General features: G+C 43.0%; 1 protein-coding gene across 3 annotated transcripts; it reads right to left on the minus strand.

Annotated features, from left to right (window-relative positions):
* Positions 1-21,723: 21,723 nt before the first annotated feature.
* On the minus strand, positions 21,724-120,539 carry SPDEF (SAM pointed domain containing ETS transcription factor). 3 transcript variants are annotated; one of them, XM_044287108.1, is made up of 6 exons: positions 120,048-120,144; positions 105,372-105,776; positions 85,261-85,458; positions 85,116-85,160; positions 52,205-52,354; positions 21,724-22,856 (listed from the first exon to the last, which is right to left on the minus strand). In XM_044287108.1, exons 2-6 carry the CDS (start codon positions 105,748-105,750, stop codon positions 22,678-22,680), a joined length of 951 nt encoding a protein of 316 aa, XP_044143043.1. In that variant the 5' UTR covers positions 105,751-105,776; positions 120,048-120,144; the 3' UTR covers positions 21,724-22,677. The 3 variants fall into 3 exon arrangements, with proteins under 3 accessions (XP_044143043.1, XP_044143042.1, XP_044143041.1); XM_044287107.1 differs by lacking the exon at positions 120,048-120,144 and adding an exon at positions 120,482-120,539 and having other exon boundaries at positions 21,727-22,856; positions 85,116-85,163; XM_044287106.1 differs by having other exon boundaries at positions 21,731-22,856; positions 85,116-85,163.
* Between the last annotated feature and the right edge of the window lie 23,640 nt (positions 120,540-144,179).

The following is a 144,179-nucleotide window of genomic DNA, read 5'->3' on the forward strand; positions in this document are numbered from 1 at the left end:
GAAGCTGTAGAAGATTGGGTGTCCTGTGTTAGCCAGTCAACTATGTCCTCAGAACATTTTGAGTTCAGGGTACGTGGCCTCTGAACACTGGGCATTATTCTAGGGACAAAGGAAATCACAGCACCACGACCACGACGGCCCCTGCGGGGTGACCTGCCTCTGCCTGTCAGTATTTTTCTGATTAGTTGTACTATGCGTGCAAGCTACTGTGACACCAGATATGAGTGGTGGCACTGGGCACTGGCAGTAGTGGGCACAGTACACACTGTAGGCCTGACACACACGCTTGCAGGCAACTGCAATTATATTACAGTGATTTATTAATTTTTTTAATGCAAGCTACTGTGACTTTAGATATGAGTGGTGCAACTGGGCGCTGGCAGTAGTGGGCACAGTACACGCTGTAGGCCTGACACACACGCTTGCAGGCAACTGCAATTCTATTACAGTGAAAAAAGTTTTTGTTTAGTTTTTTATGCAAGCTACTGTGACACCAGATATAAGTGGTGGCACTGGGCACTGGCAGTAGTGGGCACAGTATACGCTGTTGGCCTGACAGACACGCTGGCAGGCAACTGCAATTAGATTACAGACAGAAAAAAAAAAGCAGACTGATGTTCTAGCCCTAAAAAGGGCTTTTTGAGGTGCTGTCAGGACGCTGTCCTTACAGCAGATCAAATGAGTCTTTCAGGACTGGAGTGGACACTGAATACACTGGCCTAGCTATCGATTTCCCTATTAAATCAGCAGCAGCTGCACTGTCCCTGCTCTCACTAACACTGCAGCTTCCGAATGAATCTAAGATGGATGCTGTCCTTGCTTTTTGCTAGTAGGTGGGAGGGGCTGGGAGGGAGGGTATGCTGCTGATTGGCTGGAATGTGTCACCCCGCTGGCCTTTCGAACTCAGGTTCCCAGGGTTCTGGTCTCCTCCCTGAGCCAGGCCACTCTGCTAGGGTTACACCTGTCTCATGGGTATAAATCACTCTCAGAACAGGCAACAGTGCAGAGAAGACCTGGAAGTCTCTCTCTATTATAAGTTCATAGTGTAGACAGGTTGCGACAGCCACTTCGTGGGTCCACCGGCCGGAAACCGCGGACAGAGACACCATTGCAGTCTTTTAAGTCCCCATGTATACACATGACTCCGACTTTACGGCCAGTATACTCATGACTCCGTACCAGGGGAGCCCTTAACCAGGGTCACCAGACTCCCTGAGTCCAATAGAGCCTCCGCTGGAGTGTTTCCCACCTTCACCTAGCACCGGTGATTCAGTAACTTCGGAGCACCCACTGCACACAGTTTCCTGGAAATACAATGATTGACGGAAGCCATAGTTCGTGTTCATGGGTTCCCCCTGATGCGGACTGTCAGCTCAAACATGGCCAGGCTCCCGACATCGCCAGCAGATTATTGGAGCGGGGTCCAAAGGGGTTACATCCCGGGCGGGTTTGGTGGGCACCAGTCGCCAGGTCAGGAGTGGAGAGTTACGGGATTTGACTGCCACACTCCAAAAAGAACCCCCCTGCAAGTTCCGGGTCGCCTCATAGCGCTCCACCAAGTTGACCATCTCAAGCGCATTACCTGGAGATACCTGGCCAATCCATTGCTGGAGAGGCGGTGGCAGAGCTCTCCAGAACACATCTGCTAACATCCAGTACAGCATAGCAGTGGGGCTCAGCATGTCAGGCTGTAGCCACTTTTGCAAAAGGTAGAGCAGGTTATAAAACTGGGGTCTCACAGGCTCAGCTGGGTTCAACCCCCACTGATGCATCCGCTGGGCCTGGACCAGCACATTCACCATAAGATATGCGAAGAGAGGGAAACACGGCGGCACTGCTTCCACTGGAATGGCCGTCAGTAATGGAATAACCGTAGATGTGGTATAATGTGCTCCGCTGTGTGGTGCTCAGCAAAACAGGTATTCAGGCTGTAGGTCACGATGAGAGGAGAGAAGAAATAACAAAGTTGTGGCACTCACCGGAGTACTGGTTGCTACAAACCGGATTCCCAAAAAGTTGGGACACTAAACAAATTGTGAATAAAAACTGAATGCAATGATGTGGAGATGGCAAATGTCAATATTTTATTTGTAATAGAACGTAGATGACAGATCAAACGTTTAATCTGAGTAAATGTATCATTTTAAAGGAAAAATACGTTGATTCAAATTTTCACGGTGTCAACAAATCCCCAAAAAGTTGAGACAAGTAGCAATAAGAGGCTGGAAAAAGTAAATTTGAGCCTAACGAAGGGCTGGAAGACCAATTAACACTAATTAGGTCAATTGGCAACATGATTGGGTATAAAAAGAGCTACTCAGAGTGGCAGTGTCTCTCAGAAGCCAAGATGGGTAGAGGATCACCAATTCCCACAATGTTGCGCAGAAAGATAGTGGAGCAATATCAGAAAGGTGTTACCCAGCGAAAAATTGACTTTGCATCCATCATCATCAACTGTGCATAACATCATCCGAAGATTCAGAGAATCTGGAACAATCTCTGTGCGTAAGGGTCAAGGCCGTAAAACCATACTGGATGCCCGTGATCTCCGGGCCCTTAAACGACACTGCACCACAAACAGGAATGCTACTGTAAAGGAAATCACAGAATGGGCTCAGGAATACTTCCAGAAACCATTGTCAGTGAACACAATCCACCGTGCCATCCGCCGTTGCCAGCTGAAACTCTACAGTGCAAAGCAGAAGCCATTTCTAAGCAAGATCCACACGCTCAGGCGTTTTTACTGGGCCAGGGATCATTTAGAATGGAGTGTGGAAAAATGGAAGACTGTTCTGTGGTCAGACGAGTCACGATTCAAAGTTCTTTTTGGAAATCTGGGACGCCATGTCATCCGGACCAAAGAGGACAAGGACAACCTAAGTTGTTATCAATGCTCAGTTCAGAAGCCTGCATCTCTGATGGTATGGGGTTGCATGAGTGCGTGTGGCATGGGCAGCTTGCATGTCTGGAAAGGCACCATCAATGCAGAAAAATATATTCAGGTTCTAGAACAGCATATGCTCCCATCCAGACGTCATCTCTTTCAGGGAAGACCCTGCATTTTTCAACAAGATAATGCCAGACCACATTCTGCATCAATCACAACATCATGGCTGCGTAGGAGAAGGATCCGGGTACTGAAATGTCCAGTCTGCAGTCCAGATCTTTCACCTATAGAGAACATTTGGCGCATCATAAAGAGGAAGGTGCAACAAAGAAGGCCCAAGACGATTGAACAGTTAGAGGCCTGTATTAGACAAGAATGGGGGAGCATTCCTATTTCTAAACTTGAGAAACTGGTCTCCTCGGTCCCCAGACGTCTGTTAAGTGTTGTAAGAAGAAGGGGAGATGCCACACAGTGGTGAAAATGGCCTTGTCCCAACTTTTTGGGGATTTGTTGACACCATGAAATTCTGATTCAACATATTTTTCCCTTAAAGTGGTACATTTTCTCAGTTTAAACTTTTGTTCCGTGATTTATGTTCTATTCTGAATAAAATATTAGAAGTTGGCACCTCCACATCATTGCATTCAGTTTTTATTCACGATTTGTATAGTGTCCCAACTTTTTTGGAATCCGGTTTGTACTTTATTCAGGCTTCCTTAGAAGACAACACATGAAGGATCCAGGGGCGGACACAATGTTGCAAGCGGCGACGGCCATTACGCGCGTGGGATCGCGCTTCCTCAGGCCGCTGTATACGTCATCGCGCAGGCATGCGCTTTATACAGGCGGACAGGGGACGGCCGGCGCCGTCAGCCACTACTGCGCGCCCGTGGATTAATGACATAGATTAAAAATATGCAAGCAGCAGGTACAAGGGTGGATGTTAAAAACGAGTTAATGAGCACAAAATTGGATACAAATTACCTAGTAATGCCCACACCAAGTGGGATTAAACTACAAATTCAAACATAAGTGGCAGGGGAAGTTTTAGGCATCACGATATAGATTCAAATGTGATGGATGCATTGAAATTCAGATAATGATAATATTCGGGCTGTAGAAGCCACATAGTGCCAGTATGCAGAGTCGTGGGTACAGAAAGAATCGTAAGTGCACAAAATCGCAAGTGCAAAAAATCGCATCATGTGAATAATCGCCCCTCTACTCTGAACGCATGCGAATTATAGGAACACTGACATATCGTTCTTGTCGTTCATACCTGCCGCACCCATCGCTCCAGTTTGCATAATCCACCTTGCCTCCCTCTGCAGGAGCAGGCGATGCCGGTCACCTCCCCTAGGGATGGGACGGACATGCTCAATCCCCGCAAAGGAGAGGCAACACGGATGGGCATCATGGGCTGTGCGGATGCGGTCAATGAGGCGTGGGCTACCTCTGCCCAACCGTATAGAACCAACGTGTTCACGGATGCGTTCAAATAGGGGGCGGATTGTTTTGCCTATATAAAAGAGTTTGCAGGGACAAAAAACTACGTATACCACATAAGATGTACGGCAGTTTATGAATTCCCGTACGGTGTGTTGTATCCCCCCTATCAATAGATGTTTGCTGCTGACGTTCAATGCACAGAATGAACAGTGGCCACATTTGAAGTTGCCCCTAGGCTTTCCAAGCCAGGTCTCACCCTTACCCTGGGTTCACACCTGAGCGTTCTGAAAGGAGCGCTCTGTATGAGCGATTGTACCGACGTTTGCAATCTCGCATACAGAGACAAGCGAACGCCCATTGTCGCGCATTCCAGAAAGTCTATGTATGGGAACGCGCAACAAGACGCCCCAAAGAAGCTCATGTACTTCTTGGGCGTCTGGCGTTTTACAGCGCGATCGTACGCGCTGTAAAAAGCCCAGGTGAGAACCATTCCCATAGGGAATCATTGGTTTCTCCATGTTGAGCGTTTTACAGCGTGTAGAAACGCGCTGTAAAATGCTCAGGTGTGAACCCAGCCTTAGGCATAGAAAATACACTCCTGACAAGTTTGTCCTTGAGCGTGGGGCAATTTCTAAATGTGACCAACGGTTTTTCTTTGGTGAGACTGCTGAGAGAGGACTATTTTTAATCTATGTCATTAATCCACGGGCGCGCAGTAGTGGCTGATGGCGCTGGCTGTCCCCTGTCCGCCTGTATAAAGCGCATGCCTGCGCGATGAAGTATACAGCAGCCTGAGGAAGCGCAATCCCACGCGCAAAACGGCCGTCGCCACTTGCAACATTGTGTCCGCCCCTGGATCCTTCATGTGTTGTCTTCTAAGGAAGCCTGAATAAAGTAGCAACCAGTACTCCGGTGAGTGCCGCAACTTTGTTATTTCTTCTCTCCTCTCATCGTGACCAGCACATTCACCCCCAGTCTTGCCAAAATCTCACCTTTTACCTTTGCGTAGTCATCTGACAAGTCGAAATACACCCGCTGAAACTCCAGGATGCCAGGAAAGGAGTGACGACCTCAGCCCACTGGTCCTAGGGCAGCCTTTCCCTGGTGGCCACTTTCTCATACATTGCCAGGTAGGTTTCGATGTCATCTGTGGATGTCATCATAGGGATCGCTGCACGGACCGCTTTCCAGGCATCGTGGACGCTTGGGGTTGCTCCTGCTGTCTGCAAAGCCATCACATGTTGCAGCAGCAACTAGTTGGTCTCTTGCTGCTGCTTGTTAGACTCTCACTGGTGCAGGTTGGTTTCTCGCTGCTGCAAATTAGCCTCCATGAGGGCCTTCACAACAGCCTCCATTTTGTCGTGCGACAACAGTTTGAATTTATCTGGTTTGATAATTGACATATAACCGTGCCCAAAAATGAAAAACAAAAATATTTCGGCGTTGCCTGCTCCAAGCCACAAATTGTAAGGATTTGCTCTGGTAGGCAGGGTAAGCGGATGCAGTACAGCGGCAAGAACATGGTATTAAAGCAAAAGTTTAGTGTTTATTCACACAAAAGGAAAAAAAATAAAACAAACACTTTGCACAGTTCTGGTGTTAATTCACACAGCACAAAGTCCACAGAACAAAGATGTCACCTGGCAGGCTGATTTATCCACGGCAGTCCACATTCATCCACAGCAGGCTTTAGAGCGCCTCATTCCCAGCCTGTGGTTCTCCAGCACGTTACCAAAAGTTTAGGTCCCAAAGCAAAACCTGACAGAGCTCCACTGTCAGATGGAAGATCAATGGGGAACAGCCAACCACCCTGCATTTTGGCTGCTCCCAATAAGAACCGGCCTGGATCGGCTTTACAGCCATACTAGGTAAAACAACAGTGTCAGACAGCACTAGCTGCTGCTGACACATGAAATTACTCGGAATCTCGGTGATAAGTACCTTCCGTCAATGACGAACCCTTGTGCCCTCCTAAAAACCTACAGCCACGTAATCACTTGTTCTTTTCTGTCCAGTGAATGTATAATTTTTGGGGCCTGCCCTCCACTGGCCTGCAGTAAAAATAATATCCACTGACTGTCTAATATACCTACATCCACATAATTACTTGTTCTTTTCTGTCCGGTGAATGCCTAATGATTGGAGACTGTACTCCACTAGCCTATAGTAAAATTGTTATCCATTGACTGTCTAATATACCTCCAGCCACAATGTCCGATGAATGCCTAATGTTTGTGGCTGGAACTCCACTGGCCTGCAGCAAAATTATTATCCACTGACCGCCTAATATACCTCCAGCCTCATAATCAATTGTTTTTTTCTGTCTTGTAAATGCCTTTTGTTTGGGGCCTATACTCCATTGGCCTACAGATAAATAGTTTTTCACTGATGGACTAATTTACCTCCAGCCACATAATCACTTGTTCTTTTCTGTCCAGTGAATGCCTAATGTTTAGGGCCCGTACTCCACTGGACTGCAGTAAAATTCTTATCCTCTGACCACCTAATATACCCCCAGCCACATAACCACTTGTTCTCTTCTGTCGAGTGAATGCATAATTTTTTAGGCCTGTACTCCACTGGGCTGCAGAAAAATTGACAGGTGAATGCCTAATGTTTGGGCCACGTACTCCACTGGCCTGCAGTAAAATTGGTATCCACTGACCGCCTAATATACCTCACGCCACACAATCACTTGTCCTTTTCTGTCCGGTGAATGCCTAATTTTTTGGGGCCTATACTCCGATGGCCTGCAGTAAAATTGTTATCCACTGACCGCTTAATATACCTCCGGCCACATAATTACTTGTTCTTTTCTGACAGGTGCATGCTTATTTTTGCGGCCTGTACTCCACTGTCCTACAGTAAAATTGTTATTCACTGACTGCCTAATATACCTCCAGCTACATAATCATTTGCTCTTTTCTATCCAGTGAATGCATATTTTCTGGGGTATAGCTGAGATAGGCACATACTGCCTGTCACTATTCACCGGAGGTCCTGGTGATATCTGAGTCCCCTGATGATCTGGCGCAAGCCAGTGAAACGCGTAGGGACAGGGACAAATTCTTTTGTCGTCATTTTCATTTCATTGCATCTGATCTCCTAGAAGTGACAGGTCCTTTTTACTTCCGACGAAGCTGGGCAGTCAAACATTAGGTCTGAGGGCCATCTAGGGTCAGACGGTAGGAGTACATATGATTGAACACAGGGATAAATGTAGGGTTTGAGACCCAGCATCTGTCTCCTTCTCTATATATCTATCACCTTTGTTTTTTCTCCAACTCACTCCTCCGAGTGGGCCAGTGTTCACACCTCCTGGCTCCATTTTTTCATACCTGACCAGTTCACTGTAGTTGGCAGGGAATAATTTTCTTCTTTTTGTCCTCCATGAGAGGTCTGTGTTATTACACATTTAATTGTTGAGCCTATCATTTTAATATTACCTAATTAAAGACTTATCTTTTAAGACTATCCATTATTCAATTAACGTTTATATACTTTGGGCGTCATTATATACAAGTGTGACCAGCTTCCTATTATAGGTTGTGTTCATTTACTATTCCAATTCTTAGGGTATGGCAGGTTTTTTGGCGACAGGTTTGGATAGGAATTCTTGGTTAACAGAGGCAAATGACGTATTTTCTGAAAAAACATTGACTTTAAAAAGATATACTCCCTCCTTTAAGACAGCCTTCAAGGATCTGACAAAAACGTTCAAGGAACAGATCAGCTCCTGGTGGGAGATTCAATCCCTGGAGAATTATCTGAAGCATGAGATAGTTCCCAGGGGTCTCAGAATCTCGCTCACTCCAGCCAATAGATGCAGAAGTTCTGCACTAATGGTTAAATGGGAGGAGGAAGCCACGAAAAGTTCCCTGAGGTTTATGACACTCCTGCTGGAGGAAGAACGTATCAATCTGAACCTACTGGACAGTAAGCTTAAAGAACAGATTGAGGTGACCAATAAACTTAAACAAGAACCAGATTTTGCGAACAAAGAGGCACAACTTAAGATCACGCTAGAGAAATTTCAGTTTCACCTAAAAGAAAGAAAGCACCGTCAGTTCAATAGGGATTTACAAGACTTTCGTGAAAACAGGGTCTATATCACTATTGAACGCGGTCCCCAAAAAACAATAGGGAAATTAGATTCTGATATCTCTTCTAGTGAAACTGAGATTTCTGAAAGCGAAAAGGAGGGTAACCAAGTAAATCGAGGGAGAGGTCGCGGTCGCAGAAGGGGTAGAGGACCACGGAATACCTATGATAATAGTGGGTCACGGGGTTCGTACGATAACAGCGGTGTACGTTTTTTAGACCAAGGAATTCCCTACTACCTGCGAAACCGCAAGGAACCTGTAACCCCAACGACATCCAGTCAAAACAGTGTGGGCAGATACTGAATCTATCATCACGTAAACTAGAACAGGCAGAAATGGCAATTCTTGGCAAAGGGTTGTCATTTGTACCTACCTCTTTCTTCAATCTTTTCAACTGGATCAAGGATTTGAGTTTATTTGCCAGAAAACTTAAATGGCACAAACACTTCTCCTTGATCAACAGACAAGAGAGTAAAGAATTAGGAATTCCTTCCGATATTTTACAAGATGTGAAATTATTGTTTAATCTGAGTGACTGCACTATGCAGGAGGGTAAAGGTCCTTTTACTACTTTGAAAAATAGAAGTACCAGAACACCACCAACAGGGGACCCCTCTTGCATTGATGTATTCTTGAACCAAGTGTCGCGAGATCTGGAGAAAATGACTCTGGAGAAACCCAGATTCAATTGCTCCAAAGATGAGTACAGGGCGATAGAAAATCTGGCTAGTGACAAAACCATCACAATTAAATCGTCCGACAAAGGGGGTAATGTGGTGGTTTTGGACACTTCTGATTATAAAAATCTATGCCTTGATTTGTTAAAGGATAAAAACACATATGAAAGACTCAAAAGTGATCCCACTATCGGCTATCAAACAACACTGAAAAACATCCTGGGAGAGGCCAAAACTGCTGGCTTAATCTCAGGAGATGAGTTTGATTTTTTGTTCAAAAAATATCCCACTATCCCGACTTTCTATAGTCTTCCCAAGGTCCACAAAGGTACCATACCTCTCAAGGGGAGACCTATAGTGGCCGGGGTGAATAGCTTGGGACAGAATGTGGGTATTTACCTTGATTTTATCCTGGCCCCTTTTGTGAGGACTTTGCCATCCTACATTAGGGACACTAGTGACCTTTTGGGTCGCTTGGATGGAGTATGTATTGATGGTAACACCTGGTTGGCCTCAATAGACGTTGAGGCGTTATACTCCTCAATCCCACATCGATTGGGCTTGAGAGCAGTTGAGACTTTTCTCATGACTAGGGGCCGACAATTTTATGCTCATAATGCTATGGTCATGAAACTTCTGGAATTTACGTTAACATCTAACTATTTCCTCTTTGATGGGGTATTCTACCACCAGCTCAGGGGCACGGCGATGGGGAGCCCTTGTGCCCCATCGTACGCTAACTTGTTCCTGGGCTGGTGGGAGGAGAATATTGTTTTCGGTGATTCACTGGCCCACGTCGTCACACAGGTGGGGACGTGGGTCAGGTTCATCGACGATATATTTTTATTGTGGAATGGGAAGGCTGACCAGCTACAACATTTTGTTGACAGCCTCAACATTAATGATGTGGGACTACGGTTCACGTCAGAGGTCCAAAAGGACACCTTACCATTTTTGGATGTTGTCATCATGAGAGGGAGAGAAGGGGAGATTCATACCAAAACCTACAGAAAACCTACTTCCACCAATGCCCTCCTCAATTGGAACAGTCACCATCCCCTCCCGCTTAAAAGGGGCATCCCTACGGGACAGTATTTAAGAATGAGGAGGAACTGTTCCAATATGAGAGATTTCAAATCACAAGCCGATGATCTACGGACAAGATTCAAGGCAAAGGGTTATCCAGATTCTACCCTCAGGGCAGCATATCAGATGGCTTGTTCGAAAAATCGATCCGAGTTGCTGCACCCTAACAAGGCAGACAAAGGGGATAAACAAATCCGCCTGATCGGTACTTTTGATGGGGCAGCCAAAGAGGTACGGGAGGTAATTTCCAAACATTGGAACATCCTGTTACTCGATCCTGATGTCAAGGATGTGGTTGCGCCCTCTGTTAACATCACTTACCGCAGGGGTCGATCGATACGTGACAGACTTATACGCAGCCACTTCTACAACCGCCGGTGGGTTGCTTTCGCTGCAGTGGCTGCGTGGCTTGCCCGTTCATCAAAAAAGGATGTACTTTCAAAAGCAACATTACAAATAAGGTCTACAGTATCAAGAAATTCTTGAATTGTAGATCTAAGGGAGTCATCTACAAGGCCACTTGCCATTGTGGACTAGAGTACGTGGGTAAAACCTCAAGGGAGTTCCGTAGGAGAGTGGGGGAACATCTCGGAGACATCAGGAACAAAAGGGATACCCCCCTCGCCAAACACGTCGAAATTAGCCATAATGGTAGCTCTAAAGGCATTACCTTTATGGGTATTGAATCCATCCCCCCATTGAAGAGAGGGGGCAACTGGGACAGGAGGATATTACAGCGAGAGACGTGGTGGATTTTTGAGCTTAAAACTGCCCATCCTACAGGCCTCAATGAGCAGCTTTCATTCAGCTCGTTCATTGAGGAATATAGATCCACACACTAGCTCTTACCATCACCTGCATCCTCTTTAGACTTATCCTCTAGTTCCCTCTCCCCCCCCTATATCCTCCGTGTCTATATAGGATTAGGACACCTATAGCTTGGTATATAACATAGGATTATACACCTATACCTTATGAGTGGTCCATTTCCATGACACACCCCCACACTATGTATTTCATATACATAGATTACGCCATCGGAGATCCCTCCATCTGGGCGTTATTTTGTATGTATACATGTATACATTCCGCATATGTACATACATCTCATCTTGTATCCCATACGCCATTTGTGATCTCTTTACTTGTGCGTAATTTTTGATGTATTCATGAAAATACTAATTATGACACTCTACTACAGCTGAGGAGCTGTTTTATACATACAGGTATTCATTTATCTGTTCATGTCCACACTGTATTTGCGTTTTTAATGTTCAATGTTCTTGGGTCATTTATCTCTATACCACCTATAAATGGCCATCCAAACTGTTACATATCTAACTTGCCCTAAATACCTTTGGTAGCGCCTCCCATGACAATAGGGAGAGACGCACCTTTACCTGACTCGTCAGGAATAGGGTTTATGGTGGGGAGTGGGAGAGGCTCACCTCCGCATAGCCACTAATAGACTCTACCTGCAGACGCTTCCCCCTCCTGCTATGCGACCAATCACCTCTGAGTGATGTGGCCGCATTAGCATGGACGGCCTGATACCGCCCTCGATCACGTGACAACGTGTGACGCGACCGGATACGTCACAGTCACGTGATCGGTCACATGGTACGGGGGGGGAGGAGCCTAGAGGACGCGCGCATCTCTAAAAGGACGCCAGCGTGAATCATCCGCTGCCACTGCCACACGCAGGATAGGTGCGGACCCCGGACCCGAGCTGAACACCGAGCAAGCTAAGTACTGCCTGTCACATATAGGATTGTGTCCTTTGCTGCCGCAGCATAACATTTATAGCTGAGATAGGCACATACTGCCTGTCACTATTCACCGGAGGTCCTGGTGATATCTGAGTCCCCTGATGATCTGGCGCAAGCCAGTGAAACGCGTAGGGACAGGGACAAATTCTTTTGTCGTCATTTTTTCTTTTCATTTCATTGCATCTGATCTCCTAGAAGTGACTGGTCCTTTTTACTTCCGACGAAGCTGGGCAGTCAAACATTAGGTCTGAGGGCCATCTAGGGTCAGACGGTAGGAGTACATATGATTGAACACAGGGATAAATGTAGGGTTTGAGACCCAGCATCTGTCTCCTTCTCTATATATCTATCACCTTTGTTTTTTCTCCAACTCACTCCTCCGAGTGGGCCAGTGTTCACACCTCCTGGCTCCATTTTTTCATACCTGACCAGTTCACTGTAGTTGGCAGGGAATAATTTTCTTCTTTTTGTCCTCCATGAGAGGTCTGTGTTATTACACATTTAATTGTTGAGCCTATCATTTTAATATTACCTAATTAAAGACTTATCTTTTAAGACTATCCATTATTCAATTAACGTTTATATTTTCTGGGGGCCTGCATTCCACTGGCCTGCAGTAAAATTGTTATGCACTTACCGCCTAATATACCTCAAGCCACATAATCGCTTGTTATTTTCTTTAGAGTGAATGTCTAATGTTTGGTGGCTGTGCTCCACTGGCCTGCAGTAATATTCCTATCCTCTGACCATCTAATATACCTCCAGCCACATAATCACTTGCTCTTTTCTGTCCGTGAATGCCTAATGTTTGAGGCCTGTACTCCACTGGCCTACAGTAAAATTGTTATCCACTGACCGCCTAATATACCTCCAGCCACATAATCACTTGTTCTCTTCTGTCGAGTGAATGCCTAATGTTTGGGGCCTATACTCCACTGGCCTGCAGTAATATTGTTATGCACTTACCGCCTAAGATACCTCCAGCCACATAATTACTTGTTCTTTTCTGTCCAGCGAATGCCTATTGTTTGGGGCCTATACTCCACTGGCCTACAGTTAAATTTGTATTCACTGACCTCCTAATATGCCTCCAGCCACATAATCACTTGTTCTCTTCTGTCGAGCGAATGCATAATTTTTGGGGCCTGCAATCCACTGGCCTACAGTTAAATTGTTATCCACTGCCTAATATACCTCCAGCCACATAATCACTTGTTCTTTTCTAACAGATGAATGTCTAATTTTTTGGGGCGTGTACTCCACTAGCCTGCAGTAAAATTGGTATCCACTGACCGCCTAATATACCTCCAGTGAATGCCTAATGTTTGGGGCCTGCACTCCACTGATCACTGACAAAAATGCACCAAAATGATACGCAACTGACAATACTAGCTAATTCCTCAAGCTGATGTTCAAAGCTAAGAACTTTGGCTATATCTTCCAGTCAGGAACATATCGGAGCCCCTCATGCACCACGTCACTGTAATCAGCAAGCATGGGGTCCTACCACTCAACTACCCGTGATGTGTGAACAGTGCTAGAAACTAACTCACAGCCAGACTCTAACATGCCTCTATAGTGGTATCACCAATACACTGTGAGGTAGAATTTCATGAACACCAATGTGGGGCTGCCGCAGCGGATCGCTAAAAGATAGAACATGTTCTATCCTTTTGCGGAACGGAAGTATGGGACGAAACCCCACGGAAGCACTCTGTAGTGCTTTCATAAGGTTCCGTTCCGTGCTTCCGTTGCGCACCATTCCACATCTCCGGATTTGCGGACCCATCCGTGATGCGGAATGCCCAAGGAACGGCGCCCGTGTATTGCGGATATGGCCACGGAGCGCACACGTTCATGTGAAAGAGGCCTTATCCCCAATAAAGGGAATTTTCCAGAAGTACCTTCTGTGGTGACTGTGATTCTTCCTAAGATTCTACAAGCGATCCAGGCAGGGGAGTTAAGCCTATGGGTGTCTTGAGCTTATCCCATAGACTACCTCCCCAGTGAAGTGAGTCACTGTATATTTTTTATATATTTATTTACTTTTTTACGCTAATTTAATTTACACCGTAAAGCTCTGGATAACTTTTTCCATCTCATCTTATTTCCATAAATTACATCAAGATGATTGGCATCCTCGCTGTGGATGGGTTTTTCTTTTCATTTTCTGTCCTTTACCTGTCCATCAGGTGACAGTGTATCTGGCAGAGAGATATTTTGATAGCATGGAACTTCTAATCTCCCCCTTTTGGACAGAAGTGGGCTAGTCTCACTTCCTACCAAGGGAAAGGTTGCGGAGAGTTGGAGTGAGAGAGTGAAGCAGTATAGTGTGGTGAGGGAGTGTTTTCTCTTCACTGTTGAAGAGATTTGGAAAAGTAGCTTAGGGAGCAGGATTTAGGACCTCTGAGAGGGAAAATGGTTCCACTCAGCAAAATGGGTCACAGGATACCTCACTCATAAACAGTAACTGGAGCTGAAAATAACCAGACTGAAGCCAGAGATTAGCACACAGAGAGATAAGTCAAAGTATTCAACCTTCCAGTTTACCCTTAGCCTGCTGGAGCCAAGAGAAGGATCAAGTATTGTTTGGATGATAAGAGTTTATTCAAATAAAAACCATTGAACTTTACCAAGTCTGGACTTTGCTCTAACTCAACTTTAGCGCTATCCTCAGCATGGTGATACAGTTGAATGCTATGGTGAGGGTAACAGTATTTTGTGCTGCACTGTTCTACTTGGTTCTGTTGCAGCAGCATTTTGTGCTGCACTAGAATATTGCAGGCCCTGTCTACTTGTGTTGGCACTACATTCTGTCAATTTGGCCCCCCACCTTAAGGTTTTTTCCAGGGCCACTTTAAGTTCCCAGTTCGCCTATGTACTGCTTTTTTTCTGAAAAGACAAAAACTTGTACACACAGCCAGACTGTCACTACCAGAGCTTTGAGACCTTCTCATAGCTCTGTTTCCACACCCCTGTGATGATGTCACTACTAGAGCTAGGAGGAGGTCTCTTCCCTGTTTCTCCGCCTCTGTGATGAGGTCTTTACTTTTGGTTTCCTTCCTCCCAGCTGTTCCTCCTGTGTTTGATTTCGCTGCCTTTAAATCACCCCTCCTCCTTTGTAGAGGTGCGGATTATACTCTTCATTTTGAGCTGTATCTCTCGCTTGAGTGTCTTCACCTGTGTTACTTCTCTTCACTGGATCTGTGTCCTGCTGATGCGAGTACTTCAGATATCGTCTGCTGACTTCGGATCTGTTTGCACTGCGGCTGCAGCACCTCAGTTAAGTGTACAGACATTGTCTCGATCTACCATTCGGATCCGGACATGCGCATAGCAGCTTAGGGAGAGCTTTTAGGGTCTGGCAGGGGTCACCCTTATTCCTCCCTAGAGTGGGTCCGTCAGTTGTTATTCTCTGTGTACACTCTTGTTGCTCATTTACAGCCGTGACACAGAGAAAAACTGTCACACACAGTGTCTTTTGTCCAGCTGAAATCGGGCACAACTAGGGCAGATCTCTGCAAAACAGCCTGCTGGATCTGATAAACACAAACAGGAAACTAGCCCTAAACACTTACATTTTGCTGCACTAAAATCGGATGGCTACTTACAAAAAGAAATGAGCAGTGATGGTCAGTTCGCATTGTTCGCCAGCGAACACATGCGGCCTGCCATATTTAGTAAGGTAGACACACCCGTCCGGCGATGCACAGGTAAGCCCGGTGACTGCATTTGATTTATGACCGGCTCCCGGCACAGGCGTAGCGGTCAGAGGAGGGAGAGACCGCAAGGCAGGATTTAAGTACAGTACAGCAGACAAGGAAACTGAAGCAAAAACCGGCTTTATTAAGGAGCAAAATGAAACTGACGGAAAACCGGTACCACCGCACTGGAGGCACAATGGGTCAAAGACAGGAATGGTATGAACAGGTTAACATAAATCAACAACAATGGCAATTTAATTTTGCATATACACAGGATGAACTAAACAGCAAGCAGTCGGCTTACAAGCTACTCTTACTACCAATTACCTATCTAGCCCCGCTACCCAGGGGACGCTTCTACAGCGCACTGACTAAGTCCCTGACTCAATAACCTATCACAGGAAAGCACCGATGCCACTCACAGTTCTGCAGATTCTCCTGGATCCAATAAGATGCAGTCTGACTCCAGGTCCGGTCGCTTGCTTGTCTGTCTTTCTCTCTTTGGTTACAGCAGATGCAGATCTTCACCTAGTTTCAGCTCTGGCAGCAAGGATCCGGTTTGTACTGGTCTCTGACACACGGTCCCACTCCTCTGGAACACACGGTGAAGTCCTCTGTGTGCAGCTTCATAGCTGTCAGGGAAAACTCAGCTAATATAGCCTCCTGCTGCTCCAGTCTTTTACTGTTATCTCTCAGCAGTCCATTTATCCTTGTTATCTCAGCAAGGCCCCAGCAACTTCAGAACAGCCCGGGAAAAACTCCTTAATTCTTTCTTAGCCTCTGGCCAGCACAGCTCAGGTTCCTGTTCAGACACAGTGGCCTCTGGTGGCCAGAGGGAAACATGACAGTCTGCATAGATAGAAGTGCTGGAAATGCTGCTGGTTGATTCAGGGCTGCCTCTTACATAGGCACATGTATGGGCCAACCTGTGCATCGTGGGGTGGGTGAGTCTACCTTACTATAGATGGCAGCCCGCATGTGTTCGCTGGCGAAAACTGCGAACTGACCATCACTGGAAATGAGCACTTTCAAAACTGTGCAGGCATGTGGCCTTTTACTACAACGTGTGCATTTTTTAATTTGATTCGTTTCCTGTAGCAAATGTTTTGAATCCTAAGATTGGAAAACTGTGAATCAGAAGGTAAAGTGATGGTTTCATTGTACTGTATAGACAGCAAAATAAAGCATATTTGGACCTTTAATATTAAAAGGGGGTATTCAGGAATATTTTTTTTAACCTAATGTGTAGGCAGAAAAAAACTCACTCGCCTAAATGGGTGAAAATGCATTTTTTCAGTGAGTTTTTGTCCTTATGTGTATAGAATGTGCCACTTTTTATATTGTTGGTAACATTCTTTTGCACCTGGTAGCTTCTGTGTCACATGGTCTGTTGTGGGTGTGGCTCACAGCTTTATCCTACCTCACATTGCATTGGTGATACCACTATGGAGGCATGTGAGAGCCTGGATGTGAGTTAATTGCACTGTTCAGACCCTGTTCACACACCACGGGCAGGTTACTGGTAGGACCCTATGCGTACTGAGACACCGTGACGTGGTCCATGAGGGGCTCCGATATGTTCCTGACTGGACGATATTGGCAAAGTTCTCAGCTTTTATCATCGGCTTGAGGAATTAGCTAATATTGTCAGTTGCGTATAATTTTGGTGCATTTATTTCAGTGAATTGTGTAATGTGTAGGCAGCCTGCCTCTGTAAATAGAAGATTAATACTTACATGGCCACAAGTGGCACATGTTATTGGCTACAGCAGAGCATGTGACCATGCTCATACACCACCAGGTGTAAACAGTCTGGGGACCAAAACATGGACATGCAGAAGCCAGCATTGAGAACCTGAGTGATATGGAGCAGGTAAGGGTACTTTCGCACTTGCGTTTGCCGGATCCAGCAATCTGTATGCAAACAGAAACCATTTGTAGACAGATCCGGATGCAGATCCGTCTCTACGGTTTCATCCGGAAAAACTGATCTGGTAATTTTTTTAAAACATTTTTAAAGGTCTGCGCATGTGCAGACCGGAAGACCGGATCCGTCAATGTGGTAATTTTAATAGATCCTGAACTAATACATTCCAATGGAATAAAATGCCGGATCTGGCATTCCGGCAAGTATTCAGGATTTTTGGCCAGAGAGAAAAATGCAGTGTGCTGCGGTTTTTTCTCCATCCAAATACCGTAAAAGGACTGAATTGAAGACATCCTGATGCATCCTGAACGGATTGCTTTCCATTCAGAATGCATTAGGATAAAACTGATCAGTTTGTTTCAGGTATTGAGCCCCTAGGAAGGAACTCGGTGCCAGAAAACTTTGAAGCAAGTGTGAAAGTACCCTAAGTATGAATCTTTTCTTTACAGAGGCAGGCAATTGGCCATAGATTAAAAATAAATCTTTATTCCTAGAGAATCCTATCCCTATGTCAAGTAGTTTACTCTAAACTTCTGTGACTGTTCATTTCAGATTTATTTCAAGCTGACAACTTTTGTAATATTTATAAACTGTTGCATGGGGACCCATGTGCCACTATTATGTAGGCATTGTATGGCCATATTACTTGTTTGCTGTAATTCTTTTGGCACTAAATGGGGATATTATTAAAGCAATAGTGGGCATAATTATTTGGCAATTATTATGGCAATACAACTCATATGCATCCTTACCAAAAATGAAAGTTAGCCCTCTAACATGTTTTATCTAGGGGCCTCCACCAATATTCATCCTGTCCTGGTTGAATAGATAAATAATTTAATCAATTTCTGAATGTTAATGTTATGATTTTTTTTTTTTTTAGGTATTCTTTTCCTATAAGGCCTTTTTCACACTACCGTTTTCTTTTTCCCGTTTTGCGGGCCGTATTTTGCATTCCGTATACGGTCCATATATGGAACCATTCATTTCAATGGGTCCGCCCAAAAAAAATTAATGTACTACGTATGCATTCCATCTCCTTATCTCCGTTCCGTGCAAAGATAGAACATGGCCGCAAATCACGTTCAGTGGCTCCATTAAAGTCAATGGGTCCGCCAAAAAAAAACCGCAATGCATACGGAAATGCATCCGTATGTCTTCCGTATCTGTTCCGTTTTTTGCGGAAACCATCTATTGAAAATGTTATGCCCAGCCCAATTTGTTCTATGTAATTACTGTATACTGTATATGCCATACGGAAAAATGGAACGGTAAAACGGAAACACAACGGAAACAAAAAACAGAACAACGGATCCATGAAAAACAGACCGCAAAACACTGAAATAGCCATAGGAGATGAAAATTCATGAAAAAAAAAATCCTCAACATGCTGCATTTAAAGAAACACCACTAGTGACACAAAAAAGCCACCAAATTGAAAAATAGGCAGTAGCAAAAGACACATGTGTGTCCTTTATTTCATATTTCCCATAGTCTCTTTTGTAACATCTGAAGCTGGCATTGTTTTCCACAAAAATGCATCAAAAATGCAAAACAATGCTGGAAAAACACAACTAAAAACTGTGGCCCAGATTTTTAGCTGGCATAAACTCAGAGGGACAGATTAATCATTACCTCAAGTCAGAATAATGGAGTGAAAAAGTCGCAAAGAAATGCGCAAACGCTAAAACTGCGCCCAAATTTGCGATTTGCTTTTTTTTTCCTTTGCACTATGCTCGCCAGTTTTCTGAAAGTGGGCATGTTTTCTTATGCAAATGAATATCTAGACAGATTTACTATTAGGACTATTTAAAAAGTCGCAAAAAAATGCGCAATTTCACTCCAGTGAGGACCATGCTTCTCTTATGAGACTTTTTAATTGAACATGCGACTTTTTCGTAAAAACAAGCAACTTTTTCGTAAAGATGTGCGACTTTTGTAAAGCTGCTTACTGACGGATAAACTGCTACCGTCAAACCACATTTATTACAGTCTTAGGCTAGTTTCACACTAGCGTTCGGCTGTCCGCTCGTGAGCTCCGTTTGAAGGGGCTCACGAGCGGACCCGAACGCTTCCGTCCAGCCCTGATGCAGTCTGAATGGATGCGGATCCGCTCAGACTGCATCAGTCTGGCGGCGTTCAGCCTCCGCTCCGCTCAGCAGGCGGACACCTGAACGCTGCTTGCAGCGTTCGGGTGTCCGCCTGGCCGTGCGGAGGCGTGCGGATCCGTCCAGACTCACAATATGGCTCAATCTTCAAACGGATCCGTCCCCCATTGACTTTCAATGTAAAAGTCTGGACGGATCCGCTCAGGCTAATTTCACACTAGCTTTTTTTTTGCCAATATAATGCAGACGGATCCGTTCTGAACGGAGCCTCCGTCTGCATTAATATGATCGGATCCGTTCAGAACGGATCCGATCGAACGCTAGTGTGAAAGTAGCCTTAAAGGGCCGATCATAAATCTGACTTGGCTAAAACTGACTTTAGCCATATGTGAAAGTGGAGTGAGCTGTCAGATAAAAGATAAATCTGGCCCAGACTGTCTAGATCTGCACTAGATATATCACAGTGGCTCAAGCTGAATGATAAATGTGGAGCAGAGATAGACACTTTTACTAGCTCTATACCAACCATTAGTTGGCTTACTTGAGACAGAATTGTAGAGCAATATGGCGCGTCTTAGGCAATAACCCTCCCATTTAGCCCTCTCAGTATCAAACAAGTAAAAAGAAAAAAAAAGAAATCCCATTTGCGCCAAATTGAGCCAATCTGCACCACTTTTTAGACATTAGTAAATCTGGTCCTATGTGTGAATCCACAATACCCCATTATGTTATGGCACCTGAAAAGTGTCTGATAAGAAAAGTGACAGATTTAGCCAATGCATGACAACCATTATAATACTTACGGGTGCCTGTGTAATGCAAGGTAAACCCATGCACAGCAATATATACTATTTATCCAAAGACTATTCAGTCTTTTAAGTGTACTTCAGTTTTCAGAAAAAGTTTGTTTAATGGCTGTGCTTCTTTTTCAATCATAACTGTGAGGGAACAGTTATGTTTGTGCTTCCCTAAAGTCTCTTTCAGCCATTTTATTCCCAGTCTCAGCTGCACAGCCAGATGCATTTCTCTCTAAAGCAGTGGGTATCTCCCATCTGCTAGTACTGTATGCATTAACCTCACTTTAATTACTTACTACTATGTTTGTTTGTTTTTCCAAGCAGCTCAGAAAATTTGGGTTCAGTTCACACTTCAGTTATTCGGTCAGTTATTTTGATCAGTTATTGTGAGCCAAAACCAGGTGCTGGTCAAAAACACAGAACATGTGAAAATAAAACTATTATACCTTATCTCTGAGTAGGCTTCACTACTGGTTTTGGCTCACAATAACTAATGTAAATAGCTGACCAAATAACTAAAGTGTGAACACACACACAGGATCTTCTCCACTAGCTCTTACATGCCCCCGCTTCCTCTCAACATTCTTCTGAGTCTCTGTTACCAGGAATGGAACTTACCTGAAAACAGGCAGTTATCTGCAAGTTAGCTGGAAGTGAGACCCCTAGTGGCCATGATTTACAGATTTTTTTTTTTTAGGTCGATGAAGGGAAATTTTTTATATGAAGTGAATTAGAAATTTGGTATATGAAATTGTGTGAAAGAACAGTGACTTTTTAAACGACTTTTGTCAGCAGATTTGTACCTATGAAACTGGCTGACCTGTTCCATGTGTGCTTGGCAGCTGAAGGCCTCTATGTTGGTCCCATGTTCACTTGTGCCAGCACGGCTGAGAAAAATGTTGTTTTAATATATGCAAATGAGCGTTTAGAAGGATTGGGGACATTGCCTTTGCAGAGAGAGCTGAGCCCATTTTCCCTAGAGGCTCATTTGCATATATGAAAACATATTTTTTTCTCAGTAATGCTGGCACATATAAACATGGGACCAACACAGATGTCTTCAGCTACCAAGTGCACATGTAACAGGTCAGCTAGTTTCATAAGTAAAAATCTAATGACAGATGTCCTTTAATTATGTGATTATTGCTATTATGAGTAAAATGTTGCAAGCATCACATACTTTATAGACCTAAAGGGGATCACACACATTCAATAGCTGTCAGCAGAACAATCATTTGGCCGACAACTCTCTCCTGACTCCCTCCCGAATCCCCCATATACATCTATGGTGGCCTTTAGACTTAGTGTTAATGAAAATGCTATTTAATTTAATACATGTCAAATTGGGAAACAATTACAACATCTTTAGATGAATGAAGAGATATTCCAGATATGCATAAATAGTGAGAAACAATAAAGATAGCACACATTTTTCCTACAATTTTTCTGAATCAAATGTATTTGACATTATTGTAATCTATATTAAACAAAGGAATAACTGATTGCATCCCATAGGAAATCACATTTTTGCCACCTTGCACCATTCCTCTCTATCTCTGCAGTCTGTACCTAACAATGAATTTATATATTTTAGCCATACACCCATATTGTCACTTTCTGGGTAAATTTATCAGGTTATATTACTTCAATAAATAATGCTTATAAAACATATTACTTCATAAGCTTGTATGGACTAACTGACAAACATTCATTCACATCAATCTTTGCTCAAATATTGTAGGTGTTACAATATTATAGCAGTTAGCTCTTATTTTTATATGCTTGCAATGCTTTTGGTCACTCTGTCCTGCTTTCTTCCCACCTCCCATTGTCCTGTAAGGTCATTAAGTCCAGTAGGTCTCACATCAGTGAGTACCTGTAAAGCAAGTATGTAGTGAAGAAGACTAAATTCACAGTTCAGACTATCCTGTGTTGCTTAACATCCTTTGAAACACGACATTTTGCAAACAGCATGTGTGTGATGTGCACCAGGGCTTGATCACAAAGAGCAGAATATATTGCTGTTTGTCAAAAATTATCTGTAGAAAATAGTCTCTACGAGAATGTTCCTGCTCCTCTAGTTACTCAGCACACATAGTTTTTTGTCTTGTCAGCCATTTAATCACTTTAGAATTTCTTATCTTCTTTTACATCCTTGTTTGTGTAGATTTTATAGTGGTTGCACAAACTGATAAACAAGGCGTTGAGATACATCAGGCTTACGGATGATGCCTTTTTTGTAGTACTGCCGAATAGAACGGCTTAGTTTATCGTAGTTCATTGCTGGACGGTTTTTTCTGATTCCCCAAAGTCGTGCAACTTGGGCAGAGTCTTCAATTTTAAAGATACCTGAAAAAAGTAGATGGGGTATATGAAAATATACTATGTTAAGACCAATCTATTTTGTCAAATATTTATACAGTAGTTCGTAGTGTTGGGCGAATATCGCGTGTGTTCGAGTGCATTTCTAATTTAGTCCCCTATATCTGAAAAGTTTCTGGTGGGAATTGAACTCGCAACCTTCTACATTACAGCTAAGGATGTTAACCGCTACACTATAGAACTGCATAGCAAGTTAATTATAAAAAAAAAAAAAAAAAAAAAAGAGACTTCTGCTGTATAGGAATACTTACTAGTAGTAAGTATTCCTATAGAGCAGAAGTCTCATATAGGATTTTTTATTTTTTTATTTTTTTTTATTTTAAAGCAACTAGCCATGCAGCTTTAATGTGTATTGGTTAACATTCTGGGCTGTAATGGAGAAGGTTGAGAGTTCAAATCCCATCAGAAACTTTTAAAAAATGGAGGATAAATTAAATGTATATATTTTATATATTTGCTTTTGTAATTGAAAAAAAATAATAATTACTAAATGTATATAAATATATATAATCATACTTCAGATATATATGAATGCATAATATGTGGGAAACTACTACTGATGTTTTAGCCATAATATATTTACAAATATTATAATATATTATATACTCTAAATATATAATAATATATCATTATAATAATGTGATATATGTAAATATATCATGGCTAAAAACTTATATATGTTTAAATTTAATTTAGCCTCTGTTTCTGACGGGATTCATACTCACAACCTTCTGCATTACAGCCCAGAATGTTAACCACTATACTATAGAGCTGCATAGCCAGTTGCTAAACAAAATAATATGAGACTTCTGCTGTATAGGAATCCCTTTTTTTTTTTTTTTTTTTTTTTTTTGGGTAACTGGCCATGCAGCCAGCTCTATAGTGTAGTGGTTAAGATTCTTGGCTGTGATATAGAAGGTTCTGAGTTCAAATCCTGCCAGAAACTTTTCAGAAATAGAGGCTAAATTAGATCTAAATACACTAGTTGTCCCCAAGCATTGATGCCATATATGGACATAGCTATATATGAAGTCAGAGCAGGGACTCCTAAGCTGACTTGTGTGCTCTGTAGAGCATCAGGCAGTGTTCTACTCAAGCACACAAGCACTTTGGTGCTCGACCAACACTACTAGTTTCCCCCTCATGCACAGTCATAATGTGGATCTATATAGTACAGATGATTAATATGCTGCCAATATTGTAACCTGTGGATTAGGCTGGTTGATTTATTGAACAATTTCAAGAAGGGTCAGTCTAATTCCTTTCTTAAAAAGCAAAATATCATAAGTTATGGGTAGTAGATTTCTAGAGATAGGCCACTGATCCAGAGATTCATTTGGATTGCCATATTTGTACTCAAGACAGATTTTTTTTCCTTTAGTATGGTGTAATTGACAACCATGTCATAAGGGTTTTTGCTTTCCTCCCATCAACACAGTAGAATTATAGGTTGGACTTGATAAACTTGGGTGATGTACTATTTATCAGTACCTCGACAACGGTTTTTATCAAAAACAATTGATCACATAAAGCAAGGCTTAGATGATTTCTAAAGCCAGCCATACACATTCTGTAGTCATCAGCAGAATGATGGTTTGGCTGACAGCTCTCTCTCGCATCTCCCTTCTGACATACACAAACACATTTGGGTAAGCCGAATGTGTAAGTGAATTCAATGGGAGAGAGCAAATAACCATTGCCAGACACTTTTGGCAGCATCTTATTTTCTGGGAGAACAAAAGGTTTGGGCAAAAATATTAACTTTATCTAAACCTTCTCTGCAAAGTTGGCGTCAGCACCAGACATACCTGGGCAAGGGCAGGGGCCCACAGCATAGCTGCCAGAGGCCAGAAGCAATGAGCGCTTCCATCAATACAGATGGAAGCCCTCATTCTTGGGCTCAAGGAGCTGCGGTCCTGTTACTCATCGCTCAGCTCCCCACGCTCCTCCCCTCCCTAAGGCCGACCGCGCTTTGAAGGGTAAAGTAGAAAGACTTCTCCCCTGATTGTGAGCCAAAACCAGGAGTGGATACTACAAAGCTATAAGAGACAGTATAATGGAAAGATTTCCTCCTGTGTTTTGGACCCGTCACTGATTTAAAAGACTGATCAAATAACTGATGTGTGAATAAGGCCTCACACAGAATATGGTACTTCATTGAGGCAGCATATAACACAAACTCCTAGGGACTACAGATGTCATTGTAAAGAGTCTGTGCACATGACATTACCATGTTCATGAGCTTTGAACATAAGTAGTTTTTAAAAACGGGTTTAATATATTTTAATACAACACGTTTTTATATAGTTCATAATAACTGCCTGTTCATATTATAAAGTCCACTGCTTCCAAATTAATATACAGTACATATGGGGTAATTTATTAAACTGGAGCTGTCAAAAATGAAAGGTAGAATCTGATTGGTTGCTATGGGCAACTAACTAGTTCTAATTTACACCAGTTTGATAAATGACCCCAATACTTCTCACAGTGAACTTTTGATGCAGTTTTGCATGGATTTTTATTGTTTTGCCAAAATCAGGAGTAAATCCTAAACAGAGAAATCACATTATCAATGTAACTGTTTATCCAGAAAAAAATGCCTTTTCTTAGCCCTGTTATGCCTTACATGGTTTATTAGGTGCTGTGTAGTACTATATTGTATTTTATCTGCAGCATCTGCTAAACCAGCTGAGCAGAGCTTAACCCATTGCTATTACGTGGTTGATGCAGTGGTTTTTTTTTCAGAGAAGGAGTTGACACAGCCTCATGAATAAAACTTATGGCCAGAAGCAGAAAACAAACAAACCCCTAATGACCTTTCTAGATGACCTCCATTCCAGTGGTGCAGCTCCCAGAGGTCTCCACCAGACCAGAGGCAATGATGACCCATTATTGTTCATGAGAGCACTGCAGTCAATTAATGGCCTCAGTGATCATGTGTGGAAGACTTGCAGGTCATGGCAGAGCAGTGAGAAGTTGTCACTGGCTGTGGGTGTGGAATCACTGTGCTAACAAACTGGGTTAACTTTGGGCTAGACCTAAGGACATTATCCTGGCCCCTGATTTTCACCCTTTGGCCCCTATACAGGATCTGGTCTTCGCTGCAAGGGACACACCAGGCTGCTACCTCTCGGAAGTCCAGGTGTAGTTGGTAGTTTACCACAGGGGTCAGAGACACCAGTGTGAAGCTGGCAATACTCATAGTCAAGAAAGAGGCAGAAGTCAGGGAAGGCAGAGTACATGCCTATGAAACAGGTCCAGCAGGCAACAGGCAGCAAAAGGTCAATATGGGCAGAAGTTAGTACAGTCAGGCAGTACAGCACATCTTACATAGAGACTAGCAAGCTAGATATCTCTATTGCTCAGGCACCCTCCCCTAGGGGAAGTTGTCTTAAATACCCACAGATGGCCAGCCATAGGCTGGAACAGATCAGGGTGCGTGCATGCTGGCCCTTTAAAAGTCATCAAGGGAACGTGCCCTAAGAACAGGGGAAGGATGGACTTAGTTGGCAGGAGCAGGCCACGACCTGCTCTAAGAAAAGCCACGTAGGATTGGCAGGACTGGCGGAACTGGGGCATCAGGATCTCAGAAGCAGGAAGAGGGTGAAAGATGCAGCGCCTGTGCCCACCCCAGAAAGCAGGATGGTGGTGGACATGGAGTGTTTCCATAACAGCCATGATATGCCAGTTTTTGCAAATGTTTCCACTGATGTTATTGATTGGCTGCAGCAGTTTCATGACCCAGATAGGGCTTCCAGGGTTGCCAACCAGAATTTTCATTTTTTTCTTGACAACTTATCCCAAAATCACGGACAGCCAACATTTTTTTAGGACAAATTGGCAAGCCATACTGAATGATAAAGATTATGTATATACATGTCTATAGGTTAATATACTGATAAGAACTCATTACCAGCATATACTATGAGCTGTAAAATTATCATAATTGCCACCAAAATAATCTAGTCAAATATCACCAGCCTCAAAAAAACAACAACAAAAAAAACAAACATACATGGACACATCTATTTTATTTCATGGACATAGGAACAAAGTTGAGTACATTACAGTACATTTATGGACTATCTGGAAATATCTGGATGGTTGGCAACCCTGATCACTTTCAGTCCAACGGGGATCACATGGGAGCCACATTGCTGGAACAGAGGTTGTCTGGAAAGGTGCATGTTTGTTTTTTTTAAGATTTTTTAACACACTGTTACAGGTAATTGGTTTAATTAAGCTGGAAAACATAGTAACATAGTACATAACATAGTAACAAAGTACATAAGGCCAAAAAAAGATATTTGTCTATCCAGTTCGGCCTGTTATTCTGCAAGTTGATCCAGAGGAAGCCAATTTTCCCCACTTTAGGGGAATAAAAAATTCCTTCCTGACTCCAATCAGGCAATCAGACTAACTCCCTGGATCAACGACCCCTCTCTAGTAGCTATAGCCTGTAATATTAGTACGCTCCAGAAATACAGCCAGGCCCCTTTTGAATTCCTTTAATGTACTCACCATCACCACCTCCTCAGGCAGAGAGTTCCATAGTCTCACTGCTCTTACCGTAAAGAATCCTTTTCTATGTTTGTGTACATACCCTTTTAAAACTCTACATTTTTTATTGTATTATTTTTGTGTCATTTTTATATATGTTCACTTTTTAAGTTCTTTGGTTTCATGCCGTGCATTTGGATTTCAATATGTCCAACATTGTTTCCAAATAGATAAGCCCTGCTGGAGCAATTTGCAGAGGCTTAACCACCTGTAAACAGTTTTGAACTTTTATGACATGTGTGCTTCTATTTTTGAAGTCTATGAAGTGTGACATAAAAGCTGAAAAAGTATTCTCTAAAATCAATGTTGATGGAGATGCAAATATAATACCCCAGAGTTGTGTTACAAAATTCTTCTACCCCGCTACAATCTCTTAAGAGCATTCACATTGTCATCTTGTGTAATTTCACATAATATCCTCATGAATGTGCATTGAAAGCCTTGTTATATATATATTGTTGTCATTCTTCATGTCCACCAGCAGGTGGCAGCAATGTGTTAGCAGGGACTTAAAGGGTTTCTACCACTTGCATATCACATATTTGGTGATCAGACACTAGCGATCCGCTAGTGTCTGATGTAGCTTACAAGCTAATTATTACCTTAATCCGTTCGGCCCATACCTCAAAAAAAGCACTTATATCTTTATGCAAATGAGCCTCTAGGTGCTATGCAGGCGTTTTTCCAGCACCTAGAGGCTCCGTCTACCTTGCAGTTTGCCGCCCAGCGCCTCGCTCCAGCACGCCCATCTTCAACTCTATTCGATCCTCCCCCTGCTTCTGCCTTCCGAAATCTCGCGCCTGCGCCGTTCGTCGCGGCATTCGGCGCAGGCGCAGTCAATGTCTGACCGCTCCGTGCTCAGACATTTCCACTGCGCCTGCGCCGATGACATCGGCGCAGGCGCAGTGGAAATGTCTGAGCACGGAGCGGTCAGACATTGACTGCGCCTGCGCCGAATGCCGCGACGAACGGCGCAGGCGCGGGATTTCTGAAGGCTGAAGCAGGGGGAGGATCGAATACGGTAAGAGATGGGCGTGCTGGAGCGAGGCGATGGGCGGCAAACTGCAAGGTAGACGGAGCCTCTAGGTGCTGGAAAAACGCCTGCATAGCACCTAGAGGCTCATTTGCATATGGGCCGAACGGATTAAGGTAATAATTAGCTTGTAAGCTACATCAGACACTAGCGGATCGCTAGTGTCTGATCACCAAATATGTGATATGCAAGTGGTAGAAACCCTTTAAGCCAGTTTAGTCTTCCTCGGCTGGAATAGTACATTCCAGTTTAGCTCCCCCCTCTCTGAGCAGACTGGATTATTCCATATCCTGCCTCATGGGGAGAGAAGGAAGTTAAGCTAGTGTGCCAGCTACCCCAGCTAACTCCCAGGGAGCTCCCAGATATAGGGATCCAAAGCCAGGATCTTGTCTCGGCTGAGACAATTGATCATCATCCCCAGCCTGAGCCTTGCAGCCTCAGCTGGAAGAAAGCAAGCAGCCATCTCCTGTTACAGGAAGAAGCATACCCTGAGACAATAGCTGTGAGTACAGACCAGAGACCCAGGAGAAGCCAAATTCCTCCTCAGCTAGTCAGTCCCCAAGAGAGAAGTGCAGAGATAGTCAGTGCAGAACATAAATTCCTGCCACATTACAGAGCAACAAGCAGACGTCCTTTCCTGCAAAAGCTCCAGGCACATGATAGAGCAGAAGATAATTTCCTGCAACACATTGCCGATACCTGCTGGGACCAAATACTATTGCTGTATCTCTCATGGATCAAAGCTGCAACTAGTAAAGACAAGTTTGAACTTTACCAAAGGTCTGGATCTCAATTACTGCTGCAAGTTCCTCAATTACTCCTACTAGCACCAAACTCATTTTATTGTGAGCCAAGATCCAGGAGTCCAGCCGTACCCATATAGGAAACACCTTTGACACTACTGCCATTACCACACAGAGACATTACACCACTCTGGCATTCCTAACCTGGTACGTGAGTTACAACAACTTAAAGGGCCCTGTGTTAGTACCCTGTGCATGCTGCAATTTGTGTCACGAACAAAACTATAAACTATCACTTACACCTGAGCCAGCCATTGCACATTATTGGCATCAGAGTGCATAACCCCAATCCGGCTCTATTGCACAAGCATCAGCACTAATGGGCACATTTATAGGGACCAATGATCAGCCAAAGGATTGTTAATATGATAGTTTCTCCCCAATCATTGCTCAGTGTAAACATGTCCAGTGTACAAATGACAAACGAGCAACTGGGAATTAATCATCATATGAACCACTTAGGGAATCAACTGAATATTCCTTATCCATTTTCCAAAAGAGCAACCAAAAGCTGAAGGGACGGAGAGCAGTGAAACTGTACCTGTGTACAGCATGACCACCATATGGAACGAACAACCCAGTATATATTCAAGTATAGACACTCATTGGCTGTTTTCCTACAGCAGCGTCCCACACCAAAGCACCTTAAACACCTACACCATCAAAGGCACCTTTACTTCTATCTGGCTGGTGTTCCCTGCAATCGAGATTACCCCAGAGGATTTAGTGCTGTCTTCCCATCCACTGCACTGCTGGCCCAGGGAGGCTCTGCTAACCGTTAGTAAATTAACTACTACCCCCATCGGCCCAGCGTAGCCTCAAGTGTTTCCCCTGAGGTCTGGCACGTTGCACTACTAGCTACAAAGTCCCAGGCAGATTGATGGAACGCGATGTCAATCATTCACCAAGGTAGGCACAGCTCTCTTGTCCAGTATGATTGACTTATCAAATAGATATCCCTCTGTTGAGATAAAATATATTACTCACTATTATCAGCTGAAGTAATCAGCGGGTATCGCAAATTCTCAGAGTGGAATTAACATATACAGTTGAATAGTAATGTATTACCAATTAAAACTAAAGTACACTAGATTGAGACACAAAAAATATAGAAAAAAGGAGCATCAGTATTGAGGGAAACAAGAGGTGAGTGAGGGAAAGTGGATGAACGATGATGCAAACAATGGGACGGGAGTGGGTTGGACAGGGGAGGAAAAAAGAGGATGAGAAAGTGGGGTGTGTGGGATGGGGGGAAACAAAAGTATAGAGGAATGATGACGGATGGAGGGATGCAAGGAAAAAAATAGGTGGAAATCTGACGGGGAAAACGGTAGGGAATAGGAGGCGCCAAGGAGTACCAAAGTAGAAACCAAGACTGAAGCCAATGGCAGAATGCTGCTCACACTACAGGGCTCTGACTAGCAGACGTGGTACAAGAGTGAGAAAACTAAAATGATTAGTGGAGTGCCAGATAACAATGCTACTGACACAAAATTGTGCTCTAAATTTTGAAAGGGTGCATCCATACCAGGGGCATAGCTAAAAGCTCATGGGCCCTGGTGCAAGAGTTCAGCTTGGGTCCCCGTCCCTCAGTGCTTGTTGGCAAGGGGCAGGGGAGCACATAGCTTTCCTGCTGCCTGAGGCAAACATTGAAAGGGTACCCCCTCATGCCAAATTCTTAACCTTACCCCTTCCCTCCAGCCAGAGGTGTAAATTGGTTTATGGTGTCAAGTGTCTTGAGCTTTATCTTGCGCCTCCCATCCTGGTGAAGTGTGTAAAAATCCGTATGGATGCACGCTTTCAAAATTTAGAGCACAATTTTGTGTCTGGTTATCCATATGAATATCTGTCATCTGGCGCTCCACTTATCGTTTTTGTTTTCTCACAGACTGAGATACAGATATAGTTAATTCAATATTACCCCTGGACATCACTTCAAATCTTTACCATTTTTGAGTCCCTTTTTTGGTTTTATATGTAGGGTGATGTTAGGCCTTTTGGTATTAGCATTGCATTACAGTAGATGCTGCCTCAGGTCTGTGCATGACAGCATTGTGACTCATATGAGGATGCTGTGTCTTGCAAATATTAGGATACATTTATTTGCACATACAGGTGAAACTCGAAAAATTTGAATATTGTGCCATAAAGTCCATTTATTTCAGAATGAAAATGAAAATGAATTGCATTAATGCAGCTTAAAATTAGAATTTTGTGAAAAGGTTCAATATTCTAGGCTCAAAGTGTCACACTCTAGTCAGCTAATTAATCCATACCCCCTGAGCAAAGGGTACCTCAAAATTGAGACTTTGGGGTTTCATAAACTGTAAGCCATAATCATCCAAATTACAACAAATAAAGGCTTGAAATATCTCGCTTTGCATGTAAAGAGTCTATCTCATATATTAGTTTCACCTTTTAAGTTGCATTACTGAAATAAAAGAACTTTGCACAAAATTCAAATTTTTCGAGTTTCACCTGTATACACTTTGGTTGTGATCAATCTGATAAACTGTGGCAGACATATGCATAATGTCACATAGATGACATGTCACTTATAGGAACTACTACTAATGTACAGTGGATAGCACTATAGGGATCCTGTATCTGTTTTTTATATGTGACCACATCTATTTTAAAAAAAAGTGTTGGGGGGGCACTAAAGAAGTGTGATGTAAAAAAGCTTCCATGTTTGTATGTCGGGGGAGAGGGGTCTTTTTAAATTTCAGAATGCTGGAAGTAGAGATGAGCTAACCAGTCAAGATTCTTTTCAGGTCCCGTTCGGGAAATTTTTGAAAAGGTTCTGTTCGAGCCAAACCTAAGTTGGTATATAACCACTATAACTTCTATAACCCTAGGAATTTTTTAGGAAAACTTATTATCTCTTTTTGTTAATTTTTTATGATTTTTTTTCCCTCCCCCTTCCCTAGCTCTGGAATGCAATGACCACAATGATAAATGATGTCTCTGGCATGCATAGCTATAGATAAACACATGTTTGACGGCATTAACACTATCACATGTGTTCTGCTTTTTAATATTCCAAAGCTTCAAAAAACTGTCCTTTATCGGTGGGACAGATGATGTGTAAACACACAGTGTTACTGAATAAAAAAATAAAAAAGTGGCTTGGGGGGACCAAGCGTCCAATGGAGATGTCGCGAACATAAAATTTTCCGTTCGTGAACGCGAATTTTCGCAATTGTTCGCAACCGGGCGAACCGCCATTGACTTCAATGGGCAGGCGAATTTTAAAACCCACAGGGACTCTTTCTGGCCACAATAGTAATGGAAAAGTTGTTTCAAGTGGACTAACACCTGGACTGTGGCATGCCAGAGGGGGATCCATGGCAAAACTCCCATGGAAAATTACATAGTTGACGCAGAGTTGGATTTTAATCCATAAAGGGCATAAATCACCTAACAATCCAATTTTTTTTGAACAACGTGGTTACCCCCGCTTCTTACATTGACAGACCAAACTCCCCTTTTAATGCACCGCAAACCACCGCAAACAGTCCATTTGCTCAACCGCAAACTTCCCATTTGCACAACACCATTCGTACAACACCAAAGGTCCCGGAAAGGTGAATTGAATTGATTTTTCGAATGGGGAGATGGTTAAAAAAACGCTGGCTCCTTCCCCTTTGTTTGAATCCACGGTCACTGCATCTGCGCCGTGCAATTTACTGTCCCACCCGATATGAGTGGTATTTCCTGTAGTTCTCTCTTCTCATCAGTTTAATCCCTGTTACGACCCCAATCTGGGGTCCATTTATTAAATAGATTTTTCGAACGGGGAGATGGTTAAAAAATTGCTGGCTCCCTCCCCTTTGTTTGAATCAACGCCACGGTCACTGCGTCTGCGCCGTGCAATTTACTGTCACACCCGATATGAGTGCTATTTTCTGTAGTACTATTCTCATCAGTTTAATCCCTGTTACGTCCCATATCAGGGTGGGATTGCCTTTTGTGAATTTAGGCCGGGTATCTTTGACTGCCTTCACAGTGACAGACCAAACTCTGATACACCAAACTGAATTGATTTTAGGAAACGGGAGATGGAAAAAGTAGCTTGGTCGGTCCTCTTACTCCCAAGTTGGGGCACTGCGCGTGCACGGAGCAATGTGCTGTGACACCCTATATGAGTGGTGTCTTAACTAGTCCTATTCCTATCAGTTTAATCCCTGTTACGTCCCCTTTTACAAAAGAAAAAGGAGAAGGACCTCCACTAGAAAGGATGACTATTAAATCGTTTGATGCATGTGTCTTTACAGAGGAAGATGTTCTAAGTTTGCTGTCTAAAGTGAAGACAAATAAGTCACAGGGGCCTGATGAGATACACCCAAAATTATTAAAAGAGCTTAGTGGTGAGCTGGCAAAACCGTTAACAGATTTATTTAACCAATCATTAGTAACAGGAGTCGTCCCGGAAGATTGGAAATTGGCAAATGTCGTGCCCATTCACAAGAAAGGTAGTAAGGAGGAATCGAGCAACTATAGACCAGTGAGTCTGACATCAATAGTAGGCAAATTAATGGAAACCCTATTAAAGGATAGGATTGTGGAACATCTAAAATCCCATGGATTGCAAGATGAAAAACAGCATTGGTTTACTTCAGGGAGATCATGTCAAACAAATCTTATAGATTTTTTTGACTGGGTGACTAAAATAATAGACGCTGGAGGTGCAGTATACATCGCATATCTAGATTTTAGTAAGGCTTTTGACACTGTCCCACATAGAAGACTTATCAATAAACTGCAGTCATTGAGCATGGACTCCCATATTGTTGAGTGGATTAGGCAGTGGCTGAGTGACAGACAACAGAGGGTTGTAGTCAATGGAGAACATTCAAAACAAGGTCATGTTACCAGTGGGATTCCACAGGGATCTGTACTGGGACCAATTTTGTTTAATATCTTCATAAGTGATATTGCAAAAGGCCTCGATGGTAAGGTTTGTCTTTTTGCTGATGACACAAAGATATGTAACAGGGTTGATGTTCCTGGAGGGAAATGCCAAATGGAAAAGGATTTAGGAAAACTAGAAGAATGGTCAGAACTCTGGCAACTGAAATTTAATGTGGATAAGTGCAAGATAATGCACCTGGGGCGTAAAAACCCAAGGGCAGAATATAGAATATTTGACACAGTCCTGACCTCAGTATCTGAGGAAAGGGATTTAGGAGTAATTATTTCAGAAGACTTAAAGGTGGGAAGACAATGTAATAAAGCAGCACGAAATGCCAGCAGAATGCTTGGATGTATAGGGAGAGGTATAAGCAGTAGAAAGAGTGAAGTGCTTATGCCGCTGTACAGAACACTGGTGAGACCTCACTTGGAGTATTGTGCGCAGTACTGGAGGCCATATCTCCAGAAGGATATAGATACTCTAGAGAGAGTTCAGAGAAGAGCTACTAAACTGGTCCATGGATTGCAGGATAAAACTTACCAGGAAAGGTTAAAAGACCTTAATATGTATAGCTTGGAAGAAAGAAGAGACCGAGGGGATATGATAGAAACTTTTAAATACATAAAGGGAATCAACTCGGTAAAGGAGGAGAGCATATTTAAAAGAAGAAAAACTACCACAAGAGGACACAGTTTTAAATTAGAGGGGCAAAGGTTTAAAAGTAATATAAGGAAGTATTACTTTACTGAGAGAGTAGTGGATGCATGGAATAGCCTTCCTACAGAAGTGGTAGCGGCAAATACAGTGAAGGAGTTTAAGCATGCATGGGATAGGCATAAGGCTATCCTTCATATAAGATAGGGCCAGGGACTATTCATAGGATTCAGATATATTGGGCAGACTAGATGGGCCAAATGGTTCTTATCTGCCGACACATTCTATGTTTCTATGTTTCTATACGGGGACGTGTCGAATTGATTAACCATTGTCGAATTAACGAACCATTACGACATCCTGGAATAATTTAGTTCTGAGCTTTGTACTTGATTTGTAGTGGAATTTTTGGCGATTTTTTTTTTTAAATTGTCTGCATTATTTCTAATAAACTATTAAGAGACTTTATTATGATTTTTTTATTTTATGTATTATAAACCCACCCATACAACTTTTTTCTATGAAAAAACATCCAGCCGTCCCGATCGCTTTTGGTCTGATCATAATGAAGCAACGGCCTTATCATCTGGGGTGTGGCAACATTGTCAGCACACTCATAGAGGTGATGATCGCTTCATTGTGATACGCAAGTCCCTTCACCACAACAAGGTACCGATCACGAAAGGGGAATTGACACTTGTATGTGCCTTTTTTTTGTTTTGTTTTTGCAGCCACAGTGCAGCACCAGAGGCCAGAAAAATTAGGCATGTACACATGCCTGAAAAACAATGTTACTGTTGCAGCCGCTGTTGTAGCAGCGGCCGGAAAAATTGATGTTTCAAGGCAGAAAAGTGACTAAAACATTGCGGCTTGAACCCAAGTTGGTGGCGGAGAATTCACGAAAGTCATCCGGTATGCAGACATTAAATACAGCAGCGTGGGGACCATTTTGAGGCCAAGGCATGTCATCAGGCCTTTTGTTAGTTAAACATATTCCCTACTGTCAGTCCCTTCGGGATCCATGCCTCATTCATCTTAATGAAGGTGAGGTAATCAACACTTTTTTGACCGAGGCGACTTCTTTTGTCAGTGACAATGCCTCCTGCTGCACTGAAGGTCCTTTCTGACAGGACACTTGAAGCGGGGCAGGCCAGAAGTCCTATCGCAAACTGGCAGCATGAAAGACCCCATTTGCACAAGGTTGGATGCCGAGCTACTCATTTCCTGTTCCTCCTCCTCACTGATGTCATTGACGGTCTGTTCTTCCCCCCAGCCACGTACAAGACCACGGGTCCCGGATAGGTGACAACAATGAACACCCTGGGATGCCTGCTGTGGTTGGTCTTCCTCCTCCTCAAAGCCACATTCCTCCTCTGACTCCTCTTCCTCATACTCCTCTTGCAGCGTTGCCGCAGGTCCGGCAAGTGATGATGACAAGGCTGTTTCTAGTGGTGATGGTGACCACAATTCTTTCTCTTCCTCTTCCCGCTCATCTACAGCCTGATCCAGCACTCTTCGCAGGGCACGCTCCAGGAAGAAAACAAATGGGATGAGGTCGCTGATTGTGCCTTCGGTGCGACTGACTAGGTTTGTCACCTCCTCAAAAGGACGCATGAGCCTACAGGCATTGCGCATGAGCGTCCAGTACGTGACATTGTCGTATCCGGGATGTGGAATAGCCTCTGGGGAGCTGGGGGGGTTCAGTTGATGTGCAGCCAGACGCCGCAGCAGAAGAGGACTCAGCCGAGGAGATTATGGAAGAGGATGGAGTAGGAGGAGTAGAGGAGGCGGCAGTAGGCCTGCCTGCAAGTCGTGGCGGTGTCACCAATTCCGCTGCAGAGCCACGCATTCCATGCTTGGCAGCCGTCAGCAGGTTGACCCAATGCGCAGTGTAGGTGATATACCTGCCCTGACCGTGCTTTGCAGACCAGGTATCAGTGGTCAGATGGACCCTTGCCCCAACACTGTATGCCAGAGATGCCATGACTTCCTTTTCAATCACCGAGTAGAGGTTTGGGATTGCCTTATTAGAAAAAAAAAATTGTCCGGGTACCTTCCACCGTGGTGTCCCAATAGCGACACATTTTTTGAAGGCCTCAGACTCCACCAGCTGGTATGGTAAAAGCTGGCGAGCTAAGAGTTCCGTCAAGCCAGCTGTCAGACGCCGGACAAGAGGGTGACTCTGTGACATTGGCTTCTTACGCTCAAACATTTCCTTAACAGACACCTGACTGTGGGCAGATGAGATGGAACTTCTCAAGGTGAGAGGCGGAGTGGCGGGTGGTTGAGAGGGGGCAAGGAGGACAGCAGTGGTTGACGTGGCTGAAGATGCTGGACCAGGAGGAGGATGGTGGCTTTGAGCTTGTGTGCTGCTTCTACTCGTCATCATGTGTTGATCCCATAGGCGTTTGTGATGTGCGATCATGTGCCTTCGCAAAGCAGTTGTACCTAGGTGGGTGTTGGATTTCCCATGACTCACTTTCTTTTGGCACAGGTTGCAAATGGCATCGCTGTTGTCAGAGGCAGACACACAAAAAAAATGCCACACTGCTGAGCTTTGCAATGACGGCATTCTGGTGGTGGCAACAGCATGCGTTGATTGGCGTGCTGTCTGGCTGACCCCGGGTGCCGATACATGCTGTCGGACTGTGCCACTAGCTCCTTGCGATGACCTCCCCCTGTTTCCAACTCGTCTCCTCCTTCTCTCTGTCTCCCCTTCTGAACTTTCCCCCCTCTTCTTTTTCTCTTCGAGCGGGCACCCACGTGGCATCCACGGACTCATCGTCATCATCAACCACTTCACTTGCATCTGACACCTCAGCAAAGGAAGCAGCAGCGGGTACAACATCATCATCATCACACTGTACGTCCATGTGTGTAATGCTGCCTGACTGAGACATATCCCTGTTATCTACATCCTGTGGAAATAATGGTTGTGCATCACTAATTTCATCCAACTGTCACTAATTTCATCCAACTGAGGTGTAAATAACTCCTCTGAGGTATCAAGTGAAGCGGCTGTGGTGGTAGTGGTGGTGGTGGCGGCGGGCGGGAGAGTGGTGACCAAAGCTGAGCTGGAGGGAGGAGGATGGTGCGTCAAGGTTCTTAGTGGAAGCTGTTGAAGATTGGGTGTCCTGTGTAAGCCAGTCAACTATTTTCTCAGAATTTTTTGGGTTCAGGGTACGTGGCCTCTGAACATTGGGCATTATTCCAGGGCCAGTGGAAATCACAGCACCACGAACACGACGGCCCCTGCGGCGTGGCCTGCCTCTGCTTGTCATTTTTTATTAGATAAGTGTTACTATGCTAGCAAGGTACTGTGCCACTCTATATAAGTGCTGGGCAGTGGACACAGTACAGTCTGTGTGGGCCTGGCTGACACACACGGGCTTGCAAATGTGATTAGATCACAGTTAAATGTAAAATAGTTTTTTTTTTTCCGAAAGGTATTTGGGTGAATGACACCCTGTAACGGTATGAGTGCAGGCCTAGCCACTAGCCAGTTGACACAATACAGTATGTGTGAGGGCCTGACACACACGGGCTTGCAAATGTGATTAGATCACAATTACATTTTAAATAGATTTTTTTTTTCTGAAAGGTATTTGGGCGAATGACACCCTGTCACGGTATGAGTGCAGGCCGAACCAGCCACTAGCCAGTGAACTCAATACAGTATGTGTGGGGGCCTGACACACCCGGGCTTGCAAATGTGATTAGATCACAGAAAAATATTAAATATAATTTTTTTTATCTGCAAGGTATTTTCTGTCACACCCTGTATGAATGTTGTGCACTGTGCTGTCTATGACTGAGCCTGCAGCCTCTCACACACGGGCAGCCAGGCAACTGCAATATATATATATATATATATATATATGGGGGAAAAAAAAGCAGACTGATGTACCAGCCCTGAAAAGGGCTTTTTGGGGTGCTGTCTGGATGCTGTCCTTACAGCAGATGAGTCTGTGGACACAGAACAATGCCCTAGCTAACGCTTTCCCTATTGAATCAGCAGCAGCAGCACTGTCCCTCCTCTCACTGTGAATGCAGATTCCGAATGAATCTAAAATGGATGCTGTCCAGGAGGTGGGAGGGTCTGGGAGGGAGGGTCTGCTGCTGATTGGCTGGAATGTGTCTGCTGACTGTGAGGTAGAGGGTCAAAGTTTACTCAATGATGATGTATAGGGGGCGGACCGAACATCGCATATGTTCGCCCGCAGCGGCGAACGCGAACAAGCTATGTTCGCCGGGAACTATTCGCCGGCGAATAGTTCGGGACATCACTAGCGTCAAAAAATGATGCCTTAACAGCGTCGGAATGCCTGCAAATACAGTGCGCACCAGTTAAACCTGTCAGAAGAAAAAGTTGCGCATTTAGAACGAGCCCAAAAAATGATCCCTTTTAATTGAGATCAGCAGCAGTGCAGATGTGGAAAATTTAAGGATATAATGGCATGAGGCTGCAATAGTAGCGGCAGTAGAAGCAGCATAGCATGCAACTTACATGGCTGTCTATGAGTAATAGTAGTAGCAGTAGTAGTAATAGTGGTAGTGGTGGCAGATGCTTTGCATTAATGGTGGTAGCATTAGGGGATTAACAGCGAGGAGCAACATCAGCCATATTGTACATTTTGGCACAAAAGCAGCAGCATGATGGAGGTAGCAGCAGCCTTACGGAAGATGATGGCTGGCAGGTGGCATCAGTGGCATGATGGTGTCAGCGGCATATTAGAGACGGCTGCAGCAGCAGCCGTACAGAATGTGAATGTAGCCAGGTCCCAGCAATGACAAGATGAAAGCGACAGCAGCAGCTGTACAGAACATGATGGTTGGCAGGCGGCATTAGTGGCATGATGCAGGCCACAGCAGCAGTCGTACAGAACGTGATGGTAAACAGACAGGCAGCAACAGTGGCAAGATGGGGCGCCACCAACTAGGGGAGATCTATTCACCGGAATCAGCCGGAGGAGTATGAAAATCCTCCTGAATCCAGGATTGGTTATTTTTTACAAAAGTGATGTTTTGGACTCTGGCGGAGGACAATTTGGTCTGTTTGGATGTCACCACAGCGCTAAAAACCCTCTCCAAGATCAGGCTGGGCAAGAAAGAAGATAGAGAGCATGCTGTGCCAGTTCCAGCCACTGTTCCAGTCTCCATGGGGTGAGGGAACAGGGTATGTGACAGGGATGGCCATAGTTTAGGTAGGCCTGAACCTGGGCATTGAGGCGAGAGCTGTCAGCTTGTTGACTAGCTTTTGTCTGGCAGGGCTCGGGGAAAAATTGCTCCACTATGTTGAGGAGACTGAAATGGCTGCTGCTACTGCTTCTGTGGCTTTTGCTGCTCATGTTTTCTGTGAGTGGAAAACATTCCCCCATTTTGCCATGGTAGCAAGGGTCTTGAAGCATGGCAATCGAGTAATCAGCAGACTGCTTGATACGTCTGTATATAAATGATACGTCTGTCATTGCGTAAGCAAGCGAGTCTACAGGTCGCCATTCTGACCATCATGCCCCAGGAGCCAGTTCTATCCACCTCCGCCCCCCACTGAGATGATTAGGTGTCATAGTGGGTGTCACCATCATAATCATCTTTCTCTTCCAACTCTGACTTCTCTCCCTCAAGTGGTAGCACCTCTTCCTCCCCTATGTGAGTTTCTCATTGTGGGTCCCCAACAGCTACAAGGCATGAGTGTCAGTATCTCTTCAAAAATACATATGACGGGAATGAGGGACAACTTAAGCATGAAAGGCATAGCTGCAGGTGTAGCTACATTCCATTATGATGCTTCAGGTCTAGGAGGGTGTTCCTCCCCACTTGAGAATGGCTGAAAAGAGGGACAGTCTCCTATACATTGTCAGGACCTAGCACAAAGGCCACGCAGGGAGCATATGTTATTTTACCAAAGTTCAGGGCAGCCAGGCTGTTGTACCTATTGTCGCTGACCACCTAGCCCAGTTGGAGTCAGGGAGGTCAAAGCCAGCGGGATGTTTGCTGCTTGATGTACTTGAGCAATTGCTACTGGTGTGACTATTCTCTTTAAGGCCCCTACAATACAGCATGGCTGCTCTTGATTTGACACATGTGATTGGAAGGAGAGGTAGAGTAAGCGACAATGTGCCCTGCTGCTGTTGGGGATGGGACCATGTGGGTGGGACCTATGGTGGGAGGGGTCAAAAGGCCTTGGCCATGTTGCTGGGGTGCTGCTTCTCTACTGGTACACAAAACATTGACCCAGTGAGCAGTGAAAAACATGAACTATCCATGACTGTAACAGCTGCTCCAAGTGTCCACCAGCCTCCTCCGCAACCTGCTCCACAGGGCAGCCTACATGGTGCGGGCTCTCACACAAGTGGTCAACAGGGAGACTGTCTTGACTATCTGCTGTAGGGCATTGTGGGGTTTCCTTGCCACTTCTTAGAAAAAAGGAAGGCATCCTCTAGGAATAGACAATGAAGACTGAGCAGTCTCCACTGAAAGCCATCTTTGGGGCTGCAAAAAGGAGAAGCAAGAGGAACACTGTGACCCCTGGCTCCAAGGCACAGTGTCAGACTCTGAAGTCACCTCCACATCATCCTGCGAGGAGGTGTGAGCCATGCAATGCACAATCTCATTCTCTTTCTCCTCAGCTATAATGTTGCGCCTTTCCAAAGCCAGATACTGCAGCCTACTATTCATACTACAACTGAATATACATTAAAGGACAATTGAGGCCTGACCCTTTATATTGCATTAACAGGTAAATTGGTACCCTAGCCTGTTTACTGGTAACCTATATGATCCTTTAATTAAATTCAACAAGTTCCAAAAATAATAATAATTGCAACTGTGTGAAGAAATAAATTTCAAACATTAACAGATAATTAAAGGTCAGGCCTCACACTTAATTTCTCGTTATCTCTTAAAGTTAGATTGTTGCCCTACCCTGTGTCTTGTAGTAATCATCTATATATGCTGTTAATTAAATGTAACAATTCTTAAAAATAATTTAAATTCCAACCGCGTGGAAATGGAATTTACAGAAATGGATAATTAAGGCCTGACATTCAATTTCTCTTTGTCACTCACAGGTAGATTGCTGCCCTACCCTATGTCTTGTAGTAAAAAAAAAAAAAAAATATATATATATATATATATATATATATATATATATATGATATAAAAAGTCTACACACCCCTGTTAAAATGTCAGGTTTCTGTGATGTTAAAAAATGAGACAAAGTGACCTATAAACTGTACAACTCAATTAAAAAACAAACTGAAATCTTTGAGGTAGAGGGAAGAAAAAATATAAAAATTAAATAATATGGTTGCATAAGTGGGCACACCCTTAAACATATACTTTGTTGAAGCACCTTTTGATTTTATTACAGCACTCAGTCTTTTTAGGTATGAGTCTATCAGCATGGCACATTTTGACTTGGCAAAATTTGCCCAGTCTTCTTTTCAAAAACACTCCAAATCTGTCAGATTGTGAGGGCATCTCCTGTGCACAGCCCTCTTCAGATCACCCCAACAGATTTTCAATCCGATTCAGGTCTGGGCTCTGGCTTTAATCTTCTTCTGGTGAAGCGATTCCTTTGTTGATTTGGATGTATGCTTTGGGGTGTTGTCATGCTGAAAGATGAAGTTCCTCTTCATGTTCAGCTTTCTAGCAGAAGCCTGAAGGTTTTGTGCTAATATTAACTGGTATTTGGAACTGTTCATAATTCCCTTTAGCTTAACTAAGGCCCCAGAAAAACAGCCACAAAGCATAATGCTGCCACCACCATACTTCACTGTGGGTATGGTGTTATTTTGGTGATGTGCAGGGTTGTTTTTGCATCAAACATATCTTTTGGAATTATGGCCAAAAAGTTAAACCTTGGCTTCATCAGACCATAACACCTTTTCCCACATGCTTTTTGGAGACTTCAGATTTGTTTTTGCAAAATGTAGCCTGGCTTGGATGTTTTCCTTCAGAAGAAAAGGCTTTCGTCTTGCCACTCTACCCCATAGCCCAGACATCTGAAGAATACGGGAGATTGTTGTTACGTGTTCCACACAGACAGTAATTGCCAGATATTCCTGCAGCTCCTTTAATGTTGTTGTAGGCCTCTTGGTAGCCTCCCAGACCAGTTTACTTCTAGTCTTTTCATAAATTTTGAAGGGACGTCCAATTCTTGGTAATGTCCCTGTTGTGGCATATTTTCTCCTGCGCGGGGAGGGGGGCCTGGGACTGTGTACTTCTACAACATGAAGCCCGATGTATCCATGTAGCCCCTTTAGGCCTAAATGAACAACTGTGTTACAGCCGTTTTACTTGGCAATGTGATAAATAATTAGGCCCAACATTATATACCGGACCTTTCTAACCATGATTTTTACAGTATATTATGGTCCAAACTTCCTAGGCTAAATTTCTATCTCGGCATGGAAGGTAGGTAAAAGATACGCGGCACTCACCAGGGTCGAATCTTCAAAGAAGCTTTATTGCTAACTAGCAGGATAGCATCAGCTGCACAGGCTGGGGAGCGGGACGGCCCAGGTGTGGATAGGCGGTGACAGCCGTTTCGCGCTGAATCAGTATCCTCGGATCAGTATCGTCACGTTGAGCACCGCACTGTCTGGGTCCGCTTGTGCAGCCGCAAGGTCTAGGAGTTTCGGAGTTCAAGGAGGCGTGGGTGACTTTCTTAAAGGAGCAGTGCCGCTGTTTTCCTGTTGCTTTTGTCTCTCCACCATTCATTTAAATTTCTATCTCTTATGCCTGATATGCCTGCTCACCTGAATTTTTTGAGGTGCGATTGTATTATATACACCTTTGTTGAGTCATGGCCCTGTGTGTGTGCCTCTTAGATCAGTAGACCTTTTCTTAATTGATTGCCACAAAATGACTTACATTAGGATCGCTGTCCTATGTCTACGATAACACTGATATGTTGATGGTTGCCATAAACAGTCCCAGTTGCATGGCATTGTAACGTAATCAGACAGCGCCAGCCCTACTCTGCTGCCCTTGAAGCATATCCTGCGCAACCTGTGGTGTAGCAACACGGGGCCGGGTACGCCTGGTGCTATCAGGGACCTCAACCTCCTCGTCCGAACTTTGGGTCAGACTGCCACTGCTTTCGTTCATATTCTGACCTGCTAGATTTGTCAGATGAGGGTTCCCATTCCTCATCCGACTGGGTCAGAATCCTGTAGGCCTCTTCAGAAGAATACCCCTTGTTTGACATTTGGACTACTAAATTTAGGGGTATTCCCTGAGACTACCCAAGAAAAAAAGCAAGCCTGTCTTACAAATGGGAGGCTAGCGAAGTACCGGAGGCCACTGTGATTGATAAAAAATATCAAAACATTTTTATCGCCGCAGCGCTTGGAAAGTGATTGTGCAGTGATCAAAAAAAATTAATTTTTTGTCACTGGGGCGGGCGTGGGTGAACGCACGTGTGGGCGACCGATCAGGCCTGATCGGGCAAACACTGCGTTTTGGGTGGAGGGCGAGCTAAGGTGACACTAATACCATTATAGATCTGACTGTGATCAGTTTTGATCATTTACAGATACTATAAAAGTACAAATGCTGATTAGCGATACACTAATCAGCGAATCAGTGACTGCGGTGCGGTGGGCTGGGCGCTAACCGATCGCTAACTACCTAACCAAGGGGCCTAAACTATCCTAAAACCTATCATTTAATACCAGTTTTTTCCCTTTCGCTAGGTGATTGACAGGGGCGATCAAGGGGTTAATTGGGGTGATGGAGGGTGATCTGGGGGCTAATTGAAGTGTTTGGTATACTCACTGTGAACTGTGCTCCTCTGCTGAGACCAACCGATGAAAAGAATCAGCAGAGGAGCACAGCAGCCATTTAACACCTTATATTTATAAATGTAAGGTGTTATATGGCTTGTGATTAATTTTTTTTTAAAATCATCAGCCTGCCAGCGATGATCATTGGCTGGCAGGCTGATGATGCAACCCCCCTCAAACTTTTCTGGGACTCTGCCTGGGACAGCCGCCTCTGGAACGCGATTCTGCGTTAGGCGGTCTGGAGGCGGTTAATCTTTAGGCATGCGTTTAGCCCTGATATTCAATGGAGCCTATACCACGGGCTACCATTTGTATTGTTTTAAAGTGTCTTTTGCTTTCACATTGAATACCCTTGGTGTTGATTATTGAATCATCTATATCAACACTCTATGTGATTTATGCCCTGCTCGATTGCAAAATATTCCCCTGATGATTGTTACATGAAACATGCATGTAGGGATCAGCTGCACTAGGGCACAACAGGGCCAATTAGCGTGAGGACAAGGTTCCGGATGGAGTCGTTCTTTTCAGGACTGTTGCTCCATGGCTAGGACGTCAGGATCACATTAGCACCCCTATCCCTGGGTTATATAGGGACTTAGAGCCCACCATCATTCCCATCAGGTTCCTCCTGTTTTGTATTTTCAGCAAGACTACATCTACTGAAAATCTGTAAAGACCGGAAGACACCTGGGTTACGGAAGGACAACCGGCTATGTTTCAGGTGCCGCCGTTCACCAAGAATTTTATGTCATTGTGCACTAGATTGTTAATATTTATTATATTTAGGAACCCTCTTTCTATTTGAACCAATGAAAAGTTACGTTTTAATAAGAATCACCACAATTTTTCTTTGTACGCCATATTTTCTCCACTTGATGATGACAGGGGTTGATTTTAAGGTTAGGGAGAAAGTTGGTTGTCCACAAAAAATTTGTCCTTAAAAGTGTCTTCTAGGAAATTTGCGCCACAATTTTTTGGACCATATGAAATTCTCGACATCATTAATCCTGTATCATTTAGATGGAAGATGCCAGACTCGTTTCGTATCCACAACGTATTTCATAAATCTTTGCTTGAAAAATATATTTCACCCATAGTTCCATCTCAGGCAGTCCCTTCCCCCGCTACTGGTGAATGGTCAAAATTAATTTATTATTTCTAAAATCATTGATGTTAGGAAAGTTCATAATTCGTTTCAGTACCTTGTTCATTATAAGGGTTATTGACCCGAGGAAAGATCCTGGGTGGCAGTGAATAAGATTTATGCTTCCAGGTTGATTAGAAAATTTCATCTCGCTCATCTAGAAAAACCTTCTCCAGCGACTTTGGGTCTGGTGGCCCCTCGTAGAAGGAGGGGTACTGTCCCAGGGCGCCGGTTTTGCACTCCTTCCCTTCAGTGCCGCCCGCGCCCTGAGATAACTTTGGAGCAAGGACATGTGCTGCATCCTCGTTTCCAGGGCAACGGGGGCGGAGAAGACCTGGCCGTGCATGCCTCCTTAGCATGGCCACCGTCCTCCGCTCCTGTACTTTCAGCAAAAAGTCTGAGCGCCGAACTGGACACTCGGCACTCAGTAGTGTGCAGGGGAATGAGTCATGTGACGCTGGCCACGTCACATGACTCCTTCTCTCCCCTATTTAGCAGGCAGCCTGCTGGCCACAGGTTGCCTTTGATTAATGTCCAATACCTTGTGTATACTCTCTGTTAGATTGCTACTTGGTATTTGTATTATGGCTCGTTTTTGACTTCGTTCCTTGCTTGCTCCTCTTTGACTTTTGCCTGACTTTGACGTGTCCTCGTCTGCTCCCTGTGTCTTACTTGCCTCTCCTGGTATTGACTCCTGGTTTGACTCTGCTTCTGCTTATTTCCTATTCCTTGGTACCGCCTTGACCTCCAGGTTTTGACCTTGGTAGTTTGACCTGTGTTTGTCTATTTTGTTTGTCTCTCCCTCACTTACTCAAGTTAGGGATCGCCGCCCAGTTGTGTTCCATTGCCTAGGACGGGTAAGTGCAAGTAGGCAGGGACAGAAGTGTTGGTGGAGTCAGTTTGCACCTTCCCCACCCCCTTCTCGTAACAGTAACATTTGCCCATCCTAAATATCAGTGACATTAATTCAGTGTAATGTTTTATTAACTGCTGGTAACAGCGATGTTACTTGCGCTATACCTCCTGTTTAACGTGTGTGCATCCTAAATATCAGTGACTCATTCAGTGTTATTTTTTATTTAGCGGTAGTGACAGCGACATTACTTGTGCTATACGTGCTGTTTAACGTGTACGCATCCTAAATATCTGTGACATTCATTCAGTGTAATATTTTATTTGGCGGTGGTGACAGCGACATTATTTGCGCTATACCTCCTGTTTAGCTTGTGCACATCCTAAAAATATATGTGAAATTCTGTGCACTTTTTTTGCGCATACACTTACAAAACCTGCGCTACTGTACGTGTGACATACTTGTAAGCATATATACCATTTAATATGCGCAAGGCGAGCAGTAAGGGACAGGGAAGTGGCCGTGCAGCTGATGGGGCATGCAGAGGACAAGAAACACACTCATCTACGATACCTAGGTTCATGTCCCAGTTTTCAGGGTGGTGCAGGACATCACTCTCGAATTCAGACCAGTGCGACCAGGTGGTCAGTTGTATTGCAGCAGATAATGCTTCCAGTCAGTTAAGCACCATCCTGTCTTCCACAAAGTCCAGTCTCAGTAGCCAAGAGTCTGGTCAACAGAATCCTCACCCTGATACTCCTTCCACCCACCATGGAGAGTTTTGGCAAACAAGTGATCCCACACTCGGATATTCTGAGGAGCTGTTTTCATTGCCATTCCTTAATTTGAGCCTCTCGTCAAGCCCGCTTGAAGCGGGACATGAGGAGATCTTGTGCCCTGATTCCCAAACTCTGGAGCATCCACAGTCAGAAGAAGATGACGGTGGGGAACGGCAATTAGTGTTTCACGAGGTGGATGATGATGATGAGACACAGTTGCCAATAAGTCAACCACAATTAGTGTCTCAAGAGGTTCATGATGAGGATGAGACACAGTTGTCAATAACTGAGGTTATCAACAAGTCAGGAGGATGACCAAAGTGAGGAAATGGAAGACGAGGTGCTGGACGATGAAGTCACTGACCCAACGTGGGAAGGTAGCAAGCCGAGCGAGGACAGCAGTATGGAGGGGGAGGGATCCGCAGCACCGCAACAGGCTGAAAGAGGGAGTGGGGTGGCAAAAGGAAGGAGGCGGGCCACACCAAACAGGCCCATAACTGTTCCCCAGAGCACCCCCTTGCGGCAATCTCCATTGCCAAGGGGTAGGTGTTCCGCAGTCTGTCGCTTTTTTTTAGCAAAGTGCGGACGATAAAAGAATCGTCATTTTCAACCTCTGCCGTACCAAAATGAGCCGGGGTGTGAACACTAGCAACCTTACCACCACCAGCATGATCCACCACATGGCTTTAAAGCACCCTAATAGGTGGGCCGAATGCCTGGGTCCACAACCAGTGTCTGCGGGTCACACCACTGCCTCCTCTTCCCCTCTGTTGCGTGCTTGACAATCCCCTGTCCAAGACACAGGCCCAGATGCCTCCCTTTATGAACCTGGACCTTTGCAAGCACCATCAGCTAGCACATCCACTTCTGTGTCCCATCGCAGCGAACAGATTTCTATACCCCAGGCCTTTGAACGAAAGCACAAATACCCAGCCACCCATCAACCCACAGACCAAAGCACTAAATTCGCACCTTTCCAAATTGCTGGCCATGGAAATGTTGCCATTTAGGCTTGTGGACACTGAGGCTTTCCGTAGCCTGATGGCTGTACTCTGTCCCCAGCCGCCAATATTTTTCACGTAGTGCAGTCCGAACCTTTACACCAGCATGTGTCCCATAACATCACCCGTGCCCTGACAAATGCAGTTATTGGGAAGGTCCACTTAACGACTGACACATGAACAAGTGCTTTTGGCCAGGGACACTACATTTCCATGACGGCACACTAGGTGAATGTTGTGGAGGCCGGGAGCGAGTCGTACCCTAGGATGGCACAGGTGCTACCAACGCCAAGGATTGCGGACCTACTTCCATCAGGGTTTCTGCCAACACCTACATTATTGGCTGAAACCCCCCTGCTCCTCCTCCGCCTCCACTTCCACCTCTGAATTATCATCTTGCAGCACCAGTCAGACATCAGTCAGTAGCTGGAAGCAGTGTAGCACTGCAGTGGGGAAGCGGCAACAGGCCAAGCTTAAACTGATCTGCTTAGGTGACAAACAGCACACCGCTGCAGAGCTGTGGCAGGGGATAAGGGACCAGACTGAGCTGTGGCTCTCGCCACTCAACCTACAATCGGGCATGGTTGTGTCTGATAATGGTCGTAACTTAGTGGCGGCTTTGGAGCTCGGCAAGCTCACACACATACCATGCCTAGCCCACGTTTTTATCCTAGTGGTTCAGCGATTTCTCAAAACTTACCCCAATTTGCCTGAGCTACTGGTGAAGGTGTGCCGCATGTGTGCCCATTTACGCAAGTCATCAACAGCTTCCGCCGGTCTGGCAACGCTGAAGAAGCGCTTGCAATTGCCAGCTCACCAACTGTTGTGCAACATTAGCACGTGCTGGAATTTGACTTTCCACATATTGGCCAGGCTTTGTGAGCAGCAGAGAGACGTAGTGGGATACCAGCTGCAACATGGTCTTCGCCTTTCCAGTCAGCTTCCTCTCTTCACAAGCAATGAGTGGGTATTGATGTCTGAGGTTTTACACAACTTTGAGGAATTAACACAGATGGTGAGCGCCGATAACGCTATTATCATCTTAACCATCCAACTTCTGTGTCTACTCAAATGCTCGCTGCTCACAATTAAGGTGGACGATTTGCATGCGGAAGAGGTGGAAATGGGGGAAGACAGTACACAGGGTGATAGCCAGACCACCCTCAGTTCGTCTTCGCAGCGCGAATTAGATGATGAGGAAGAGGAGCAAGAGACAGTTCCCTCGGCTACAGAGGGTAGTACCCATGGAAGTTTTATTCCATCTGGTCAGCGTGGATGGGTAGAAGAGGAGGAAGAAGATGAGAAGATTGGGAGTCATCCTTCTGATGAGGACAGCGAAGTCTTGTCTGTTGGGACTCTGGCACACATGCCTGACTTTATGTTAGGCTGCCTTTCCCGTGACCCTCGCGTTGTACGCATTTTGGTCAACACCAATTACTCCTTGTTCACCCTTCATGACCCCCGCTACCAAGAGAACTTCTCATCTCTCATTCCTGTGGTAGAGAGGATGAGCAAAATGGTGCAATACCAGAAGGTTCTTGTGGAAAAATTGCTCCAAAAGGAGGGCGAACCAAGGAGGGGAGATGAGGGGAACACACAGCAGTTCCAACAGAGGCAGGGCAACACTCTTCAAGACCTGGGACAGTTTTATGACACCCCGCCAGCACCCTCAACCTGATGCGTGGCCTAGTGTCACAAGGAGGGAAACATTTTGGAACATAGTGAAGGAGTATGTAGCAGACCGTGTCAGCGTCCTGAGTGAACCCTTTGTGCCTTACAACTATTGGGTCTCCAACCTAGACACGTGGCATGAACTCTACGCCTTGGAGGTGCTGGCCTGCCCTGCCGCCAGCATTTTCTCAGAGCGTGTATTTAGTGCTGCTGGGGGCATATAACTGGTAAGCGCATCTGCCTCTCAACTGAAAATGCTGACCGGTTGACCCTTATGTTTTAGATGGTCAGCTCAGCATCAGACCCTCACCCTTAATGTTTTAGAAGGTCACCAGCAGGCCCTCACTCCAAATGTTTTTAAGGGGTCACCAGCAGGCGAGCAATCTTTTCAAGGGTGTATATGATGCCCTCCTTTATGTGTAATAAAGGGTGCACTGGAATGCCGGTTTCTTATAATTTTTGGAAGCCCTTTCCCTTAGTGCATAGGCTTTATGAGTGTAGGAATCCCACTACCTGAACAATTGTGCCACAATGTGAATGAGGCCCTCCTTTTTGTGATATACAGGTTGTATCGGAGTGCCTCTTCCTTGTAATTTTTGGTAGCACTTGCACTTTATATACAAGTAAATATACAGGAAAGAATGTTTCCTAACAATTTTATCTCTAAAATCGATTTTATCTTTGGTTTGGTGCGCATTATTGTCAGTCTGTAAAAGTGGTGCACTTCTCAGACAACATCGTTACCAGCAGCGACCTGGGAGTCCAAGATGCATCCAGTCATCCTCCCCATACTGTTCCCGAACCATTTTAGTGGTCTTTCCATCAATTTCTGACCTTTTACTATGAACCAGACACCCTCCCCTCTTTAGAGCAGGGGGTGCCTGGTTTAATGCTCGAGTTCTCCCATTGGCTTCCATTGTAGAGCACCCGAACATCCCAAGATGTTCTACTCAAGCACCCGAGCACTTTGGTGCTGGACCAACACTAGTGTGCACGTATTGACTGATGGACCTGCCCCATTTAACTTCTGGGTCTCCAAATTGGGCAAATGGCCTAAGATTGCCCTTTACACCTTGGAGGTGCTGGCCTGCCCTGCGGCAAGTGTATTGTCCGAATGTGTGTTTAGCGCAGCACGAAGGGTGATCACGGACAGGCGCATTTGCCTGTCCACAGCTAATATGAACAAGCTCAAGGTCATTAAAAAGAACCAAACATGGATCTCACAGGACTTGTCTGTACCTTGGGCAGACTAGAGGTATACCAGCCTGCACCCAGCCATTGTTATACTGCAGCGCATTTTGTGCTTCCTCTTTGCTATTTCCCAATGTGTTGGGGCTTCTACAAACAAACAAAACAAGAAAAATAAATAAATAAATAAAATAAAAATTTGTTGGCCATCTCCTCCACCTCTTCTGCCTGCACCGCCACTTCCGTCTCGTCCGCCTACACAGCCACATCTGCCACCTACTCCTACTCTTCACCCTAGCTCAAGATTATTATGCCTTATATTGGCAGAGTACAGAAGTATACCCAAAAAATGGCTAAAGGTCATACACAGAATTGACAGACAGATTTAAAAAAAAAAACTGAAAAAGTGTTGGCTTCATCTACCTCCTCTTCCACCTACTCCGCCATGTTCACCTCCTCCTCTACTTGGACATCCACCTCCTGGCTCAAGATTATTATTTGTTATATTGGCAGAGTAGAGAAGTATACCAGCCACACCCCAAAAAATGGCTATAGGTCATACACAGAATTAACAGACAAATAAAAAAACTAAAAAAATAAACCCCACCTATACCACCACATCTACAGCCGGAGATATGTCTCCAAACAACATTCAAACAAAGTTTTGAATGAAGAGCCTTCTGATCCATGGGAATATATTAATAATATATTTATAATAAAGTAATATTTAAGTATATTAATTTTCTTAATTCCCGGAGAACCCCTTTAAACTGAGACCTAACCCTTCAATTCTCAAAGTAGAAATCTATATATTTAGAAGGTAATCAAAATCAACACACATGAAATTTTGCTTCATATTAACATTCAGGTCATCAAATTGCTTCTATATATTCTTGATTCTAAAAATATGTCTTACCTTTTTCTTTATTGAGCCAACGTATGGACCGTCCATAACTGTGTGGTTTCAGCAAAAGCTCTTTTAAGAATTGCCATAAATGTATTGGTTGCCCAGAACTTGAGGAGTCAACCTCAGCATCTGCCCAGCATTCTCCACCAGCCCCATTTCCTGATGAACAGATGAAAGCATAACACAAATGCAATGTCAAAGAATTCAATGTTAAAATCACCTTATAAAAAATGTTTTGAAATGCCATGTGCACATTGTGTCTATTAATGCCAGATTTCACCAGTTCCAATGCATGCTTGGCAGAGGCACATGCGCAGAGTAGTAAGCAGAGGGACTTTATCACTTCAGATATTGTCATTAGTGTTGAGCGAATCAAAGTATCCGAAATGGAAATCGATCCGAATTTCCGAAAAAATTCAATTTGTCACAAAGCCGAATTACCTTGGTGGTAAAATGGAACACAAATAAGATAAATAGGGTAGAAGGAAATAGGAGGATCGTGGGTGTTAGTAACACCTTAAATCCGCCTTTTTCTGGAAACCCGTTGTGGGCTTCAATAGTGGTTGGTCAGTATGAAGGTATTTTGGTGTGGTATAGGTTTGTTAGAAATACAGAAAAAAATGAACATAAACAAACTACACTGGGTCTCAAGAGCCTGGGAGACCGTTAACTGTAGTGTCCTACACGCCAATGGGTAGTTGATGAATACAGCAAACAAGTTAAAACAAATAAGCAAAATTCATTTAAAAGAATACATGTATCATAAAAATACTATAGTATCGTATACTTCTTTACTCACTTCATGAGGGGGGTGGTTTACCAGGATAAGCATAATACACCTGTAAACCAAACACCCTCCCAGCCTGGATCGCTTCTAGAATCTTACAAGATGAAGGCAGCCAATCACACGGGTGCTTCTGTTCACTTGTCTTTATTAGGGTATATATCCGGCTCAACACATTTTGGGACAGGCACGTCCCTTCATCAGGAGCAATGGTTTCATGAATGTGATAGCAGGGTGTTTATACCCTTTGGTTAATGTCAAAAAGAGAGTCAAACAAACAAAAGAGTGCCAAATATACAAAAGGACCGCCCAAAAACGAGAAAAGACTGCCAAACTCTTGTGGGCGGATTGTTTATCGATTCCTCGGCCGGACGGAAGCAGAAATACCCGGCTGCTGTGTTGCACATGACATGGAAGCCGATGTGTGTCAGGCTGGAATGCATTGTGGCTTCATGCGCATGCCCAGTGATGTTCATCTCCGGAGTGGCTCTGCGGCCTGTGCGCAGGTCCGGAAGTAGACTTTCCATAAGGCTGCGTTCCAAGCTGGAATGCAAGTTCTTATTCCGGCCAATACGATTCACCTGGTTGCTCTGTCTTCAATTCTTCTGTGTTGGGCTACTTTCGCACTTGCGTTCAGAGCGGATCCGTCTGAGACAGATCCGCTCATATAATGCAGATGGTGGATCAGTTCAGAACGGATCCGTCTGCATTATATTGTAAAAAAAATTCTAAGTGTGAAAGTAGCCTGAACGGATCCGTCCAGACTTTTACATTGAAAGTCAATGGGGGACGGATCCGTTTGAAGATTGATCCATATTATGTCATCTTCAAACGGATCCGTCCCCATTGACTTACATTGTAAGTCTGGACGGATCCGCTTGCCTCCGCACGGCCAGGCAGACACCCGAACGCTGCAATCAGCGTTCAGGTGTCCGCCTGCTGAGCGGAGCGGAGGCTGAACGCTGCCAGACTGATGCATTCTGAGTGGATCCGCATCCACTCAGAATGCATTAGGGCTGGACGGATGCGTTCGGGGCCGCTTGTGAGCTCTTCAAACGGAGCTCACAAGCGGACACCCGAACGCTAGTGTGAAAGTAGCCTTAATCGGGGTTGTGGTAATTTGAAGGCATTAATAGGCCATGCAAAAGAGTATTTTCGATAAAAAAAAGTCATAATAATGTCTGTTTGTTGTTTTGTATAAAATAAGGAATAAAAATAAGGATTGGGGTGTATATAATCAATGAATAAAATAAATAAATAAATAATTATAATAAGGATTGGAATGTATAGAGTCAATGAATAAAAAAGATAAAATAAAATACATGAGATAACATCAATGATCTGAGACTGGATCTATTATTCTTATTTGTATCGCTATTCACTTTTCTTTTCATATCTTTCATACTTTGGGTATCTTTGGATGTATGGGGTTTATTAATATGTGGAGATGCGGCTGTTGGTCATAGGGTCTGAATATAATGAAATGGAGATTAGTTGTAATAGGGATGGGTAAAGGGATATATAGTGGAATATATCATGGATATGTATCAATTTGTCATGGGGTCTGGACTTCTTGTAGAGATATTGTACAGGGATGTACAGATTGGGACCTCATGTGGTGTCCAATAGTTGTGTTGGGGGATTTGGATTCTATCTGTATTGTTGGACATCATAACCTTGTTATTTTGTGTACTATGTTTTTCTGGGTTGATGCATGGATTAAAAAAAAAAAAAATATATATATATATATATATATATATATATATATGAGTAAATGGATAGATAAGTAAATAGATATAATTTTAGCTTGTATGCAAATAAATATAAAAGGGCTTTCATAAAATATTGTATGTAATACTTGTATCTAAGATATTTGTATGTATGCATATGTAACAAACACATCGAAGTATCACGCAAAAATGTATCTAGAATCTATAGATGGGTAGAGGGGTTTCAGGGGAGATAGGGGGGATTGGGGGGGGGGGAGAAACAGTGGGGATGATGGCATTGACTTCTTATTGAGATCTGAATTTTGTTGTGACTGCAGTGTTGGTGGTTAATAGTTGGCGTGTTCTAATGTTTCATTTAGACCAAACAGGATGAGGGTGTTGAGCTGATAAATCCAGAACATTTCCTTCCTAAAAAGTTGTTGGAAGGAGGGGGATTGTTCCAATAGGATCACTTTCAGATCTAGAGGATTGCCCTCATGTAGCAATGAAAAATGTAATGATACACTATGTGTTAGAATTTTTATTTTAATATTTTATCTGTGTTCATTCATTCGCTCTCTCAGGGTTTTGGTGGTGCGGTCTACATAATAAAGGTTGCAAGGGCATTGGAACAAACAAATTATATTTTTGCTTGCACATGTCATTGATTGTTGGAATGATAGTTTCCCTATGGGGTTGTGGAATATCAATTTCTCTTTCTGCAGTTTTTAACATTCGGCAACATTTGCATTTTTTCGTGCCACATTTGGAGGATCCCTTAAATTCTGGTGTTTTTTTTTTGTCTATATGTTAAGTTTTTTTAGGGTTCTTGTTTTTTTGGCCATGATAGGGACAAAATATTTTTTAGGGTTTTCGCTCTCCGAAAAGTAAGTCTGGGCATTTGGGGGTATTTCTTTGCCTAGTATAGAGTCTTTTAATAATACAGACCAGTGTTTTGTTAAAATTTGTCTGATTGTTTGGTGGTTCTGATTGTATCTTGTTATTAGGCCCGGTCTAAAGGGGGTTTTGATCTGGGTTGGAGTCTCTGTTTCTGGTCTATTTGTGAGATTTTCTTTTTCAAATTCTTGATGAGCTGTGGGGGATATCCTTTTTCAAAAAAGCTTGGAACGCAGCGTCATGGAAAGTCTACTTCCAGACCTGAGCACAGGCCGCCGAGCCACTCCGGAGACAAACACCACTGGGAATGCGCATGAAGCCACGATGCGTTCCAGCCTGACATGCATCGGCTTCCAGTCATGCACAACACCCAGTCATGCGCAACACCGCGGCCGGGTATTTCCAATTCCAGCCGGCCGAGGAATTCGATAAACAATCCGCCCACAAGAGTTTGGTGGTCTTTTCTTTTTTGGGCGGTACTTTTGTTTGTTTGGCGCTCTTTTGTTTGACGCTCTTTTTGACATTAACCAAAGGGTATAAACACCCTGCTACCACATTCATGAAACCATTGCTCCTGATGAAGGGACGTGCCTGTCCCAAAAGGCGTTGAGCCTAATAAAGACAAGTGAACAGAAGCACCCATATGATTGGCTGCCTTCATCTTGTAAGGTTCTAGAAGCGATCCAGGCTGGGCGGGGTGTTTGGTTTACAGGTGTATTATGCTTATCCTGGTAAACCACTCGTGAAGTGAGTAAAGAAATATACAATACTATAGTATTTTTATGATACATGTATCCTTTTAAACAAATTTTACTTATTTGTTTTAACTTGTTCGCTGTATTCATCTATTACACATTGGCGTGTATGACACTACAGTTACAGTCTCCCAGGCACTTGAGATCCAGTGTAGTTTGTTTATGTTCATTTTTTTTCTGTATTTCTAACAAACCTATACCACACCAAAATACCTTCATACCGACCAACCACTATTGGCACTCACAACGGGTTTACAGAAAAAGGTGGATTTAAGGTGTTACCAACAGCCACCAATCCTCCTATTTCCTTCTACCCTATTTATCTTACACATGCAGACACTCTAGCCCTTGAGAAGCCTACCTACCACTCTGTCTTCTCCACATTACTCCTACAACCCCCTGGCGCCTCAAGTTTTCTTAGATCCGGTGGAGTCCTTTCATCAGATTTGACTAACCCTCAAACCTTCTTTCTTCCTTTATACCCCAAAAATGTAACACCCCAGAGTTGTGTTACTAAACTATACTACCCCGCCACAATCTGTTAAGAACTTTCACTTTGTCATCTGATGTAATTTTACATTATATCTTCACAGATGTGCATAAAACCTTGTTAATGCTAATAATTGCTGTAATTTCCATGTTCACCAGCAGGTGGCAGCAATGTGTTAGTAAGGATTTAGGTTCAGTCTAGTACATCTAAGCTGGAATAGTTCGTTCCAGCTTAGCTCCCCCTCTGTGAGCAGAGTGGGCTTTGCCCACATCCTGCAGCATGGGGTAAGAAGGAAGTTGGAAGGAGTGTAGCCCACTCCCTGCTAGGGGTAGGGTGTGCGTGTTAGAAGCTCCCTGAGATAGAGAGGGAAGCCAGGATCTTGTCTCGGCTGAGACATTGATCAAATTCCCAGCCTGAGCCCTGCAGTCTCAGCTGGATGAAACGGCAGACAACCTCCAGTTCCAAGAAGAAAGCATACCCTGAGAAGATAACTTTGAGTAAACCCATACAGCAGAAGATAGAAAGTGCAGAAGCCAAATTCATGCCACATGTTTAGAGCTACAAAGCAGATGTCCTTTCCTGCAAGCTCCAGGTTAATAGAGCAGAAGATAAATTTCTGTCAACCATTGCCAAAACCTGCTGGGACCTAAGGCTAAAGCTGTATCTTGCTTGGATGAAAGTTATAATCAGTAAAGACAAGTTTGAACTTTCCTAAAGGTCTGGATCTCAATTTCTGCTAGAAAATCCCTCTATTACTCCTACTAGCACTACACTTAAATTTATTGCAAGTGAGCCAGGAGCCCAGCCGTACCCAGGTAGGAGACACCGTTGACACCATTATCACCACCATACAGAGACACTTCAATTTAGCATCAGCGTGTATACCCCGCATCCGCATTGCAAAAAAAAATCTCACCTCTACCATTTGCGCAAGAAGAGGCCACCGTTGCCATCTTGATTGAAGATATCACGTGAAATCTTGCACGCGGTGACTTATGACGTCTCCACACTGGTGATCATGTCATCATTCAGTGTCTTCAATCAAGATAGCCACAGTGGCCTCTTTGTGATCAAATGGATTCGGTGAGTATTTTTTTATTTTTTACTGGATTAACTCCTGAAAGCCATCAATGTTAATCTCTTTAGCTGCAATCAGCGATGATTGGGTCATCTGAGGGGTTCAATGATGGTGGGTGGTGCAATTGCCATTCCTCATCATTGTGCCCACTACATATAAAGAAATGCACTTAGTGACAAAGTAATTTGTCACAAAGCTAATTTCTTTGTGAAATTCAGCAAAGCGGCCAAATTGAATTTTTCATAACTTTGCTCATCTTTAAGTGTCAATGTCAGGAACAGGTGTATAAAAGTCTATAATCCACATTCTTATTTGCCAGTAAGGAGAACAACACATTTTATACCTATAAAGAATTCTCTGTTTGGTACTATTGAACTATTATAACATCCCACATCCTATATATTCGTAATGTACTCTAGTCTCCACTAACTCAGTGCACCCTGAGAAAGATCACTGCCAAACCGATGTCGGGGTCCTAATGTGGTTACTTGTTCTTTTTGAAGTATGATGTCCTAATCGAGTTGGTTTGTATGGCTTTGCACCTGTGCTTGTAAATTGTAGATAATCAAAATCTATCTAATATCTATATTTCCTTGATTGTCTGTGATCTGATTTGGATTTGACATATTTTTGCTTAATTATCATACATATGCATGATGTATGTTGCCCATCGCCTCTATATTGGTTTTCATTGCTTTTACAATGTTAAGCCTCATGCAGACATGAGTGCTGTGTGTACAGATCAGGAAGTTCTATGCTGCCTCCTGTGCCGACCCGGTAGTCATGTGATTGCCAGGGCTGGGTGAGTGCAGGAGCTGTGCATTTCTATATTATGCTGTACAGTCTCTCTGGGGGGTGTATTTATCCTGTAACTGGGGCTACTGTGTCAGCTCCAGTTACAGAAGAAATGAATAGTAAAAAAAAATAAGTTAAATCTCCCCCAGAGGTCTTGTATCACCTAGGGGACACAAAGTGTAAAATTAAAAAAATTAAAAAGTCTTTTGAAAAAAAATAAAAAAAGTTTACATTAAAAAAAAAAAAATTCCCCCAAATCCGTTATTGAATTTTTTTTTTAAATAGAAGGAAAAAAAATACATATTTGGTATCACCGCGTCCGCAACAACCGTCTCTATAATAATATCATATGATCTACCCCATCAGGTGAACGCCGTAAAAAAATAAAAATAAACATTGCGCCAAGACAGATTTTTTTGTGAGCTAGGTGAGCTCACAAAAAACATTGTTAATTAATCAAAAAGTTGTATGTACCCCAAAATGGTAGCAATAAAAACATCACCTCATCCCGGAAAAATAGTTTTTTCTAAAAATGCTCTTATTGTGTAAAATGAAAATAAATAAATAGACATATTTGTTATCACCACATCCGTAACAATTGGCTCTACAAAAATATCACATGATCTACCCCATCAAGTGTAAAAAAAAAAAGAAATTAGAAAAATTACACCAAACAGCATTTTTTATGACTTCACTTTTGAAAGATGAGATAAAAAGCAGCCAGAAAGCCAAATGTACCACAAAATGGTGCCAATAAAAACTACAGCTTGTCTTACACAAAATAAGACCTTACACAGCTCATTTAACAAAAATAAAAAAAAGTTATTGCTCTTAAAAACATGACAGAAAATTCCATGTTAGAAAATTCTGATGCTGCTCCTTCCCTTCTGAGCCCTGGTGTATCCCCAAATAACAGTTTACGACCAAAAATGGGGTGTTGCTGTATTCAGGACAAAAGTGGGTAGCAAATTGGAGGGGATATTCTCCTGTTATCTTTTGTGAAAAATTAAAGTTTATGCCTAAAGCACCATTTCTTGTAAAAAAAAATATAACATTTAGAATTTTCACACACAAGTATTAAAAATTCTATGAAACAGCTATTGAGTGAAGTGCTCACTACACCCCTTAAAAATTCCTTAGGTGGTGTAAGGCCTCTTCAAATACAACATGGTGCCAAAAGACCATTCCAGAAAAATATGCCTTCCAAAAACCATACGGTGCTCATTGCCTTCTGTGCCTTGTCGTGTGTCCAAACAGCAGTATACGACCACATATGGGGTGTTTCTGCAAACTGCAGAATCAAGGTAATAAATATTGAGGTTTGTTTTGTTGTTAAACTCATGATGTGTTCCAGGACAAAAAATTATAAAAATGGAAAATCTGTAAAAAAAAGTGACATTTTGAAATTTCACCTCTATATTGCTTTAATTCCTATGGAATAACTATACATTTCTAAAACCAGTTTTGAATGTTGTAATTTCCAAATTGGTGTCATTTATGGGTTGGTTATATTATATAAGCGCCACAAAGTGACTTCAGAAAGGAACTGGTTCTTAAAAAAATTTACTTTGGAAATTTTCTTAAAAATTTAAAAAATTGCTTCTCAAATTTTAAATCTTCTAGCATCCTAAAAAAAGAAAATTACATTACTAAAATGATGCCAACATAAAGTAGACATATGGGGATGTTAATTAATAAATATTTTATGAGGCGTCACTATCTGTCCTCAAAGCAGAGAGATTCAAAATAAGAAACCAATAATTTTTTTCACATTTCCGTTAACTTTTGGATTTTATTATAAATAAAGGTAAAACCTATTGACTCAAATTTACCATTAACATGAAGTACAATGTGTCACGAGGAAACAATCTGTAAATGGTTTGGATAAGTAAAAGCGTTCCAAAGTTATTACCACATAAAGTGACACATGTCAGATTTTCAAAATTAGGACTGGTCAGGAAGGGGGTAAATGGCCTGGTCTAAAAGTGGCTAAGATTATATGGTCATACAGTACGTAACTTAGATTTTGTGGTTCATCATATACTGCACCTATGATGAGTGTTTATAGTTTTATTTAACTTTAACCCCTTAAGGACCGGGCCATTTTTAGCAAATCTGACATGTGTCACTTTATGTGATAATAACTTTTAAATGCTTTTAATTATCCAGGCCATTCTGAGATTGTTTTCTTATCAAATAATGTACTTTATGACAGTGGTAAAATTTAGTCCAAAAAAGTCATTTTTATTTATAAAAAAAATACCAAATTTACAAAAATTTTAGCAAAATTAGCAAATGTCCAAATGTCAATTTCTCTACTTTTATAATAGACTAGCTGATGACCCGGCATTGCTCAGGTACTTTTTTGCAATTTTATATCAAATAACAGTGACTTTCACGGTGGCCGCCCCTTTAACTCCTCAGGCTACTTTCACACTGGCATTTTGAATTCCGTTTGTGAGATCCGTTTCAGGAATCTCACAAACGGTTCAAAATTGATCAGTTCAGCCCAAATGCATTCTGAGTAGATAAGGATCCATTCAGAATGCATCAGTCTGGCTCCATTCCGCCTCCATTCCACTCTGAATGCGGACACCAAAACGCTGCTTGCCTGGCGATGCGGAGCCAAACGGATCCGTCCTGACTTACAATGTAAGTCAATGGGGACGGATTCGTTTTCACTTTTCACATTTTGACTTAGACTTTTTTTTACAGAATAATGCAAACGGATCCGTTCTGAACCATACAAGCGTTTGCATTATAGGTGCGGATCGTCTGTGTAGATACCAGACAGATCCGCACCTAACGCAGGTGTGAAAGCAGTCTTAAGGACCAGGCTCATTTTCACCTTAAGGCCTCTTTCACACGAGCGTGGCGTGTGGAGGCCCGATAAGATGCGGGTGCGTTGCGGTAAAATGCGTGACTTTTCTGCGCGAGTGCAAAGCGTTTTTAAAAGCGTTTTAATAGAAAAATCGCCATGTTTGGTACCCAGACCCAAACCCGGACTTCATCACTGAATTTCAGGTTTGGGTTAGGTGTTGTGTAGATTTTATTATTTTCCCTTATAACATTGTTATAAGGGAAAATAATAGCATTCTTAATACAGAATGCAAAGTAAATTAGGGATGGAGGGGTTAAAAAAATAATAATAATGTTAACTTACTGTCACGGCTGGGAGTGGGGAAACCCCCCCCCCACCGTGCAAAGGCAGAGACTGCAATGCCAGATAGGAAGGAACAGGTCACCACCTAGCACAACTCACCTTAGACTCCTACCGCATGAGCCACCTCAGAAGGTAGGGGGCTCATGCTCACCAACCTTTGACCCTACTGTCCCTACAAAGCCCTAGGCCTAATGACAGGGCAGAGACCACCCATTCATTCAACACCACGGATGAATGGTGTCTCAAACGGCCCAGTGGCAAGCAGGATAGAAGGCCATGGGCTAAACAGTATGGCAGGTAAGTTACACAGTAACATAACTATGAAATCCTCACTTACTTGCCGTAGCCATGTTAGAAGGTGGCTCCAAGCTGGAAAAGCCCACAGGCGAGTCTTCGTTTAAACTCCTCCGGAAAAGCACGCCCCTTTCGGAGCCACATACAACAATCAAACCTCCAAGTAAAACCCACACCATAACTACATACACCAGGTGGGGGGAGGAATGACAGAAACACACTGGAGGGGACAACAGACAAAGCAAGAAATACAAAATAACAAAAAGGATAGCTCACACAGACAGTATCATTCAGCCCAGGAGCAGAGCTCCACACCAAGCTGACAAGCAAACCAAACGGACACTCAGGTCACACCCACCACACCTACCAAGCACACCTTCACCTCGTGCACACCAAAGCAGGAAAAGGAAACATCCTAAAAAAAGCACACACATGCATAAAAACAAGTTGCCACCGGCAACCAGCATGCGCAGCAAAAATATTGCGGCATGCACCGAGGCCGTAACACCTGCTCCATAGCTTCCGGACTTTGTTCTATCTTCAGGACCTGGCAAAAGACCTGTTGTGATGGCACTGTGCTCATCACATTGTCCAATCACATGGTTCATCACCATGGTGAGGGACTATGTGATTGGACCATGTGATGTGATGTTACCACAGGTCCTTAGCCAGCAGCTCAAGATTATAGAAGAAGACAGAGATCCACAACTACGCGATCAAGTGGACTCGGTGAGTTAATTTTTTTTATTTTTAACCCTTCCATCACTATTTTACTTTGCATTCTGTATTCAGAATGCTATTATTTTCCCTTATAACCATGTTATAAGGGAAAATAATAAAGATCGGGTCCCTAGCCCGATCGTCGCCTAGCAACCATGCGTGAAAATCGCACCACATCCGCACTTGCTTGCGATTTTCACGCAGCCCCATTCACATCTATGGTGCCTGCGTGGCATGAAAAACGCAGAATATAGAGCATGCTGCGATTTTCATTCAACGCACAAGTGATGCGTGAAAATCACAGCTCATGTGCACAGCCCCATAGAAATGAATGGGTCCGGATTCAGTGCAGGTGCAATGCGTTCACATCACGCATTGCATCCGGCATTTTTTGCAAATCTGACCAGTGTCACTTTATGTGGTGTTAACTTTAAAACGCTTTGACTTATCCAGGCCTTTCTGAGATCATTTTTTCCTCACATATTGTACTTCATAACAATGGTAAATTGGAGTAAAAAAATAACTGACAAAAGCAGCAGGATGAATTCTGAAGTGTTTCGGACAATATTATCTGCTCATATTCAGCCAAATGCTTCAGAACTCATTGGACTGCGCTTCACAGTGCAAATGGACAATGACCCAAAGCATACTACAGAAGCAACCAAAGAGTTTTTTTAAGGGAAAGAAGTTTAATGTTATGCAATGGGCAAGTCAATCACCTGACCTGAGTCCGATTGAGCATGCATTTCACTTGCTGAAGACAAAACTGAAGGGAAAATGCCAAAAGAACAAGCAGGAACTGAAGACAGTTGCAATAGAGGCCTGGCAGAGCATCACCAGGGATGAAACCCAGCATCTAGTGATGTCTATGCGTTCCAGTCTTCAGGATGTAATTGACTGCAAAGTATTTGCAACCAAGTATTAAAAAGTGAAAGTTTGATTTATGATTATTATTCTGTCCCATTACTTTTGGTCACTTAACAAGTGGGAGGCACATGTGCAAATTGTTGTAATTCCTGCACCGTTCACCTGATTTGGATGTAAATACCCTCAAATTAAAGCTGACAGTCTGCAGTTAAAGTACGTCTTGTTAGTTTTATTTCAAATCCATTGTGGTGGTGTATAGAGCCAAAAAAAATTGAATTGTGTCGATGGCCCAATATTTATGGACCTGACTAATATATATATATATATATATATATATATATATAGATATAGATATACACATACACATACACATACACATACACACACACACACACATACATACATACATACATACATACATACACACACACACACACACACATACAGTGCTGCCCATAATTATTCATACCCCTGGCAAATTTTGACTTAAAGTTACTTTTATTCAACCAGCAAGTAATTTTTTGACGAGAAATGAGATAGGTGTCTCCCAAAAGATAATGTACAAGAGGCATTATTGTGGGGGGAAAAAACATTTCTCAGCTTTTGTTTACATTTGAGCAAAAAGTGTCTAGTCCAAAATTATTCATACCCTTCTCAATAATCAATAAAAAAAAAAGCCTTTATTGGCTATTAAAGCAATCAAACGCTTCCTATAATTGCAGAACAGCTTTTTCCATGTCTCCACAGGTATTTTTGCCCATTCATCTTTAGCAATGAGCTCCAAATCTTTCAGGTTGGAGGGTCTTCTTGCCATCACCCTGATCTTTAGCTCCCTCCACCGATTCTCAATTGGATTCAAGTCTGGACTCTGGCTGGGCCACTCAAAAACGTTAATGTTGTTGTCTGCTAACCATTTCTTCACCACTTTTGCTGTGTGTTTTGGGTCATTGTCATGCTGAAATGTCCACTGGTGCCCAAGGCCAAGTTTCTCTGCAGTCTGCCTGATGTTGTCGTTGAGAATCCTCATATATTGCTCTTATTTCATGGTGCCGTTTACTGTGATTAGGTTCCCTGGTCCATTGGCTGAAAACCACCCCCAAAGCATTAGGTTCCCACCACCATGTTTGACTGTGGGGATGGTGTTCTTTGGGTTGAAGGCTTCTCCTTTTTTACGCCAAATGAAGGAAACATCATTGTGACCAAACAATTACATTTTTGTTTCATCTGAACATAACACAGAAGACCAAAAGTCTTCTTCTTTGTCCAGATGAGCTTTTGCAAAGGCCAAGCGAGCTTTTGTGTGCCTTATCTGGAGAAGTACAACCCAGCAGCGTGCAGTGTCTATTGGATTGTCTGCCTTGAGACATTGCCACCAGCAGAGCCCAGATTCACCAGGATGGCCTTGGTGGTGATCCTTGGATTCCTTTTCACCTCTCTATCTATCCTCCTGGCCAGCACAGGTGAAACTTTTGGCTTCCGAACACGTCCTCTGAGATTTTCCACAGTGCGGAACATCTTGTATTTTTTGCTCAAATGTAAATAAAAGCTGAGAAATGTTTTTTTTTTTTTTACCCACAATAATGCCTCTTGTACATCGTCTTATTATCTTTTGGGAGACACTTATGTCATTTCACGTCAAAAAATGACTTGCTGGTTGAATAAAAGTATCTTTAAGGCAAAATTTGCCAGGGTTATGAATAATTATGGGCAGCACTGTACGTCCTTTTATTTATATATACATATATATATATATATATATATATATATAGTAAAACCTCCAAAAATAGTTTTTAATTTACATTCCCCATATACCTACTTCATGTTTGGATAATTTTGAAAATTACATTTTATTTTTTGGGGAAGATAAAGAAGCAAATCAAAAAAAAAAATTCAGGACCAGTTCAGTTATGAAGTCACTTTCTGGGGCTTACATATGAGGCTACTTTCACACTTGCGTTTTGCGCGGATCCGTCATGGACGAATCTGTTCAGATGATGCAACCGTCTGTATCCGTTCTGAACGGATCCGTTTGTATTATTTTTAAAACAGCCAAGACGGATCCGTCTTGAACATCTCTGAAAGTCAATGGAGGAAGGATCAGTTTTCTATTGTGCCAGATTGTGTCAGTGAAAACTGATCCGTCCCCATTGACTTAGATTGTGTGCCAGGACGGATTCGCTTGGCTCAGTTTAATCAGACGAACACCAAAACGCTGCAAGCGTGTCCATCTCCAAAGCGGAATGGAGACTGAACTGATGCAAACTGATGCATTCTGAGCTGATCCTTTTCCATTCAGAATGCATTAGAATGCAAACTGATCCATTTTAGACCGCTTGTGAGAGCCCTGAACTGATCTCACAAACGTAAAGCCAAAACGCTAGTGTGAAAGTAGACTTAGAAACCACCCATAAATCACCCCATTTTAGAAACTACATTCCTCAAGCTATTCAAAACTGATTTTAAAAACTTTGGTAACCCTTTAGGTGCTCCACAATAATTAAATAGGAATGGGAATTAAATTTTAAAATGTCACTTTTTTTTTAGTAGATTTTAAATTTTCATAAAAAATTTTCTGCAACACATAAAGGGTTAACAGCCAAATAAAACTCAAAATCTATTACCTTGAATCTGGAGTTTACAGAAACACCCCATGTGTGCTCAAAAACTAATGTATGGGCGCACAGCATGCTTCAGAGTGGAAGGAGCACCATATGGCTTTTGGACAGCAGGGTTAGCTGGAATGGTAATTGGGAGCTATGTTGCATATGAAGATACCCTGAGGTGGCCCTAAAGTGGAAACCCCCAAAAGGTGACACCATTCTGGAAACTACACCCCTCAAGGAATATTTCAAGGTGTGTAGTGAGCACTTTGACCCATCAGGCATTTCACAGAATTAGGAAACGCTTGGCTGTGAAAATGAAAAATTGCTTTATACCCACATTTTTTACTTTCACAAGGGGTAACAGCACAAAATGCGCCCCACATTTTGTTCCTAATTTGCCCCCAAATATGCTAACACCCCATATCTGCTAAAAAAATTATGTATGAATTTTGCTGACATGCCTTAATTGGCAGACATGGATTTTAGGTGCCATGTCACATTAACTAAATTCCTGAGATCCCCAGAAATGATAAACCACAAGTGACCCCATTTTGGAAAGAGCACCCCCGTACAAATATTTTAAGTGGTATAAAGGGTACTTTTCAGCAAACAGGTGTCTCACAGAAGACAGAAACACTTGTGAATCATTTAAAAGCACACATTTGTGGAAAAAAAAGTAATTACTGACAGACCCAAATTAGCAGTCATGAATTTTAGGTGACATGTCGCATTAAATAAATTCCTGAGGTCCCCATAAAAAAAAAAAATACTCAACAAGTGACCCCATTTTGGAAATATCACCCCAGTACGAACATTTTAAATGGTAGAAAGGGTACTTTTCAGCAGTTATCTCACAGAAAACAGAAACACTTGTGAAAGCATTTCAAAGCACACATTTGTCAAAAAAATTATAATTACTAGCAGACCCAAATTATTTTTTCACAGGGGGTTAAAGGACAAAATGAATCCCAGGATGTGTTCCCCATTTTCTCCTTATTCAGGAAACGACCCATATGTTCTTGTAGCCTGCTTTATGGGCGCATAGCAGGCAAACTGCAAAATATCAATTTTGCTGACAGGCCTGAAATGGCAGACATGGATTTTAGGTGCTATGTCGCATTAAATAAATTCCTGAGGTCCCCAGAAATGAAAAACCCCAACAAGTGACCCCATTTTGGAAATAGGACCCCCGTATGAACATTTTAAGTGGTAGAAATTGTACTTTTCTGCAAACAGGTGTCTCACAGAAGACAGAAACTCTTGAGAAAGCATTTCAAAGCATGCATCTGTAAAAATGAAAAATTACTAGCAGACCATAATTTTTTACTTTCACAAGGAGTTAAAGGAGAAAATACACCCCAATACATGTTCCCCATTTTCTCCCCATGTTTGCAAACACCCCATATGTACTTGTAGCCTGCTGTATGGGCGCGTAGCAGGGCTCTAGAGGCAAAGTGCAAAATATTGATTTGCAGGCCTGAATTTATATAAAGACATGAATTTTAGCTGCCATGTTGCATTAAATAAATTTCTGAGGTCCCCAGAAATGAAAAATCCCAAGAAGTGACCCCATTTTGGAAATAGCCTGCTGTATGGTTACATAGCAGGCAAACTGCAAATATGAATTTCCTGGCAGGCCTGAATGTGCAGACATGGATTTTAGGTGCCATGTCACTTTAAATAAATTCCTGAGGTCCCCAGAAATGAAAAACCCTAACAAGTGACCCCATTTCGGAAAGAGCACCCCAGTTCGAACATTGGTAGAACAAGTGGTAGAAAAGGTACTTTTCAGCAAACTGTTGTCTCACAGAAGACAGAAACACTTATGAAAGCATTTGAAAGCACACATTTGTGAAAAACAAATAATTACCAGCAGACCCCAATTTTTTTTCACAGGGGGTTAAAGGAGAAAATGAACCCCAGGATGTGTTCCCAATTTTCTCCCCATTCAGGAAACAACCCATATGTTCTTGTAGCCTGCTGTATGGGCGCACAGCAGGCAAGCGACAGGCCTGAATTGGCAGACGTGGATTTTAGGTGTCACATTAAATAAATTCCTGAGGTCCCCAGAAATGAAAAACCCCAAGAAGTGACCGCATTTCGGAAAGAACACCCCCGTACGAACATTTTAAGTGGTGGAAAGGGTACTTTTCAGCAAACAGGTATCTCACAGAAGACATAAACACTTGTGAAAGCATTTCAAAGAACACAATTGTAAAAATGAAAAATTACTAGCAGACCCCAATTTTTCACTTTCACATGGGGTTAAAGGCGAAAATGCACCCCAGTATATGTTCCCCATTTTCTCCACTTTTTGCAAATACCCCATATGTACTTGTAGCCTGCTGTATGGGCGCACAGCGGGGCTCTAGAGGCAAAGTGCAAAATATGTTTTTTGCAGGCCTGAATAAACAGACATGGATTTTAGCTGCCATGTCACATTAAAAAAATTCCTGAGGTCCACAGAAATGAAAAACTTTAAGAAGTGACCCCATTTCAGAACAAGCACCACCGTGTGAATATTTTAAGGGGTGAAAAGGGCACTTTTGACCTAACAGTTGTCTCACAGAAAAGAATATGTAGTGGTTGTTGGAAAGTGGATATGCAAGCGGGGTTAACTAAATCAGAGATATAAAGTGCAAATATTACAGGGAGCATAAAGGATGAAATTAAATTAATAAGTGGTGGATGAGTGGTGGATTTTGAAACACTCCTGCATGAATAGGCCTGGTTTTTCAAGGCAGGTTTCGCAGTGGTAAATGGTGTATTTTTTGGGTCCTTCCCTTCCTTGCTGTCTGGAGGACTTGACCTGGAAAATGTTGCCCTGGTACGACACGGCACCATAACTTCCAGAAGTACTGGGACCCTCTTCGACCTTGGTTTGAAATATTAGGGCCTTGATTACCACCTTTTGGAACTGAAGGAAAGTTCCTCTGTGGCCTGTAGAATGAAATAGCATGTATGCATTGCACATTGCCATCTGTACAATGTCAAGACTTGCTGCACATGAGACTATCTGACAGGTCTCTCTGTTTTTCTCTATGTATGTTGTTGTTTGCCAGGATCTCACCTCTCCTCAGGTGCCGCTCGATATCAGTGATGAGGCTCTATTTAGATCCACCTCACACTGCTGACCATGTGGTTGATATTTTCTGCTTGGAGTTGCTAGTTCTGGTTTGTCTTGGATCTCCTGCTTCTCCATACATCTCTAAGCTACGTACTTGTTGCCTTCGCTGTTTCTTATTATCTGGTGTGTGTTGTTTCTAGGCCTCAGGGAGATGCAGGTTCCTTCATTCTGCAAGGAACCAGCTGTCTCATCCCCTGCTACCTATCCTAGAGCTCGTTAGTTTTAGCAGGGCTTTAGGTATCCTGCGTATGAGTATTTCCACCATCAGGATCTGCTCATACTGGCAGGAGTTAGTTAAAGGCCTTGGAATTACTAAGAGCTCACCATCCCTCTTCCTTAGCTTTTGAGGCCTAGATTGTTGTTTATTCGTTGTGGTGTGTATTTGGTGTTTTCCCTTCCCCTTCACCTGTGACACCCGCACATTCTATATGAATTCCTAAGTTGCCCATAAACTCAGCAATCTGGGGCTGATAATCGTCAGGGGGTGGGGCCCATGTGGGCTCACTCTGGGGGGGCTGCCTTCTCTACTAACCTGGGGTGCCTTCTAGAGGGTCCCTTATCAGCGGATGATGAGGAGGTAGAGGAAAGTGGCATCCTCTCCTCCCTCACTGGCAGACTCAGTATTGGAGCCAGCATGGTGTATGCCTCTTCAGCTGAGTACACTCTTTGGGATGGACTGGCCATTTTTAATTTTATTGGGGTGTGACAGGTGAAATGTGCAATCCTTTATTTCGTGTGAGGGGTGTGTGTATATATTGTTTTCACACGTGAAGGGGCTTGTAACAAATTAGAAATTAAATTTATAAGGAAAAAAGTTGCAATAAATAAATAAAAATATTTTCTGCACAAAAAATATTTTCTGCTGAAAAAAAGTATTTTCTGCTGAAAAAAAGTATTTTCTGCACAAAAAAAACTTGCAGTGCAAACTGAGCAGACGCACACAGTAATGGACATACTAATCGGTGCTCATTGGTTGCAAAATGCACGTACGCAGATGGTGCGTTCGTGCAAAAACCTAATCTCACACTAACTGAAATATATATATATATATATATATATATATATATATATATATATCTCTTACTACCACTAACTTCAGCTCTTTTTTTCACACCAAAAAATTTAAAAAATAAAAATAAAATGATCAATGCTCTGCAGCATGCACGTGTAGGAGGGTGAAACAGCCACCATTGCTTAAATACGGTTTCTAATTCTGTTGATGTGGATTTTTTACTTTTTAGAGTTGTCATTGTGCTCTTTAACCACTAGATGCCACTGTTCTTTCACACAGTTAAGTTTTGCTAAGTATTTGAATATGCATAAGAGGTTGAGCTGATGACTCAGGGTGGTGCTGCTGCTGTGAAGAAGCAGGAAATGTGGGCTGAGCAGACATGTTTGGATAAAGACTGGGAGACAGCATCGAGTGCCATCCTCATGTCAGTGGGACTTGGAGTGGCCAGAATCACTGTTTAAAGTGACTGATGACTGTCAGCGAACCAGATATCATCCAGGGGAGAGAGGATCGGTTCCTGGAAGGCTGGAAGAGCCGTGGAATGTGGCTACAGACTCTGCAGGGCCTCATGGTGGATGGAAGGACTTTTAATTTGGTTTAAGTCGCCATCGGATAAATACTATACCAGGGTCATCGTTAAGCCAGATCGTGCACACACTGCAGTGAATTGTGGGAGCCTGCACATACGAGAGATGGGATTCATGTCTGCATTTAGTCAGATAGATAGGGATTCTGTGTGCAGCAGGTTGCAAGAATCATGTCACAAGTATTGTGCTACAAGGACTGTGTTACAAAGCTACTCCAGTGTCTAGGCTGGGAGTATTAAGGACACGTGCAACAGGGTCGTTTGGGAACAAGGGAAGGGAAAATTATAGTATATACCTTTTAAGATTGTGAGCTCTTGTGCTGCACCGTGGGTCGCCTGTATCTTGCATCCCACACAATTATTCACGTTCTCTAGGGTAATAATAGGTAAAGCGAGGCAGTGATAGGTATGCTCGCAATAGGTAAAGCATTGCAAGTGGTGTCTGTCGACCATCTTGGGGTGCTGGGCAGTGCAGCACAGAGGTCTCTGCTTCCAAGCCGAGCGTATGTAACTTCAGGACATTTTCACTACATTTGAGATTGTGTTTAATTCTACTGTTCAGTAAAGTTTCAGTTTTTTGCACAAATGCTGGTGTTGGTGTCTGTGACTTTGCTGTACAGCTGCAAATGAAAAAAAATCTGTGCAGCAATTCCAGATGTTCTTTCTTCTTTTCAACAGGAAAAGGGTTAAATTGCAGTGGTGTGTACCACAAGTCCCAGCAAGCCACAAGCAGCACAGAAAGGCACAGAATCTCTCTGCATGCAGTCACCAGTTAGAATGACTGCATGCATGGAAGTTCAGCCTCTTCCTTTGCAGCTATAGCACTGCCATTGGCTGTAGCTTTGTTCCAGCCAATAGCAGCGCTGGCAGGGGACTCAAAACACTGGTGTCCCCTGTCTGGCCTAGGAGGAGACACCTCCACATGGCACCCCCTGCCCTCCCCTGCAGCTCCGTATCACAGCCAGAACTGCGATGCAAATGTCTAAGGAATCTGGCCAATAGCAGTGATTGGGGCTGCAGGGGGCGGTTCAGCACTATGCTGCCCTTACCTGGCATGGCTGCCTGCTGGTAAAAGCAGACATGGTATGGTGATTCTCCCCCGATTGTCCCCCAGAGCCCCGCGGACCTGGTGACGTACATGTATGTCACTGGGCTTTTTCAGTCACGTCCAGATATGACGTACATATACGTCATTGGGCATTAAGGGGTTAAACGGTTGTCTGAGATAAAATAAAAAAAATAGGCAAAGGCAGAGAATGTGTTAAAGGGGTTGTCCGAGTTATGAAAAAAAATATATAGTACTGTAAATCTGATTGTCAGCAATATATATCTAAGCTAAGGAAGTTTTAGGCAAAAAAAATATATATAATTTTTCTCATTTCCTCATTCTATTTTCCTATCTCCCTTGTTCTTTTCTGGCTCTTTGTTTACCTACATTAACAACAATCTCTAAGGTTTTCCTCATGAGTATTTGTGGGCATAAAAAAAAAAAAGACTGCCCTGCTCTGCAAAGGGAGTGAATAAAAGTGCTGCCCTGAAATGTCTGACTGTAGGGGTTCTCAGCAGCATGTTATATATGTAGGACTACAAGTCCCATCTGTACAATGACACTGCTGATACACAAAGGATCTTCCCCCTACCTGTTCTTGTGCAATGCTCTGCAGAACTCCTCCAGTCTGTCAGCTCTGTGTCTGCAGGAAGAGGCTGATGGTAGAGTTAAATATTCCTGAAGAACCCAGGGAGAGGCAGACAGAAGCAGCTCATCCAGTGCAGTGGGGCATGGCCAGAACAGTGATGTCTGGTGCACAGACACAGACCTGGTCCTCAGTAGGCATGGCTGTTATGGCTTCTAAGGGCACACGAGTTAAACGCTTGTTGATTGGCTGCTCTGCAGCCTTTCAAAAAGCGCTATTAATTCACCGAACCCGAAATCGAACTTTTACTGAAAAGTTCGGGTCCGGGATCCCAAAATCCTAAAGTTTGGTACGAGCCCGAACTTTACTGTTCGGATTCACTCAACCCCAATAATAAGCTGATATCTATTAATTTCTGCCAGCTTTAGGCCCCTTTCACACAAGCGAGTTTTCCGCGCGGGTGCAATGCGTGACGTGAACGCATAGCACCCGCACTGAATCCTGACCCATTCATTTCAATGGGTCTGTGTACATGAGCGTTGTTTTTCATGCATCAGTTCTGCGTTGCGTGAAAATCGCAGCATGTTCTATATTCAGCGTTTTTCACGCAGCCCTGGTCTCATTGAAGTGAATAGGGCTGCGTGAAAAACGCATTGCATCCGCAAGCAAGTGCGGGTGTGATGCGTTTTTCACTGATGGTTGCTAAGGCTACTTTCACACTAGCGTTCGGCTGTCCGCTCGTGAGCTCCGTTTGAAGGGGTTCACGAGCGGACCCGAACGCTTCCGTCCAGCCCTGATGCAGTCTGAATGGATGCGGATCCGCTCAGACTGCATCAGTCTGGCGGCGTTCAGCCTCCGCTCCGCTCGCCTCCGCACGGACAGGCGGACAGCTGAACGCTGCTTGCAGCGTTCGGGTGTCCGCCTGGCCGTGTGGAGGTGTGCGGATCCGTCCAGACTTACAATGTAAGTCAATGGGGACGGATCCGTTTGAAGATGCCACAATATGGCTCAATCTTCAAGCGGATCCGTCCCCCATTGACTTTACATTGAAAGTCTGGACGGATCCGTCCGAGGCTATTTTCACACTTAGCTTTTATATGCCAATATAATGCAGACGGATCCGTTCTGAACGGAGCCTCCGTCTGCATTATTATGATCGGATCCGTTCAGAACGGATCCGATCGAACGCTAGTGTGAAAGTAGCCTAAAAGATGTTGTTTGTAAACCTTCAGTTTTTTTATCACGCGCGTGAAAAACGCATCAAAACTGAACAACTAAACGCAATCGCGGACAAAACTGACTGAACTTGCTTGCAAAATAGTGCGACTTTCACTGAACGCATCCGGACCTAATCCGTCACCTAATCCGTCACGCTCGTGTGAAACACGACAATTTTTATAATGGCGGTCTATGGTGTCGCACTGCAACATGCGACATGTTGCGACTGCGACGCGACAGTCGCAGAAAAATCCATCTTGAATGGATTTTCTGCGACTTTCGAGTCGCAGTCGCAGCATGTCGCATGTTGCAGTGCGACACCATAGACTGCCATTATAAAAATTGTCGCGCGACATTGGTGCAACAAAATGTCGCGCGACAAATGTCGTCGTGTACACCTATCCTTAGTGCTAGCTTTACTGTGTTGACTGGGACTATTTCAACATAGGTGGATTAATTACAATTCTATTACACTAATTGATGTAAAATGGCAACAGTCACTCAGATAAGGCTGTGTATATGAATCTCCTCTATCACCTCCAGTCACTGGTCTCTCAAAGGCCTCTTTCACACTTGCGTTGTCCGGATCCGGCGTGTACTCCACTTGCCGGAATTACACGCCGGATCCGGAAAAACGCAAGTGTACTGAAAGCATTTGAAGACGGATCCGTCTTCAAAATTCTTTCAGTGTTACTATGGCAGCCACGAAGCTATTAAAGTCTTGGTTGCCATAGTAGGAGCGGGGGAGCGGTATACTTACCATCCGTGCGGCTCCCGGGGCGCTCCAGAGTGACGTCAGAGCGCCCCATGCGCATGGATGATGTGCCATGTGATCACGTCATCCATGCGCCTGGGGCGCCCTGACGTCACTCTGGAGCGCCCCGGGAGCCGCACGGATGGTAAGTATGCTGCTCCCCCGCTACACTTTACCATGGCTGCGAGGACTTTAGCGTCCCGGCAGCCATGGTAACCACTCTAAAAAAGCTAAACGTCGGATCCGGCAATGTGCCGAAACGACGTTTAGCTTAAGGCCGGATCCGGATCAATGCCTTTCAATGGCCATTCATTCCGGATCCGGCCTTGCGGCAAGTCTTCAGTTTTTTTGGCCGGAGCAAAAAGCGCAGCATGCTGCGGTATTTTCTCCGGCCAAAAAACGTTCTGTTCCGGAACTGAAGACATCCTGATGCATCCTGAACGGATTTCACTCCATTCAGAATGCATTAGGATAATCCTGATCAGGATTCTTTCGACATAGAGCCCCGACGACGGAACTATATGCCGGAAGAAAAGAACGCAGGTGTGAAAGAGCCCTAAGCTTTGTTCTCTTGAATTGAAGGAGTTAGATTTTCCAAACTCTGCAGCAGGTAAAGCTGTTATTGGACTTATCAATCCTTGTTAGAATGTTTTAACCCTCTCTTTACCAGAGGGCTTTTTTTTTCTTTTATATTATCAGCGACACAGCAAATGCACCTTTCTGCACTGCATGTACAGCCAAAGCAAAAAGGAAGGCTGTGTTTGCAATATGGTTGCCCCAGGGAGGTTAAAAAAAAGAAAAAGCTAAATCAGTGTAAGTGGATCTCCTTTATAAGGCCCGCATACAATGGCACTGGCCCATGTGCACTCCGTGACACGGAATCACGGATGCGGACCCATTCACTTGAATGGGTCCGCAATCACGGAGATGCGGGACGAGTGATTCCGTGATGTTTCTGTCCGTGCCTCGACTTGTTCTATTTTTTTGTGGTGCGGACAGATCACAGACCCATTCAAGTTGAATGGGTCTCTATCCTTCCCGGCCGACGCACAGATGTTGCCCATGCATTGCGGTCCCCAATGCACGGAACGGATGCACAACATTCGTGTGCAAGAGGCCTAAGCAAAAGAAGGGAAATGTGAGACATGCGTAAATAAGATTCAGGAGGAAGTGTTTTTAAGCCCTTCCTGACACAGTGATTTTCAATTACTTATCAGTCATGGAGCACAGTAATGGGGATTACACCAGAAAAGAGAAGGAAAAAAAAGAGAAAATAATAAAAATGATAACTGAATTAACCGCCTCCGGACCGCCTAATGGCAGGATCGCGATCCGGAGGCAGCAGCTCTGCGCAGAGTCACGCATATACGCGAGATGACGCGCTTAGCCGACCCGCGCATGCGCATCGCGGGCCGGCAAAAGTTAGAGGGGGGTCACGTCACCAGCCTGCCAGCCAATGATCGTTGCTGACAAGCCATCTAACACATCATATTAGTAAATATGATGTGTTAAATGGCTTCCCTGCTCCTCTGCTGGTCCTTTTCGTCGGTTGGTTCCAGCAGAGGAGCAGGCTTCACAGTGAGTACACCAAACACTACACTTTAGCCCCAGATCACCCCCCTCAACCCCAATTAACCCTTTGATCACCCCTTGATCGCCCCTGTCTATTACTAGTGAAAGGAAAAAAGTGATCAGTGTAAACTGTCACTTTTTTTTTTCCCACTGGTATTGACTGTTAGGTTTTAGGGATAGTTTAGGCCCCTTGGTTAGGTAGTTTAGCGATCGGTTAGCGCCCAGCCCACCGCACCGCAGTCACTTATTCGCTGATTAGCGTATCGCTAATCAGCTTTTGTACTTTTATAGTATCTGTAAGTGATCAAAACTGATCACAGTCAGATCTATAATTGTATTAGTGTCACCTTAGCTCGCCCTCCACCCAAAACGCAGTGTTTGCCCGATCAGGCCTGATCGGTCGCCCACACGTGCGTTCACCCACGCCCGTCCCGCCGCAGTGACAAAAAATATATATTTTTTGATCACTGCACAATCACATTACACGTGCTGCGGTGATAAAAAAATCTGTTTTGATATTTTTTATCAACCGCAGCGGCCTCCGGTACTTCGCTAGCCTCCCCTTTGTAAGACAGGCTTGCTTTTTTTCTTGGGTAGTCTCAGGGAATACCTCTAAATTTAGTTGCCCAAATGTCAAACAGGGGGTATTCTTCTGAAGAGGCTTACAGGCTTCTGACCCAGTCGGATGAGGAAAGGGAACCCTCATCTGATGAATCTAGCGGGTCAGAATATGAACCTGTAGAAAGCAGTGGCAGTCTGACCCAAAGTTCGGACGAGGAGGTTGAGGTCCCTGATACCACCAGGCGTACCCGGCCCCGTGTCGCTAGACCACAGGTTGCGCAGGATCCGCTTCAAGGGCAGCAGAGTGGGGCTGGCGCTGTCGGATTACGTGGTGAGGCATACACCAGCAGCGCAGCCCTCCCTGGACCTAGTACCAGCACTGCCGTACAACATGGTGAAGTGGTGAGCACCAGAAGGGCAGTTGAAGCTGGTACGGTGGCACGTGCATTAGTTACCCCGTCGCAGCCACCGCACAGACGGGCCTGTAGACCCCCTAGAATCCCTGAGGTGCTGGCAAATCCTGATTGGCAGTCCCCAACTTCAGCCACACCAGTAGCTCCCCCTTGTTCTGGGCCTTCCCCTCAACATGGGTCTAACCAAAAAGCATGAATTGCGGTCATATTGGTCTACGAACCCAATTCATCACATGCCCATGTTCTCTGCTGCTATGTCCAGGGCACGTTTTGAGGCCATCCTGCGTTTCCTGCACTTTAGTGACAATAGCACCTCTCGTCCCAGAGGCCACCCAGCTTTTGACCGGCTCCACAAAATTCGGCCCCTCATAGACCACTACAACCAGAAATTAGCAGATTTGTATACCCCAGAGCAAAACATCTGCGTAGACGAGTCCCTAATACATTTTACCGGGCGCCTTGGCTTCAAACAATACATCCCAAGCAAGCGCGCCCAGTATGGGGTCAAATTGTATAAGCCCTGTGAAAGGGCCACAGGCTATACCCACAAATTTCGGATCTATGAGGGAAAAGATCAGACCCTGGAGCCGGTCGATTGCCCTGACTACCTGGGGAGCAGTGGGAAGACAGTCTGGGACTTGGTGTCACCCTTATTTGGCAAGGGGTACCATCTTTATGTGGACAATTTCTACACAAGTGTGGCCCTCTTCAGGCATTTGTTTCTAGAACAGATTGGCTGCTGTGGCACCGCGCGAACTAGTCACGCGGGCTTCTCCCAACGGCTCGTTGCCACCCGTCTTGCAAGGGGGGAGAGGGCTGCCTTGTGTAACGAAAAACTGCTCGCGGTAAAATGGAGAGACAAGCGTGACGTTTACATGCTCTCCTCCATTCACGCAGACACGACAATACAAATTGAGCGAGCAACCAGAGTTATTGAAAAGCCCCTCTGTGTCCACGACTATAATTTGCTCATGGGAGGGGTGGACTTCAGTGACGAGATGTTGTCTCCGTATTTAGTTTCCCGACGCACCAGACGCTGGTATAAGAAGGTGTCTGTATATTTAATTCAATTGGCTGCATATAATAGTTTTGTTCTCTACAGTAAGGCTGGGAGAACAGGATCCTTCCTCAAATTTCAGGAAGAGATCATCGAGAACCTCCTGTATCCAGGAGGTTCCGTGGCCCCATCCACCAGTGTAGTTAGCCATCTACACGAGCGACATTTCCCCAATGTCGTTGCTGGTACCTCAACCCAACCGTCACCCCAAAAAAGATGTTGTGTCTGTAGCAGGAGTGGAATAAGACGCTACACCCGCTATTTCTGTCCTGACTGCCCTGACCACCCTGCCCTATGCTTTGGAGAGTGTTTCCGGAAGTACCACACACAGGTATACCTAGCATAGGGATTGCATCTCACCAGGACAGGCACACAGGGCTATTAGGGCCCATTCACATACAGCTGCTGCAAACCTCTCCTTTCACCTGGGACAAAGTGCATAACGCACTTCGACCACATATTTGGGTGATTTGCGATTTGCACATTGTCCCATGGGGAAGGAGAGGTTTGTCCTATAAAGGTATAAAAAAAAAAACACCAGTAAGCAAAAAAGTTAACGTTCAGTTTCAAAAGTTAAATAAAGTTTTTATATGTTCTGTTCTAAAGTTATTATAAAGTTAATAAAATTTATTGCGTTGCGGCCTGGTTTTTTCTTTTTTGTTAAGTTTTTTTTTACTTTCCAGGTGGACCAACCGATCGGGCACTGATGTGCATTCTGACAGAAGCATTGCGCTGCTGTCAGATTACACACAATTCGGTGTATGCGGCGCTGCAAGACGAGATTTCTCCTCTGCAGTAAAAGATACGTTTGCCGAGGCATATGAGCTGAGGAGGTGGTGGTGTTCATATGCTTTGGCAAACACTTTGTATATATATAAAAAAAAAAAAAATCCCGGCAATGATTTATTCATCCACATCGATTGATGTGAATGGAGAAATCGGGTTTTCCAGGGCATACGAGCTAAGTGGGTATGGATGTTGGGCGAAGCTCCTATGTCCTGGTAGACGCCTTTCCCCTCCTTTTTTTTTTTTTTGGCAGAGATTTTTTCATCCACATTGATCGATGCGAATGAAGAAATCTGTGCCGTTCATTTTTTTCTTTCAGCCCAGAGGCTGAACGGAAAAAAAAAATCTCATTACCTGTATGCTCAATATAAGGAGAATAGCAGAAACTCCTAATGCTGGCCATACATGTAATGCTTGCGGAGACCCTCAAATGCCAGAGCAGTACAAACACCCCACAAATGACCCCATTTTGGAAAGAAGACACCCCAAGGTATTCGCTGAGGGGCATATTGAGTCCATGAAAGATTGACATTTTTGTCCAAAGTTAGCGGAAATTGAGACTTTGTGAGAAAAAACAAAAAAATAAATCAATTTCCGCAAACTTATGCCCAAAAAAAATTATATGAACTTGCCAGGCCCCTCATTCAATATCTTGGGGTGTCTTCTTTCCAAAGTGGGGTCACATGTGGGGTATTTATACTGCCCTGGCTTTTTAGGGGCCCTAAAGTGTGAGAAGAAGTCTGGGATCCAAATGTCTAAAAATGCCCTCCTAAAAGGAATTTGGGCACCTTTGCACATCTAGGCTGCAAAAAAGTGTCACACATGTGGTATCGCCATACTCAGGAGAAGTTGAGGAATGTGTTTTGGCGTGTCATTTTACATATACCCATGCTGGGTGAAATAAATATCTTGGTCAAGTGCCAACTTTGTATAAAAAAATGGGAAAGGTTGTCTTTTGCCGAGATATTTCTCTCACCCAGCATGGGTATATGTAAAATGACACCCTAAAACACATTCCCCAACTTCTCCTGAGTACGGCGATACCAGATGTGTGACACTTTATTGCAGCCTAGGTGGGCAAAGGGGCACACATTCCAAAGAGCACCTTTCGGAATTCACCGGTCATTTTTTACAGAATTTGATTTCAAACTTCTTCTCACGCATCTGGGCCCCTAAAATGCCAGGGCAGTATAACTACCCCACAAATGACCCCATTTTGGAAAGAAGACACCCCAAGGTATTCCGTGAGGAGCATGGCGAGTTCCTAGAATTTTTAATTTTTTGTCACAAGTTAGCGGAAAATGATGGGGGTTTTTTTTGGGGTTTTTTCCTTACAAAGTCTCATATTCCACTAACTTGCGACAAAAAATAAAAAATTCTAGGAACTCGCCATGCCCCTCACGGATCACCTTGGGGTGTCTTCTTTCCAAAATGGGGTCACTTGTTGGGTAGTTATACTGCCCGGGTATTTTAGGGGCCCATATGCGTGAGAAGTAATTTGCAATCAAAATGTGTAAAAAAAATGGCCTGTGAAATCCGAAAGGTGCTCTTTGGAATGTGTGCCCCTTTGCCCACCTTGGCTGCAAAAAAGTGTCACACATGTGGTATCGCCGTACTCAGGAGAAGTTGGGGAATGTGTTTTGGGGTGTCATTTTACATATACCCATGCTGGGTGAGAGAAATATCTTGGTCAAGTGCCAACTTTGTATAAAAAAATGGGAAAAGTTGTCTTTTGCCGAGATATTTCTCTCACCCAGCATGGGTATATGTAAAATGACACCCCAAAACACATTCTCCAACTTCTCCTAAGTACGGCGATACCAGATGTGTGACACTTTTTTGCAGCCTAGGTGGGCAAAGGGGCACACATTCCAAAGAGCACCTTTCGGATTTCACCGGTCATTTTATACAGAATTTGATTTCAAACTTCTTCTCATGCATCTGGGCTCCTAAAATCCCAGGACAGTATAACTACCCCACAAGTGACCCCATTTTGGAAAGAAGACACCCCAAGGTATTTTGTGATGGGCATAGTGAGTTCATGGAAGTTTTCATTTTTTGTCACAAGTTAGTGGAATATGAGACTTTGTAAGAAAAAAAATATATATAAATCATCATTTTCCACTAACTTGTGACAAAAAATAAAAGTTCTATGAACTCACTATGCCCATCAGCGAATAGCTTAGGGTGTCTACTTTCCGAAATGGGGTCATTTGTGGGGTGTTCGTACTGTCTGGGCATTGTAGAACCTCAGGAAACATGACAGGTGCTCAGAAAGTCAGAGCTGCTTCAAAAAGCGGAAATTCACATTTTTGTACCATAGTTTGTAAACGCTATAACTTTTACCCAAACCATATTTTTTTTTTTGCCCAAACATTTTTTTTATCAAAGACATGTAGAACAATAAATTTAGTGAAAAATGTATATATGGATGTCATTTTTTACAACTGAAAGTGAATTTTTTATTTTTTTTGCAAAAAAATTGTTACATTTCGATTAATAACAAAAAAATGTAAAAATGTCAGCAGCAATGAAATACCACCAAATGAAAGCTCTATTAGTGAGAAGAAAAGGAGGTAAAATTCATTCGGGTGGTAAATTGCATGACCGAGCAACAAACGGTGAAAGTAGTATAGTGCAGAAGTGTAAAAAGTGTCCTGGTCATTAAGGGTGTTTCAGCTAGGGGGGTTGAAGTGGTTAAAGTATTCCTCTTCTAAAATCCCTGAATCTAAAGTCATTTAATCTTAAGTCATACACACTTGTGATCAAATGCTCACATGCTTACAAACTCATCTTTTCAGTTTGCTTATATAGCTGCTATTCCCAGACAAATCCAAGCTAGTGATAAGAGGCAGGGGCAATATTCAAATTCGCAATATTTCACAAATATTTTGTAGAATATTTGTCATATATTCATGAATTCGAGAATTTGCTATTATTTGCTTTATTGCAAAAATCAGCAATGTAATATTCGCATAAAGCGTGTGCAATACAGACGTGGGTCACTTTTGCTACATTTTCCAAGCTGCTAGAAGTTTCCTGAGACTGGAGAAAATGGTTGGCACGGCAGAACATTAAAAATGGCTTTATATGCAGATAAAGTGCTCCAATATATTTGCGATTGCGCAAATGGGCAATTAATGATTCACATATTTTGGCGCAATACTTGAAACTTTACATTTTAGCAGGTCTCACTACACATTACTGATTGGTGTACTATGTATTGCTGAGACATCACAGCACTATGTCTGTAGCATGTATGTATGGACAGCAGAACTACAGCTACACTATATCAGGATAAAACCTACACTTACTATCTCCCACTAACTATCTGTATTATATATATAAGCTATCTATCTATCTATCTATCTATCTATCTAATGTAATAGGTGGGAAGCACAGAACACAGCAATGACACAGCTGTCTCTCTCAGAACTTTAAAAAACTATAGAAAATGGCTGCTGGGGAGGTTCTTATATAGTAAGGGGTAGGCAACTTTCCTATTGGTTGCTAAGCTCAGATAAAGACATTGCAGCCTTTTCATTGTCCCACAAGCAAGAAGCAGGGAGGGATCATGGGTTCAGATTAAAAAAAATCTAGAATATTCGAAAATATGAATATATATCACTATATTCAAAATATTTGCGAATTCTCAAAGTGCCGACATTCGCGATTAATATTCGCTATTTGAATATTCGTGCCCAACACTACTTCAAACCAGATAGCTGATTTTTTTCCCTCTGTATCCAAAGGACTATGTTCATCCTAAGTATCACATGCACTTTTTGATGCATTAGCCTTGGCAGCAGCTGTTTGACACTGATTTTATAGTCCTTTTCCATGTCAGTGTTAGAACTCATGCACACAAGCGTATTTTCTTTCCGCTTCCGTTTTTTTGCGGACTGTTTGCGGAACCATTCACTTCAATGGGTCAACAAAAACAACGAAAGGTACTCCGTGTGCATCTATTTCCGTATTTCCGTTCCGCAAAAAAGTTGTGCATGTCCTATTATTGTCCGCAAATTTCGGTCCGAGGCCCCATTCAAGTTAATGGGTCCACAAAAAATATAGAACGCACACAGAACACATCCGTATGTCATACGTATTTTATCCGTCTTTTGCAGATCCTTACTGTAGAAATGCTATGCCCAGCCCATATTGCTCATGTGGTTGGTAACATAGTAGCATAGTACATAAGGCCGAAAAAAAGACATTTGTCCATCCAGTTCTGCCTGTCATCCTGGTGATTAATAAGTTACTGTATCCGATCACCAAAAAACAGATATGGAAACTATACGGATATATTTTGTGAAATAACAGAACAGAACAGGACTTAAATCAGAGAGAAAAAAAATCAGATATGGAACAACGGATCCGTGATCCGTGAAAAACAGACCGCACGGTCATGTGCATGAGCCCTTACCCAGTATTTTACCATTTAGTATGTACTGGTAACTTGCATTATTCCATCCCATGTGCGTAACCTAAAATTTATCAGTGTTAAACCTCATCTGCCACTTCTCTGCCTCCAATCTATCCAGATCCCTTTGTAGCAGTATACTGTCCTCTTCCATGTGCAAAGATTGATATTTTAAGATCATTAACCCCTTGACGACCCTTGAAGTACTAATACATAATGGCCACCAGTGCCTTGATGACCTTTGATGTACTAGTACGTCAAGATGATCGAGCCGGCACTGGAGTGGTGTGCGCGATCAATGCAGGGGCCTGTCTGTGATTGACAACCGGGACCCTGCTGTATTCGCCGTCATTGCTGTAAACAGTGGGGAAGTTAATGGGGAGTTTACTTGGACACAGTTCATTTTCTTCAGTATATACAGTGGCGAACAAAATATTCAGTTTCTCCTCATATACTTCTCACTCATCTCTCCTTAAAGGACCAAAACGTTCCTGTTTAAACATGCAATCATGTTCTCAATGTATATGTAATAAAGATTCACTTTTCTTTATTCATTTAAGGTTAAAAGTTAACAAAGATTTAAGAAGGCACTTTCGTGTATATGTTTATTTTATTTTACTGCAATTTATTCTGATACATGCATCACCAATTATATTTGAAATGTAGATTGTGTTCTCACCTCATGTGATATGAAGTAATATTACGTGTGAAACATTCAATTTCCTGTATGTTATATTGAAATTTCTTTGAAAATTCGAATAAAAAATGTATTTTGTTCTAAACATGCAATCAGACAATTGCTTCTTCCATAGACTGCAATAAATTACCACTGTAGACTATGGACATTCCACTGTGTTCCTATGTCAGTCAGTGCTGTATAAATCACCAAACTAGGCCTCAAATTCACATGGTGCTTTTTATCTTTTGAACCCTGCATTATTCCCAAACAGCAGTTTACGACCATATAAGGGGTGTTGCTGTATTCAGGAAAGAATGGGTAACAAATTGTTGGGTCCCTTTTCTCCTGCTAACCGTTGTTAAATTAAAAAGCTAGTGTCTAAAGCATCATTTTATTGAAAAAATGTAATGTTTCATTTCCAAAGTCACTCAAGTGTTTCTAAATTCTATAAAAACAGCATTCATTACACCCCTTGAAAATTTATTTTGACAGTGTAGTTTCCAAAATGTATTCACTTTTTAGGGATTTCCACTGTAGGAGTACCTCGCCCAAAAACTGTGGTGTGTCCATACTGCAGTTTATGAAGTGTTGCCATGTTCAGGAGAAAATAGGTAACAAATTGTGGCATGCTTTTTCTCCTGTTACCCTTGTGAAAATGAAATAGTTGTGGATTATGCAACATTTTATTGAAAGAAGTTTAAATTTTCATTTTTACTGCAAAGTGTTAAAAAAATTATATAATTTTGTGAAACCTAATATTTCAGCATAGTATTTCAGCATCATAAATGACCTCCTATGTTAATCTATGTTACTATGTAAGGGCTCTTGCAGTCTGCAAATTGTGGATCTGCAAAACACAGATACCGGCTGTGTGTGTTCCACATTTTGAAAAATTGAATGTCTGGCTCATAAAAGAACTGTCCTATCCTTAGACTTTCTTCCTTACCACAATATCTCATGTCTCCAGGTCCCGTCTTCTCCTTCATCCAGGCTGCTGCAAAGAGAGTCAAAATATTTAGAAAATAGAAAATAAGCTAGTACAGGGTTCCCTTACCATATTCAATTTCTATTAGTCACTTAGGAAAATTTACCTGACTTCCAAATGTCCAAATGAGCATATAAGACATCTCCACACAACGGGGACCTGTCTCTAAAGCCATCTTCATTCAGTGCACATAAGTCTCTTCCTGTTAAATCTTGGAAGCTGCGACCCACCTGCGGCAGCCGATACTGGTGCTCTGTCCATAGAATCCACTTCTGAACATTACCTAAAGACCATTCCATAGGGTCTGATATCAAACGAACCATTGTTAGTTTGGGAATATATACTGTACTGTGCAAGTATTAGGCAGGTGTGGAAAAATGCTGCAAAGTCAAGGCTCATGCACATGTACATATTTTACCGGTTCGGATGTGGCCCCATTCACTTCAATGGGTCCTCAAAAGATGTGGACAGCACACAATGCCGTCTGTCCATTCTGTGGCATCCGAAAAAATATAGAACATGTTCTATTCTTATCCACATTATGGACAAGGATAGGACAGTTCTATTATGGGATGGACGTTCTGTTTCACAAAATGCGGAAGGCATACAGCCGTTATCTGTGTTTTGCGGATCCGCAATTGTGGACCGCAAAATCCACTGCAGCCATGTGCATGAGCCCTAATAATGCTTTCAAAAATAGAAATGTTAAGAGGCATCTTTCAGAAGAATTGTACCTATAAAATTGGGAGACCTGTTGCATGTGCGCTTCACAGCTGAAGGCATCTGTGTTGGTCCCTTGTTCATATGTGCCTGCATTGCAGGGAAAAAATATGTTTTAATATGTGCAAATGAGCCTCTAAGAGAAACAGCGGCATTGCCATTATTCCTACAGGTTTTGCTCTCTTCAACTGCTGTCTGCACTTTGATTGACAGGGCCAGGCATGATGATGTTTTCACTGTCAATCAAAGTCTGGAGGGTGCGGCAGTTGCAGAGAGAGCAGAACCTCTAGGTGTAAGAGCAACAACCCCGTTGCTCTTAGGCCTCTTTCACACTACCGTTTTTTTTTTTCCGTTTTGCGGTCCGTTTTTTGCGTTCCGTATACGGTCCGTATATGGAACCATTCATTTCAATGGTTCTGCAAAAAAATTGAATGTGTTCCGTATGTATTCCGTTTCCGTATGTCCGTTCCGTTGAAGGATAGAACATGTCCTATATTTGGCCGCAAATCACGGTCCGTGGCTCCATTCAAGTCAATGGGTCCGCAAAAAAAACTGAACACATACGGAAATGCATCCGTATGTCTTCCGTTTCTGTTCCGTTTTTTCTGAACCATCTATTGAAAATGTTATGCCCAGCCCAATTTTTTCTATGTAATTACTGTATACTGTATATGCCATACGGAAAAACGGAACGGAACAACGGAACGGAAACGGAACCACAACGGAAGCAAAAAAACGGAACAACGGATCCGTGAAAAACGGAACGCAAAACACTGAAATGGACATACTGTAGTGTGAAAGAGGCCTTAGGCTGAGTTCACACGAACGTGTGTGACCCGTGCTCGTGCTGCGGCCCGCAAATAGCGGGCCGCAATGCACGATCGCCGGCCGTAGGTCGGCCGCATCGGATCGCAGACCCATTCACTTTAATGGGTCCGCGATCCGCCTGTTCCGTTAAAGATAGGACATGTCCGATCTTTTTGCGTAACGGAGGTACGGGACGTAACCCCACGGAAGCACTCCGTAGTGCTTCCGAGGGGTCCTGTCCCGTGCGGCCGTTCCGCGATTCTGGATTTGCGGACCCATTGAAGTGAATGGGTCCGCATCCGTGATGCGGAATGCTCACAAAACTGTGGCCGTGTATTGCGGCCCGCGATTTGCGGGCCGCAATATGGCCACAGATCACACACGTTCGTGTGAACTAAGCCTTAGAAGGTCATTTGTATATAATAAAACTTAGTTATGAGGGCACATATGAACATGGGGACAATACAGATGGATGCCTTCAGCTGCCAAGTGCACATGCAACAGATCAGACAGTTTCATAGGTACAAATCTGCTGACAGATGCCCTTTAATGTATACAGGGACACTCACTGTCCAGTCCTTTGTTCTCTTGGGAGGAAAGCACTGCCAAAAATGTCTAGGCTTGTCTATCTCACACTACTGAAATAAACATGCTCACCCCCAAGTGATCTGAACATTCGGGTGTATGGTGGAGCCAGGGAAGCTGACAGAAAGGCAGCAGGTCTGTCCTTGTGAGCTGTTGCACAGACAAGCCGAATTACTCGGATTCCTATTAAAGCCAACTTGTCACCTCTTTGTACAGATATTGTACTTTAGCTGCAGAGGCAGAATTTTAATACAATGCTCTGTATATTAAGAAGTGGCCAAATTCAATGTGCTGAAAGTTTTTATCATATTTTTCATCTTAGTACAGAACCCTGATTCTCATATACCCTCATTGGAAAGGCTGAACTCTATAATGTATACATATAAACATTTAACACCAACAGACTATTTCTTCACCCCACCTGATAAAACTCGCTTCCCTGCTTAACTGTTTTGAATATTCTGTGTCTAGAGGGAAGTTTTATGGATAAAACAGTTTATACCCCTGAGAGATAACTGACATGTGTTCACATAAACCAATACTGTAACCACAATAGCAGCTACAAATACCTCTAGACTTTTAATGAAAAGCAAAACATATCAAAGTAAATCAACCAATGCATTGACTGTATAATACAATACAATAAAGAAGCAGCTTTTAATCACAAAGCCTGTGTTTTGTAGTTAAAAAGTCAAAATATTAATTATTAATTAGCATATTTAATACATTTATTTTTCTATCTCAGCAATTATACTCCAAGATAGTTTTGGGGGTATTTTTCCATGTGCCTATCCTGTGGATAGGTAATCAATATTAAAATTCCTGAAAAATTAAATTATATTGTGCACCAAGTATGCAGCTTTGTGTTAACATAAAGTTAATACTCTTTGTATTGTTCCAGTGAGCAAGTCACTTAATAAAATGTCAGTGTCTGAGTAGGTACAGTATATTCAGGAGAGATATTTTATTTGCGTGAAGTAATGGTATGTTGTCATAACCTCAAAACCTTTTGCACATCAGACATATGATGTTGCACATAACTTCTATACCGATTTCCTGCTCTAAACAACCATCGCTAAAGGTTTTGTCCCATGAAAAGTGTTCTACATTTGTATTTGCAAATAATACATTTTTTAGCATTCAATAAAATGTATCTGTATCTGTATAGCGCCACTTGCTGTTTTTTTTTTTCCTTATTTCTTGGTCTGGCTCACTAAAATTGCCGTACATGCTTATTTTCGTTCTTCAACTGCCTCTTGAGATGTGATAGGGAGAAACTGCAGCAGAAAGGACACTCCCTTGAGCTTCAGGCAGAGCAATGAATGGGAACATCTCTGGATCCAGGCACAGGTCTGGTTCTAGCTTTGTTAAAAAGAGATTGTCAATCAGGTACTTTATGATATCTGATTTCAATTTTTCACATTAGTCATGTGATAACCCTTTAATCCTTTCCAAGAATGTAAAGTGTTAAAGGGAATGTATCATCAGGAAATGAGCTATTGTTTAAATCATGTTTTTATGGTAAACTACTACTATGTATATTTACATTTTTTTAGATGCCAGTCTTAACCCTTAAACCTGGCAGTGGATCCGCCAGAGTTATGAAGAAGTGCCAGCAATGCTACTTCAAAATTTTAGACAGCTTCCTAGCTGTCTTACATTTAGACTATTTTCTACGCCTAAAACAGACGTAGAAAATGGTAAATCAGAGGGGCCTGTCAGCCCGCTCCATTCACCCCCACGCCATACCTCTTTTTTTAGACCTGGTATGATCAGAAATAAGTAGCAGATTGTGACACAAAGGATCTTTAAGCTGCAATCTCTGCCAAAAATGCCCCTAATTTAGACATATTTCTCTTTGATAAATTACCCCCTTTGTCCCTTCTCCACTTCCCTCGCCAATTTTGTAATACAAGAAACCTATGCCAGCGTCCAGCTAACAATTGATACATTCCCACACATAATCTCAGATCATCACAGGACCTCCTCCTCTCTTTTTCTCTCATCTTTTCTTCACACAATCAACTACAAGATTTCTCATGTTCCTCTCCGCTACTCTGGAACTCATTACTCCAATACATAAGACTCTCCCCCAACAGCCAAACATTCAAGAGTAACCTGAAAAGCCACCTTTTCAGGAAAGCCTACCATCTGCAAGGAGCATGCTGCCACCACACAGCCACATGAGAAGCCTATATCCTCACCTACTGTGTTCTCCACTTCCCTTGTAAGGTCTTGCAGGCAGTGTCCTCTACCCCTCTGTACCAAGGGTTGTCCCCTTCTACCCTGGCCTGTTTTCACCTTCCTGTGTCATTTTATGTGGTAATAACTTATCCAAGCTATTCTGAGGTTGTTTTCTCGTGACACATTGTAATTTGAGTCAATATAGTTCACCTTTATTTATGAAACAATCCCAAATTTCCCCAAAATTTTCAAAAATTTGCGATATTCTAAACTTTTATTTCTCTGCTTTTAAAACAGAAAGTGATACCTCATAAAATATTTATTACTTAAAGGAAACCTGTCACCTGGATTTTCGGTATAGAGCTGAGGACATGGGTTGCTAGATGGCCGCTAGCACATCCGCAATATCCAGTAAAACAAAAATGATTTGATCCATATGCAAATTAACCTGAGATGAGTCAGAGCTTGAAAATATGACTCTTCTCTGGTCACACAAGTAAGATATGACTCTTTTATGTTAATTTGCATAAAAGGCAGGAAGTACAAAAATGCATAATACTTATTGAAATAATCTGCAAATTAAATTAAAAGTGTGATTTATATGTTTAGGGTAACACAATGAACATTTAGAAACCCTCAGTGAGGGTAGCATAGTAGAGGTGACAGGCTCCCTTTAACATTCCCCATATGTCTACTTTATGTTTGCATCACTTTGTAAATGTCATTTTATTATTTGGGGACGTTAGAAGGCTTAGAATTTTAGAAGCAATTCTAAAAAAAAAATGTAAGAAAATTTACAAAACCCACTTTTTATAGACCAGATGAGGTCTGAAGTCACTTTGTGGGGCTTACAAAATATAAACCCCCTCACCCCCATAAATGACCCCATTGTAAAAATTACACCCCTCAAGTTCCTCAAAACTGATTTTACAAACTTTGTTAACCCTTTAGGTGTTCCACAAGAATTAAAGGAAAATGGAGATAAAATGTCTAAATTTAACCTTTTTGGCAGATTTTCCATTTTAATAAATGGTTTTTCTTTAACACATTAAGGGTTAACAGCCAAACAAAATTCAACATTTATTACCCGGAGGGATCGTTAACACAAACGTTTTTTGCGTTCCGTATAAGGGCCATTTTTTGTGTTCATTCATTTCAATAGGTCCGTAAAAAAACTGAACACATACAGAAATGCATCCGTATGTCTTCCGTATCCGTTCCGTTTTTGGGGAACCATCTATTGAAAATGTTATGCCCAACCCAATTTTTCCTATGTCATTACTCTATACTGTATATGCCATACAGAAAAATGGAATGGAAAAACAGAACAGAAACACGACAGAAACAAAAAAGGAACAATGGATTCGTGAAAAACGGACCGCAAAACACTGAAATAGCCATTCGTCGGGTGAAAGAGGCCTGATTCTGAGGTTTACAGAAACACCCCACATGTGGTCATAAACTGATGTAAGGGCACATGGCAGGGCGCAGAAGGAAAGGACTGCCGCATGGTTTTTGGAAGGCAGATTTTTGAAACCCCCCTGATGTACCCCTACAGTAGAAACTCCCAAAAGTGACACCATTTTGGAAACTAGGGAACTGTGAGGAAAGGTTAGATCATGCTCTGTTTTTCGGATGCAGTAATATCAAATATGTCTACTTTCTTTCTTTGTTCGTTTCTGTTTTACATAATAAAGCATTTTTGAAAGAAAATTGTTTTTGTGTCTCCATTTTCTGAACAACATATTTTTTTATACCATTCAGGCCCCTGCAAGACGTACAGGGGCAAATTTTTTGTGGGAAGAGTTGACATTTTTATTGGTACCATTTTTGGGTACATATGATTTTTTTGATCATTCATTATTACACTTTATGAGGCAAGGTGACCCAAAAAATTGGTTGTTTTGGCACAGTTTTTATTTATTTATTTATTTATTTGTACAGAATTTACCTGAGGGGTTAGGTCATGTGATATTTTTATAGAGAAGGTCGCTACGGACGTGGCAATAACTAATATGTATACTTTTTATTATGTATCTGTTTTACACAATAATAGCATTTTTGAAGCAAAAAAAATGATGTTTTAGTGTCTCCATAGTCTGAGAGCCATAGCTTTTTTATTTTTTGACCGATTTTCTTAGGTGGGGATCATTTTTTGTGGGATGAAATGATGGTTTGATTGGTTCTATTTTGGGGGGCATACGCCTTTTTGATCGCTTGGTGTTGCACTTTAAATTATGTTAGGTGACAAAAAATTGCTTTTTTTGGCCCAGTTTTTATGTTTTTTTTTTTACAGTGTTCAACTGAGGAGTTAGGTCATGTGATATTTTTATAGAGCGGGTTGTTATGGATACGGCGATATCAAACATGTTAACTTTTTTTATTTCACTTTAACGCAATAATAGCATTTTTGAAGCAATAAAAAATCGTATTTTAGTGTCTCTATTGTTTGAGAGTCATATTTTTTTTATTTTTTGGGAGATTGTCTTAGGTTGGATCTCAGTTTGCGGGATGAGGTGATGGTTTGATTGGTACTATTTTGGGGGGCATACGCCTTTTTGATCGGTTGGTGTTGCAATTTAAGTGATGTAAGGTGACAAAAAATTGCTTTTTTGGCACTGTTTTTTTTTTACTGTGTTCGCCTGAGGGGTAAATTCATGTGATATTTTTATAGAGCTGGTTGTTACGGACACAAAAATACCTAATATGTACACATTTTTATACTTCTTTCACTTAAACACAATAATTACATTTTTTTAAACCAAAATGTTTTAGTGTCTCCATGTTCTGAGAGCTATAGTTTTTTTTATTTTTTGGGCAATTGTCTTAGGTAGAATCTAATTTTTTGCGGGATGAGGTGACGGTTTGATTGGTACCATTTTGTAGGGCGTATGCCTTGTTGATGGCTTGGTGTTGCACTTTTTGTGATGTAAGACTACAGGACCCCTGCAGTGATCGGGCGCCTGATCACCATGACGTAATAGTACGTCAAAATGCGTCAACGCATGTTCCGACATGACATACTATTACGTCATATGCCACAAAGGAGTTAATAGCTGTTTCAAGGTCCCCCCAGATGTTTTTATGTATATACATCAGAAGGGTTCCGACAGTCCCCCACTGATTGTTGACATCTATGTCCTGCCACACTGCCTTTTGGGTCCCAGCGCAGCGAGTATTGTGTGGTTTATGGTGTCTGTGTCCCTGCATTCGCCCCCCTAATTCATATGCCGCCTTCTGCAGCACATATTCCTCCCCCTTAGTTACGCCCCTCTGCCTCCTTCACTGATAATAAAGCGCCCTGCCTGGTGACGTCACTGGACCAGAGGGGCGTGGTTTAGCTCAGTTTGATGCCACCTAGCTACCGCCCATCCAGCGCTCTGAATAATTACTTTGGCTGACGGTGACGTCACCGGGCTCCTTGCGAAGTGGAAGAAGAGGTTTCACTCTGCAGAAAGGGACCCCGTAAGTCACTGACTCTGAGAAAAACAGCACTTCTGGCTGAGATTTAGTGAATTGCAAAAGGGGCATCAGAAATGTCTGGTAAAGGTAGGACAGGCATGAATGTAATATTTAGGGGACTGTTTTACACATACAATATTGTCCCCAATCCTGGACAACCGCTTTAACAGTTTATTGTTTCTTGTATTTTTATATTGTTGTAACCTATTCATTTACTGCAGCACTCACCTGCAGTTTTCTAAAGGAGTCACGGACTGTACTGGTCTAGACGCAGCCAAGTGAGCAATCCAGGAATAGCAAAAAAAAGTCCAGCTCCTTTTCCTTAAAAACCGATGCTTTATTCTTTCACATATTCAATTAAAATCCATGTGTACAAACTGAGAAACTGTAGCACAATGTGACATGATGTCTAGATGAAGGGCCCATACGCAAGTGGCCCGAAACGCATCACATTGTGCTACAGTTTCTCCATTTTAATTGAATATGTGAAAGAATAAAGCATTGGTTTTTAAGGAAAAGGAGCTGGACTTTTTTTTTGCTATGCCTGAAGTGCATGGGAGCGGACCGCGCATGTGCGGCCCATGCTCCCCTTCAATTCTATGGGGCCAACGGAAATAGCTGAGCCATTCATAGAAATGAATGGAGGGCGGATGCAAATGCTCAGTGCACCCTATGTTCATTTCCCCACTCCGTTCTCATTATAGGACCCGCACCTATCAGACAATGGGGGCATATGCTAGTGATATGCCCCCATTATCTGAGATGGGAAAATCCCTTTAATATAGATTGTTTGAGTATTTGCATCATTTAATTTCCAGAACATGCCCACAACTTTGAAGATGTTTTTTTTTTTTTTTTTATTGTGAAGCAAACAACAAATAGGACAAAAGTCAATGTGCATAACTATTCACCCCCCTAATGTCAATACTTTATAGAGCCACCTTTTGCGGCAATCACAGCTCCAAGTTGCCTTCGATAAGTCTCTATGTGCTTGCCACATCTTACCACTGGGATTTTTGCCCATTCCTCCTTTCAAAACTGGTTCTGCTCCTTCCAATTGTATGGTTTGCGCTTGTGAACAGCAATCTTTAAGTCTGACCACAGATTTTCTATTGGATTGAGATCTGGGCTTTGACTAGGCCATTCCAACACATTTAAGTGTTGCTTTAGCAGTGTGTTTGGGATCATTGTCCAGCTGGAAGGTGAACCTCAGTCCTAGTCTAAAGGCACGCACAGAGTGATACAGGATTTGCTCAAGAATATCCCTGTTTTTATCACCATCCATCTTTCCATCAACTCTGGCCAGTTTTCCAGCTGCTGAAAATGGTGGTGTTCTTTGGGTGATGGGATGTGTTGGGTTTGCGCCAGACATAGCGTTTTCTTTGATGGCCGAAAAGTTCAATTTTAGTCTCATCATACTAGAGCACCTTCCTCCATACATTTTGGGAGTCTCCCACATGCCTTTTTCGCAAACTCACAAACTGCCTTTTTGTTTTTAGCTGAAAGTAATGGCTTTCTACTGGCCATTCTGCCATAAAGCCTAAGTCTATGGAGCGTACGGCTTATTGTCGTCCTACGTACAGATACTCCAGTCTCTGCTGTGGAACTCTGCAGCTCCTCCAGGGTTACCTTAGGTCTTTGTGCTGCCTCTCTGATTAATGCTCTCCTGGCCGGGTCCGTGAGTTTTGGTGGGCGGCCGTCCCTTGGCAGGTTTTCTGTTGTGCCATGTTCTTTCCATTTGGTTATGATAGATTTTACTGTGCTCCTGGGGATCATCATAGATTTGTTTTGTTTTTTTAACTAGTGATGAGCGAATCGAAGCTGAGGAAGTCGAATTCATTCCGAATGTCAGGAAAAATTTGATTCTGAACAAATGTGAATTTCCTCGCGCTTCGTTGTAACAAATCACTATTTTTCCTAACATGGCGGCTAGCCGGCTACAATGGCGGCTAAAATGTCAGCTACACGTGTAAGGACATGGGGCAAGGAACTCTGGGAACGCGGGATGACCCATAATCCCATGCATGCAGCCAATCAGCAGCCAGCCAGCCCGGTGATGTCACAGCCCTATAAATACGGCGGCCATCTTAGAGTCTGCCATTCACCATCGTACTTTGTTCAGGGACAGACGTGTATGCAGGCGCTAAGGAGAGTGAAAGAAAACCTAATTGTTAAAAAAAATAAAAGGAAAAAAGCAATTTACTAGTGCAAGGAAAGGATAGTCAGAGGAATCATTTCACAGGCAGGGAGAGATGTGTGCAGATGCTAGGGAGATTTATAGGAAAATCTTCATTGTGAAAAAAAGCATGCAGGGAAACATTACTTGGGGATCCAGATAGTCTCATAATACAGCTCTGTTATTCCAGCAATTAGTTATTGGGGTGCAAGTGCTATGTTGAAAAACCTTTAGTGGCTTTTATCTGTGGAAAAAGAATATATACGCAGGTCACTTTTGCTGTTAACTGCGCTGATATCATTTAGTGGCCTATTTCAATACAATACGAGAAATATTTACGCAGGTCACTTGTTGTTGTTATTTGCGCAAAAAGCGTTTATTGCCATATTTCTAGAGAAGAAAAGAAAAATAGACTAAGTTCATATTTGCTATAACGCTTGTGCTAAAAGCGTTTGTCATTTTTCACTACAGTACGAGAAAAATAGACAGTTCACATTTGGTGTTATTTGCGCTGTAGTGTTATTTGACCTGTAAGGCTGAGTTCATATTTGAGCTGTTCACTTTAGAAAAAAGACGACTGAGGGGAGATCTAATTACTATGTATAAATATATCAGGGGTCAGCACAGAGATCTATCCCATCATCTATTCATTCCCAGGACGGTGACTGTGACGAGGGGACATCCTCTGCGTCTGGAGGAAAGAAGGTTTGTACACAAACATAGAAGAGGATTCTTTACGGTAAGAGCAGTGAGACTATGGAACTCTCTGCCTGAGGAGGTGGTGATGGGGAGTACAATAAAGGGATTCAAGAGGGGCCTGGATGTATTTCTGGAGCATAATAATATTACAGGCTATAGCTACTAGAGAGGGGTCGTTGATCCAGGGAGTTCTTCTGATTGCCTGATTGGAGTCGGGAAGGAATTTTTTATTCCCCTAAAGTGAGGAAAATTGGCTTCTAACTCACATTTTTTCTTTTGCCTTCCTCTGGATCAACTTGCAGGATGACAGGCCGAACTGGATGGACAAATGTCTTTTTTCGGCCTTATGTTCTATGTTACTATGTTACTATTTGGTTGGTTTTGGCCCCATGACTGCCCAAATAAGTGAAGTGTGCAGTGTGATTCTAATAGTGACACCTGTCATCTGCATATCATACTGAATGACAGTATTACTCCCTATGCGTGTTACTGCAAAGCACAGTGTTCTACACCCATATAAAGGCTCTATGCAGCCCGGAAATAGTGTTTTTTTATCGCGATTCGTTGCGAATATATTCTGATCGAAGCTAATTTTTTCCATAAATTCTCAACAACATTGTCCTGGACTTATTTGGAGAGTTTCATTGGTCTGCATGGCAGTGTTTGGTTAATGATGTCTCTTACTTAGGTGTTGCTGCTCCTGGGGCCTTTCAAAAAATGTGTGCATATGTAATGACAGATTATGTGACACCTAGATTGCACATAGGTGGACATAATTTCAATAATTATGTGACTTGTGAAGGTAATTGATTGCACTAGAGCTTTATATGGGCTTCCTAACAAAGGGGGTGAATACATACGCACATGCCAATATTCTGTTTTCTATTTCTAAACAATAGTTTTATATATACATTTTTTTCTCATTTCACTTCATCAACTTAGACCATTGTGTCCTGATCCATCACATACAATTCAGATTAACAAAACATTGAACTTTAGGCTGTAATGTAACAAAACACAAAAAAAGTCAAGGGGGTCAATACTTTTGCAAAATACACTGTACATGGCCAGTAGCAGGTTTTTCTAGATTGTGCTCTTCACACGCAGATCCTTGGGCCTCCATTGTGGTAGTGTAGGATGTCGCCAGCCTCCTTCCCAGTGCATCGGCGTTCTGGACTGTTTCCCCGGTAAACACTTCCGATTGTGAGACATAACTTCCCACCTCACAATATCACGGCCTGCTGAAGATTCCACTCGTCTACGTATGCTGCCGTGTGACGTCACCCCCATCTCGTGATACTTCGTCTGTTTGGTCCGCATGCTACTTGGGAGTGCTGGTATGCTGGATGGAGGTAACCAGTGCAGTAGAACTATTCTCCGCAGCTGGATTGTGCAAGTACCAGACCTGGCCCCAGGTAGTCATGCTGTATGCTAAAGGATCTCTTCCCCTAGAGGTTTTGGCAGGGCTACCTAGGAGCAGGAAGGAGAGGAATGTGTCCCCCGATGAAGCTCCAGCCCAATTTCTTCTATTTTCGTGCTCTCACTGCACTGAAGCGCCCGTCCCCTGGAGGGACAGGAAGAACACCGGTGAGTAGTAGGAGTTGGGGTTGTTTAATTGCTCTCTCTGTCTTCCTGTCCCTTCAGAGGTCAAACATCTTCCTGTGGTGCTGTCATGGAGGACGTCCCAGAAAACAAAGTATTAGTCTTACATATGGTTTCAACTTCCTTATGTGAGAAAGTGGTAGACTTTTTGAATATACAAGGATGAAATATTATTTACATAACACTCTAAAACCAGTATAAGAAATAATGCAGACTTTCACATATGCGTTGTGCTGTACGGTTTTGAGATCCGGCACAGGCTCGCAAAACCGCAACACAATGCTTCAGCTTTGTTGCCACTCGGGGACAAAACTGAACAAACTGGAATGGAGTGCACAAGAATGCATTAAGTTCCAGTTTCTTGCATTCCCATGATAAACTGAGGAAGCCGCAACTGCCACCAAAAACCATGTAAGTCAATGGTGCCGGATCAGTTTTTTCGGATACAAAAAAACCGGATCCAGCGCCCATTGACATTCAATGGTTTTAGTGCCTGATACGGTTTCTAAATCTTCGATATAATACAATAGGATCTGTTTTTAACCGATACAGCCGGTTGTATTATTCGAACAGATGCGTTTTGCTGTACCGGACATAAAAAACGGAGATGTGAAAGTAGCCGTACTATGGTTTTTAAACAATATGATCATGTAGTTGCTTACATCATATACATTTTCCTTCCTGTTACTGTATCCAACCAAACCCATGATGTAGTATCAGACTGAGTTGTCTAAGACTAGAGATGAGTGAATTGAAGTTGACAAAGTGGATTTCGATATGAATTTCAGGTTTTATTCGATTCTCACTGAATCCGAATTTCCTCGCACTTCATAGTAAAGAATAGCATTTTATCGTAAAATGGTTGCTACATGCGTGAGGACATGGAGCAAAGAAGGCTGGATCACCCATAATGCCATGCATGCAGCCAATCAGCAGCCAGCCCTGTGATGTCATAGCCCTATAAACAGCCTCAGCCTTCTTGGATTCTGCCATTTTCCAGTGTGCAGGGAGAGATGTCAGCAGGAGCTAGGGACAGTGCTAGAAAAAACTTTATTGTGCAAAAACGATTTGCAAGTTCGGGGAAAGTTTATTCAAGGTGTAGGGAAAGGATAGGGAGGAATCATTCCACAGCAGGGTTCAGTAGGAAAGGTTACAGCCCCATGGGATATTAATCTTCAGCCAGTGAACTGCAATACAACGATCTATGATTGCATGCAAACAGATTTGGCCATCTCTGTAATATTTACCATCACCCATTTAAAGAGGAAAGCAAGGAGAGTGAGATAGAAAAAAACTCAGCTGACAAGCACGTCACAGCCAACATCCCGCACCACGTGTGTGGTCATGTGGGATGCTAAGTGAAGCCAGCTTCTCCATTACCAAAGCACCTACAGAGGAGTGCACGAGACGGAACTTCACCACACACCGCTGCATACCATCGGATTGGTAAGGTACTGCGTACAAATCCATTATTCATTCATATATTTACTATCAATACAATATTACCTACTGTATCGTGTTGGCTGATAATATATCTTGCTGATTACGGACAATTGACAGTGTGTGATAATTAGGTGGAACGACCTCTATTTGAATTCTTATGAGAATGCCAGTGGCCAGAGATTTACACCAGAGTTTGTAGGACTCACCAGGAAATTACATTTTCATTTCAATACAAGATTATTTGTATTTGTCAACTGGCACTCTCAATAGACTTTTTACGCATATGGGACACCACCTCAGTCGTAATATACAACAACTTGAGATTGAAACGCGATTCTTTTTAATATGCTTGCTTACTATTATGATCACAAACAAATAAACAAAAGAATGGCGACATATGGCGACATACACTCACCTAAAGAATTATTAGGAACACCATACTAATACGGTGTTGGACCCCCTTTTGCCTTCAGAACTGCCTTAATTCTATATGGCATTAATTCAACAAGGTGCTGATAGCAGTCTTTAGAAATGTTGGCCCATATTGATAGGATAGCATCTTGAAGTTGATGGAGATTTGAGGGATGCACATCCAGGGCACAAATCTCCCGTTCCACCACATCCCAAAGATGCTCTATTGGGTTGAGATCATGGTCATGTTCAAGAAACCAATTTGAAATGATTTGAGCTTTGTGACATGGTGCATTATCCTGCTGGAAGTAGCCATCAGAGGATGGGTAGATGGTGGTCATGAAGTGATGGACATGGTCAGAAACAATGCTCAGGTAGCCCGTAGCATTTAAACGATTGCCAATCGGCACTAAGGGGCCTAAAGTGTGCCCAGAAAACATCCCCCACACCATTACACCACCACTAGCAGCCTGCAGAGTGGTAACAAGGCATGATGGATACATGTTCTCATTCTGTTCTCACGCCAAATTTGGACTCTACCATTTGAATGTCTCAACAGAAATCGAGACTCATCAGACCAGGCAACATTTTTCCAGTCTTCAACAGTCCAATTTTGGTGAGCTAATGCAAATTGTAGCCTCTTTTTCCTATTTGTAGTGGAGATGAGTGGTACCCGGTGGGGTCTTCTACTGTTGTTGCCCATCCGCCTCAAGGTTGTGCGTGTTGTGGCTTCACAAATGCTTTGCTGCATAACTCGGTTGTAACAAGTGGTTATTTCAGTCAACGTTGCTCTTCTATCAGCTTGAATCAGTCGGCCCATTCTCCTCTGACCTCTAGCATCAAGCAAGGCATTTTCGCCGACAGGACTGCCGCATACTGGATGTTTTTCCCTTTTCACACCATTCTTTGTAAACCCTAGAAATGGTTGTGCGGGAAAATCCCAGTAACTGAGCAGATTGTGAAATTCTCAGACCGGCCCGTCTGGCACCAACAACCATGCCACGCTCAAAATTGCCGAAATCACCTTTCTTTCCCATTCTGACATTCAGTTTGGAGTTCAGGAGATTGTCTTGACCAGGACCACAACCCTACATGCATTGAAGCAACTGCCATGTGATTGGTTGACTAGATAATCGCATTAATGAGAAATAGAACAGGTGTTCCTAATAATTCTTTAGGTGAGTGTATAACCACTGATATTGTGGCATCCAAGATTGAGTGAGATATGTGAACTTTGAGAGATATATGAACTTTGACCTTTTTCGATTTACTGGATACCAATACTATTACCAACCAGATTAATGTAATATCATGGTTTCCAATGAATTATATTTTTTTAAATTCAGAACTATTACATTTTTTATCTTATCATGGTGCTGCAGTCCCTCCCTTTCCAAGTGGTGGACTCTTCACCTTTCAGAGAACTGATGGCTTTTGCCAAGCCGAGGTGGAGAGTCCCAAGCCGTCATTTCTTCTCTACCGGTCCAAAATGGTGGCCTTTTTTATACCCACTGAGAGGGAGGACAAACTTAACTACTACAGAGACATCCTATGTAGTCAGTTGGCTACTGCCTATCTGCACCATCGTCCATCCTCTTGTAGGTCTGACTGGCGGGGCTCTCTGTGCTCACGTTCCACTGCCATGGCTGCTGTGGAAGGGTGGGGTGGCAGGAGCAGTACCAGCTCCATCAGCAGTAGTCTGAGTCTAGAGTTGCTGATGAGCTGCTTTCTTATCCCGAATAGTGAAGAAACTACTCGCCAGCAGCTAGACATAAAGCAGAACCTGAACCAGCAGGTGGTGGCATACTTGGAGTGCACCCTGCCAGCTGTCATTGAAGATCCACTGGACTATTGGGCAGCCTAACTGGATTTGTGGCCGCAACTGGCCTAGTTTGCCCTGGAAAAGCTTTCCTGCCCGGCCAGTAGTGTGGCATCAGAGCAGGTGTTTAGTGCGGTGGGGGCCATAGTTATCCCAAGAAGAACACAACTGGCCACCCAAAATGTGGTGAGACTGAAATTTGTCAAGATGAATCAGGCGTGGATCAGCCAGGATTTCCACCCACCAATGCCTGATGCATCAGTCTAGATAAAATCCATGGTGCCACACCAACACTTTGACAAAAGAGACCAGTTTCTTCTGGTATCTGCCTCAGCTACTATTCTGATGCTGCCACTCACCTGATGCCACACATCTGATGCAAAGTGCTCCTTCTTTCACCCACCATCGTCAGCTGGTACTAGTATTGCCACCCATATCACCACTGTCACCGGGTCACTCTGTGGTCTCCTGATGCTGGTGCCACCTCCACACAATGTCACCTTGCCACTCTGTGGCCTCCTGATGCTGTTGCTGCCACCTCCACACTGTCATAGTGCCATTCTGTGGCCTCCTGATGCTGCTGCCTCCAACTTCGCACTGTTATTGTGCCACCCTGTGGCCTCCTCCTGATGCTACTGCTGCCACCTTTAACACTGTCATTGTGCCACTCTGTGGCCTCCTGATGCTGATGCTACCGCCACCTCCTCACTGTCATTGTACCACCCTGTGGCCTCCTCTTGATGCTGCTGCAGCCTCCACCTCCACATTCTGTCATTGTGCCACTTGGTGGCCTCCTGAAGCTGACACAACCTCCATACTTTGTAATTGTGCTGCTCTGTGGTCTCCTGATACTGCTGCCACCTCACCACTAGGTCATAGAACCACTCTGTGGCCTCCTCACGCTGCTGCCACCTCCAGACTTTGTCACTGGGCCACTCTGTGGTCTCCTCATGCTGTTTCCACCTCACCACTAGGTCATAGGGCCACTCTATGGCCTCCTCATGCTGCTGCCACCTCCACACTTTGTCATTGTGCCCCTCTGTGACCTCCTCCTGATGCTGCTGCCACCTCCAGACTCTGTCATTGGGCTAATCTGTGGTCTCCTCCTAATGCTTCCACCTCAGCACTATGTCATAGGGCCACTCTGTGGACTTCTCATGCTGTTCCCACCCTCCCCACTTCATGACTGGGCCACTATTTTGCCTTTTGGCTGACATCATTTATTTGATCCGTCTTCTGATCTGTCAGAAGGAAGGAAAAATGAGACTCACAACGGATGTTGTCTGTGTAGCAGCTGTAAGGCCTGTATGGTCCCATCAAAATTGGCGTATGATTTGGTAGCCAAAAACAGGAGTGGGTACATAACACAGAAGACATGAAAATATTCATCTCTGTTTTGGATCCACTCCTGTTTTTTTGGCATTAGCAATACTGATGGATTACTGACCAAATGGTGACCGAGTGAAGGCAGATGTTCAACAGACAGAATCAGTTTTTTGGGGGTTATTGTTCTGACGGATCAGAGGAAGGGCAAAATAATCAGGGACATCAACACAAACTTACTGCTGATGCCCTCTCCACTTTGTCCGGGGGCTCTACTTGTATACGCATTTAATAGAACAGGTTCTGTAGACGTCTATGTGGAATCAGCTGACGACTGTGTAAAAGTGCGCTTCTTCTTGACGCTAACAACGATCTGTAAGGCTGAGTTCACACTTGAGTTATGGTCCCATGCAGGGGCATAGCTAGAAGTGACTGGGCCCCACAGAAAATTTTTATATGAGCCCCTGCCCCCCGCCCAATTTTTGATATTGAGCTGTCCACCTGTCCTTTCATTTTTTGTAAAAATCTTTTTTATTTATATGCAAATTGCCTTCCTGTTGTGCCCAAGGGGCTGTCCCTCCGGCCGTTTTGCTCAGCGCGTCCATTATCGCCAAGTCCAGCGCCATTCCGCTTTTATTTATTCACTGTTGTCCTCATAGAAAAAAAAATATATAAGTGCGCCATAGTCTCGCACATGCGCCGATGTTACTCATGTCCGGGCCTGCGCGGTTTCCTGGTAGCAGCCTCAAGTAATGTAATTGCGCATGTGCCAGAAAGCATGCGCTGGCACATGCGCGATTACACTACTTGAGGCTGCTGCCAGGACACTGCGAGACTATGGCGCACTCAGAAAAAGAAAAGATGAGGGCAGCAGTGAATAATTAACAGCGTGGCGGCGCTGGGCTTGGTGTTAATGAGCGCGGCTGGGCACAAACGGCCGGAGGGACAGCCCCTTGGTTACGTTAAGGAAGGTAATTTGCTTATAAATGAAAACTATGAAACTTGACTGACACGCTGCCGGGCCCCTTGTCAGCCTGGGCTCCGAAGCAGCCGCTTCCCCGGTAGTTATGCCACTGGCTCTGTGACTGCCCAAATAAGTGAAGTTTGCAGTGATTCTAAGACTGACACCTGTCATCTGCATGTTATACAGAATCAGTATTATTTCACTATGACAGCAGACTCCCTATGCATGTTACTGCGAGGCACAGTGTTCTACACCACTATAAAGGCTCTCTGCAGCCATGAAATAGCCGTTTGGTAATGCGATTTGCCGCAAATAAATTCAGATCAAACCAATTCTTTTCGAAAAATTAGTCGAACTGGCCGAATCGAATTTATGAGAAATTCGCTCATCCCTACCTAAGACCCAACAGTAAATTTTGTTTTGGGGGCTCACTGTATATGCAAATATTGCCTGACCATCCTTCCCAAAACTGCAACAACATACTGTAATTTTCAGTAATAGCCTGCAACCTAGCCAATGCCTCAGACTGTTTTGTCTTGGAGACCATATCAGTATCCTGCTGACTGGCTTCTGCTTTGGACTAGAGCCATCTTGGCTATTTTATTTGTAATACTCCAGAGTGGTATTACTATTCCTATACCCTGCTACTGTCATTGATAATCTACCAATAATGTTATCTTTGTATTGATTTCAGGTCCTCCTACATTGTGCATTCCTAACCACTGCTATATAACTTATTTCTTATACTACATGTAAGGTGCCTGCCTGGTTCACCAGAAGGTAGCTGCCGATATATGGCAGAGATATCTTTACATAGAATGGAATTTACAATTCCATTCTCCCTCTTTTGGACAGAAGTGGGCTAGTCCTACTTCTTAACTGCTGCAGGAAGTGTTTAGTCAGTCATAGTTGCCCTATGAAAATGAAAGTAAAACAGAATGCCGAGCTGTTTCCTATACCATTGATAAATGCTCATGTGGACATTTTATCTGCCCATGTAAAAAGAGTGCTGCCAGCGGTCGTGGTCACCACATGACCATGAGTTTTGCCTAAAACCATGTGGCCATTAGCAAAGAGCAAGCAGACAGCACTAATTTCATTACTAAGCTTTACAGACCTGCGGCTCCTGGCCTTATCTAGGCTGGGTCTCAGCTGTGTGGTGTCCATATCATCTGACAGCACCCTAAGTTTCTGAGCATATACCGTAACTGCTTAACTAAAATGAAATGTTAATTGTACCAACACAGTAATACTGTTTTCTTATCAATAGTATTAAAGAACTGGTTTTCTTATCACTTAATCTCTACTTAAGGGACCATAGGACTGAAAATAAAAAGGAGCTTCTGTAGAATTACAGTCTTAGAGTAAGTTTGTGAAAGCACTATTTAATTACAGAAAAAACAGATATTACAACTAATTACACTTTAGCTTGCAGGGTTTTAAAGAAGATGGGTGTGATGCCTTTTATGACTTAGACTTAAATATTGATGATCTATTCTCAGAATATGTCATCAATATCAGATCTCCGGCGCCAGACACTATTACAATGGATGGAAGGCTCCATCTACTGTGTAGTTTCTGGCATCAGTGTACTAACTCAGTTCCCATTCACTTGAATGGGAGCTTAGCTGCTATATCCCTCATCTCAGCCACTACACAGTGGACAGACTCTTCTGCTTCCAGCTGTATACTTTCCTGTTACGGTGGCTGTCTAAAATAGCTGGCAGGTGACGTTGGCGGGTGTCAGACCGCCAATGATCTGATATTCATGACCTAGTTGGAGGATAGATGATCAATATCTAAATCCCTCCAAAAAATCTCTTAAGGCCATATTTGGAGAAAGTGGCAAGCAAGGCTCATAGTCCAGTTCTTCATTAACCTGTAGTGTAAAATAACTCATTTTCCACAAATTTGTTTTTTATATTTATCTAACATAAATGGAAAGCGGTTAGCATTTTACTCATAGCAAAATTATTTCTGTAAGCAATATATTTATTGTACTGTGCATGAAATATCACTCACCTGCTGAAATATTGAGAAGTTTACAAGCTGTCTCGATATCTTTTAAAACTTCTCCCACTACCATGGTTTGCATTTGTTCAAGGGAATGATCCTCAAGATGTAGTGACGTTTGGTACTCCAATTCATGGTGAAGTCCTTGACTGTCTATAACAGGGCACTGTTCAGGTTCTTTTTGCCCTTCACCTCTGGGCCCACTGGGCAACAGGTTTTTAGGAGGCGCCCAGCTTCCTCCATCGCCACTGTATAGAATGTCACAAAATGGCAGATAGTACCCAGGTGCCCCCTCTTCAAGAGGTTTGTCAAGGCTAGTGAGTGAAGAATCCTGTAGCTCCAAGTGTGTGTGTGTAACATTGAGTAGGTTGGTTCCACTGCTGCCCATTCCGAAGAATTTCTAGGCAGAAAAACCTGAAGGAAAAACATTTAAAGAAATGTGGATATCTAGAATGATTTAGCACTAATCTATCTATTCACCTGTCTGTTTTTTTAAGTGGTATACTGATGTCATATTGACCTTATCACAGTAGAAATTAAATATAGTGTTATAGCCTTGCGACATGTTCTCACTAACACTGTACAATATACCGTAAACGTTAATGTATCAGAAAGTGAAAAGGTTGATATTTTTGGCAGTATTGAACCATTAGAGTTTTCCTCATCATATTCTGCAGATGGACAGGATATACATGCATGTTACATACCTATGTCACTACTATGGGACTATAGATGATCTTTTCTAAACAAACTATGGCCCTTCCCTTCCAGCTGTTATTCAAGAGACCAGTAAATTTAACACATTCCTTCCAGGAAGTCAAATTCTAAATGAAAGAGCCGCTTATTGTATATATAATAAAATTTGAAACCAGGTTGTTTTTTCGTCAGTGCTTAAAATTTGAGGACTGCTCTGCTCAAAACAGCATCTCTCTTTGTTAAGTTTGATTAAAGGTAGAGATGAGCGAATCGAAGCTGACGTCGAATTTGTTCCGAATTTCAGGAAAAATTATATTTTTCCTAACATGGCGGCTAGCCGACTACAATGGAAGCTAAAATGATGGCTTTACGTGTGAGGACATGGGGCAAGGAACTCTGGGAAGGCGGGTTGAACCATAATGCCATGCATGCAGCCAATTAGCAGCCAGCCAGCCCGGTGATGTCACAGCCCTATACGGCGGCCATCTTAGATTCTGCCATTCACCATCATACTTTGTTCAGGGACAGACGTGTCTGCAGGCGCTAGGGAGAGTGAAAGAAAAACTAATTGTTAAAAAAATAAAAGGAAAGAAGCGATTTACTAGTGCAGGGAAAGGATAGTGAGAGGAATCATTTCACAGGCAGGGAGAGACGTGTGCAGATGCTAGGGAGAGTCGGGAAAATCCTCATTGTGTAGGGAAACATTACTTGGGGATCCAGATAGCCTCATAATACAGCTCTGTCATTCCAACAATTAGTTATTGGGGTGCAAGTGCTATGTTGAAAAGCCTTTAGTGGCTTTTATCTGTGGAAAAAGAAAAATATATACGCAGGTCACTTATGCTGTTAACTTCTCTGATATCATTTAGTGGCCTATTACAATACAATACGAGAAATATTTACGCAGGTCACTTTTGTTGTTATTTGCGCTAAAAGCGTTTATTGCAATATTTCTAGAGAAAAAGATAAAATAGACTAAGTTCATATTTGCTGTTATTTGCGCTAAAAGCGTTTCTTGTCATTTTTCACTACAATGCAAGAAAAATAGATGCAGTTCTCATTTAGTGTTATTTGTGCTAAAAGCGTCTATTGTCATATTTCACTAGAATACGAGAAAAAAAGACATAGGTCACCTGTGGTTTTATTTGCGCTGTGGTGTTAATTCTTGAGTTATTTGGTCGGTTTTGGCCCCGTGACTGCCCAAATAAGTGAAATGTGCAGTGTGATTCTAATAGTGACGCCTGTCATCTGCATGTCATACTGACTGACAGTATTATTTCACTACCCCAGCACACTCCCTATGCGTGTTACTGTAAGGCACAGTGCTCTACACCCATAAAAAAGGCTCTATGCAGCCCAGAAATAGCCGTTTTAAATCACGATTCATCGCAAATATATTCAGATTTTTTCGGAAATTTTGTTGAAATTCGCTCATCTCTAATTAAAGGGTTATTGTATAGCTAAACTATTATCCAGATCACATTGCTAATTTTTACTAGCTTGGCTAAATCAGTAAGATCACCACAGCTGGCTCAGGTTTTTAACCTCAAACTCCACCAGAGCTACACTCAAGTAGCTTATCAGCGGTGGTGCAGGGTGGCAGACCTCCACTAGCAGATAGTCATGGCCTATCTTGAGGATAAGACATCTTCTAATAAGAACTGGACAACCCCTTTAAAGCTGGGTTTCCAGTTTCAGGTTTTTAGATGGAGTGGGATTATGAAGAGGAGAGAATTATGTCTTTCTTTTATACTGTACGTGTCCCCTATTTATGACTCATTCCTTGCTTTGGCTTCATAAACTACATCTAAAAACCTTGATGTAGAAAACCAGCCTAAAAGAGATCATCAGTGTATCAAAATGAGCTCAACATACAAGTAAGGTGAGTTCACATCCCATTTTTCCCATCCTTTTAACGTATACAAAAGATTTATACATTAAATGGAAGCCTCAGACTGATTCCACACAGAGTTCCATTGTAAAAAAAAAATAACATTTGTCTTTTTTTACCAGACTGTGCAGGATACAAGAATGTGGTGTGCTGCGTTTTTGTATCCTTATTTTGTAACATAGTCAAACTGAGGCATAAAATGTGATGTGAACCCACCAGCAGCTCCAGCAGCACCATTCAAGTGAACAGAGTTTAGCCCCGCCCACGCTAGTTGATACTAGTTGTGACGTCAGTGGGGCGGCGGCCCGGTGGTAAACAGTGAGAAGGCCGCAGCGCTGCTGGAGCGCCGCTGCCGCGCCGCTGCCTTCTCAAACAGCTGATCAGCCGGACCCCCCCTGATCAGAAGCTGATGATCTATCCAGAGGATAGATCATCCCTTAAATGAAAGTGCAGAACCCCTTTAAATGTTTTTCATTGTACTGTACGAGGAAGATAATACCACTAAAAGCAGTCTTATGCATAGAGTATACAAGTTTTAAACACCATAAAACTATCATGTATTTTACTTGGTTCATACAGAGTGGAAAGTAGAGATGCCATTCCTGCTATCTATGTAACAACTACCTAATCAGAAAAAAAAAAAGTGGAATAATTGCAATATTTAAGTAGCGTCACAATGGCAGACGTGCGTGTATGTCTGAGGTGCATGAGTGGTGTATGGAGCAGTCTCAATAACTAAGCCTGCTTTATAAGTGGGGGTTTCATGTCTATGTAATACAGCTGACACCTGGCCACAATGACTGGGATCAGAGATAATTCTGATGCCAGTCATTTAACAACTCAGATATTGCTGTCAATAGCAATCACAGCATCTGAGAGGTTAGACAGAGGAAGCAGACTCCCTCTGTCCTCTAATCGGAGCCCCTGGAGTGACATTTTTAAAAAGTTTTAAAAAATCTGAAAAACACAAAAAATATAAAAAATTTAAATCACCTCCCTATTCCAATTTCACATATAAAAATACACCAAAAAATATTATTAGTCTTGCCACATCCAAAAATGGCCAGAAATTGTTTTAATAAAATGTGATTAAAAAATTGTATGTACCCAAAAATGGTATTAATAAAACTACACCTCACCCTGCAAAATGCAAATGGTCAGACAACTCTGTAGAAATACTGTATGCACTGAACAAAAATATAAACGCAACACTTTCGGTTTTGTTCCCATTTTGCATGAGCTAAACTCAAAGATCTGAAACATTTTCTACATACACAAAAGACCCATTACTCTCAAATATTGTTAAAAAATCTGTCTAAATCTGTGTTAGTGAGCACTTCTCCTTTGCCGATATAATCCATCCCACCTCACAGGTGTGGCATATCAAGGTGCTGATTAGGCCACTCTGAAATGTGCAGTTTGATCACACAGCACAATGCTACAGATGTTGCAGCGTTTGAGGGAGCGTGTAATTGTCATGCTGACTGCAGGAATGTCTACCAGAGCTATTGCCCGTGCAATGAATGTTCATTTCTCTACCATAAGCCGTCTCCAAAGGCATTTCAGAGAATTTGGCAGTACATCCAACCGGCCTCACAACCGCAGACCACATGTAACCACACCAGTCCAGGACCTCCACATCCAGCATGTTCACCTCCATGATCATCTGAGACCAGCCACCCAGACAGCTGCAGCAACAATCGGTTTGATTAACTCAAAAGTTTCTGTGCAAACTGTCAGAAACCGTCTCAGGGAAGCTAATCTGCATGCTCGTTGTCCTCATCGGGGTCTGGACCTGACTGCAGTTCGTTGTCGTAACCGACTTGAGTGGGCAAATGCTCAAATTCAATGGCATCTGGCATGTTGGAGAGGCGTTCTGTTCATGGATAAGTCCCATTTTTCACTGTTCAGGGCAGATGGCAGACAGCGTGTGTGGCGTCGTGTGGGTGAGCGGTTTGCTAACGTCAATGTTGTGGATCGAGTGGCCCATGGTGGCGGTGGGGTTATGGTATGGGCAAGCGTATGTTATGGACAACGAACACAGGTGCACTTTATTGATGGCATTTTGAAAGGAACAGAAATACCGTGACATTGTTTTGCCATTCATCCACGACCATCACCTCATGTTGCAGCATGATAATGCATGGTCCCATATTGCCAGGATCTGTACACAATTCATGGAAGCTGAAAACATCCCAGTTCTTGCATGGCCAGCATACTCACCGGACATGTCACCCATTGAGCATGTTTGGGATGCTCTGGATCGGCGTATATGACAGCGTGTTCCAGTTCCTGCCAATATTCTGCAACTTCGCACAGCTATTGAAGAGAAGTGGACCAACATTCCACAGGCCACAATCAACAACCTGATCAACTCTATGCGAGGGAGATGTGTTGCACCTGTTAGGTGGGATGGATTATCTCAGCAAAGGAGAAGTGCTCATTAACACAGATTTAAACAGATTTGTGAACAATATTTAAAAGTAATGGGTCTTTTGTGTATGTAGAAAATGTTTCAGATCTTTGAGTTCAGCTCATGCAAAATGGGAGCAAAACCGAAAGTGTTGTGTTTATATTTTTGTGCATTGTAATTAAAAACATTATGATATTACTATAATCATACTGATCCAAGAAATAAGGTCATGTCATTTTTGCACAATGGGGAATTGTGAATGGGGTAAAGACAAAACCCCAAAAACCACGATGCATGTTTTTTTTTTTCAATTTTACCCAGCAAATAATTGTTTTGCAAAATATGACATGGCAAATGAAATAGTGCTAATAAGAAAATTACAACTTGTTCAAAAAAAATAAAAAAAAGATCTGGCTGTGCAAACAGGAAAGTTAAAAAGTTATGGCTCTTGGAAGATGGGTGGGGAGGGCAAATAACACTGGTGCATTTCTCACCATAGAATTTACTATATATACTATATTTTTCAAACTATAAGACACACTTTTTTCACCAACAAGTGGGGGGGGGGGGGAATGGCAGTGTGTCTTATATTCTGAATGCTTAGCATGCAGGAAGCGCAGGGAGTGGTGAGGGAAGTGCTGCGTTGGCTGTACTCTCCCTAGTGTTCTTCTGGACCCCGCTCTGCACTGTGTCCTGATTGCGAACAGTGACACTATGACCTAACGCGGTGCAATGTCGGGTCACGGTGCAATACGGGCCGGAAGAGGAGCAGTAAGTACTGGATCTGCAGGGTGGCAGCCCCCCCTAAGGTAACATCCTAGTCACCAGTCTGGCTAGGAATACTTTTTTTTCTCGCAGTCGGTTATTGCCTGTTAGGGAATTTCTAGTCAGAAAGATTGTTTCCCTGCTAAAACATAGTAATTCCTTGTCTATGGCAGTGCAAAATGTCTTTGGCTTCAGTTTTCTAGGATAGCTTCCCCATGAAGTTTTGCTTAGTCACTAAGATTGGGGTCCATTCACAGAACCATATCTGATTTTGCTGATCCATAGGACACGGGTGCCACCTTGTGTATTCTGCATTTGCAGATCAGAACATCCTGACCTATGATGGCAATGCCTATTCTTGTCCGCAATACAGACAAGAATGGGACATTTTACTATCTCTTTGCGGGCTGCGGAATGGAAGTACAGATGTGGACAGCTCACCTTGGGCTGTCCATATCTCTTCGTCCCATTGAAATAAATGGGCCTGCATGAGATCTGCAAATTGCGGTACGTGTCCAAATAGAAAAAAAATACAGTCATGTGAATGGGCCCTGAATGTGTCTGAGTTCATGTGATTTTCATAAGCACTCTCAGAGTGCAGAGGGATATTCTGTTAACACCATTTTGTTCCTTACAGGGAGGGGGGAAATGAGAGTGACAAGGGAGGGGGAAATGAGAGTGACAAGGGAGGGGGAAATGACGAGAGTGACAAGGGAGGGGGAAATGACGAGAGTGACAAGGGAGGGGGAAATGACGAGAGTGACAAGGGAGTGGGGAGGAATTATGAGAGTGACAAGGGAGTGGAGGGGGGAACTATGAGAGTGACAAGGGAGTGGGGGGGGGGAGAATGAGAGTGACAAGGAAGGGGGAAATGATGAGAGTGACAAGGGAGTGGGGAGAAATGATGAGAGTGACAAGGGAGTGGGGGGGGAACTATGAGAGTGACAAGGGAGTGGGGGGGAAGAATGAGAGTGACAAGGAAGGGGGAAATGATGAGAGTGACAAGGGAGTGGGGGGAATGATGAGAGTGACAAGGGAGTGGGGGAAGAATGAGAGTGACAAGGGAGTGGGGGGGGAATGATGAGAGTGACAAGGGAGTGGGGGGGGGAATGATGAGAGTGACAAGGGAGTGGGGGGAATGATGAGAGTGACAAGGGAGTGGGGGGGAATGATGAGAGTGACAAGGGAGTGGGGGGGAATGATGAGAGTGACAAGGGAGTGGGGGGGGGAATGATGAGAGTGACAAGGGAGTGGGGGGGAATGATGAGAGTGACAAGGGAGTGGGGGGAATGATGAGAGTGACAAAGGAGTGGAGGGGAAGAATGAGAGTGACAAGAGAGGGGGGAATGAGAGTGACAAGAGAGTGGGGGGGAATGATGAGAGTGACAAGGGAGTGGGGGGGAATGATGAGAGTGACAAGGGAGTGGGGAGAAAACTGAGAGTGACAAGGGAGGGGGGATTAGAGAGTGACAAAGAAGTGGGGTGAAGAATGAGAGTGACAAGGGATTGGGGGGAAGAATGCGAGTGACAAGGGGGGGGGGGGGGAGAAGAGAGTGACAAGGTAGTCCACAGAGCCAGACTGCATCCAGAGACCAGATCATCTTATTGTCCTGGTGGTAAGTAGACAATGCAATATGTTTATTATGTAATTGTTTAGTTATTAATACTACATTGAAAACTAATTTACCTCATATTAAGGCTCCATTCACACGTCTGCAACGTGTTTTGAGGATACACGGAGCAGCAGATCCGCAAAACACGAAAAGCGGCAATGTGCGTTCCGCATTTTGTGGACCGCACATTTCCGGCACTAATAAAATATGCCTGTTCTTGTCCGCAATTGCGGAAAAGAATAGGACATGTTCTATTTTTTTTGCAGAACGGAAGTGCGGACCCGGAAGTACGGATCCGCAATTCCGTGTCCACGCAGCACATCGTGCTGCCCCATAGGAATGAATGGGTCCGCAATTCCGTTGCGCAAAATGCAGAATGAAATTGCGGACGTGTGAATGGAGCCTAAAAGGACACTATAGTCCCAGAACCAGTACAGCTAATGTAGTGGTACTGGTGTCTATAGCCTGTTCCTGCAGAGAAAAGACACTGTGCAGTACTGATGGTAAATGAGCACTATAGTGCCAGGAAAACAAACTCATTTTCCTGGCACTATAGAGTTGCTAGGAGTGGGGCACCCTTGTGTTCCCCTCCTACTGGGCTGAAGGGATTAAAACCCCTTCAGCCACTTACCTTTCTCCAGCGCCGGCACTGGGAACTCTTCTCCCCGATCCTCCTCTCAGCTGCGAATGCGCATGCGCACACATTCAAAACTCTGTTCCGCGTCTTCCCACTGTAATTTTCACAGTAAGAATTGCGGAAGCACCTCTAGCGGCTGTCAGGTAGACAGCTACAAGAAGCTTGATTAACCCTAAGGCCCCTTTAACACGGGCGAGTTTTCCGTGTGGGTGCGATCCGTGCAGCGAAAGTATGGCACCCACACTAAATCCTGACCCATTTATTTCTATGGGGCTGTGCACATGAGCGTTGTTTTTAACGCATCACTTGTGCGTTCAGTTGAAATCGCAGCATGCTCTATATTGTCCGATTTTGACGTGACGCAGGCCCTATAGAAGTGAATGGGGTGCGTGAAAATCGGATGGCATCCGCAAGCAAGTACGGATGCCGTGCGATTTGCACGCACGGTTGCTAGGAGACGATCGGGATGGAGACCCGATCATTATTATTTTCCCTTATAACATGGTTATAAGGGAAAATAATAGCATTCTGAATACAGAATGCATAGTAAACCAGCGCTAGAGGGGTTAAAAAAATTTAAAAATTTTTTTAACTCACCTTAGTCCACTTGATCGCGAAGCCCGGCATCTCCTTGTGTCTCCTCTGCTGCTGAACAGGACCTGGGGTGAGCTGCTGCATTAAATAGAGGTTAAGGACCTGTGATGACATCACTCCGGTCATCACATGGTCTTTTACCATGGTGAATCACCATGGTAAAAGATCATGTGACGTACCATGTGATGACCGGAGTGATGTCATCACAGGTCCTTAACCTCTATTTAATGCAGCAGCTCACCCCAGGTCCTGTTCAGCAGCAGAGCAGACACAAGGAGATGCCGGGCTTCACGATCAAGTGGACTAAGGTGAGTTAAATTTTTTTAACATTTTTTTTAACCCCTCTAGCGCTGGTTTACTATGCATTCTGTATTCAGAATGCTACTATTTTCCCTTATAACCATGTTATAAGGGAAAATAATACAATCTTCAGAACATCAATCCCAAGCCCGAACTTCTATGAAGAAGTTCGGGTTTGGGTACCAAACATGCGCAATTTTTCTCACACGAGTGCAACGCATGACAATGTTTTGCACTCGCACGGGAAAATCGTGCATTTTCCCGCAATGCACCTGGCTCTTATCCCGGCAAAAAAACTGACGCCCGTGTGAAAGAGGCCTAAGGGAAACATAGCAGTTCTTTTAATTTAAATGCTGAGAAAGGGTTGGAACATATGTGATGTCATGATATGGGCAGATCATCTGATAAGGGGGGGGAGTCAATTTTTATCTTGCCTAGGGCGGCAAAAATCCTTGCACCAGCCCGGCATCCACATTCAAGGTATGATCTGTTAAACAGGTCTCAAATGAAGTCTCAATGACTGTATTTTTAAACAGATTGTGTGCATATGAGGTACCCCCATTTAGATGTAATGGTGACAGCCTCCAATACAAAGCTCAGGAAGTACTGCTCCATGAATCCAGCGGATCCACCAGAAAGAATAGATGGCCTATCTTTCAGTGGGGAAGGAATTTTTCATTTATTTTCATTCTCTCCATTTCCCTTCATATTCTGAGTGCTCAGGAAAATTTTAAGGTTGATGCCGTATATCCTACCAAAGGTCTCATCTGACATCAATGCAAGTTAATAAATTCATCTTCGATCAATCATAATTTTGAATCAGCTGAACAAGACAAGCTTTATCTATTATTCATTAGGGGACCTGGGTCATTCAGGTCGACTGACCAGCTAAGAGGTATAAAAGGCAGAAAGCCTACACTGCTTGAATCAAGAATACTATCAAGTCTGCTTCTAAATCTCTAATACTACAGTTACCAGATGGAGTTACACACTGAACTCGGTCCTCTTAGTCGCTTGGGCAAGAAAAAAAAAAGGCATTGGATCAAGTCTGCAGGGCCGTTACATGGTCTTCTCCATGCACCTTTACAAAACATTACAAGGTGGATGTATCCGCTGCTTGTGATTCAGCCTTTGACAGACTAGTGATCGCTTTGTGTGTTGCCTGAAGGACGATAAGGAAAGTGTAAATTTGCTTACCGAAATTTAGCTTTCCTTGAGTCCAAAGGCAGCACATATATACCTCCCTGAAAAAGACATTGCTTGGAAAAAACACATCTGCCTAGTGGGTGTGCACTCCTTTATAAGGGGGTTAATTAGTCTGATTTACTAATGATTTGTCTTCTGTCCTAGATGGGAGGAGCAAGACATTAACCCTTAGTGTGTTATATATAAATCATTATAACTAATACTCAATATTTTACTGGGACATTTCACTTTACAAATCTAAATTATATTTTATCATGTACTATCGTCAATTGATTTCCTTTCTTGCCAGTCAGTTGTGCAGAAATTAAATCAAACATCCCTGGGAGACAGAAGGCTGGACACAGTAGTCTTAGGAGTTAAAATTACATTTATATTCCCCCTTTCAATGCAATCTAATGCTCCGTTACATTCACTGACTTGCGATTCCTGTGATGATAATTCATGTAGCAGCCGGCTCACTGTGCACAGTGCTTCTACTTCCGGCTTCTACTGAATTAATATCACAGGGATCGCAGGTCAGTGAATGTAACGGAGCATTAGATTGCATAGATAGGGGGAATATAAATGTAATTTTATTTCCTAAGACTCCTGTGCCCAGCCTTCTGTCTCCCAGGGAAGCACGAGTCAGAAGCACAGTGTCTACACAGCCCGTCTTTTCTAATGGACAAATGGCCCTTAGCAACACTCTTTTGAAGAGTGCTGCTAAGGGGCCATTTCAGCCCCAGTTTTCTACCAAAAATAAACGTTTGGCTAAATAAAGTCTATTGCAAAATTGTTACCCATCACTTGCCCTACACTTTAGCAAAAAAATAAATAAAAATAAAAATAAATATATATATATATATATATATATATATGACAGTTATCCTTGCTATTTTCGTTTGTTAACATGTTGTAAGGAAAAATTATAAAATTAATAGAACACCTAACCCAAACCCGAACTTCACTAAAGAAGTCCGGGTTCGGGTCTGGGTACAACATTCAGGTTTTTTTTCACGTGCGTGCAAAATGCATTGCACTTGCGCGGAAAAAACTGAACATCGGAATGCAATCGCAGTCAAAATTGACTGCAATTGCGTGCCTAGTCATGCGATTTTCTGGCAATGCACACGCAACATATCCGGAGCAAATCTGGGACGCCCATGTGAAAGAGGCCTTAGGGTCCATTCACACGTCCATATGTGTTTTGCGGGTCCGCAAATCACGGACAAGATTAGGACATATCGCTGATAAGAATAGGACATGTTCTATTTTTGTTGTGGAACGGAAGTGCGGATACGCAAATGCGGACGCAGACAGCACATTCCGTCCCCATCGAAAATTAATGGGTCTGCACCTGTTCTGCAAAATTGCGGAACAAATGCGGACCCGTTATGCGGACGTGTGAATGGACCCTATTCTACCTCAATAAGCTGTCAATTTCATACAGATGTTTTTTTCTTCTAGGACAGAATAGCACAGGTAATCGGGCAATATGATCATGACTGTCTCTGATCCACTGTTGCACACAAAAGTGACGTGTGTGATGAATACTCCATGTTTGGGTGACTTAAACACTAATCCATTAAATGCAGGTTTAGCCGGATTAAACTGACGGTTTTTCTGCAGATCATGGAAACAAGTTCCCAAACAATTCATACAAGCTATATTTTTCTAGAAAATGTACTGGGCTATTTTACCATCACATTTAAAGGGAACCTGTCACCAGTTTTATGGTGTCCTAACTAAGGACCCAGTCAATCTGCCAACATCTTGCATTGAAAAGCTCCAGCTGATAATGATGAGTCATGAATATTTATGAGCTCCTGACTCTCCCCGCCTACCTGCTGCTGATTGACACTTTGTTTTCATATGAATCAGCAGAAGGTGGGCACGGGAGTGGCTATAGCTCTGAATTTAAAAAAATGCTGGACTCACTGACATCACGCTGAACTCAAATCAGCTCATTAGCATGCGGCATGTGGCATCTTTGTGTGTATATTATGAGGTAACTATCTGTCACACCAGTAAGTGAATACATCTAAGGTACTTTTTAGTAGTTAATGATTGTATATAATTAGTTAGATTATAATTAAATATCCACATGACAGGTTCCCTTTAAATTCTATGGACACCTTTGGGATAATTTTTTTTATAGATAAGCATGTATTTTTGGGCTAATATGGCCTTGTAATTGCAACCTGTATATATTGCCATACTTTGCAGTCTTCTCAGTCCTGTTCAGTGTGAAATCAGTCTAGCTTTCCGACAGTCTCCTTTCTGTAGCCATCTCTCTCATCTACTCTACTGAATGTTCATAAAGCTGACTTAAAAGACTATGGACACCTTTGGGGATTATATATATTTATATTTATTTTTCCCATGTGTTTTGTGCTAAAATATTTTATCTAGTAGGTTTTTATTAAAACTGTTTTTTGTTCTGCAGCGTTTATATATTTCAGTAAGCTGCATAATGCTATTCAGTGTGAAATCCATAAATTAGGCTGTGATAGCTCAATCTCTAGCAGATCCTTTTATCTTTCTTCCCTTCTCCCTTCCTACTCTTCCCTTCATGGGTATGTCCACTCCATCCCACTCTTCTCATATTTTTCTTTCCCCAAATCCCCATGTTGTATGCAGGTCCAAATTGACAAAAGGTGGGGGAAAACAAGTAGGCAGAGCCAACACACGCAACACATAGGCAGGGACAGCAGAAGTAGATGGGGCCAGCAATGCTATAGTACTGCACAAAATACCGCCCCAGCAAAACCAAATAGCACAATGCATTATAAAATACTGCCCTATCACCATACTGAGGACAGTTGATTTCAGGAGGACACCTGGCTGCTGGCTAGGTGCATAAGTGCCTGATGCTCAAGCATTAATTAATTTTGCACCTGACCAGCCTACATGAGGAGGGCTTGGGTAGACCCCTGGGCTTCAACCCACCAAGAAATTTCCCTGTAGGGTCTATGGCCAGTTCATTCCTGCATCCATTCGGTCACAACAATGTCTCATGCGTATTTCTAACTTAACCACCAGATGTGTCATGTTCTAATTTATGTTACCCTGTTGAATATTCAAGAAATACTTTTTGAACCTAAAATTGTATTGTTTTTAGTGATATTATTTATAACAGTGAGACAAAATGTCATATATTAGAGAAATTAATTTATAAGTTCTAAACAGAGAGAAAAAAATCTATGTGAACAACATTTCACTAAGCTGGGGGAAAAATCTATGCATACAAAAGCTGAGGGAAATAAATTTCTCAAATATATGCATAATAGTTTGAAAAAAGTTTTAAAAATATTTGAAGTTTTCTCCAAATTATACACAAATGGAAAAGAAAACCTCTAAAAAACATATAAATGAAAAACCCTAGGGGGGTCACATAAAAAAATGTCACAAAAATGATTTTTATTTCCAACAAATAAAACGCAAAAAAAAAGGTGTCAGGTCATTTAGGCCTTTTCAGTGCTTGTCATGAAATGGTTAAATATAATAGCTCATTAGAATATTATCAATTTATTGGTTCTGGCAGAAAATTATTGCTCTTCATAAAGTAATTGCTTATGTAGGTCACTTGTAATTGTGTTATATACGTTGCTAAGTTGTGCTTAAAATACTAAAATCCCATATATTCCAGTGGTTGAACAGAGATAAAGACATTTTTAAACCTGTTAAAAGAGACCATGCTCTGCATAATGAAAGTCTTTTCTTCCAAGAAGTAAGTTAAAGAGAATGGCAGCCTTGACTATTTTCGGGTCAAATGGTTTATCCCTCCAGCATATTTAATCTTTAACACTTTTGATACCCTAAAATGTAGGGTAATTCTTTATGAGATGCAACATTTTTCACAGCCTATCTAAAAATCAGTCTCAAAAAAGTTTTACTACAGAAAATGTAGAACTAGACTATGAAGTATTAGAAGACATATCGTAAAGGTACTAAGATAAAATGGATAAAAGTAAAAAAAAAAAAAAGCATATCAAAATGCAGAAATTCACATGTTGATGAAAAAAGCAATTAAAGTTTTGGAAACACTACAAAAAAACTAACAGAGCATTCTGTGCACAAGTACACAATGACACAAGCAATCACAAGGGAAGGACAGTGACATACTAAACTCTCATAATTGTCAGCTTTATTCACAACAAAGACATTTTGCTCTGCATTTACTGAACAGCATGGTTTGGAAGGCATAAGAAGTTTTCCTCAACAAATCCTCAATTTGAGTTGTTGGTTAATATCTATTAGGAACTAACTAAAACAAGATAATATAAAATATAGAGAATCCGAAATGCTAACCGCCTCTTATCCCCAAATAACAAATGTAACATAAGCTCATAAAATGGAACCAATTCTACAGAAATATGTCCTACAATAAGACCTATTACATACTACCACATACTAAGTACAAGATCCTTATAAAGCAACACAGGTTCAAAACATGACAGCATTCAACACACTACAGCAGACCAAATATTACTAAAGTGTAAAAATAAGATTTCAAGTTCTACAATTGGGATTATGAGTTCACTAAAGTATTGTGGTGTCACCCTCTGAAAAGTTCTAGTTAAAACTTTACCTGTCCAGAATAAGTGTCCCTTGCAGGAATTTACAATTTCATTGGCATCAAATGTTTGACACCTCTCTTTTACCTCTGTATTATCTCCTTCTCTTAGACAGTGTTTATTTCAGTCCTCTCCTTTCCCTCCTCTTTTTCTCCAAGTCTTTCGCTCCTCCCTCTGTCTCTCGCTGACGATGCTTTAAATCCTGGAAGAGACACGTGTCCCTGGTGTAAGACATGTCTCTCCCACTTTCTTCTTCCATCTCACATTACTTTCTCTACTTGTAGTATATCTGACCAGCTTTGGCTTCATCTTTATCATCAAAGACCTTATGATTAGCTTTTTTCCATATTACATTTTTCTGATAGTGTATCTTATCTCATCTAATTTCCATTTTACTTGTCATGTCTACAGCTCAACTCTCGTATAATTGTGCATCTTTTCTATTTACCTCAATCAATTTTCTCTTTTTTTTTTCTTTTGGTAGATTCACAATCCTTTCTTCTTTCTCCTTTCTTTCTCTTTCTGCTTTCTTAGCTTTTTCCTTCCTCTCTCTAATGGAATCATCTTAGTTTATATAGTGCTGTCCCGTACCTGAGTAAACACACCCTGTGTGCTCACATTTAACAGGTGCGGGACCTGCCCGCTTAACCCTTCAGCGAACACAGCAAATTAAAAGGCACAAAGCACAATAAACTAGTTGTACATTATGTTTCTGCAAATAAATTCAAATCCTACTAAAAGTATATAAAATATATTTATATACAGTATTAACAGAAGACATGCCGAATGCACCATGTTAATTCTAATTTTAAAAAAGTTATGTAAATGTTATGTTAGTATAGAAAGCAAAGCTTCAAAGTATTTGCTTTTCTCCTTGCTGGTTTTGTAAAAACATTTTCACCCATTTCTGGCTTACGAATCTTACAATGAATATTTTCTTAAAATGTATTCTGATGGGGGGATTAAATTAGTTTGTTGGACTAAAGCTGCATCATGTGTGTGCTTCATTGTTAGCATAAATGTCATAAGACTTTCCTATTGCACCTGGCAATGACTTTACTGGTCAAGCGCATAACAAAATAATATCATTTTGGCATGCATTTGGTCATTATACATTACACCTACAGACTTAGGCCTCATGCACACGGCCGTGGTGCGTCCGTTCCGTGCATTGGGAACCGCAATTTGCGGTCCCCAATGCACTGGCAACGTCGGTGCGGCGGCCGGGAGGAATCGAGACCCATTAAACTTGAATGGGTCTGTGATCTGTCAGCACAGCAAAAAAATAGAACATGTTTTATTTATTTTTGCGTTGCGGTCGCACGCCAGAATCACCACGGAAGTACTCTGTAGTGCTTCTGATCTGTGCTTCCACTCCGTACCGCATCTCCGTGATTGCAGACGCATTCAAGTGAATGGGTTTGCATCCGTGATGCGGTGAGCACACGGCCGGTGCCCTGTGTATTGCAGACCCGCCTTAGCCGTATGGTGTAGTTGATTTCATTGTTCAAATGTTCCAGCTAAACATACATAACAAATGCTGTACAAATTTAGGCTCTCTTTTTTAGTGGTCTATTTTTCAAATTATCAATGCTGAAACTACATTAAGACTTTTTGTAGTGTTACTGGTTGATTTTAAGATATAGTTTCAGTTCAAAGTAATACATTGAGATGTATGCAATTTTGCAGACACCTACTGTCAGGCAGTAACATTACTCTGTCTTTGTGTAGCCCTACCCTAAGGCCACGTGCAAATGGCTTGGAGGCTTTATGACCACACAGTGTAGAACCACTCAGGAGTCTCTGTATCACCACACAATAATGTAATGTTATATCAGGTGGTGTATGTACAGTGTTATTTTTCCCCGAATCATACATACTTGACTATGCCCCCTTGAATCCCGAGGAAAAAAAAAAAATCTACAGACTTGTTTGCAGATGATTGGGAATAGAAGGTTTATAAGCAGACTAAAAAAGAGAGTTTGGGAGTGTGCAAGTGTGTTTTGTCTTAAATGTGTGACTTGAGATTACATGACTTTAGATTCAGAGATTTAAGGAGGGAACTGCATTTATTCATTTGTTTATCAGTTTAATTGCATTGTATAATTTACTTTGTTTCTTTTCTAGTGTAATCTCCATTAGCCAATATGTGTTGCATGATTGACAGTGTAGTCCGGTGCACATCTTGTGCAATGTATGCAGTCCTGGAACACTCATTTGCTGTGCAAAATGTGAGAAAATTGCATGTTTGAAAGCCCGTATCCTGTTTCTAAATGCTGTAGATGAATTGCAACACTTAGATACCTTGACAATAGCAGACACTCGCTGGGCTAGATGAGGGAGAGAGTCTTAGTATGGAGGAGCAGGAAAGTGAGGTACCTAGCTGTGTAACAGAAGGCGAGGTAGAGGGAGCAGTGTCAGGGAGGCTAGCCCCCCAAAAGTTTGCAAAGTTGGCAGATGTAGGTTTAGGGATAGCACTGCTGTAGCAAGAAAATTCTCTTGCCAGTCAGGGAATTTCAACTCCAATAAGGAGGGACCAGGACTACTGGGCAGGCCAGACAGGTGCTGGTAGTGGGAGACTCAATCATTAGGGGTAGAGATAGGGTGATTTTTCACTAGGACTGGAATCACTAAATTGTATGTTGTCTTCCTGGTGACATATTGCAATTTGGGCTAATAGATTACTGGGAAAGGCTGGTGAAGACTAGAGAGGAGCGAATTGGATTCACCAGTTTGCCGATCCGAATAAGTTTGAGGCGAATTGCGTAAAAAAACAGCTATTTCCTGGCTGCAGACAGCCTTTATAGTGGTGTAGAACAATGTGCTTTGCAGTAACATGCATAGGGAGTCTGCTTTGGTAGTGAAATAATAATGTAAGTCCGTATGACATGCAGATGACAGACGTTGCACTTAAAATCACTGTACACTTCACTTATTTGGGCAGTCATCAGGGCCAAAACTGACCAAATAAATCAAGCATGACCTCAGCCTTACAGGTGGATATTAGCGCCAAGAAGAAGCACACTCCTTTTACACCGCCTTCAGCTGATTCCACATAGATGTTTACAGAACCTGTTCTATTAAACGCTTATAAAAGTAGAGCCCCCCCTTCCCTGAGTTGAGAGGGTGTCAGCAGTAAGTTTGTGTGATGTCAATGATTATTTTGCCCTTCCTCTGATCTGTCAGAACAATAACCTACACAAAACAGATCCTGTCTTTGAGCATCCTCCTCAACTCGGTCAGCATTTGGTCAGTAATCCATCAGTATTGCTAATTCCCCAAAAAACAGGAGTGGATCCAAAACACATGACACGTGAACAAAATAGTTGCATGTCTTCTGTGTTTTGTACCCACTCCTGCTTTTGGCTACAAAATCATAAGCCAATTCTGATGGGACCATACAGGCCTTACAGCTACTACACAGGCAGGATAGGTTGTGTGTCTAATTTTTCCTTCCTTCTGATAGATCAGAAGAGGAGTTAAATAAATGTTGAAGTCAGCCAAGCCAAGCCAAGCCAAAAAGGCTAAATAGTGGTCTAGTCATGAAGTGGGGAGGGGGGGGGGGGGTGAAAATAGCATGAGAAGTCCACAGAGTGGCCCTATGACATAGAGGTGAGGTCAAATCAGCATGAGATGACCACAGAGTGGCCCAATGGCAGAGTCTGAAGGTGCCAGCAGCATCAGGAGGCCACAAAGTGGCACAATGACAGAGTGTGGAGGTGTTAGCAACATGAGAAGGCCACAGATGACAGATTCTGAAGGTAGCATCAGCATCAGGAAGCAACAGAGTGGCACAATGACAGAGTGTGGAGGTGGCGGCAGTATGAGGAGGCCACAGAGTGTACCAATGACAGAATATGAAGGTAGCAGCAGCATCAGGAGGCCTCAGAGTGGCATAATGACAGTCTGAAGGTGGTGAAAGCATCAGGAGGCCACAGAGTGGCACAATGACAGAGTGTGAAGGTGACAGCAGCATGAGGAGGTCACAGAGTGGCACAATGACAGATTCTGAAGGTAGCATCAGCATCAGGAAGCAACAGAATGGCACAATGACAGAGTGTGGAGGTGGCGGCAGTATGAGGAGGCCACAGAGTGGAACAATGACAGAGTCTGAAGGTGGCAGCAGCATCAGGATACCACAGAGTGAAACAATGACTGAGTGTGGAGGTGGCGGCAGCGGTAGCATCAGGAGGAGGCCACAGAGTGGCACAATGACAGAGTCTGAAAGTGGCAGCAGCATCAGGAAGCCACAAAGTAGTACAATGACAGAGTCTGGTGGAGGTGGCAGCATCAGGAGGTGACATAGTTTGAAGGTGGGTGGCAATTCCAGTACCCAATGAGGATGGTGGGTGAAAGAAGGAGCACTTGGCATCAGATGTGTGGCATCAGGTAGGTGGCAGCATCAGAATAGTAGCTGAGGCAGGTAGCCAGAAGAAACTGGTCTCTTTTGTCAAAGTGTTGGTGTGGCACCATGGGTGATTTAGTCTCATGCATCAGGAATTGGTGGGTGGAAATCCTGGCTGATCGATACCTTATTCATCTTGTCAAAGGTCAGTCTCTCCACATTTTGAGTGGACAGGTGAGTTCTCCTTGGGGTAACTATGGCCCCGCCCCACTAAACACCTGCTCTGATGCCACACGACTGGCTGGCAGGACAGCTTTTCCAGGGCAAACTCTGCCAGTTGAGGCCACAAATCCAGTTTGGGGGCCCAGTAGTCCAGCAGATCTTCAATGACGGTTGCCTGAGTGCACTCCAAGTATGCCACCACCTGCTGGTTCAGGTTCTGCTCCAGGTCTAGATGCTGCTGCTGGTGAGTAGTTACTTCACAATGCAGGTGAAGAAAGCTGCTCATCAGTGACTCTAGACTCAGGCTGCTGCTGATGGAGCTTGTACCGCTCCTGCCACCCCACCCCTCCCCAGTAGCCCTGGCAGTGGAACATGAGCACAGAGAGGCTCCAGGTCAGACCTACAAGAGGATGGACAATGGCGCAGATAGGCAGCAGCCAACTGACTACATAGGATGTCTCTATAGTAGTTACATTTGTCCTCCTTCTCAGCGGGTGTAAAAAACACCCCCATTTTGGACCAGTAGTGAGGTGGAGAGCCAGAAGTCATCCCTCTGGCGAATGGTGACAATTCGTCTGTCACTATGCGCAAGTGAGCATGCATTGGGCCATTTGTGCAAGCCACTCGGAGGGACTCCCTGCCTCCATCTCCACTGCATACTGCCATGGTGTGCCTGGGTCATCTGCCTGATCTTCCTCATCGCCTCTTGCTTCTCCTGCTCCTCCTCTCCTGTCACCTGTGTCGAAACACCACCCATTTCGCTATACATTGCTTGTGCTCTAATGTCCTCCCCCTCCTCCTCCTCCAGTTCAGCCCCCACAGGGCTCATGTGGCCATGAGATCTAGATGCCACAGCTCCAGTTCCCTGACTAGCCATATTTAGCAGCATCTGTTCCAGGGCATGAAGTAGTGGAATGATGTCCTCATCCCATAGTCCTGGCGACTGACAAATAACGTGGCATCCTCAAAAGGCCTGAGTAAACGGCAGGTGTCACGCATGAGCTGCCACTGGCTGACATCAAAGTTACATAGGGGAGTACTCCTGTCCTCTTGGATCAACAGGAAATCAATGGCCTTTCGCTTTACGTACAGTTGTTCCAACATATGGTGGGTGGAATTCCAACAGGTGGAAACGTCGCTATGCTGGAGGGGCACAGTGAATTGTCCCTGCAGTGGAGGCTGAGGACACGGTGGAGGATGAGGAGGCAGAGGTGGACATTGTTGCTGGACCAACAGCATGGCAACGTGGAGGTGGAAGCGGCGTCACCTGGCCAAGTTGCTGGTGTGGCTGTGCAGAAACCACATTCTGCCAGTGGGCCATAAAGGACATTGCAGGATGACAGGCCGAACTGGATGGACAAATGTCTTTTTTCGGCCTTATGTACTATGTTACTTATGTACTATGTTACATGTACTGTCCCTGACCATAGTTACAGCTTCACATGGTGCTACCGTGCACTTTAGCAGACACCGACAGGCTCAAGGACTGGCCCATCTTCTGTTCTACATATTTGTGCAGGGCTGGTACTGCATTTTTGGCAAAGAAATGACAGCTTGGGACTCTCCACCTCGGCTCGGCACAAGCCATCAGTTCTCTGAAAGGTGCAGAGTCCACCACTTTGAAAGGGAGGGACTGCAGCACCAGCAACTTGGACAGAAGCACATTCAGCTTCTGCACTGTTGGATGAGTGCACGCATACTGTTGTGTCTTGGCAATCGCTTTGGTGATTGATTGCTGATGGTATGTGTGCATCGGCACCAGCAAATGATGGGAATGACAGACAGCTCCCTTTGGCTGAGGTGGTGGAGCCTTGACTGCCTGAAACCGGGTGTGTGAGGCTGGGTGATGCAGCGGTTACTGCTGGAGGCTGGACCACCACATCAGAGCCATGGTTCTCCCAAGCCACTGCATGGCCATGCTGCATATGTTGATGGAGGGCCATAGTGACAACATTAGCACCCTGGCCACCCTTCACCTTCTGCCAACAGAGTCTACATATGGCCACGTTCAACTTCTCTGGCGGTTTAAGAAAAAACTGCCACACCGCCGAGTAGGTGATTTTACCACCAACACTATGCACTGGCTGAATGCTACCGCCACTGCCTCCTTGAGCCCTTGCACCACTACATCCCGGAAAAGTAGGCTCCAGCGAAGTGTGTGGTCTACCCCTGGCACGTTTGGCTCCCGGCCTCCCACTGCTGCAACCCTGCTGACTCCCAGCCATGCCAGCAACTTGCTGGCTCTGCCGTTGGCTCACGTTCAAGCTGCCACCCTCTTCTCTTGATGATGATGAAGCCCATTCATCACCCGGCTCCCAAGAGCGATCAGCTACATCATCATTGAGTACTGTTTGCACGTCACTGATGTCCTCCTCAACAGTCTCTGGGTCAGGAGCATGACCGTTCACAACACCAGCTCCCGCGCCACTCCTTATCACAACTTTCCTGCCTAGTGGAGGAGGCAGCGGATGTCTCCTCCAGATCTTGGCTGGGCAGTAGCTGCTGAGTGTCCTCCAGTACCTTGTCCTCACTGTATAGTGGAGCTGAGCCCATAGCATACAATACTTCTGTGGCTCTGGGAGCAGAAAAGGACAGAGGCAGGTTGAGGACAGATGAGGTTGCAGGGCCTGTTCCAAGGCCATGGCAACTAAGGGTTGTGTCTCACAAACCCACTGACTCTTGGCTGGCTGGGTCTAATGTCACTTACGACAAAGTTGAAGATCGAGTCAACCACTCAAGAACCTCTGTGTTGCTGGTCACGACACGACCACCACGTGAGACTAGGAGCTCAGGCCTCACTGACCCCACTCTGCTGCGACCTCTGCTTGTGCCAAAAACATTTAGGCCTCTGCCACTCTATTGTGCAGGGCCTGGCTCTTCTCTGCTTGACATACTGTTAGATCAAATAAATAAAAAGGAGATTAAAACACCCCACAAAAGCCTTTACTACAGACAACTGCACCGCTGGGTGGCAAATATATATTTTCTTTTTGTGCTGATACATGTCACAAAAGCCTTAACAAGAAATAACTGCACCGCAGAGCGGCAAATGTATTTTTTCTTTTTGCGCTAAAACGCCCCACCAAAGCTTTTACTACTGATTAGTGCACCACAAAGCGATATATGATTTTTTTCTTTTTGCGCTAATACACGTCACAAAAGGCTTTGCAATAAATAACTACACTGCTGAGCGGCAAAGATATTTTTTCTTTTGCGCTAAAACACCGCCTTTACTACAGATAAGTGCACCACAGAGAGGTATATGTATTTTTTCTTTTTGCGCTAATACACGTCACTAAAGACTTAAGAAATAACAGCACCGCAGGGCAGGAAAAGGTATTAACAAGAAATGACTGCACCACAGAGCAGGAAAAAGTATTTTTTTCTTTTTGTGCTAATACACGTCACAAAAAGCTTAATAAGAAATAACTACACCGCTAAGCGGCAAATATATTTTTTATTTTTGTGCTAATACACGTCACTAAAGGCTTAACAAGAAATAACTGCACTGCAGAGCAGGAAAAGGTATATTTTCTTTTTGTGCTAATATACGTCACAAATGGCTTAATAAGAAATAACTGCCCCGCAGAGCAGGAAAAGTTTTTTTTTCTGTTTTGTGCTAATACACGTCACAAAAGGCTTAAGAAGAAACTTCCTTTTAACCACCTCAGCTCTCCTAGCTTAAACCCCCTTAATGTCCAGACCACTTTTTACAATTCTGCACTACACTACTTTCACGGTTTATTGCTCGGTCATACAACTTACCACCCAAATGAATTTTACCTCCTTTTCTTCTCACTAATAGAGCTTTCATTTGGTGGTATTTCATTGCTGCTGAAATTTTTACTTTTTTTGTTATTAATCAAAATTTACTGAAATTTTTGCAAAAAAAATGCCATTTTTCACTTTCAGTTGAATTATTTTTTTTTAACTACATTTCTATATAAATTTCGCTAAATTGATTGTTTTACATGTCTTTGATAAAAAAAAATGCAATAAGTGTACCGGTATATTTATTGGTTTGCGCAAAAGTTTACAAACTATGGTACTAAAATGTGAATTTCCGCATTTTTGAAGCAGCTCTGACTTTCTGAGCACCTGTCATGTTTCCTGAGGTTATACAATTGCCAGACAGTACAAACACCCCATAAATGACCCCATTTCGGAAAGTAGACACCCTAAGGTATTCGCTGATGGGCATAGTGAGTTCATAGAGCTTTTTATTTTTTGACACAAGTTAGCGGAAAATGATGATTAAATTTTTTTTTTTTCTTACAAAGTCTCAGATTCCACTAACTTGTGACAAAAAATAAAAACTTCCATGAACTCACTATGTCCATCACAAAATACCTTGGGGTGTCTTCTTTCCAAAATGGGGTCACTTGTGGGGTAGTTATACTGCCCTGGCATTTTAGGGGCCCTAACGCGTGAGAAGAAGTCTGGAATCCAAATGTGTAAAAAATGCCCTGTGAAATCCTAAAGGTGCTCTTTAGAATTTGGGCCCCTTTGCCCACCTAGGCTGCTAAAAAGTGTCACATATGTGGTATTGCCGTACTCAGAAGAAGTAGGGCAATGTGTTTTGGGGTGTCTTTTTACATATACCCATGCTGGGTGAGAGAAATATCTCTCTAAAAGAAAACTTTTCCCATTTTTTTTATACAAAGTTGTCATTATAGAGCTACCACATGTGTGACACTTTTTTGCAGCCTAGGTGCTCAAAGGGGCCCAAATTCCTTTTAGGAGGGCATTTTTAGACATTTGGATTCCATACCTCTTCTAACGCTTTAGGGCCCCTAAAATGCCAGGGCAGTATAAATACCCCACATGTGACCCCATTTTGGAAAGAAGACACCCCAAGGTATTCCGTCAGGGGCCTGGTGAGTTTCTAGAAGTTTTTTTTTTTTTTTTTGGCACAAGTTAGCGGAAATTGATTTCCGCTAACTTGTGTGTCTAACTTGTGTGTCTACTTTCCGAAATGGGGTAAATTGTGGGGTGTTTGTACTGCCCTGGCATTTTAGGGGCCCTAAAGCGTGAGAAGAAGTCTGGAATATAAATGTCTAAAAATGTTTACGCATTTGGATTCCGTGAGGGGTATGGTGAGTTCATGTGAGATTTTATTTTTTGTCACAAGCTAGTGGAAAATGAGACTTTGTAAGAAAAAACAAAAAAATGAATTTCCGCTAACTTGTGCAAAAAAAAAAATTCTATGAACTCACCAGCGCTGCGGCGATTTTATTGTGTTTTTGCAGTGATCAGAAGAAAAAAAATTCTGTCACTGCGGTGGGGCGGACTGAACGCAAGTGTGCGCACAAGATCAGGCCTGATCGGGCGAACACTGCGTTTTATTTAGAGCCTATAGAACATGTCCTATTCTTGTCCGCAATTGCGAACAAGAAAAGGCATTTTCTATATAGTTCTGGCAATGTGCGGATCCGCGGTGTCCGTGTTTTGCGGATCCACAAAACACATATGGAGCCTTACAGGTGGGTGATCAATGAGTCTATATGGGGTGATCACCCCCTGTCATTGATCACCCCCCTGTAAGGCTCCATTCAGACGTCCGTATGTGTTTTGCGGATCCATGGATCCGCGGATCCGCAAAACACATACGGACCTCTGAATGGAGCCTTACAGGGGGGTGATCAATTACCGGGGGGTGATCAGGGAGTATATATGGGGTGATCACCCCCTTGTAAGGCTCCATTCAGACGTCCATATGTGTTTTGAGGATCCGCAGATCCGTGGATCCGTAAAACACATACGGACGTCTGAATGGAGCCTTACAGGGGGGTGATCAATGACGGGGGGTGATCAGGAAGATCACCCCCCTGTAAGGCTCTATTCAGATGTCTGTATATGTTTTGCGGATCCGCGGATCCGTGGATCAGCAAAACACGGACACCGTGGATCCGCAAAACACATATAGACGTCTGAATGGAGCCTTACAGGGGGGTGATCAATGACTGGGGTGTGATCAGGGAGTCTATATGGGGTTAATAAGTGACGGGGGGGGGTGTAGTGTAGTGGTGTTTGGTGCTACTTTACAGAGTTGCCTGTGTCCTCTGGTGGTTGATCCAAGCAAAAGGGACCACCAGAGGACCAGGTAGCAGGTATATTAGATGCTGTTATCAAAACAGCATCTAATATACCTTTTCGGGGTTAAAAAAATAAATTAAAAAATCGCATTTACAGCCTGCCAGCGAACGATCGCCGCTGGCAGGCTGTAGATCAGCTCGTTTACCTGCAGTTCCTGTGAATGCGCACGCCTGTGTGCGCGCGTTCACAGGAAATCTCGCATCCCGCGAGATGACGCCCCGGCGCGTCCAGGAGGAATAACAGGGCCGCCGCCAGGACGCAATCCTGCGTGCGGCGGTCCTGTAGTGGTTAAGACACCACGTAAATGGCTATAGTACAATGTAACTTCACTGCAGAATGGCAATTAAGACATATATTTTTTCCGATTAATAAACTCCCCCCCCAAAATAAAAATAGCAATCACTATTCACTGCAGCAGGGCTAATATATAGGACATAGGTTTAATTCCTTTCAATACACCCCGTAAATTACTGTAGTACAATATAACTTCTATGCAGAACGGCAATTAAGACGTATTTTTTTCCTATTAATACACCAGAATAAAAGAAATATAACAATCACAATTGACCGCAGAATGGTTAATAGGACATACATATATTTCCTTTTAAGACACCACGTAAATGGCTGTAGTACAATTTAACTTCACCTCAATATGGCAATTAAGATATATATATATTTTCCAATTAATAACCCCCCCCCAAAAAAAAACAAAACAATTACAATTCACTGCAGAACGGCTAATATATAGGGTGTATGTTTATTTCCTTTAATTACACCCCGTAAGTGGCTGTAATACAATGTACCTTCACCGCTGAATGGCAATTATGACATATTTTTTCATTTTTCCCCCTATTATTACATCCCTTAAAAAAAGTAAAACAATGTAAAATCGATGCAGAATGGCTAATAGGACGTACATATATTTCCTACTAATACACCCCATAAATGGCTGTAGTACAATGTAACTTCTCCACTTAACGGCAATTATGACATATATTGTTTCCTTTTTTTAAAAAAAATTCACCGCAGAATGGCTACTAGGATTCTCCTAGGCCTGGGGCTGGAGAAGATACACAAGAGGGTCAGGTCCTTATTGCTTATATTATTAGCTGCATCTAGAATTTTAGTTGCTGCCGCCTGGCTTTCTACAGAGGCCCCAGATGAGGCTAAATGGACACAAAAGGTAGACCAACTGTATAGATTAGAGGAACTTTCTCATTGGGAAACCCGTACTAGAAGCACCTTCCTGGACATGTGGGTTCCTTGGAAGACGTTTAGGGGCCTTCCTTGACTTTTCCTTAACTTTTACTAGCTTCCTTTTTTATTTATATTTTTTCCTAGCTTTCTTTTCTCATTATTATCATTTTACCCTTTCTCTACTGTGTAGGGCATATAATTGACCTAGTGCCATACCTTGTTGCTGCACCTAATGAGCTATAGTGTATATTTATGTCTCACCTGATTTATACCATTTGTTTGGTTGATGTTTTCTCCACTCCCCCTTCCCTATTTATGTTAATTTATGGCATTGCTTACTGATTTGCTGTGTTAGGATGTGCTGGTATGATGTAATACCATATATCTGTACTTTTGTACTATTCTACTGGCGCTATTTTTCCGCCAATGACATGTATCTTATGTTATTATTTGAAAAAAATAAAAATTGTTAATTAAAAAAAATAAAAAAGAATGGCTACTAGGACGAATGTATATTTCCTATTAATACACCCGTAAAAAACTGTAGTACGATGTAAATTCACCACAGAACGTCAATTAAGACTTATTCTTCTACTATTAATAACCCCCCGTAAATGGCTGTAGTGCAATGTAACTTCACTGCTGAATGCCAATTATGATATATTTTTTCCCTTTTTTTCCTATTAATACACCCCCGAAAAAACTGTAAAGCAATGTAAAATCAAAGCAGAACAGCTAAGGGTACTTTCACACTAGCGGCCGGATGGATCTGACAGGCTGTTCACCCTGTCAGATCCATCCTGCCACTATTTTGCCGTACCGCCGAACCGCCGCTCAGTCCCAATTGACTATAATAGGGACGGGGGCAGATCTCCGGCGCAGCACGGCAGTGCATTGCTAAAGGTCGCCGGACTAAAAGTCCGACTTTTTAGTCCGGCGGCCTCTCACCTCGAACTGCCGTGCTGCACCGGAGCTCTGCCCCGTCCCCATTATAGTCAATGGGGACGGAGCAGCGGTCCGGCGGCACGGCGAAATAGCGGCAAGACGGATTCGACAGGGTGAACAGCCTGTCGGATCCATCCTGCCGCTAGTGTGAAAGTAGCCTAATAGGATGTACTATATTTCCTATTAATACACCCCCGTAAATGGCTGTATCACACAGAACTTGGACCCCAATAACAAGCAAGGTTTGATGAAATTACTGATGTATCATATAGTGCAAACAACCTAAAAGCAGCAGTATAACTTCAATTTGGATCCCCAATTAGTGCAACAAGGTGTAATAACCCAGGCTGTACACTCTCCTATTGCACCCTTTTCTCCTTTTATACTGTAGATGATGCCTCCCTATCCTTTCCCTACACCTTGAATAATCTGTCCCTGAACATCTAAATCGATTTTTCAGCACAATATAGTCTTTCGTAGCACTGTCCCTAGCGCCTGCTGACGTCTTTCCCTGCACTAAGTACATTGGAAAATGGCAGAATCCAAGATGGCTGAGGCTATTTATAGGGCTGTGACATCACAGGGCCTGGCTGGCTGCTGATTGGCTGCATGCATGGCATTGTGGGTGATCCCTCATTCCCAGAGTTCTTTGCTGCATGTCCTAACACGAGCAGCAGCCATTTTAGGAAAGAATGCAATTCGTTACCACGAAGCGTGAGGAATTTTTCCTGAAATTCGGATCGAATTTCACTTTGTCAACTTTGATTCGATCATCTCTAGTTGCTATGATCTATCCATGTCTCAGTTATTCCCACTATGTCATAGTCCTCCTCAGACATTACTAATTCTAGTTCACCAATTCTATTGGTTAATTCATACAATTAAGAGGTTTTTGTATATATTTTTTACTCTACACTTTTACTTATGAACTGTTCTAGTCCCTCCTTCTGTTCCACCGCCAGTGCCATTACTTAGCCCTAGGTCACTATCTGTATCAGGTCACTATCTGTATCTTTTTCTCCTATAATGTAATTACTCTCTCTCCCAGTCCATAGTTTAAACACCCCTTCAACGATCATCTCCCCCAAAACAGTTGCGCCTACCCCATTGAGGTGCAGTCCATCCCTATGACACAGCCTGTAGCCGACAGAGAAGTCAGCTGATTACTCCAGGATTCCAGGCCCCTCCTTCCTACGCCATTTCTTTCTTTTTTTTTTTTTTTAATAGACTTTATTGAAAATAAAAGGTATTACATATGGCAGAGCATGACGAAATACATACTGATGTCCATTTAAATACATATGTATATTAACAATGTTCAAACAGTAGAACAGATTCCATCTTACACTAATTCCAAAGGATGTACCGTACATCAGAAATTACAGATCTTATTAGCAGTTTACGTATCTATAAGGGTTCACTCTCCTCTATTTTTCGCAGATGTAGGTGGGAAATCATTGCATATGACATTAATGTTTCTATATCAAAACCATTCTTTCCATTGAGTCCTATATGAAAGTATCCCACGACTTTCCCACGCTGCTAACTCCTCAAACCTGCATAACTGATCTATTTTCCCTAGCCATTGAGAAATGGAGGGTAAATCTTCGGAAAGCCAAAATTTTGGTATTAAGAGGCGTGCAGCACTTAACAGTGTATGAAATAGCCTAATTGAAGATTTGTTTGTCACAGCGGGACCGTAACTGAGTAGTGCAGACTGGGGAGAAATCGGTAGATTTGTTCCACAAATCTTATTGGCGTAGGTGAAAATATCCTTCCACCATTTCTGAAGAGGGGGGCATTCCCACCATATATGAAAGTATGAACCTCTATCATTTTTCACCGCCAGCATGTATCTAAATTATCCGCATTATAGAGGCAGGTAACATCTGGGGTCCTATACCACCTCGTCATTATTTTGTACCCATTTTCTTGAATGCGGACGCATCTAGAAATTTCATGAGGAGTAAGTAGGAGTTTTGGTAAGTCCTCTTGTAAAAAGGTAATTCCCATGTCTCTCTCCCACAACCCTATGAATGCTGGTTTGATCAGGAGGACTGGTGAGAGTATTTTCTTATAGATTTGCGAGACTAACTTAGTGTGTTTGGTTCTGTCTGATAACAAGTTCTCGAACCAGGTCAGAGGACGTGACAAGTCCTTCAACCTGATATTCTTTTCTATGAAAGTGCGTAAGAAAGACAGCAAATGAGGGATTTTCCTACTGTCTGGAAATATTTCTAACAGAGAATCCTGTTTCAGGACTTCACCTTTCTCATCGAAAAGAGATTTGATTAACAATGTGGAGTTCCTGACTGGATTTGGGAGACATTATCTCAGATTATGCGGGGCATAGGATAGGACATCTTTCACTTGTATTAATGGCGAGGGTAAGGGGATAGCGTGTTGAGATTGTTGGAACCATTTCCATGTTTCCAGTGTTGATTTTACAACTGGATTAATAGGCCTGTCTTGGAATGGGAAGTTCTTCACCCCTACCAGAAGGCCTGAGGGGAAAGAACCGAGTTCGCTCTGTTCCATGGAGACCCAGGGCTTCCGGTTTGGGCGCTTGAACCAGTCTATCAATCTTGACATCAAAACTGCTCTCCCATATAACTCTGGGTCAGGCAACCCTATACCTCCATTAATCTTCGTTCTACATAGCATAGAGCGAGCTAACCAAGCTCTTCTCCCGGCCCAAATAAATGAGCTAATTTGACTTTTCACTTTAGCATAAAACGTCTTTGGGACTGGGATCGGTAATACTTGTTGTAGGTAGGTTAGTCTCGGAAGAACTAATGATGTAGCTATATTTTTTCTGCCGAACCATGATAACATCGGAAATTTTAAGCCAACAAGCTGATCAGAAATCGATTGAAGGAGAGGGATGTAATTAAGTCTGAATAGAGAGGATGGGTCAGGGCCAATTTTAACTCCCAAGTATGTAATATATGGGGTATCCCAATTAAAGGGGGAGTTCGCTTTCAGTGTATTCCTAGTTGAGGAAGGGAGGTCAATGCTGACAATATGGGATTTGCCCATGTTAATTTTGAAATTAGAGTAGATGCTGAATTGCTCTAGTATCTCATAAATTAATGGAAGGGCTTTGGCTGGGTTAGTAATCAGAATTAGTAAATCATCAGCAAAGGCAGCTACTTTGTGTTCTCTTTGGTCTATCTTGATGCCTACTATTCCCTTCTCCAGCCTAATAGCCTGTAGAAGTGTCTCTTTACCAAAACAAATAATAAGGGTGACAATGGGCATCCCTGCCTGGTGCCATTCCTGATGCCGAAGGAGGGGGACAGAGTGTCGTTGATAATGATAGATGCTGAAGCATGTGTGTATAGGGAAAAGATGGCATTAACGAATGGGTCAGGGAATTTGAGTGTTTTAAGATTTTCTTTCATATAATCCCAATTAACCCTATCGAAGGCTTTTTCAGCGTCCGTGCTAAGGAGGACTAGAGGCCGTCTATATCTTTTTGCAAAATATATGGCATTAAGTACTTTGGCAGTATTATCCCTGCCCTCCCTACCACGGACAAAGCCAACCTGATCTTCTTTAACCAGGGATGGAAGGAAAGAGGATAAGCGTGTGGCCAGCATTTTGGCTAGAAGCTTCAAGTCTAGATTTAGTAGAGATATTGGACGATAGTTGGAGCATTGGGAGCTGTCTTTCCCCTCCTTCGGAATCAGAGTGATATGTGCCCTTGTCATATCTGAGGACAATGGGACACCAGACAGGGAGCAATTAAATAAAGAAAGAAAGTAGGGCCCCAACGTTTTATAAAAGTTACGATAGTACAGGGCTGGATAGCCATCAGGCCCAGGGCTCTTCCCATTAGGAAGTTGTTTAATCGCACATTCAAGTTCTTCCAACGTAAAAAGGGCTATTAAAGTTTGGGCTTGGGAATCTGTCAGTGCCGGTAATGCTAATGAATTTAAAAAGGAGGTTACTGACTCTTTAGGAGTGCGTATAGGAGAGACATCACTTGATCTATCTTCCTCTTTAAGGTTGTAAAGTGAGTGGTAGAACCTTTGGAATTGTTTGGCGATTTCTGAGGTAGTAGAGACTTCTTCTCCATTGGAGGTTTTAATCCTATGTATGTAGTTATGGGATTTCCTCTGCCTAATACGCTGCATCATAAATTTAGAAGCCTTATCCCCATGCGCATAATATTTGTATTGCGCATGGAGATAATACTTCGCTGAGGCCACATTAAGCAGGGTTTTCAAAGCATTTTTTAGTTCTGTAAGCTCTTTCAGATGAGATTCCAGTAAGGAGCTCTTATGAACGGCTTCCAATCTATGAATCTGGGTTAAGAGGTCATCAACCTTTCTTTTCCTCTCCTTTTTGAGTCTTGACCCCCTGCTGATAAATTGCCCTCTCATGTAGGCCTTATGTGTGTCCCACAGGATACTGGGAGATATGTCAGGGGAGACATTGATAGAGAAGAACTCCTCTATAATTTCTTGAGTATGTTTTTTGTTTTCTTCAGAGGATATTACCGGTAATTGTTCATTAAGTCTCCATCTAAAGGCTCTGGGTTCTAGTGAAGGGGTTTTGATTCTAATAAACACTGGTGCGTGGTCAGATAAGAGTATATTGCCTATGTAGGCGTGGGTACATAATTGTAAATGCTCTTTTGACAAAAATAAATAATCGAGCCTTTGATACGAATTATGGGGGTGGGAGAAAAAGGTATAATCCTGCTTTGAGGGATTAAATAAACGCCAGACATCATAAAGAGCACTTAGATAAAGCTTATTTTTAAGGTGTCTGAGTGCTTTAGTAGAAATTGCTGATTTGTGGGAAGAAGAGTCTAGTATGGGATTTATAGCAATGTTTAAGTCACCTCCAAATACTACCATTCCCTCCTTAAATGGTGATTATCTCCATCAGCCACGAGGTCTGGTTGAGATTTGGGGCATATACGTTGGCGAATGTATAGATTTGGTTTGCAATTTTCCCTTTCAGCAGTATGTATCTGCCATCTACATCTTGGATATGCAAAATATAGGTAAAAGGCAGACCCCTCCGCACTCCTATGCTCACGCCTCTGGATGCAGCAGAATTGGAACCACAATGATACCACTGTGGGAATATCGTGCGGGTCAAATCTGGGTATTTATTCAATTTAAAATGCGTTTCCTGTAACATCGGGATCGCACAATGCTCTTTTTTAATGTGAGAGAAGATTTGGCTACGTTTCGACGGTGCGTTAAAACCCTTAACATTAAGAGTAGCAATACACAAGTCAGCCATTTGGTATTGAAATGTCTAATTGTGCACCGCTGAGAGAATTTAGCAGTATGTGCGCAAGTGCATTTAGATTGTACTTAACCATCCTAGGCGGAGCAACGAAGCTGCACAGGAGTCCCTCTCTCACCTTAGTGGGTAAGGTTGATTGTCTATGGAACCTGTCATGGAACCAACGATAAAATAAAAATAACAGTAAGAACAAACAAAAACATTGATCAAAAATATAGAACCAATGAGCAATACTGCTCCAATAATGAGGAAGGGGGGATACAATACACATTGTAGTGTGACTTATTTATGTTCCCTCTGACTAGTATGCATATAAGCACTTAATGAAGAAAATTAGGAGTCAGTCCCAGAGCTAGGAGAGACATATGGAGAATTATGGAGAGCGAATACTTATGTTAATGGAAACCTCAGATGACCTATGATCAAACTAAGGTTCACTCCCGTATCCATTTCAAGAATCAGGCAGTGGGAGACGTCTTGGTGTGGAATGGCGACCTCTCCTGGATCTTTGGGGTTTGCCTGGACGAGGTGTTTCCCAGGGATCAGCAGAAGGGAGGTCCGGAAACGAGATCTTGCTTTGAATATAGTCCCAGTTCTCAATGGGAAGCTGATCTATTTGTAGAGCATCATATATTTTTGGCAAATCTGTGTATGAAGAGATGAATAAGCGTCGTCCTTCAAGTAGAAACGATAGCCCAAAGGGGAATAACCATTTATATAGGATTTTCTTATTGCGAAGCCAATCCGTAAGCGGCTTCAAAGCCCTCCTTTTTTTCAAAGTGAATTGGGCTAAATCCTGAAATACAGTAATAGGACTGTCCTCCAAAGATAGCTGCTGGTAGTTTCTTGCTTTACTAAGAATCGCATCTTTTACTGGAAAGTGGAGAAACTTACAGATGACATCCCTTGGGGGTTCAGCAGGCTGGGGTTTAGGTCTCAGGGCCCTGTGAGCCCTCTCTATGGCGATTTCAAGGGCCAAGTAGTTGTAGACAAATGTTCATGACAGCCTCCTGTATGTCAGCAGAGCCTATAGACTCGGGTATGCCCCTAAAGCGCAGATTGTTGCGTCTACTCCTGTTCTCCTGATCTTCCAGGAGCGTATATAAGGAGTTCAGGTGGAGCTGGTGCAGAGACAGGGTGGAGGAAACAGCTCCCTGGTGAGATATAATCGCCGATTGATTTTCTTCAAGCGACTCGACTCTCCTCCCAATATGGCGCACGTCCTCTTTAATAGAGGTAAGATCTGACCTGAGGGGTTCCAGGGCTTCCAGTAGCGCATCTTTCAGGAATGCCCTCAATATAGGCAGTGTGTCAGGACCAGGGGAGACCTCTCTTACCCTCTCTGCAGCTGGATTGCTTCTCGGAGCGCTCCCTGAGGCTTTCGGTGTTCCGGGCGCCATCTTGTTTTCTCTGGCCACATGCGTCTGGGCAACTTTCTTTATAAATTTCTCCATGGATTCGCTGTTTGCCTGGGTTTTAGTCGGGACTGGAGCATCAGTGGGTCTGGGACCGCCAATCTTGACCATTCTGGAGGCTAAAGTGCCGCTAATTAAGGCTATGAGGGAAATCAGAACATCAGAGCCTCACTTCATGCTGCCATATAGCTCGGGTGCAGGCTCTGCCCCCGGGTGTTCTATTTCTTTATGAGATAGGCTCTGGGGCAATAACCAGCCCCACTAAGGTGCCCTTTATAACTTGTGGAGCTCCCTCTGTCCCTACGCCATTTCTTAAACCACTTGTTTACCTCCCTAATCTCCTGCTACCTTTTTGGTGTGGCTCGTGATGCAGGTAGTGTGCAGATTGAAAAAAAAAAAAAACACAAACAATCAAGTAAACACAACAGTGCCATACTTACTATAAAAATGTACTAATGCTACTTTAAAAATGTGAGATTCTTGGCAAATACATTTTGTGCAAAATTATTTGTGCCTGTCCGCCATAAAAAAGGAGATCTCTTTAGAATATGCACCTACACTAAATACCACCTTTTCTGTTGCCATACTGGAGGTTTTTGTAAACATTTTTTTACCCTATACCTTTTACTTATCAACTGTTGTAGTCCCTCTTTCTGTTCCACCCCCCGTTCCATTACTTAGACCCGGTCCCTATCTATTTTCCTCCTATAATATAATTACCCTCCCTCCCAGTCGATAGTTTAATCTTCTGCTGCCTTTCTGGTGTGGCCCGTGATGTAGGTATTATTTAAAAAAATTGCAAAAAAAAATTGAGATTGCAACCTGAGTCCCTAAAATCATTTTTAAGGACCCGCCACATACATCTAGCTTTGTCATTGGTACTAATGGTCTTCACTAGACATGAGTGAATCGAAGCTGAGAAAATTTGATTTGCACTGAATGTGAATTTCCTCGCACTTCATAGTAACAAATCAAATTTTTTCTAAAATGACTGCTGCACATGTGAGGACATGAACAAAGAAAGTCTGGGAAGGGTGCGAAGACGGCATCACCCAGACTGACATGCATGCAGCCAAGCAGCAGCCAGGGCTGGGATGTTACAGCCCTATAAATACGGCAGCCATCTTAGATTCTGCCATTCACCAACGTACCTAGTGCAGGGAGAGACGTGTCTGTAGGGACTGTGATAGAAAAATCGTCATTCTATAAAATAAATAAATGATTTACAAGTGCAGGTAAAGATTATTCAAGGTATAGGGAAAGGATAGGAAGGAATCATTCCACTGCATTTCAGTTGAACAGGTTTCATTTGTGGAGGTGACAGCCTGGGTAATAGGAACATTCCTATGAGACCTTGCAGCAAATTGCCATTATACAGCTCTGTAATTCCAGCAAACCGTTCTTATTAGGGTGCAAGTGCTGTTTGATACAGGCATTAACAGGGATTATTACAAGGAAATATTTCTATATCTTATTTGCCCTTGTGTGGTGCACTTATCTGTAGTAAAGGCTGTTGTGGGCTGTTTTAGCGGTAAAAGAAAAAAGACATATACCGCTCTGCAGTGCACTTATAAGTAGTAAAGGCTTTATTGGAGTGTTTTAGCGCAAAAGAAAAAATAAATTTGCCGCTCAGTGGTGTAGTTATTTATTGTAAAGCCTTTTATGACATGTATTAGCGGAAAAATAAAAAAATACATTTACCACTCTGCAGTGCACTTATCTGTAGTAAAGGCTTTGGTGGGGTATTTTACCGCCAAAAGAAAATCTATATTTGTCGCTCAGCGGTGTAGTTATTTCTTGTAAAGCCTTTTGTAATGTGTATTAGCGCAAAAAGAAAAAAATACATTTACCGCTCTGCAGTGCATTTATCTGTAGTAAAGACTTTGGTGGGGTGTTTTTGTGGAAAAAGAAAAAATATTTTTGCCGCTCAGCAGTGTAGTTATTTCTTTTTAAGCCTTTTGTGATCTGTGTTAGCGCAAAAATAAAAAATACATTTACCACTCTGCGGTGCACTTATCTGTAGCAAAAGCTTTGGTGGGGCGTTTTTGTGGAAAAAGTAAAAATATGTTTGCCTCTCAGCTGTGTAGTTATTTCTTGTAAAGCCTTTTGTGACGTGTATTAGCGTAAAAAGAAAAAATACATTTACCGCTCTGCGGTGCACTTATCTGTAGTCAGGGGCATAGCTATAGGGGGTGCAGAGGTACCAGTCGCTACCGGGCCCAGGAGCCTGAGGGGGCCCAAAGACCCTGGTGCCACATAAGAAGACACTGGTATTATAGAAAGTGCATGCTGGTCAAGTTACACCTCTTGCTGGAGGGAAGTGTCACGACCGCTATCCCAGCAGCAGTCGCGTCGCACCAGACGGAGGGGAAGGGGGACCCTTATCTACAGGTGGGAAATAGAACGGCAACCCCTGACTAATCCTAAGCTGGCACCTGTCTGCCCTGATACCCTAGACGTGGTGTGAACCTGTGCGGCGAGCAGGATGCCTAAACCCTCAGTCACCCTAACAAGACTAGACTGGGGAAAGGCAGATGGGAGCACTAGTCACCATCACTCATGTCTAGGAGAACAACAGGGGAAGACAGCAACAAACAAACAATCTACAGCAGAGATAGACTTATCCAGTCACGAGCAGAGAAGATGATCCCAATAACGACAGTCCACGCCAGACAAGAGCACCACAGCAATACCGTCAAACAATCTCCTTCAAAGGTCAGAATAGCACTGGAAGTAAGGACTATATCTGGCAATGACTGCAAGTGAAACGGAAACTAATATACTAGCTGGGAGTGGCAGACAGGACTCACCTGAGAAGGATGCCTACAAACTTCCAGTCAGGACAAAAAGGTTCACAAGGCAAAACCCGGATGACATACCCTGAACCACGGAGCAAACTCACAAGCTATCGCGAGTAGCAAGTCGCTGCGACCTTCTCCTCCCAGACCTTTCTGGATCAGTCACAGTCGTGACAGTACCCCCCTTTCTACGAGGGGCCACTGGACCCTCAAGACCAGGCCTCTCCGGGTGGGACCTATGAAAAGCCTGAATGAGTCTGTCCGCCTTTATCTCTGATGCTGGCACCCACATTCTCTCTTCGGAACCATAACCTCTCCAGTGCACCAGGTACTGATGAGAGCGGCGAACATATCGTGAATCAACAATCATTTCTACCTGAAACACAAGACTGCCATCAACAACTACCGGTGGAGGCGGTAGTGGCAAGACATTATGGATCCTTAGAGTCTGAGGTAGCTCCAGATGAAAAGCCACCGGGTTAATGATCTTAATTACCCTATAAGGACCAATAAATCTCAGACCTAATTTCCACGAGGGAACCTTCAACTTGATATTTCTGGTAGACAACCACACCAAGTCATTCACCCCAAGGTCCGGACCTTCAGAGCTCTTCTTATCAGCCATACGTTTGTATCTACCACCAATTCTCTTCAAACTTTCTTCAAACAGGAAGGGGTTAGATCAAGAATTTGGCATGGGGAGGGTCGTTTAAATTTTTACCTCAGGCAGCACCAAGTATGTGCTTCTCTGCCCCTGTCCGCAAAGCACTGAGAGAAGGGGGGCCCAAGCTGAACTCTTGCACCAGGGCCCATGAGCCTTTAGCTACGGCGTGTATTAGCGCAAAAAGAAAAAATACATTTACCGCTCTGTGGTGTACTTATCTGTAGTAAAGGCTTTGGTGCAGTGTTTTATCGCAAAAAGAAAAAATATATTTGCTGCTCAGCAGTGTAGTTATTTCTTGTTAACCTTTTTGTGACGTGTATTAGCACAAAAACATATATACCTTTTCCTGCTCTGCGGTGCAGTTTTTTCTTGTTAAAAAATACATATACCACTCTGCAGTGCAGTTATCTGTAGTAAAGACTTTGGAAGGGTGTTTTAGCACAAAAAGAAAAAATATATTTGCCGCTCAGGCATCTAGTTATTTCTTGTAAAGCCTTTTGTGATGTGTATTAGCGAAAAAGAAAACAGTCATTTACAGGTTTTATTGAAAGGAAATAAATGTACGTCCTATATAGAAATAAGCTAATCAAAGTTGACGAAGTGGAATTCGATCCAAATTGCCATTATACAGCATTGTAACTCCAGCAAACTGTTCTTGTTATTGGGGTGCAAGTGCTGTTTGATACAACCATTAACAGGGTTTATTACAAGGAAATATGTCTACATCTTATTTGCCCTTGTGCGGTGCAGTTATATGTTCTAAAGCATTTTTTGGCTTGTATTAGTGTGAAAAAAAGACCTTATTAGCTGTTGTGTAGTGAAGTGAGAAAATTACAGCCCTTTTTGGAATGTATTAGTGGCAAAAAAAAAATACATTATTTGCCATTCAGCGGTTCAGTTATATGTTCTAAAGCCCTTTTGTCACGAGGGTGTCAAGAGCCACGTCTGACTCCGTTGTACCCGGGGTCAGGAAGTCGCAGCGGGTGGCTGCGCGCTCTATGTCTAAAGATCACGCTGTTTCTTAATAATAGTTTTCTGTGTTTGCCTTACTATCCTTTTTGTCTCACTCAGGGATCCGTAGCTTCTCCTCCTCAGCTGTTTCTTGTCTGTCACTCCCAATCTCCTTATATTCTGCTCTCTCACTTCTCTGGTTGCCAGATATAGAGCTTCCTGCCTGGACTTCTATACTGACCCAC

This window comes from Bufo gargarizans, chromosome 3, assembly GCF_014858855.1.
Source record: "Bufo gargarizans isolate SCDJY-AF-19 chromosome 3, ASM1485885v1, whole genome shotgun sequence".
Taxonomy (NCBI): domain Eukaryota; kingdom Metazoa; phylum Chordata; class Amphibia; order Anura; family Bufonidae; genus Bufo; species Bufo gargarizans.

Excerpts from the sequence above, each read along its gene's own strand:
- SPDEF (XM_044287107.1), bottom strand. The coding sequence starts at position 105,750 with ATGGGCAGCAGTGGAACCAACCTACTCAATGTTACACACACACACTTG. Across the intron at positions 85,164-85,260 it reads TTTGGACATTTGGAAGTCAG|CAGCCTGGATGAAGGAGAAG; the intron begins GTAAATTTTCCT and ends CTCTCTTTGCAG. Across the intron at positions 52,355-85,115 it reads TGGAGACATGAGATATTGTG|GAAATGGGGCTGGTGGAGAA; the intron begins GTAAGGAAGAAA and ends TCTGTTCATCAG.